The 144,179-nt window shown below is 33.5% G+C and overlaps 4 protein-coding genes, 2 long non-coding RNA genes and 1 pseudogene across 9 annotated transcripts; 3 read left to right on the top strand and 4 right to left on the bottom strand.

Moving 5' to 3' along the window:
• Window positions 1-18,296: 18,296 nt before the first annotated feature.
• On the bottom strand, window positions 18,297-23,318 carry LOC148575835 (putative disease resistance protein At5g66900). Its single transcript, XM_016329266.3, has 5 exons — window positions 22,340-23,318; window positions 20,723-21,126; window positions 20,152-20,513; window positions 19,579-19,850; window positions 18,297-19,467 (listed from the first exon to the last, which is right to left on the bottom strand). The coding sequence occupies exons 1-5, from the start codon at window positions 22,875-22,877 to the stop codon at window positions 18,644-18,646; spliced, it is 2,400 nt and encodes a 799-aa protein (XP_016184752.1). The 5' UTR covers window positions 22,878-23,318; the 3' UTR covers window positions 18,297-18,643.
• A 23,098-nt stretch (window positions 23,319-46,416) lies between these two features.
• LOC148575834 (uncharacterized) lies at window positions 46,417-49,751 on the top strand. Of its 2 annotated transcripts, none has more exons than XR_015902250.1 (3): window positions 46,417-46,793; window positions 47,209-47,323; window positions 49,477-49,751. It is a non-coding gene; the product is annotated as an uncharacterized LOC148575834 (long non-coding RNA). The 2 variants fall into 2 exon arrangements; XR_015902249.1 differs by lacking the exon at window positions 49,477-49,751 and adding an exon at window positions 47,432-47,526 and having other exon boundaries at window positions 46,440-46,793.
• A 2,613-nt stretch (window positions 49,752-52,364) lies between these two features.
• Window positions 52,365-65,753, bottom strand: LOC107626370 (putative disease resistance protein At5g66900). Its single transcript, XM_016329243.3, has 5 exons — window positions 64,974-65,753; window positions 58,313-58,731; window positions 56,989-57,350; window positions 54,517-54,791; window positions 52,365-53,452 (listed from the first exon to the last, which is right to left on the bottom strand). The coding sequence occupies exons 1-5, from the start codon at window positions 65,632-65,634 to the stop codon at window positions 52,626-52,628; spliced, it is 2,544 nt and encodes an 847-aa protein (XP_016184729.1). The 5' UTR covers window positions 65,635-65,753; the 3' UTR covers window positions 52,365-52,625.
• LOC107643855 (uncharacterized) lies at window positions 55,192-58,811 on the top strand. Of its 3 annotated transcripts, none has more exons than XR_015902251.1 (3): window positions 55,192-55,615; window positions 56,031-56,145; window positions 58,292-58,811. It is a non-coding gene; the product is annotated as an uncharacterized LOC107643855 (long non-coding RNA). The 3 variants fall into 3 exon arrangements; XR_002363391.2 differs by lacking the exon at window positions 58,292-58,811 and adding an exon at window positions 56,254-56,348 and having other exon boundaries at window positions 55,239-55,615; XR_015902252.1 differs by having other exon boundaries at window positions 55,476-55,615; window positions 58,517-58,646.
• Window positions 65,754-69,497: 3,744 nt separating the features above from the next.
• LOC107647271 (uncharacterized) lies at window positions 69,498-82,267 on the top strand (annotated as a pseudogene).
• Window positions 82,268-109,014: 26,747 nt separating this feature from the next.
• Window positions 109,015-114,488, bottom strand: LOC107626360 (putative disease resistance protein At5g66900). The gene is made up of 5 exons (XM_016329231.3): window positions 113,491-114,488; window positions 111,860-112,263; window positions 111,218-111,567; window positions 110,325-110,533; window positions 109,015-110,236 (listed from the first exon to the last, which is right to left on the bottom strand). The coding sequence occupies exons 1-5, from the start codon at window positions 114,155-114,157 to the stop codon at window positions 109,407-109,409; spliced, it is 2,460 nt and encodes an 819-aa protein (XP_016184717.1). The 5' UTR covers window positions 114,158-114,488; the 3' UTR covers window positions 109,015-109,406.
• Window positions 114,489-123,359: 8,871 nt separating this feature from the next.
• Window positions 123,360-123,897, bottom strand: LOC148575833 (uncharacterized). The gene is made up of 2 exons (XM_088501644.1): window positions 123,706-123,897; window positions 123,360-123,632 (listed from the first exon to the last, which is right to left on the bottom strand). The coding sequence occupies exons 1-2, from the start codon at window positions 123,895-123,897 to the stop codon at window positions 123,360-123,362; spliced, it is 465 nt and encodes a 154-aa protein (XP_088357770.1).
• Between the last annotated feature and the right edge of the window lie 20,282 nt (window positions 123,898-144,179).

Here is a 144,179-nt window from a genome sequence, read left to right as displayed (position 1 = left end):
AAAAAATTTTTTTTTTATGATTGAAGGACTATTTTCGTCTGTTTATGAATAGCTACAAAACAAAAAATCACCTTGCAACTTAATCATTCATGGAACATTGAAGTTCCAATAAAGTAAGTGGAACACTTGAAAATTTTCCAATCTTATAATAATATGATAAGAACTGATGAATAATTTTACCAACTGGTCTTTATGGCAAGGCTGCGAGAATTGGACTAATGATGAGCATATCGGTCGAAAAATTGTTAAATATATAATTAAGTTATTTAAAATATATCGTAATTTTTTTAAATGTCTAAATTGAATTATTCAATAATGATAAAATTCAAAATTATATTCTTACATAATAATTTATTTATATTTTATTATTAAAATTTCATTCTAATTCATCATATCAAATTAAACTATACATAAATGATAGCGTAAATGTTAAAACTACACTCAGTTATCATAAAGTTTATAACTTAAAAAAAAGATATCACTCGTCACAAACCATGAACATAGTTAAGTGACCAAAAATCATCATCATATATGAGTAATAACTTAAGGTCTAATTAAAACTACACTCAGTTATCATAAAGTTTATAACTTAAAAAAAGATATCACTCGTCGCAAACCATAAACATAGTTAAGTGACCAAAAATTGTCATCATATGTAAGTAATAACTTAAGGTCTAGGTCTTTAGAAGTATCAATAAAAAAAGTAGTATTTGCAACTCAATTATAATATAAGGTAGACTCACATCAACATTCATATCTCCTCTATCTAATAAAATAAAATAATATATCAAGAAAAAATAATAATAACATATATTTTTTATTGGATGAAACAAGTTCTATTATTTTACTTTATATAAAGGTACAACATTATCACCGTATACTAATGTATAACCTGATTCAAACATAAAACCTGGTGATTACTCTTCATTTTATAATTTTTTTGTTATTTCAAACTGATAAAATAATTCAGTGTAAGCAACCGACATGCCAAAAGTTTCTTTATTCCATCAACGGACATATGATTGTTGGATTAAGTCATCACAAAAGGAAAAAAAATAAAATGAAGATTACATTATAAAATGTTAAATTAATTATAAACCAATTTAAGTCAATAACTTAAATTCTAAGATTTGTTTTATTTAAACTTTGCTTTTTACTTTAAATCCACAAAATGCACAAGTTGATTGTTTTGTTAAAATAATCATATGACTGTTACGTTATATTTAGTAATTAATTAATTAACATAGGATAATTTAATATTTTATTTTGTTTTTTGTTTTTAAATCTTACAAATCAAATTGATTGGATTACATAAGCAATAAAAGAAAAATACACTAAAACATTATATTAAAACAACTTATATAATTGTAGACCAAATTAAATTAATAAAATCAATTTCCTTTGCATTAATAATTAGTATTAAATTTAAGAAAGAGACATTTAATGTGCACCAACCAATGTGAGAGAGAGAGTCATTTAATGCATACCAACCAATAAAAAAAAAGTATGTTTTGTTTCCTAAGAAAGGAGGTTAGACCATCTCCAGTAGGGAACTCATCCCAGTTCCTGTTTATGGCCCACCTGTCATAAAAAGTAACTCCACATCAGCTTTTGCGTTATAAACAATAAATAGGAACTCAAAGCATCTCTCTCTTCTCCATTAGGAGGAACTAACTTTAGTCCCTGTTGTGGTCCCACTTAATTAATTAATTAAAATACTTAAAATTAATATAATTAATTTTTTTAATAATATTATTTAAATTTATAAATTTAAAAATAATTCATTATTAAAAGATATTAATATTAAATAAATTCATATATAATAATAATACACAATATATAATTCGAGATTATACTAATTTATAGTTTTATGTTTACAACGGCTAATTTTAATAATATCATTAGCATTTTAAATTTTAAAAATAAAAATAATCAACTCAACTAAAAATTATTTTATAAGATATAAAAATTAAATTTATTTTTTAATGTAAGTAAATTTAATTAATTATAATTTAATATAATAATATAAATAATATTCAATATTAATTATAATATAAATAATTAATATAAATTATTAATTAAATAAAAACTTAATTATTTAATTTAATAAAAATATAATTATTTAATATAATTTTTATTATAATTATTACTAATTTAATTATTATTTAATTATTTAATTATTTCAGATTTTATATTATTATTTTTTTATAATAATTTGCCAAATGGCAAGTTATTATTGGTTAATTTGAGTCCCTGTTTAGAGGGACTTCCTTACTTTGATCCTTGTGCAGGAACTCACTCCTTTTTTCCTCCAATGGTTAGAGTTCCTATATGTTAGAAAAAAGTCAAAGAGGAACTCACCATTGGAGGTGCTCTTAGTAGTTCAAATTATCACTGTCAACCACCATTTTTGCCCAAAAAAAAATGCTAAACCCGCCTGATGTACCTGGTGTGTTGTAGCTACTATTTGGTATCCAGTTCAACAATGAAAAGGGAGGCTAAAGTACTCATCAATTATCATAGTAAGTATTTCACATAACAACAATCTCAGATTTTGGCTAAGTTTAATTGTAATTTGTAATGTGCTCTCCTCGTTGTTCTCTTAATCAGCGCTCATTTAAATAGCAATGTATCTATTGTGTGATAAGGTGAGTATTGGAGTGTTGAGTAAGTCCTTTGACGTTGAGGAATTTTCATTCTTTGAACATTGTTGTTGTAAGTGTAGCTGTAAGAACAACCTATCAGGTAAAATAAGTTTTGGAAATCATATGAATAAAAATGATCCAGAATATGTGAATCAAATAGTGAAGTAATGTATTCACCTTTATGCATTTGGTATGATTTTTTTCCCTCTTAGCCAAAGTAATGGATTCAGATAATATATCGAGAAAGGTGGAATCAAGCATATAAAAATATGTTAGACAATGAATTAGCTTATACTCTGAACGCTTAACATTTCGGATCATGTTTTGGCTTATTAAAGCAAATATATGTATTCATTCTGTTTAGGAATTTGGAATTTGTGTGGCATTACGGGTAAAAACTTCTGTGATTAAAGTTGATACGGTTCTGCTAGTGGGAGCTATTCTTCCAAAACTACTGGGCAAGTAAAGTTATTAAGCAGTTTCACCTTATGCAGTTGTACCAATATAATCATGTAATATCTCAAAACATAACTAATAACTGGATAAATGAATTTGCTATGTCAAAAATTCCAAAGGATCATTGTATGGCTTTTATGTGATACTTCTATATAATTTGTGTGAACCCTCTAGCTAAGATATTCGTTTATTAAACAACACTGCATAATCCCTATTGTTTCCTTGGGTGCAATGTTGGCTGCAACTTATCCTCTTTCATTTCTTCAACCATATGTATTGTCATGGTTAAATACTTTGATTTCAGCTGAGGACATGATGGATGCATATTTGTTAAAAAGGTTGTTCTAAATAGGGGTGGCAAGCGAGGAAACCCGCCCCGCCAAAAGCCCGCCCCGTCCCGTCTAATGAGACAGTCTTGAAATCTCACCCCGCCCTGCCTAACAATGGGTTGGCGGGCCAAGCCTACCAAATCTTCTTTTTTTATTTTTTTTACTATTAAGTATTAAATAATATAAATTAACAAAAAAAGTATTAAATAATATATATAATTTCACAACCATTTTAAAAATTTATAATTTCTAAAGACATAAAAATTATAATTTCTAAATTAACAAATATTAAAGTCTTTATAATTATAAATATGTAATAAATATATTCATAAACCAAGTTTTTTGAAACAAAATAATAAAACCAATATTGTCCAAAGTAAAATAAATATTGTCCAAAATATATAATTAAACATCTACAAGTTTAGAACATAATCAATCAAACGTAAAACATTATCCAAAACACTAAATTAGAACATTTTCAATAAAACCCTAAACTTGGTGGAAAAACCCGCCCGTCCCGCCAAAGCCCATGGTATAAGCGGTGCGGGTTAGGCGGGCTTTTGATGTGTAATGGTTTCAATTTTTCAGCTCGGTCTGTCTTTTTTGGCGGTTACGTGGGTCGGTCCGGCAAATTTAGGCCCGTTTGCCACCCCTAGTTCTAAATTAACCTCTGTAAATGCTTCTACTTATTCACCAAATTGCCTAATTTGTTAGGAGGGTTAGTTAAGTTAAGGTTCACCGCAAAGTAAAATGTATCTACTTTCTTTTATACCATATTTGGCTTGTAATGCTATGAATGGCTATGAGTTCTTTGTGGATGTACCTGATTTTGCTCCTATATGCAACTCGGATATATAGATCATAACCTTATTAGCCTGGAATAAGTTTGGTACATGTTGTATACAAAATAGGTGTATTTTATGGTTTAAGTAAATTATTATTGACTTGTCAATAAACTAATGTAATTGACTGTTGGATGAAACAATTGCAACTGGCAGGTACTATACCAACAAAACTTATCTTGCAACTCACAACAGCATTTCGAGAGCATGTGTTATTTAACAAGAAGAGACATTTTTTACAAAGATCATATACACAAAAGCAATGTCTCTATCTTAGCTATTGCCGGAGACCGTGGTATGATTTGTCCACCTGAAGTTGTGGAAGGTAAACACTATATTTATAAATGCCTATTTATTTTTCACTAGAGATTTAAAGTTGATACGATTCTGCTAGTGGGAGCTATTCTTCAAAAACTACTTGGTAAATAAAGCTATTAAACAGTTTCACCTTATGCAATTGTACCAATATAATAATCTAATATCTAAAACTGTCACTAATTACTAGATAAATGAAATTGCTATGTCAAAAATCTCAAATGAACATTAATTAACTTTTAGGTGTGACTTCTAGCAATTAGTTTAGTTAAATTAGTATCCTAAAGTGTATATTGTACAGAGAATTCTACGTAACCATGAGTTTAGTTAAATTAGTTGACCGGACTTGATCTTTTTTCATTTTATTAGATGTACTATGCATAATCTCATAAAGATCTTAAATAAAATTCATTAGTCACCATGAATATAGATAAGTGTATATACTATGCTAACGGTAATTTATTTCATTGCCACTCACATCTATTTTATATATTTTAAAGATTGATGCACAAATTTTTCGACAATTAAAGATTAACATCTCATCTATTACTATATTTTCATATAATATTTTCCTTCAATTTGTGAGTTTCTAGATTTTTAAAATTTTTTACATGTCTCTATTCATTCAAGGGTTTTTACTAACATTACCTTATAATTAATATTAATAATAAACTTGATCAATAACATCCATTAGAATTTTATTTTAATGAATGAATTTAATTTTGTTCATATATTAATTTATACGAAAAACTATCTTGTTATTTTTTTGTCATTAACTTTGTTTATTAAATAATTATTCCATTCTAAAATATTTTATGTTATAAATCAAATAACGTATATATTATATCTTTTTTTTAGATTATTTAATTTTAAAAATTAAATTATAAATTGTGAAGTCAATTGATATTTAATGCTACTAAAAAGAATTATTACAAAAAATATTTGAATTTATTTTAATTCTTTATAATTTTATTCTCTTTAGTTTATATAAATAATTGTAGAAATTAATTTGATGAAAATAATTATTTTTTGAATTAGAATTTATATGAATCAAACTTTATTTGAATGGAGTTATATTACTTTTATATTTATGTTTTTTTATTTAATTTATCAAAATCAAATAAAAAATATTCACTTTTCTATACCTAATCAAAAAATTATACTTAAGTAAATACTATAATTAATATATATATAATATATTGTCAGAATTAGTTTTCACTATACTATATTATATTATTATATTATACTGTAAAATTTACTATGATATAATTTTTTGTTTTAAGAATTATATAGATTATTTTAGAACTAATTATAGAACCAGAAACTTATTTATTGTCATTTTAGTTAAGTAAAAAATTAAGCACAAAAAAATTTATTGTATAAAATTTCATGCATTGCGCGGGTGTAAATTTAGTTTATATCAAGTTGCGGTTACTCCTTAATTGGAAGCAATGATTTAAAACGTCAAATTCTATTTTTGATTTCTAATTTAAATAGTAATACTAATAATTACTTCATTGACTTGATTACTTGTGGAACCCTATCAATGACTTGATAATTATTGATATGCTGTTTAACATTAATATTTGTTAATAACACATATTCTTCTTATATATAAATGTCCAATTGATAGCTACACCAAAGTCTACATGAAAATAGGTAGTCCCTTTAGTCAATAGGTATGAGGAAAAACTGTATTTGAGGAATTAAGAGATATGGCACCCTCCATATAGATTTTCTTTTCATTTCAACTACATTTGACAAACTCATTTGTGAGGCTCCTCTCATATGTATTGTTTTGGAACTACATTTGAATTCTTAATCCGAATTACCCTTTTAATTATTTATCAAAATGCCAAATTTTATTTTAGCTTTAATCTACTACTAAATCATAGTTTTCAGAATAAAAAATATACAAAAAATTTAATAAAATTCTCACTATCATAAGCATGTATATTTTTATATCATTCCGTTAGTGTACTAAAGCTCACTATTTTTTATATGCTTAGATGGTTGGTAGAACTTAATAGTGTCAATAGATTCCTTAATTTTAGAAAGAGTTTTTTTTATCAAATAAATCTTCCTAGAGGTGTATAAGTAGTTAATTTATATTAGATAATACATAAAACCTAAATCAACTACTTTTGCACTTCAAATCCCAGATGTTAACCATTTACCATACAAGTTAATGAATTTTTTAGACTACATCAACAGAAAATTGATATCCAACCTATTACATAACTTCATGATATCTAAAAACATAAAATTTTACATACCTAGAGAGACACTGTGTAACATAAATTTTGCCAAAAACAAATACAACACAAACAAAACATCATACAAATCGAAAGATAGGATTAAGAAAACATTGTGATATTAAACTAAACCATGTAGAGACCTAAGGCATGCAATGTGTAATGGGCCAAATTCTCTCTTCTTCCTTCCATGTACTTGAGTCTTGAGAGCAAACATCAGTATCTTGTGTATCATTTGAACAACCAGCACCATTCCTAGCCTCCATGACTAATAGGATATCCTTCCCAATAAATAGCATTGGCATGTAAGGAATACCAAAACTTGAAACTTTTACCATCTTCTCCCATTTTATTTTGCTATCCGAAACACCTTTCATTTGCCAAATCAGAATATGTCTTATGAATCCAGCATTGTAATATGAAACGTAACCAATCCCATCGTTGAAATGAGTCAATGAGTTGTAGTTGAATTTCACTTCTGCGAGTATCTTGGCCTCGTAAAACATTCTCTGACGAAGGCTAAATTTCATTATTGTTTGTGGCTGGAGGAAGTTAGGACTTCTCCACCCTATCCAGTACAAAATGTCGTCGTTCATAACATACTTGGGACCGATTTTGTTTACTTTTGTATCATATGTCCCTGCGTAAGTCCAATCTCTTTCGAAAGATATATAAAGAGACTAGGACAGAGTTTGTTGAGAATAATGCTTCTTGAAAATATGGAGAATCTGATACTCAAGCGTGTCCTCCATAAATCTAAAAGCATATATCGAAACAGCATATCCCAGGTGCTTGCTGGCTTCGTTTGTTGCATATCGCCTCTTACGGGCGAGAGGATTCTAGATGAGTAGCCTCGTATTCAAGCCACCCATTGAAATTCTCAAGCAAATGTTTCCATGATCGGAGCCGATGATTGCATAAAATCCATATTGGTCAATGTCTATGGGTACGCTGAATGGCACCTGACAGCCTGAATCAACAAAAACTCTAATGAACCAAATGGAGTTCTGATCATTGGGGAGTAACCAACCCCAATAATCACACTCCTATTTCGTTGTTTGTTGTGTTGATAATTTTCTTTCACAAAAAGTGGAGTACATAACCTGAAGTTCCAAACTTTGCTCAAACTCCTGCACCTTCCCGCAGTCCTCAAGTTTACCTTCACAAGAATTTTCCAAATGAGATCTTCACCAAGATAAGAAAAATGATTTCTCATGACTGGAATGTCACTCATTATGAAGATGCAGTTGCTGATTTTCTGGTTAATAGCCTTAAGTGAAATAGAAAACAGGCTTTATTTTGCACTTCTTTATTTATCTTTCATCCTGCTTATATATTAAATAAGATAAAAATGACTATTGGATAGATATCTATTTTGCATACTTATCTCAAGTATACATACAAATTGATGGCACCTATTCATATCACCACATTGGATTCAAATTAGATACAATTAAAAAGTTTAAGCCTCATAATTATATATAATATCTTGAAACCCCAGCTTATACTTTAACCCACTACTTTAATTTGATATATCTCAATAGAATACCTTCTGTATAATAATGTGTAGTAGTTACTACCCATGGAAATTACTTTTTAACCGTATGATCTATGTATATTATATACTATTTTTTCAACTTTCTAATACTTGTTCATTAAGTCTATTTTGGCTAATAGCCTTAAGAATCAATAGAGGCTTCATTTTGCACTTTTTTATTTATCTTTCAGCCTAGCTATATATTAAATATAAGGTATAATTGACTCCTATACAGGTGCCTATTTTTTTATACTTCTATCAACGTGAAAATACATACTGATACCACCTACTGAGAGCACCATCACATTGGATTCAAAGTGGATACATATAAAAGGTTTAATTCTCATAATCATATATATAATATGTTGAAACCACAGTCTATATTTTCACCCACTAATTTAATTTGATATATCTCAACAGAATACCTTTTGTGTAATAACTGATAGTCGTTACTATACCCAAAAAAAAAATAATTTTTTACCAGCCGATCTATGCATATTATATGCTATTTCTTCAGCTTTCTAATACTTCTCCTTTAAGTATATTCAGATTAATCTGTATACATATTTTGACAACTATCTTGCATAACCTATGATTTGAAGTGTTTGCACCAAAACATGTCTAATTACTGTCACAGGGGTATTTGATTTCTATTCAACTGATAATACTGCATAAAAGATCACTGTAAAACTGATAATTTAAGTCTTTATCTAGAGGTCCTTAGCCTAGGTAACACTAAATCACTGTACACCTATCAATGCTTGGTTGTTCAGATCACTAACTATTGACTTAGGAAATAACTACTCATTAAAAAGGACATGATCAAGCAAAGTCTACCTGATGTGACTTTATGTCATATGCACCTTATGCTATCATATGCACCTTATGCTATAATCAGCTGTGTTTGAACTTAACACTCAAAAGAATAACCCAAAATTATTTGCTTTAAATCCCCAATAGTTCTAGCATATGTCTAATTACTGTCCTTTTAGGTTATACACATCAGTGCAAGCACCTACTAATATATAGGTTGATTTTGCTAATATCTATAAAGATATTAGTATCTCCTTACTTACAAATTGTGATATAAAGAAAAAAAGGCACTGTTGATCCTGCATCGTACCCCTGCTCAATTGCTTTATCAGTAGATTTTTCTCATGCTGGTTGTATTGGAAGATCTTTTCATTCTTCAGTTATGGGATCCTGTTGTTGGTGATGAAATTTGGTGATCAATCTACTGATAAAGAAGTTCCCTCGAGAATAAAACATGAACCACTATAGAAATGGCTAATGAATCCATAAATAGAAAAGAGGCTTCGTTTTGCACTTCTTTATTTATCTTTCATCCTGCTTATATATTAAATAAGATAGAAATGACTCTTGGATATGTGTATATTTTATATACTTATCTCAAGTATAAATATAAATTGATGCCACCTACTCAGAGCACCACATTGAATTGAAATTGGATACAATTAAAAAATTTAACCCCCATATTTATCTATAATATCTTGAAAACATAGTCTATATGTTGACCCACTACTTTAATTTGATATGTCTCAATGAAAAATTTTCTGTATAATAATATATAGTAGTCACTACCTATGAAAAATACTTTTTCACTGTCCGATCTACGTATATTATATACTATTTCTTCAGCTTTCTGATACTTGTCCATTAAGTCTGTTATGGCTAATAGGCTTAAGTGAAATAGAATAGTGGCTTTATTTTGCACTTTCTTATTTACCAGTCAGCCTACTTACATATTAAATAAGGTATAATTGACTGTTGCACAAGTGTCTATTTTGTATACTTATTTCAAATATACATACAAATTGATGCAGTATTAGCCGAATAATTATTTGAATCACTCTCCTTTGAAAACTATTATTTTTGGTATTAGCCAAATAAAATTTTTATATAGCCACAAACTTCACCATACATAATAGATAATATATGGAATCCTTCTATGATGTCATTTTTTTATGATAGGTTAATTTTAAAATAGGCAAAAACAAAATATATTTTTTGATATGGCATTAGTTTTAGTTGGTAATCCTTTAAATAGTAACATATCTTGTCATAACTTAATATCTATATGATAAGCATGTTGTAAGAGTTGGAAAACCTTAAATTTTGTTGAGTAATGAATCAACTTGTCTGATATTATTTATCCTCTTGGTCACAACACATCTCTAGGAAACCTTATGAGATTCACAATTAACTAATTCATGGAATGTATCTAATGGACATGCCTTTAAAGGAGATCTGCAATTTATTTTTATGTCAATAGGTCAACATGTATCATACCTTTTTATTGTATACTAGCCACACGAATATCAACAAGGGCGGAGCTAGATAAAATATTAGAGGGGGCCAAAAATATTTATACAATAAAATGAGACAAAAATAAAATTTTAAAGAGGGCTAAATTAAAATTTACATGTAAAAAATATTAAAATTAGGGGGTCATTGCCCCCCTTTCCTACCACCTGGCTCTGCCCCTAAATATCAATAAATGATATTGACAACTAACCATTTAGTATAAATAAATTTTTGAATTTGTAATCAATTGAATTGGTGTTTATTGTTTTGTGCTATAAGTCAAAATAGACCGCATATATTGATTGTTGATTGTGAACAATATCTAGATCTCACATCAGTCCTTGTAAGTTATATACATTAGTGTAAGCACCTACTCTTGTATAGGTTGTTATTGTGTATTTTTTTTCTTAAGTTATAAATACCTCCTTGGTGACAACTGACAAATAATGTATCAATAAAAAATTGCAACCGTTGTCTATGCATGCCTGTTTCAGCTCTTCTCTCATAAGATTTCTACCATCCATGATTCTTAAAAAAATCTTTCAAATCCACAATTAAGAGATCCTATTATTGTTGATGTAAATTGGTAATCAATTATAGTAATACATGAGTTCCAATAAAATCAAGACTCATTATACTCTTCCTTGAATAACTATACCACCAAATAATAACACTCACTCTATTAGTTAAATCATTAAAAATATAAAATTTTAGTTTTGGATATTAGTCAACTAAACTTTACATATAGACAATATTTTTAACATTTTTAATATATAATTATGAATAGATTCTTTCTATGATGAGCCTCTTATTTGTGATTGGATAAGCTACTTTTTAACATATATAATCTATATTAAAGAATGGATTCCTCCTATGATGAGTCTCTTATTTGTGATTGGCTAAGCTACTTTTTAACATATATAATCTATATCAAAGAATAGATTTCTGCTATGATTATCCTCTTTTTTTTTTTAAGTAAAAGCTCAACACAATAAAGTGGAGTATATAAGAGTTAGGCAAACACCACAATCCTATTAAATAAATGATCACAACAAAACAGCAAAAGTCCCGAAGTCATCTTTGGTATAGCCATCAACAACAAAAGGGATCGACACCTGTCCACTCATTAATGCTAGTCATGGTCATGTTGATGATCTCTTCAACACCTTTGCTTTTATTCTTGAAAATCATCATGTTCCTTTCCAACCAAATGTTCCAAATAATCGCACAAAAGCTCTTTAGCCGCTGCTTTCGACCCTCCTTACTCCTCGGTTCCTCTGTCTAGCTTAGAAAATGCTCTTTTATCGAACCCGAATAAAACCATTGACGGCCAAACCTTGATATCCAAGCACTCCATACCTGCCAAACAAATGCACAGCCTAGAAACATGTGATGTACATATTCCAAATCGTTATTGCATAAAACACAAACAGTATCTTCTGGATTGACAATCCCAAACCAGCTTAGCCTCTCCTTTGTATTCACCATGCCTATCAAAACAAACCAAGCAAATAGCTGCACTTTTGGTGGAACCAAACCTTTCCAAATGGTCCTAGTGAAGCTATAGCTGGTTACCTCCTCTGAAAGCATTTTCTCCTGCAGCACCTGTACAAATGAGTTAGTTGAAAAAACACTTTGCCTATCGTATTTTCATACCACTCTATCCTCCCGGTTATTTACTAATTTCACAGGTCTCAAAGCCTCATGTAATTGACTCAGGAGTTCCAACTCCCATTGAAAAAGTTCACGCCTCCATTGGAAGTTCCAGATCCACTCTAACCCATCCCAAAACCCGCAGTCCCCAATAATAGATCCACATTGGTTTGATTATTTATTTTTCATATTCGCTTAACAGTTGTCATTTTATTAAATATATGATGTGTATTATATTTATATAATTTGTTCAGGTACTGCATCCACTACATTATACACCTAGATGCACGATATAGTTATTTAATTGCTCAGATAATTTCATAATGTTCTTGATACTCTATCATATTTATCAGGTTCATATATGACTTTTGGTTATTTGTGAATATCATTATTTGTTAAATACAAACCTTTAAATGTACAATGACAATAGATTTAAGAGGTGTGACTCCATGGTATTTTTATAAATATTAAGTTCAGTAGTTGTGCTTTATATATTATTATGATTATACAAAACTAAGATGGTGTCAAACATCAATCACTCTTCTTCTTTTAAAAAGTCCAATATTGGTGTGTGCTAAAGCATGTGGATAGCTTAGATGTCTAATATAAAGTACTTTCAACTTAATTTAGATTTCACTACCACCAGATAGAAGTAGGCTACTATTAAAAATTACTGCATTAATTCATCAATAAAATTTTTTCTATTAAACGTCTAATAGTTAGGTATATTCTGCCATCCTCTTAATATTAGCCCTTTAAATCCAGAACTAAATCATTCATCAAAGTAAAACAAACCAAACAACTACTCAAATCCAAAATATATAATCTTCAGTACGTTATCTTGTTATTTCTAGACATGATTCATAGTTCCTTTGATAAAAATAAAACAACTACCCAAATCCAAAACATATTAACACAATTGCATCAGGGTCAATTTTCAGTCTCACTAATTTGATTCTTCTACCTCTTTCCATTCTTTCGAGTGAACATGTTTGTTGAAAACTTTATTTCATCTTCATTATCAATGTTTATAAGCAGAGCTTGCTTTGTCCCGATAAAAGCTCTTTTTGCCGGGGTTTTGCACTTTAATCTTGTGACATTGTATTTCACATCATCCTGTTCATATAAATGAAAATTTTATTCAATTAAACAACGCAATCAGTCAACACAAATTTTTAATGATAGTTACTTAAGTCTAAACTCACCAAAGAAAGCATAGAATCAGTATCATTCTTGCGGTTGACCACAATTGCCGACATGTCGATTAAATCACTATACCCAGTCTCCTACAAAGAGGCATAAATCCTACTAAGAATTTATAGGCCACCCAATAACATAAATATTAAGTAGTTTCTTTGTACTAAATATAACCTAAAAACATACAGTTATAGTATTAGATGTGGCATTGTGCATTTCCTTGGAGTGATTCATCTCTACGATCTCCTCATCATCATAGATTTTCATGACCGTATGAACCTGGTCATATTGCTTGATGTTGGCAGCTTTGACATTAACCTTAAAAAGTAGCTTCCTATCCATCATGCCATCTAGGGTTTGGGGGTAACGTTCCGATTCATTAGCCTTAGCAGATCCCAGTTAAAACTCAATATCTTTTTTTATGTATATGGATAAACAATTGTCAAACTGAAAATTAAAACACAATGGACTTACTACTTCATCTTTGATCTGGTCAGCTTGCTTTCCACATAGTTGAACGATTTTTCTATCTCACATTAGCAAAGTTATACTTCCTGTTCTATCGTATGCCATTACCTCAACTTTATACCTGAAATACTTAGCAGGAATCAATACAATTTAAACAAACTTGCTCTGAAATATTTAGTATTTAAGAACACACCTAAGTGATGCACTTCCATGGGTGTGGCCACATTTACCGCACTCATATCTATTACCAATTGGGATTTCTACTTTCTTCGAATATATTTTACACGATTTATAAAATCAATCATCCTTGCCATAGTTAATTGAGACAATAGTACCAACAATCCATATAGGTCTTTCCTGATCATAGGAGTTGAGTTGATTTGAGTTATTGTTTATGAGATAATTGTACCAAAACATAAATATCTGATTCTGGTAATTGTTTAAATTATTTTTTCAATATAATATACTTGCCTGAGTTAACTCCAATGCTTCTTCTATTGTTTTGACCACCACATCACCCCTTTTTAAGCTCGTCGATATCAGAACTTAGAACATGTGAGAAAACTTGACTAATTCTAACCAAGCCAATGGTTTCTCAAGAAGCCGCCTGCACATTAGCATGATATTTAGGTTAGCCAGTGTTACCAAAATATTTTTTTAATTGTATAATCATACATGGTGAAAGTCACACCAACCTATTACGGAAGTCTTTATTATTTTTCAGGTCAGAATTAATAAATAGTCTTGATACATCAAAGTGACTCTACACTGATGTTTTCTTTAGAATAGATGTAAAAATATTGTGAGTCATATGTACTCAAAAGGTTCGAATCAGACCAAGTTAGGAACATGTAACTGCTCAAATTTCAAAACCTTACCGTTTCACCTTTTGGGTCTAAAAAACTGCGCAATTATTATCAGTGATTCAACCCTTTCTTCTTCGAGATGTAGGAGAATCTAGTCTACCATTTCTCCAAACAACACACACTCAATACTGTTGTTTCTGCAAAACACTTAGCAAGATCAGTTTGTATGGTAATGAGATAATAACTAAGCAAGACTGACATTTGATTACACATTTTTATGAACTTACTGAAGGTCTTCTATTAAAATAGTCAAACGCTTAGTCTCCTTTCCTTTGCTAGTTATCATTTCCATTGGATCTTCCTTTCCAATCACTTCACCTATAACATCTACACCACATCAAGAGATTAAAAGAAGTATAAGCGTCACACTAAACCCTTTTTTTGACTATTTTTTATTGAGAATTTTTCAGTCATTGAAGCCTAACCTATTAAGATGGAGTCGTCAAGCTTGTCAGTAGCCAGTAACTCCAAAATAGGCTGAAAACAAAATGCTTCAAGTGGATAGCTTGAATGAACTACCGGGACAACTCTGGTTCTATTTGAAAAGTTTATAATCCATCTATTAGTTGTTGTCTTGAATTTCTCCATTTTATCCACCACAATGAAGTTGCTCATGACGTACATGTTGAACTACACAATTTTTTCTCTCCAATTCTTGACTAGATGTTTGGGGATTGAAGTTTGGATCTTTCCACCCTAAATAGTGAGAAACATCATGGTTAGAAAGCTAAGTTTAAAATAGCCATAAACTAAATAAAAAAAATTAACTACAACAAACTTGCCTTAATATCTCGCAGAATCATCTCTATGCCATTGATCTCCTTTTTTTTTAAATTATTTGGGAGTTCCCATAAATAGATAGCATAAACCTTGAAGGTTCATCCAAGTTTCTTTGGATTAATATCTATTAACAGATCATAAACCTCAGACATCTTTATGCAGGTATGGAAAGCTAAATAATCAGTTGAGAGGACTCCACTAACTTTTGGAAGGTAACCTTCCTCCTCTCAACACTTTCTAGTGTATCAAAAAATGGTATGACATAGGTTTGGAGACCCTTATATAGAGAAGTTTGAAATTGAAATCTCAAGAGAGAATACTTTACCGCGCTACTTCATCATTATTTATTCACAAAATAGGTTGTAGTAATTTAGTGCCATGTGTCACTTGAAGAAATGTACCACTTGTCGAATGTATACTGCTACACGTGTCAAGCAACTAACCCACTACTCTTCTCCTATTCTATATTAATAGATATTAAACTTCAATGGCTTTGCTTTTCTATTTTAACCAAAGAATATTATCTAATACAAATTGTTGAGAAAAAGGAAAAACTTCATTGGGACGTTGCGCTGCATGTTTGGGACGCACCTCCTCAAGTTTTAGCATTTTCTCTTTCTAGTGATAGAGACAATGCATGGTTTTTAGTTAGTTTTCTTTGTTTCCTTCTCATGTAACCAAAAAAAAAAAATAGGGTTATACTATAGTATTGAAGAAGAAATTTTTCAGCAGGTGCTAAAAATAGGTGGCGCAGTAAAAGAGTTACGCGTGTGTAGGTTGCCTTGATAATAATTAATAGCCGACAACTCCTGCACGTGGCCAAAAAGTGATGGAGAAAAACTCTTAATTAGATGTTATTTAATTTCGTTAATGATGATGATTATGTTGTTGAAAGTCCAACAAATTTTGGTATAACAGTTTTTAGGGGTCTAACAAATATTGGATGTTGACACAAAAAAATGTATACCAAAATTTAAATTTTTCGCAGCTTCTTGTATCAGTCATTCATTTTAGATAGCCCCAAATTTTAGATAGCCCAAATTTTTAGTCATTTTTTTATTATTTTATAATATTTTTTTATTTATTTTTATATTTTTAAATTAAATATTAATTTTTAATTTTTTTTAACAAATTAGACATTTTTTTAAGTACAATAGGTCAATAGCAATCATCCTTATTTATTTAAAAAATAGAGAGTATAATACTCTTTTATTCTAGACAATAATAAGAGTATAATATTTAACCGTTTATTTTAAAAAGATATTTTATTTTTGAAAATTATCTTTAAAATTTGATTATATGTATTTATGTTGTTAGATCTTACCAGAAATATATATGTATTCATGTTGTTTGATCTGACCAGAAATATATTAAAAATTTAAATTTTATATACTTTTTAATAAATAAAAATTTAAGATTTTTACTATCATTCAATTAAATTTATCCATTTTTTTACATAATTATATATAATTGATTATAGTTGTAAATTTTTTTAATATTTACAAAACATAAAAATTAAATTTTTTCCTTGAACACTCTCAAAAAGTAATAAAATAATTTTTAATATTTTTAAAAAATAATTTTAAACATGTTTTTTTATACATATTTATTATTACTTGTAGAATAAAAAAAATATTAAATTTTACTATAATAATTTTTTGTAAGAATAAATTATTTGGATAAATTAAATTTTAAAATAACATATTTTCAAAGATAGTTTTCAAAAATAAATTAAATTTTTTTAAAACAAACGGTTGAATATTATACTCTTATTATTGTCTAGAACAAAAGAGTATTATTCTCTTTATTTTTGAAGTAAATAAAAGTGATTGCTATTGACCTATTGATTTATTGTACTTAAAAAAATTTATCTAATTTGTTAAAAAAAATAAAAATTAATATTTAAATTTTTTAAATTTGTTATAAAAAATAAGTCAAAAAAAATATTATAAAAGAATAAAAAAAGACTGAAAATGGGGATTATCTAAAATTTGGAAGCTATTTAAAATGACTAATACTAGAAGAAGCAACCAAAAATTTAAATTTTGTTATACATATTTTGTGTCAACATCCAATATTTGTTGGACTCTCAAAAACAGCTCAACAACATAATCAGTTAATCACCATCATTAACGACATTAAATGACATCAAATTAAGTGTTTTCCTCCATCACTCTGACCAAGCTGCAGGAGTTATCGACTATCATCAAGGCAACATACACATCGACTATCATCAAGGCAACATACACACGCGGAACTCTTTCACTGTGCCACCTATTTCAGCACCTGCTGAAAAATTCCTTGTTGAGCACCATAGTATTACCCAAAAATTATTGCCAAACATTGTTTACTAAACGTGTAATTATCGCCAATGTTTAAAAACAGAGTTTTGTATTGGTAAAAACAAAACAATTCAGTCGAAAAAAATCAGTGATTTTGTGAATCTTCCTTCTTGCGGACCTTGGATGAGTACGTTATTTATCCTGAATAGATTGTATGCAAATAAAGTGTTGCTTCTTGCAATGAACAATATTAAGTTACGAAGAAAGTTTATAATAACGATAGGAATAAAACAAAAGTTAAGGAGCGAATCAGAAGAAAATGCTTCAGAAGGACGAGAGAATAAAATACCGAGAGACTCAAATTTTATTTCATAGTAAACACTAGTACAATAAGTCCACCCACGAAATTACACACAGCACACACGAAAATACTACTATATAAGCATATACTACAAGAAACCATCATGTAAAATACTACTCAATTTATTTTATCTTAGATATGAGCTGGATCACTATTCTTCAAACTGTAAACACAATCACACATAAAATATGTGGATAAAGGGAGAATAATTATTCTCCATACTTTCAACATAATCAAGCACAAAATATTTGGATAAGGGGGAGATCATTTTTCTTCAAACTTTCAGCACAATCAAGAACAAAATGTCTCAGTAATATTTAAAGAAACACATGTTAGGAGCTAAGTGGGTGAAGCCAATTTAAGTTGACATCAACTTGAGGCACCTCTACCTTTAGATTCGGAATCATTGGCATGAAAGCTTCCCATGAAGCAGCAGTTTCTTCATCACATATGACTTTTAAATTCTCAAGATTGGCGACCGAAAACGGCAATTCGCAATTTGAACAACCTGTCATGTAAAGGTTTCTCAGACTACGCAGATTTCCAATGTCCTCTGGTAAATCTGGAAGGTTCATGCAGTTTGAGATGTCAAGAAGACGCAGAATCGACAGCCTTCCAATTGAATTCGGTAACCCTTGCAAATCAGTACAACAACTAAGCCTTAGAAGTTCCAGCTTTGATAACTTTCCAATGTCTTGGGGAAGTGCATTAAACTTGTGACAATTTGTAATACTGATATTCTTTAGTGGGGTAATATCACACAACTCATTAGGCAATTTAACCATATCTTTGCAGTAGTCAATGCTCAATTCGATTAGATTTGGAAATGCTTCCGATATTGGGATGTTGCCATTTTGGAAAACCTGAGTCATATTACACATGTAGAGGGATATTTTTCTTAGATTCTTCAATATGACAAGCGGAGGAGCAGAAATTCTCTCTAATCTGATTCTTCTCAGGTTTGATAAGGAACTGAGTTTCTCAAAATTGTTCAGTTCAGATGGATGGAAACCATAGTTTGTAACAATGATAACTTTTAGTTTGTTCATTTTTTCAATCGATTCTGGGAACGAGTACTGTTTTGTTCGGAGATCAACAATCAAAACCTCAGTTTCATCTGTCTTCACATTGGACAAGAGTGAAGGGTAAGCTTCATCTGCAAATGGAATTGAATCATGTCAGATGTGGAATACAGATGAAAACCAAATCACTACAATTCAAATTAATTAGCATTCTTGTGAGTTAAGTGTGTGTAAGCATAACTAACCAGTTGATATTGACAATGTGCGGACAGTGACTTGTACTGCCTTTTGTTTAACACACTGTCTCAGATAACTTGAAATGCGGGCCATCATCATGCCTTTCTGCTTCTTACCGAGCCACCGTTGGCTAGCATTTTCATTCACATCAATCATCAGTCTCTGTCTACGTTCAATTGGTTCTTGATTGCTTTGATAAATTGCAAGTTCTCTTACAAGATCATGTAGGACGAGGAAGTGGTTATTGTAATAGTAATTGTCTACACCACAAACACTTTTCCTGGCAAATGAGCAAAAGCATATTCTTTAGATACAAAAAATCCCTGACAAGATTAAAAACACTCATTCTATCAAATAGATTAATTATGTTTTCAACTCCTCTAATTGGATTAAATTAATAAAGATAAATGCAGAGTTACATAAAGGGAGAAGTTCAAATTTACTCCATGATAAATGGCCATTCCAAAATATAAGGAATCAAATGCTTCTCACATGTGCTACACAAACTACTAAATTTATTTGCTCCATAAAATCTAATTCATGTTATAAAATTAGGATCTAGGGAGATAAAAGATTTGTACCTTGCTACTAAGAGCTTAACCAAATTCATGGAGTCCAATATATTGATGATAGTCATTGCTTCTTGGCCATCATCGTCCAGTCCATACAATTCTTTCCATATATCAATGAGAGCAGTGACAGGGATTCTTTGATCTTCGGGGAATAACCCTAAGTCCATGAAACACTCCTTTATGAAGGGCTTATTCTGCAATACTTCTAAGATCTTTTGTAGACAGCTTACCAATTCAGCATTAGAATCAAGTATAGAATGACCTTGTGACAATTTCTCTACTATCTTGAGCCAAAACCCGTAAGGTTGACGACTGAGGGATCTAGCCATCACCATAATAGCAAGAGGTGAACCCTTGCAACCACTTACAACCTGCATTTCAATGCAAGTAAACATCCTCAAAATCCAATGGGGTATAACTTAGGCACCCAAGAAGCAAAAGATCTAGCTATTTTATTAGTTTCAGAGTTCCAAACATGGTTTCTTGTAACTTTTTAAGTTTTAGTTAGTTCAACATTAATTTGTTAGAAAAATAGGCTATGAGCACTCATTTCCCATTGTCAAAAAGTAAGAATAAGCACCTTTTGGACAATATCTTCATTTGGTATATCTGAGCAGCTTCTTTCCAATAAAGCATAGTGACGGAAAAGCGTCAATGCATCTTCTTGATTAAGTGGTTTTAGGATAAAGTGAGAGGCGAATCTAGGAAATGCAACCCTTGAAGTCACTAGAATCTTGTACTGTGACATTTGAATTTGAAATTTTTCAACAAGGGCTTCTGAGCCAGGCCAAACATCATCGAGGACCAACAACGTCGGTCTTGTCCCAATATGCCTCAATAAAACTACCATTTGGTTAACTGCATCATTGTCGTTTTTAAACTCAGGCACTTGATATCCACATTGTTCGAATAGTCTCTCTACAATGGTCTTCAACTTGGGATTTTTTGAGAAGGTGACAAACAATATATTTTCATTGAATTTATCTAAGGAAAGCCAAAGAGATCAGTGAGAAACGGACCACTTCATGTGTTGTATATTTCAGAATTTATATACAGAATTCACTTCAACAAGTGAAAATATCCAATAGAATAATTTAGATTAAAGACTTTTGACTGCATCTAAAGATAACAAAAGAAATTGCTTCCTTAATCTTAAAGCAGCAGTTGCAAAGAATAAGAAATCCCTATATAACAGTAATTATTCCTCTTGTCCATGTATTGACTTTTCAAATCATGAATATTGGAGGGGCATAAAAATATCAGCAAGCTGCTCTACACTTCAGGATTCAGGATTCAGGAATTGGAGGGACAGCAATTACTGACAAACTTCCACACAGACTTGAATACCATATGTTTGCAAATTCGCATTAAATTTTTCCACATCCCTCTCTGTTAGTTATGTTAAGTAACAATTTATGACAAACAAACTAGTGAATATATCAACCAGAGGGCTTGTGAAGATGTTATGAAAAATAGAATGAGCAATGAAACTATCATTGGTGATTTTCCAAGAAATAAAGACCAGTTAGTCAATTCATGAGTATCACATCATGATAGTTAGTATCTTATAATTCACAATTCAAATCTCACGATTCGGAACAATTTAACATTTAAACTATAAGTATCATGTAATGTATCTAAAATACATATGAATCTTATGATACAAGTACGTTTTGTTGCAATTTGTATCACTTACTCAACTTATATGCACCATATTTGATTATTTTATTGTTCAACTTCGTTGTTCTGAAATAAGAGTTTCATGACTACTTAATTACTTCACATGCACTCTGATGAAACTTCACAATTTATTAATGACTTATGGCTTTTGATGAGTTTTGCTTAAGTGCTCATTGTTTTTGTGCTGAAATATATAGTGTGTAGGTGTAATCCAACACTCTATTTTCTAAGAGTAATCTTCGGAAACTAATACTATAACAAGCTAATTTCAACTGATACTATAGCAGGTTGCCAAACGAGTCCAATATGAAGCCAATAAAGATAGATTTTGTTGATTTTGAATTTTAGAGGTTCTTTTTAATTGAGTTTCGAATATTTTTATTTTTAAAAAAAATTGTTACTTTTTATTATTATGTTAGTTATGGATACAATGTTTATTGTGCAATATTCGCTCCAAGATTTTCACTTTTCTAAATTTTGCATGCAAAAATAATTTCGTGCTAATTGTAACACTTACCTTTGACTTGTTCATCAAAACAGAGCATTGTAGCCAGAGTAGTCTTTCCAGAACCACCAAGTCCAGTCAATACAATTACCGAAACACCCTCCATGAGAACCTCCACCTTCAGCCTCCTCAAAGGCTCATCCAATCCAACAGTAAAACCCGGTTTCTCGGGAAAACCACAAGGACGACGCTTAATTGAACCGCCGCTAAGCCTCTTCTCGATCTTCTGTCTACTAAGAAGTTCAAGAACGTCCCTAACATTCGAAAGCATCTGCTTCGCATCACAATAACTGTTCCTCTCGCTCCGCACCGATCTTATCCTGTAGAAAGGGATATGAAAGAAGAAGCACTTACCAAACCAAAGGAAACAAGACGAGAAGCAATTGCAGCATGGCGATTCTGAATCTTGAGCTGCACCATTTTCATTGATCAGAGCTTTAATTTCATCTCTTGGTTGATCAAGGTCGTTGTTATATTGCTTGATTTCGTACACAAGAGACTTTGAACCCTTTAGGGTTGACTTTAGGATCCGCGCGGTGGTTCCTCCCATTTTTATTAGTAACGGAGCCCAGTGTTTTCCTTTTCTGGTTTTGATTTTTATTTTTTGGTGTACTTATTGGTAATAATCAAGAAATAAGGGGCGGGTTATGTGGGTAATTAGAAAAGATGAGGGTCTGCAATTGAAAGTTGAAACATTGGAAAGTAGAAGGAGGAAACTAGCGAAATATATAAAGTGCTACTGCTAGAACGTGTTCCCCGTTCCGAGTTGGCTTTTTTGCACTTTCTGCTTCAGTTCACTGCACCTTCACCTTCTTTTCTCAACTTCCGTTTAGAACGTTTTTTTTTTTTTTTCGTTCGATATATCCGTTTAGAAACGTAATAAATACAGTGAAAAACTCGCTACGCGTGAACGAAACTTAAAGACGATGATTTTAAACTGTGGGTCAATAGCAGTTGTTCTCTCTATTATTTTTCCCTGGGAAAATAATGTAATTTCATTGGATGTCTATAAAAAGAGTTATGATATGATACACTATAATATTTCGACTTTTTTAGATTTAAATTAAATAAATTTAATATTTACTGAAATATGTAATTTATAAAATATTTATTAATTTAAATACGTATACACATCTTGGGTACAGAAACACAAAAATCATAAAAAATATAATTTGGACAGCATTCAGATATTTGCATCTCTATCTATGTTTGTATAATTGTATATACATATTTAGGTGTCTCAATATTTGAGACACATGTACATATGTGAAAAAAAATTTTAATGTCTGATATCTGGGATACATGTATAACGATTTAATTATAAATTTATAATATTATAAATATGTTTATTTATATTAAATTAAATTAAGTTATTAATTTAAATTATAATTATCTAAATTTTAAATTAAATATTTGTAATTTAAAATTTTAAATAATTTGATTAAAATTGGATAAAATAAAAAAAAATAAACAAATACAACACTGCCCAAAAAGTTTTGCATATATCTTGTAGAATTTTAAAATTTTAAATTATTAATTTTTTAATTTAAAACTTTAAATCGTTAATTTTTTTCAAATTGAATATTTAATTAACTATACGAGTACGATAATACGGTACATAATATTATGGTTAAATCGTTATAATAATATATGTATTCCGAGTATACTTGTAATAAACTCATTCCATATAATATTTCCGACAAACACCAAAAAAATATAATATTTCAAATTATCGAAAAATATTTAATTTGGTCCTTAAATTTGTACGCGAATTTTAATTTAGTTCCTAAATTTTTAATTGCATCTATTTAGTTTTCAAATGTTGTGAATATGATTCATATTAGTTGTTGGGATAATTTTAAAATCATAAACTTTAACGGAACACTGATGTGGACAACTGAATACCACGTAGGACTCTATAAAATGACATCATTTTTATTTTGGCACTCAAATATCTCAAAAACAATATTACAAGTGGTGTTTATTGAAATTTTTTCTCCCAAAACAAGAGATCTAATGTCGTTTTTGGGCTATTTGAGCGGCAAAACCAAAACAGTGTCGTTTCACAAGTTCCAGTGTGGTATTTGGTTGTCTATATTAGTACTCCATTAACGTTTGTGCGTTAGAAATTATCCTAGGGACTAATGTGAGTCATATTTGCAAGGTTTGAAAACTAAATAGAGATAATTGAAACTTTATGGACTAAATTGAGATTCAGTTCTGCTACACGTCAAAGCCTTTTTGACAACATAGTCTAACCAAGTTAGCTCAAATCCAATAAAATCTATTGATACAATATGCACGTGAAATCATGCCATTCTTCCTCTTCGTGTTTCTTTTTCGTATTTTTTTGTACGTCTCCTTCTCCTTCTTCGGTGCTATTGTTGCTACATTTTGTTTTTGTATTTTCTTCTCTTTTTCTTTCTCATCTGATATTGCCTTCTTTGTTTGGATTTTTATTTTTTTTAGTTTTATTCCTCTTAAGAGTCTTAGGAGGGTAAAACAAAAAATTATAAAAAATTTAAAAATTAAAAAGAAGAAAAAGCCGTAAAAGATGTGAAAAAAGAAGAAGAAAAGTTTTGAATTATGCATAATTTATCAGAACAAAAACATCGAAATTGCTTAACAATAATATGTAAATTTATAAGTTTTGACACCAAATTTTTGCTTAAAAAATACAAAAATATCTTTTTTAATGCTACATTTTTTTCCTTCTTTGTATTCTTCTTTCTTTTTTCTTGTTTCTGTTACTCTTATTTCTTTTTTTAGGAGCATTGTTTCTTATATTAGACTTAAATGAATATGTATGTATTGTATTACAATCTTATTTAGTTGAATGAATGTAAGTTCCTCCTCTTCCTACTGATTTTGCAGCATTATTATGTATTTCTTCTCTTTCTTTATTTGATTTTTTTCTTGTTTTTATTCTTGTTAACAGAATAAAATAAAATAAAAATCATGAATAAGGTAAAATAAGAAGGAGAAGATGAACAAAAAAAGATGATGATGATAATGAAGAAGAAGGAGGATGAGTAGTTTTGAGTTATCATTAAGTAAATTGTGGTTGTTTTGAATTGAGTTTGTTTATGTGTCGTCGTTATTAAGTAATTTCGGTGAATTCTGGATTTAATTTCGATGCATTATGGATTTAAATAAGGTGCACTTTTAGTATTAACTTATTTTAAACTGAGTTTGTTTGTGTGTCACTATCATTAAAAAATTTTGGTGCATTCTGAATTTGAACTGTTATATATATAAGAAGATGATGACGATGATGACAATAACGATAACAATGATGATAATAATCATGATAGAAGAGAAGGAGGAGGAGGAAAAAGGAGGAGATCAGAGAAATTCAAATGAGAAAAGAAAGAGGAGAAAGAGGAGGAGGAGGAGGAGGAGGAAATAGAGGTTGTGATGTGGTGTGGTGACGGTGATGACAACGATAACGAAAAAGAAAGATGAGGAAAAAAAAGAAGAGAAGAAGAAGAAGTAGCAGCATCACTGAGAAGGAGGAGGAATGCAAAGGGGAAGGAGAAGGAACGCGAAGGAGAAGGAAAAAAAGCGCGTGATGTGAAAAACGGTTATAACAACTTGGTAGGGGTGAGTATGGGTCGGGTTGGTTCGGGTTTAGGGTGCAATTAGAACCGAACCAGTTGAATTGTAATTTGTTCTATTTGACTCGTATTTACCTTTTTTGTGTATGTACCCGAATCAAACCAAACCGATTAAGAATGAATTGGTTCGATTCGGGTAATTGGGTACCCGATGAAACAGAAATTTATAAAAATAAATAAAAAATGAAATTTTTATTATAAAAATTCTATAAGTATAATAAACATGTAAAATCAATAAAAATAATCAAAGTATATTAAACACCAAATATACCAAAATCTAAACACATTAAATACAGTAGGAGTAGCTGCACTTGGCAAAGAAGTGCTTCCAACAACAATATCACTTACAGAGTTAGTTTTTCCCATTTTTGAATCTACAAAACACATAACACAAGTGCAAAACCATCAATTACAAAACCATCACAAGAACCTATAACAGTAACAATTGAAAAAAAATTATCAACAAGAACTAATAATTTATAATTTCAACAAAAAATTAAATAGACCAAAAAAAATTGAAAAAAAAAATTATCACTTCAACAGATAACATAAACAAAAATTGAACAAATAATATAAACAAAGTAAAAAATTGAACAAACACATAACAGAAGTACAGAACCATCAATTACAGAACCATCACAAAAACGCATAACAGTAACAATTGAAAAAAATTATCAACAAGGACTAAGAATTTATAATTTCAACAAAAAATTAAACAGACAAAAAATTGAACAAAACAATTATCACTTAAACAGATAACATAAACAAAAATTGAATAGAAAATAAAACAATTAACATTTTAACAGATAACATAAACAAAACATTAGAGACTTACTTGACCGGAGAAGACGATGCTGGAGGAAGCTGGCTGCTGGAGAGGGAACCGCTGACAGAAGACGAAACTGGCTACTGGAGAGGATGACGCTGATGGAAGACGAAGCTGGCTACTGGAGAGGATGACTCTGACGGAAGACATTGACAGAGATGTCGACGGAGACGCCTATGATAGAGAGGAAGCTGGTTGCTGCGTCGCTGCTGCTACCAGAGAAGACGATGCTGACGGAGATGTCGACGGAGAAGACAATGTTGACGGTCCCGCGGACGATAATGCTGACGGTCCCGCGGAAGACTATGTTGACGGAGATGCGGACAGAGACGCCGATAACGGAGAGAAAGCTGGTTAATTACGTGAATAACAGTGAGGTGGTGAGATTTGAAGAAGCTCTGCTACGGTTTACTCCATGGGGTGAGGGCACCATTACTAGTAGTAAGGTAGTAGGGTGAGAAACTCAAAATCATTAAACGGTATATATATATATAATTTTTATTTTTATTTAATTAATATATAGTTAGGTCCGACGGATAATCGGGTATTCGTTATCCATGCTCATTTCTGCAACTTGGATTTAGTTAAATATTTTGCTTAGTTACAAAATTTTATTCATTGAGACTCGCATGCAAATTCAAAGATCAAATTGAGTATTAACTCCTCATTTAAAAAAAAAAATAAATTATAGACAATTTGTTATTTCTTTGTAACAAATATATAGATTTTGTTGAGTTATACGGTCGATCATATATTTATTAGTAAAATTTGAAAAAATTATATTGACGTCCATGGATATCGTCAAATTGTCCCTAAAATGTAAAAAAGAATAATAATAATAATGTTAGGTCATTAATGTTTTCGGTCACTAATTTTTTTAAATTATTTTATTTATTTTAAATTTTAAATTTTAAATTTTTTATTTTAAATATTAAATTATAAATTTAATTACTCAAGTTAGTTATTAACTAACTAAAATATTAGTTTCCTGTATTTATTTTTTAATTATTTTTTAGATAGTCCAATTGGAGACAAGAATTTTTTTCAAACGTGCTATAATGATCATAATAGAATAAACTATAATAAAATAATTACATGTATAAATAATTAACAAATAAAATTTTATAACAATTATTAATATATAAACAAACAAATTCAATATAAATATAAAATGTCAATAATATTACAAAAAATAGAATAATTATTTAAATTAGTCTTTAGTATTTATAAAATTGGACTCTTTGATATTGTGGTTATTCGCCATGTCTAAAAGGTTGTATTTGTTTTTGAAAATAGAACAATATAGGACATTGAGAACAAGACATAAAGGACAACGATAGAAAATTCAGTGTTATTGTATTCTATTTGATGATAAAATAGAATAAATTATGGAAATCTAATTTATTCTCATTTTTTTCGTTTAAAAAATTTAAGAAAAATATAATAATAAAAATATAATTATAAAAAATTAACAAGAATAATAAAAGAAAAAATAAAAAATAAATTATGTCTCTTGTTAGTATCTTTGTGTTCTTCCTGTTATGATGGACACAAAATATACTAATTCAGTGTCTCTGGATATAATGTCTCTCTGTCCATGTCTCATCTGTCAAACACGATTTGTGTTTCAGTGTCCTGTCTCTGTAAACAAACACAACCTAAAAGACATGAATACGATAATACACGTTCATCGTTTGTTTGTTGAGACATAATTTTTTTAAGACACAGCTATACACACAGTTATCCACAAAAAACATATATTTTGAATCTCTCGAAAATGTTGAGATACAAATTTTTAGTTTGAAACATAGATTGAATTAATAATTTTGAAAATTTTGAACAATTTTATCTTTTTTTTATCCTTTTTTTTTCTTTTCTGTTCTTCTTTCTTCTTTTATCCTTTATCTTTTTCGTCATATCACATATCTGATCTTCATCTTCTTCTTTTTCTTCGTGTCAATGTCTCCCTCGTCTCACCTCCAAATTTGTATCCGCCCTCCCGTCTTCTTCTTTTATGTGCTCCCACCATTATCAGGTTTTTTAGATCGCACCGCTTCCAAGATCTTCGTCTTCTCCAGCTATGGCAATAATGGATATGAATGATGGAAAAAAGCCACACAAAATGATAGCTTTAAATGATAATGGATGAAGCAAGGGCATTGTTCGAATATTAGTTTAAATATTTTTTTCAAAAATTTTAACTTCTTATTTAAGAAAAAACTCATGTTTGAAACAAAATCTGAGTTTGTTTTTTAAAGGGAAGCATAACTTGGGTATTTGGGTTGCAACACCACTTTTTCTTAAGAATTTGTATTTCATAATAATGGTAACACAAGGAAGTCTAATTGGACATCAGCACTCTTCTCTTCATCGCCTCTCTCTCACCTTCTTTTTTATTTTTTATTCTCTGTTTCAATTTTTTTAAAAAAATTATTAAATTGATTACGAATTAAAAATGTTGATGACAGTAATTTAGATTATAAAAAAATCAATGATGGTGGTGAAAAACAATGATGGTAGTAGTGGTAGTGATGTAGCAGGACAAAAATGATATTTGATTTAGATAAGTGTATTTTGTACATCATCATCAAACATAGTAAAAAAATAGTGTATCTTATGTCTATGTATCTCTATGTGTTTGTGTTTCTGTTTTTATATTTAAAAGATACTAACCAAATACTGTCCTTAGTCTCTAAGTTTTAAAATACACAAAATAATTCTTAACATTTAGGATTATGTTACGTATACACTAAAATCAGTCACCAACATCAGCCACCAGTATAAAATACATGCTAGAATACAAATATACGTTGAAAATAATTAAATTATACATGTATTTATACATAAATACATTAGTAACTGATTTTAGTGACTAATTTTGGTGTACGAATAAAATTTTTGCAATATTTACCTCTATTAGCCAATACAATCCCTTTCCAATTTGCGCCATTAGTCACTAACATTGAATGCTGATATGAAACATTAACTGACGTGACAGTTAACAGTCCACGTATTGAGCTAAACAATTTAGTCCCCATGCTTATTTACAAATTGATATCGTTTGAGGTAGTCCAAAACAGTGCGTTTGAGAGGCATGTTATGTAAAACTCTTCACGGCCCTCTATATCTCACAAAATGACCCCAAATTCACCCTATCTTCTTAATTTTACAAAAAAAAAAAAAAAAAAAAAAAAAACCCAACCTCCTTCCAACATATATAACTCCCACCTCACCCTCGTCACCAACAGTCATCCATTTAATAATTTCCATTAGCATCTCCATCACACTTTCGTCTATCGCCATCACGCTGTAACCCCCACCATTAGCACAATTCGCGCCCACAATATTTCACAGAGAGGGATTGTATTGAATGTGGATGAACCCAACCTTTAATTTTTGGAGAATAGAAAGCAAAAGCTAAAGTGGTGAAAACTAAATTCAACAACACAACACTTTGCAATTCGCGTAGTCATAAACAGAGGTGAACCAAAGAGAAAACATAGAAAGTGAAGCCACAAAATATATGAACCTAGACTTGTTAATACATATCACTTAACTCACAAAGTATTCATTTCATCAAAAGTGAGGCAAACCAAGAACAGTGAACTAGAGTGGGAGTTAGGAGTATATACCGGAACCGAAGGCATAGGGACAGCAAACCTGAGGCATAGAGGCGAGCAAATGATGTGGTACCAGCAAACCAAACCCACAATTACGACTAGAGACACCAAACCACAAGTGAGCAACGCTACGAACACGACAATAATGATGGAGACGTTGCCACTAATGATGGCACTACTAATGACAAGGCAGCAAGCAGCCTTGCTATGGGGATAGAGGTGTAGCAACACTTTGGGGAAGAGGGTGGTGCGTAGAATTTCATCGTTATTAATATCAAGGTTCTGAAAATTGGACCGGACCGGCCGGTTCGACCGGTTTAACCACGAACCGGCGACGCAAGCGGTCTGGTCCTCCTCTAGAAACCGCCTGGAAAAGAATCGCTGGAAAACCAGTGAACCGGCCGAAAACCGACCGGTTGGGCCAGACCGGTGACTGGCCGGTTCCTCTGACGCCGTTTTTTTAATTGTTTTTTAAAAAAATTAAAAAAAATGAAAACCTACCCTACCCGTTCGTGAAGCACCCCCACCTCCATTCATTCATCTCAGTCTCACAGTGAACCAACCCTAGCCCTCTGAAGTTCCTCTCCATCGTCGCCCAGTAGCCCTCCATCGTCGCCGTGGTCTCAGGTCGTCAGCGCCACCGCCGTCGCCTGGTCCTCAGCACCAGTAGCCCTCCATCGTCGCCTGGTTCCCAGCCCAGTAGCCCTCCATCGTCTTCATCTTCTCAACACCAGTAGCCCTCTCATCGTCTTCATCGTCGCCTGGTCCTCAACACCAGTAGCCCTCCATCGAACCCAGGTGAGTGACGCGTCGTCTTCATCTTCTCTGAACTTCCTATGCTCGTCTTCTTCATTCTTTGCCTCTTCGGTCTTCTTCGATCTTCAATTTCTATTTATTGTTTAGTATAAGAAAAAAACAATCTTAAAATTAAATTAATTCCTCAGTTGATACAGAAACATGAAGACGTTCTTAGTTTGCACTTTTTGTTCAATTTATTGCTGTTTTCAGGGATTTCAGGTTGAATTTCTGAGGTTGGTGGAAATGGAAGCTCTGACATTTTTGTCAAGCTGAATATGCAACCTTCTGCACCAAATTGTGGGAGACATCAATGGGCAAGTGGGGCTGCACCAAATTATGGCTTTCAGTTAAAGGGGCTATGCCATTGGATGAAGGGTTGGCAATTAGATTCAATACATCTAATGTGATCAAGTGGAAGGAAGCCAAATTGCAAAACAGAACTAGGGGTTGCAAAATACAAAAATAAATTGAAGGTAGCTAGTATACATTTAGTTTGATCAATGCTGATTTACTGATTTACTGATTACTGATTTACTGATTTGAGGTTAGTGGAAAGTTGAATCTGTGTTACTCTTTCAGGGATTTGAGGTTGAATTTGTGATTTGTGATTTTTTGGGTCTTTTGTAATGCTACTTATTTGAGTTTGGAATTTGTGATTACTGATTAGTGAAAACTTCAGAGTTATTGCTACTTAAAAACAATTGTTCTATTTATACACCCTTCCTCTATCAATAATTGACCACAAAATTATAAGGTTCTATTTCTATTGTTCTATTTCTGGATGGTTAATTGTGTTGTCTTGATTAGAATATGCACTACTAAACATTTCTTTTATATATACACTCTACTCTTACTCTGTTATTTCAATAAAAATTTCTGAATGTAGTATTCATAAATTGCTTCTGTATAATAGTCACTTTACATGCTGATTTACACCTTCGCTTCATGATGCAACTTCTTCACCTGCATCTTACTTCATTATGATATTAGAATTTCAGACCACTAATGTTCAACGATGTTATGTAGGAAAACACAACTTCGGACATTTCATTCAACATGTGAGTGATACAATTACTGTTTGCTAGACAACAGGAGCAATTAAAGTCTATGCAAAGAACTCTTGAAGACGAAGAGAATGGAGTCGTCAGTGGAGCCTCAGGCAGAGAAAAACAGCTTGCTAAGGAACATAGTAACAATGATGTTAAGACAGGAATGGCTACTACTGTGCAGAAGCATGATGACGGAGATCAAATTCAAGCTTTAAGCAATGAAGCAAGTGTCATTGAGAAACATGACCCTGATAAAAAATGTGAAGAACACCGAAATACGCAAGAGGTGGATCAAGTTCAAACTTCAGCCAATGAAGCAAGTGTCACTGAGAAGCATCCTTCTGATATTACAAGTGAAGAATGCCGAAATGCACATGAAACAGATCAAGTTCAAACTTCAACCAACGAAGATAGTGTCACTGAGAAGCATCACTCTGATATTAGAAGTGAAGAATCCCATAAGACACATGACTTTAGCTGCTGTTGTTAACTTGTTATGCACTTATACTGCTGTTTTGTTATGGAATTATGGCACTGAGTGTTTTGAATTTTGAATGTGATTTGTGATTTGTGATTATATTAGTGATTTTGTTATGCTGCTATTTTGAATTAATTTAGGGGTGATTAATTGTCATGCTATTGTTTTGAATTAATTTAGGAGTGATTAATGATTATTTCTAGTTGTATTGTTGCTGTTTGCACCATTGCTCTTTTCACTATTTAACTTTGTATTTTGATAAGATCATATGGATTTGGTTGGCATTTCATATAATGTTTTAAATTTGGAAGATATTTAAGATTTATATTAGACTATAATTATGTTTTATGATGTTTATATATAATTTATTTATTATTTTATTCTGAAACGATTTTTTCGGTTGAACCGATTAGACAAATAAACCAGTGAACCAGTAGCTAGAGCGGTTTGATGACCGGTCCGATTTTCCGAACCTTGATTAATATTGTGACTAAATTACTTGGAGATTTGGTGATTTTGTCCATGATTAATGAAGGATTAGTTGAGAAGAAAATTTGAAAATCAATCGCTAATGATACGAGGAATGTAGCGTTTAATATCATCTCATTAGTGACGGAACTTCAATAAAATTCTTTAATTTTTTTGTCACTAAAATTTTCACCTATTGGTGCGAGGATATAGTGAAGGAGAAAAAACTTTAATTTGTCCGTCACTAAAATTTGAAAAAATTTCTCACCCTAATTTTTCTGTTACTAATCTCATTATATCCATTTTTAATTATAGAAAAAAAAAATCGTCACAAAAATTAATCGGAAATGCAAAAGATTTTAGTAATGTTAGCTAAAAGACTTGAAAAAAAAAAATCTAAAACTTTTAAGTTAACAAAGAATCCATCTAAATTACTGTTTAGACTTAAGAATATTTGAAAAAAGAATATTTTAAAAAAAAATAGCGCTAACCACTGCCTCTATCTTGTAGTATTCTAAGTCTAGGGTTGAATTCAACAGACAGCTCATAAGGAGGAAAATAGCATGCACACAGAGTCTAGTCTTCTGCCAAGTTGGATTAGGTCTAAATGGCTTCTTTGAATTCCATAGCATGCATGGTTGTAGGTTCACTCACCCAGTGTCTTTTGAAGTTTATCAAAGATCAATGAAGGTTATTACGTCGTCAATGAACGCTATGATCTCCAATCGCAAGTCATCGGTATTGCCCATCTAATTTGTGGCCTAACTTTAAATGACACATTTGTTAATTATATTCAACCTATAACTTAAACAAATTTATTCATGGCCAAAAAGGAAATTATAACTAATTTATTTATTCATAAGTTTAAATAAGTCGTTCGCTTTACAACTCATATAAATAGCTTTATAAAAAATCTTTTTTTAAAGAAAAAAATTAAAGTAAAATTTCTTTAGTTTACATTTAAATGTAAAATTATCTTCTATAAAACAAACAAAATAAATATTTGAACATAGTAATATTAACATTTTTATTTTATTTTTAATACTTTTTTACTTATAGAAATCATAACTTCTCAAAAAGAATATCCTTTCCTATGTAATAATTTTACCAAAAACAAATTCTATACATATAAAAAAAATAAAATAATAACATCCAAACAAATTCTAATCTTTCCTTTTATGATTCTTTACGTGAAAAATAATTATAAATATATAAGTCTCGTTTTTTTCACCTGTCGTCGTGCACAAGAAAAAAATATTAAAAAATTATTAAAATTTATTATTTTTTAATTATTAACTCAATTTTTTTAATTTAATAATTTAACTATATATTTATTTTAATTTTTTTAAATATTAATAATTAATTAATTACTAAAAACAATAAATTTTAATAATTCTCAAATACTTTTCGAAAATATTACCCTGTTAATTAAGTTACCGCATTTAATAAGTTTCAAAGCTTTAAAAATTATATAAACCTTTATGGACAAAAGTAAAGGTTCCCTGCACTGTACTCGTTCTGGACAAACATAGTTGTTTTATTATATTGATTAAACGAGTGTATTATCTATTATGTTACTGGCACATAAAACCTAACGAATATATCATAAAAAAAATAATATATTAAAGATGGTAAATATCTAAAAAATGATCCCACAAAAAATATGTAATAAAGAGAGAAAGAAAAACTTAATAAATAAAAAAAAGTTTTACCATTACTTAAAAATATTACTGATGATTTAAAAATCAGAATACTTTTGCATATTGGCATTCTAACTTAATTTTAATAGAAAAAATTTAGGAAGTTAGTGTTTTTATTAAAATCTAATTAGTATTTAACTAAAAAAAATCAATAATTTTTTGTCATTAAATATAATATTATACTATTAAAAATATTAATAATAACTATTTAATAACTACAAATCACAAAATTTATTGACTTTCTAACATTCATCATTTTAATATAGCTAGCTAGATCTCTAAAACTCCTTAATTAGCTCGTAACTTCTGCAACAAGTTCGAACAGTAATAATGGTATCGAACCGCCACTAATTGTTCATTCAAATTTCAACAATTAACAATAATCTATGTCATCATTTAAATATATATTTTTTTAATTATATTATGTGTATATTAAAATCAGTTGTTAATATATATAAAATATATATTAAAATAAATTAAATTATATATATTTATATAAAAATATATTAATAATTAATTTTTATAATTATTTTAATATATAAATAATATTGTATTTAATTGACTTAATTATTGAAATGTTGTTGCAGATACACTGTATTTTCCATCTTATTTCTATCAAAAAGGTTTGTTTCCATTTTCTCATCATATTCAAATCTATAAAGTATATTCTATTATGAGTAACCTTACCCATTGTATTTAATAAGTCCCCCGAGTTGGTATTGCCGTCGTTACGTGTACGTAATTGCTAAGTATATATACATTTATCTTTTTACCTGGTAGTTATCTCCAAGGATAGCTTTACACACCAGAGCAGAAAGCTCAGGGGTATATGAGACTACTTATATATATCCGCTTGTAATTTTAATAAAAATATTACTATATAGTATATACAAACTCAAATAATTAAGAGAATAAATAAAAATTGAAAAAGATTTGGTGATTAACCATTTTTTAGTGCTCGTTTGAATTGTTTTTGTAAAATTTCATGATAAAAACTCAAAAAGTAAATATAATATTCAAATGTTATTATATTTGAATGTACAATAAAAAATATATATTTATTTATATACTAATAATACAATCTAAATCATCATAACAATAAAATCAATGTAATATCAAATTAAATAAATATAAAATTAATACACTATATACTTAATATTATATAATATTTTAAATATATTTTAATAGGTCTTTCTAAAAAAGAAATTACTTTTATTTCATTAAAAGAGAGTACATTTATATAACTATATAAAAATATGTATAAATACGTCCAAGAAATTTATATAACTTTTATATGATATGATTTAATAGTATTATTTGATCTTTTTTTACAAACCCATTGAGGAGGATAATAATGCTTTGTTGTTATTTGTATATATAAAAGTATTTGTATAAAAAAATTTTAATTATTTTTATTAAGAAAAACAAAAATTTTCATTTTATTTTAAGTGAATAATATGTTAATTTTTTTTAAAATAAATAATATTCAAAAAATGATTGGCTGATAAAAGAATATTTCTTGTATTTTCTATTTAAATTTATAATTACTTTTTCTAATAAAAGAAAATATTCTTAAAAAATTATGCTAAGTAATTTGTTCAAAACCCAATTCAGACTCCCTAGTTGTTAACATATACCTTTGTGAAGCAGGCCTATTAGCTTGTGTAATGTTGTTTATAAAATTATCATTAAAGTATTGACTAACCGACTTCGGCCTTTTCTTCCAGAGATTGTTAGTCATTTACAAGGAGGTTTTATTTCGAGTCGTGGTGCTCCTGGTAATAATTCTGAATTTCATGAAGCACACAAAATTCAAGAAATGTACTCTTGCTTTTAAAATTGATCTTGAAAAAGCTTATGATAGGGCGGATTGGAGGTTTTTGGAGAGTACTCTCATTGCTTTTGGTTTTCCTATCATCACTGTTAATTTAATTATAAATTGTGTCCGTGCATCATCTCTTTCTATTATGTGGAATGGAAAAAGATTGGATAGTTTTGCGCCTAGAATGGGGCTTAGACAGGGCGATCCAATGTCTCCTTACTTATTTGTACTTTGTATGGACAGACTTGTTTGCTATATATCTCATAAGGTGGTCGAGGGTGTGTGGAAACCAGTTTCTGTCACTAGGGGTGGCCCAAAATTTTTTCATTTGATGTTTGCAAATGATCTCTTACTCTTCTGTCACGCTACAAAGAGTCAGGTCCAAATGGTCATGCATTCTCTTAACATTTTTTGCAAGGCATCTGGCATGAAAGTGAATTTTGAAAAGTCTAAAGCTTTTTGTTCTAAAGATGTTACTGCTCGTAGAAGAGATATTTTTACTAGTGTTTCTTCAATACGTTTTGCTTTGGACTTAGGAAGATATCTTGGAGTTAACCTTAATCATTCCCGTACTAGTAGGGCTTCTTTTCATTCGGTGATTGAAAGGTGAGGGGAAGATTAGCTAATTGGAAAGGAAGGCTTCTAAATAAAGCAGGGAGACTTTGCCTGATCAATTCTGTTGCAGCATCCATTCCTGTCTATCATATGCATGTATCTTTTTTTTTTCAAATTAGGTTTGCGATAAATTGTCTTCTATAATGAGACAGTTCCTTTGGAAGGGTCAAGTTGATGGTAGAGGTCTTTCTCTTGTTAATTGGAGCACCGTGATCACTCCAAAGAAATTTGGTGGCCTAGGTGTTAGAGATCCTGCGTGTGTTAATATATCTTTACTTGGTAAATTGGTGTGGCAACTTTTTCATTGTCAGGACAAGCCTTGGGTTGCTCTATTGAGGGCGAAGTATCTGAGGAATGAGGGAGTTTTAGATGGCCCTGTCCCTTGCAATGCTTCTCATGTTTGGAAGAGTATCTCAAAGGCTTTTGGTGCTCTTAAGGATGCCTTCTCTTGGTGCGTTGGGTCACTTGATCAATCTTTTTGGTTTGATAATTGGAGTATTGAGGGCCCAATTGCTCAAGATGTTCCTTTTGTACATATATCTGACTCTGATTTAACTATTAGAGAAGTTTGGAAAGATGGTCAATGGAATCTCCATGATATTTTCTCTATCATTCTAGAAGATGTCAAACAGCATTTGAATGCTTATAATCCGGATTTGAATGCTGGAGAGAGTTCGGGTTGGTCGTGGGTGTGGCATCTTCTAGACTCTACTCAGCTAGGAGTGGGTACAGTTGGCTAGCCAAAAGAAAGTTTGACTGGAATGAGCATGATAATTGGTTGTGGGTATGGCGACTGCATTTTCTTGAAAAGTACAAGTTCTTGATTTGGCTCAGTCTTCATAATGCTATTCTTACGGTAGAGTTTCGTTTGAGTCGTGGTTTAGCTTTATCTAGCACCTGTCATCGGTGTCAGAATGGTTCTGAATCCATTCTTTATTGTCTTCGGGAGTGCCCTAGTGCCAAGGAGGTCTGGAACCTTTTAGGCCTGTATTCAGATAATTCGAATTTACATGATTGGCTCTACAGAGGTGCAAGGAGTGGAGATGTTTTTCTTTTCTTTTCGAGCATCTGGTGGATTTGGAGAAGCAGAAATAATGACTTATTTAATATAGATGATTCATGGAGTACTAGTAAAGTGGTGAGTTTGATTCGTAGTTCAGTAAGGGAGTTTCACACTATTTTTACTATGCATCAATCTCTGTCTCCTCCTTCACTTTGTTTGCATTGGGTTCCACCTCCAATTCATTCTGTTAAATTGAATTGTGATGCTAGTTGGTTTGCTCCTTTTGGTTATACTGGTTTTGGTTGTATCATTCGCAATCCTGATGGATGTTGGTTGAAAAGTTGCACTGGAAAAGTCAAAGTGTGCAATGTTCTTTTTGCTGAATTGTATGCAATTTGGAGAGGTTTACTTCTTGCTTGGGAGAGTGGATTTCATAAGGTTATTTGTGAAACAGACTGTTTAGAAGTTCTTTTCTTGGTAAACCAAAGAATGCTTGGTAAGGATATTTCGAAATGGGATTTGGCAAAGCATATATACAGGAGGTTATGAATTGAAATTGGAGAGTCTCTATTCTTTTAATTCAGAGGACTGCAAATAGTATTGCAGATTGTATGGCTAAAGCAGCTGCTTCTGTCGCGGACATTCTCTCGAATTGGAGCCAACCATGGAGTGAACTTCAACATCTAATAGATTTAGATATGATCCTAGCCAATTAATTTAGTTTTGTCTCTTTTTTTTCTTTTTTTTTTATTTAGTCACAAAAAAAAAATTAAGAGGAAAAAAACTGTTTGTTATTGTTAACACGTGTTGATTAACAATTAACAACAGATAAAAGGATTCTCTTTAGAGACCAATTAAAACTTTTCAACTTAGTAACAAAGCAGATATGAACGTAAAAATTAAACAAACCTACTTTCTACGAAACCTCTGTTAGAACGGTCATAATATTATTTTTTTATTTTAAATTAATAAAAAATTATATGAATAATTATATTTTAAAATAATATTATCTTATACCCTTTTTTTTACTTTTACTAAAAATCAAATTTTAAAATTTTTAGATATAAAATTTTAATATCATGTGTTGATATTATTTTTTTTAAAAATTTAATTAAACTGATGATAAGAAGAACTCTAACAAAAAATATAGTATAATGCGTCAATAAATTATATCTTAAATAATATAATCTTTCTATATACTCACCTAAAATTCGTTGGTTCGAGCCTCCACATTTAAAAAAAAAAAAAAAAGAACATAGCATAATGCTCAAGACGAGTGATTCCGTTAATAGTATAATATCGTAGTGGAATGTCCCAAGTCCATATTCGGTAGCTATGCACAATCGCATATAGCCATATATAGCAGCCACTGGTATTACTAGCCTCATAGTTTATTATTTAATTTACTTATTTAATAGTAAAATCTTGTATTTGTTTCTTTATAATATTATAATTTATAAGGATAAATTTAGAAAAAATGTTGGTTCCGAACATTAACGGCAACAAACGTTTGCATATTCTCTTTTCTACTATTTCTGTGTTTTTCAGAAGTATGTAGTAGCTCCTATCTGTTGTTTTTCAACAACTCAAAAGAAAATTACTTATTTTTTCCTTCTGTATTATCATTTAAAAAATTAATTTATGATCTTTAAATAATTAATAAGTTAAAATAATAAAATTTAATTTATAAAATAAAATGAGTTTTTGAAAAACCATAATTATAAGTCTTTTTAGTTCACTTCAAAAACCGTAATCATAGATATTTTTAGATTATTCTAAAAATTATGATCATAGATCTTTTTAGATCACATTTTTTTATAAAATCGTGATCATAAATTCTTTTTAGTTATTTTTAAAATTTACGATCATAAATTTTTAAGTCATTTTTTAAAACTGTGATTATAGACTTTTTTGGACCATTTTTTTTTAAATTGTAACCATACATACTTTATGATCATTTTATTTTAAAAAATCGTAATCATAATTTTTTTTTGTCTTGATAAAAAACTGTGATCATAAATTTTCTATAATCACAATTTTTTACTGTAATTAAAAAAAGGTAGCTATAAAACCAAAATATTACGGTAAAAAATCAGAGTAGTAAACTAAAAAGAAATTGGCATTTAAATTGCAAAGAACAAGCAAATAAATATCAAAATATATTCTAATTAACCAGATGTAGATTTGTCGATCGAGCCTTTTTAACTAAGCAATTACTAATCTAAACACACATAGATATAAAAATATTAATTATATATTAGAATTAATTATTACATATTTTTTATAAATATATGTATAATTTAATTTATTTTTAATATATATTTTATATTTTAGAAAGATTATCAGGTGTACCGGAAATATCGGTGTTCCAATTGTTTTAACCGTTGATATAAATTATAAAAAAAATATATAATATATATTAATTAAAATCAACGGATAAAACACAAGAACACCGGTGTTCTTCGGTACACCTGATAATTTTCCTATATTTTAATATATATTTAACTTTAATAACCGATTTTAATGTATATTTAGTATTGTTGACGTAGATAATACGACATCATAGTATTTTCGTGCGACCTACGTGTGATTTATGAGTGGACATGTATTAGTTGGTTCTTGATGAAATAATGAGAATAACTTTCGAAGAAAAATTATTGATTCTTCGATTCAAAGCTTGTTTGGTTTCTAGGGTTGTTACAACACCTCTTCCTCGCGTGAAACTACCGTTCATCACAAGATATCATCAATTAACAAGTACACATCCGATCACGAGATCTCTTCTAGGAAGGTTCACAGAATTAGCGTAATCTTTTTCCTTTTTCCTTTTACGAAATTTTTTTTTTGTAAAAACTCAAGTGCAATCGACTTGACATGAAGTTGATAGTTAAGAGCCGTTAGATGAAAGTTTAGTCAAATCAGTCGACTTCACATGAAGTTGATAATTGAGAGCCGTTAGATAAAAATTTAGTCAAAGCAGTCAAATCAGTCAAATCATCTAACGGCTCTCAATTATCAACTTCACGTAAAGTCGACTGCACCTGAGTTTCCACCAATTTTTTTATATATCGATAATGTTAGAAAATAAAAAAAATAAATTTATTTTATTTAATATTTATTTAATTAAATATTAAAAAAATAGATCAATAATTTAAAGATTAAAAATTAATTTAACACCATCAATGAAAATAAAATAAATATTTAAATTTTTAATAAAATGGTGGAAACTCATATGCAGTCGACTTCACGTGAAGTTGATAGTTGAGAGTCGTTAGATAAAAATTTAGTCAAATCAGTCAAATCATCTCACGACTCTCAACTATCAACTTCACATGAAATCGACTGTACCTGAGTTTTCACCTAATAAAATTAAAATATTATGCAAAAGATAAAAGTATTTCTAAACAAAAATCACCACTATAAAAAAAACTTAAAATAATACACTAAAACTGAGAAAAAAACAAAAAAGACATTTAAGCTCTTTAAATAGAAAAAATATAAAATTCTAAAAGACCGGAATTGAAAAGAAATACGATAAGAGGAATGCTAGGGGGCAACAACTTTTGTGATTTGTAGCCATCAAATAGTCATCAATGATGATTTTAATAGTGTGAGATTGGTGTGAAATTTCATCCAATAGCTCACTTTTCTTTACTGGTTACATGCTGGCCAGAATTTAATAAAGTTACTGGCCCCTAGATTTTTCCATTTGATAAATTAATTACTCAAAGTTTTTATACAAATTTAAGATGTATCTCTAATCTCAAAAATCATGTTCAAAATACACAAATATGCATACCTATATAAAACATAATCCAAAAAAAAGATTATTTAACATAGTTTATATAAAATATAATAAAAAAGAAATATTGTTTACCTTATTTTTTTTAGAGAATTCTTCATCTACAAGACAACTCAAACACCATGACAAACAAAAAATACCAAGAAAACAGGTGAATAATTCATTATTTTTATACACTTGATCACAATTCAAAATACAATAAATTTTTTATTTATTTAAAACAAACTCAAAATGAATTATTTGGCTTCTCAATTGGCTATGGCATTCAAAGAGATGAGAAGAGTTCGAAGGTCATCTCTCTAGATGACCATAACCAACTCAAAAGTCAATCAACTAATCACAATTAAAATTATTCTAGAAATTTTGTTGACATATAATATCACATAACAATTTTTACCTAATTTGTCTTTTCATAAAATTATAAAATAGAAAAAAAAACAAAAATAGAATAATATAAATGAAGAGTCATATCTAAGAGCATCGTCGCTGCTATTGCCACCACCAGTGAAGATCATAAGCAAATCATCATCCTTTACGCCTATGACATTTGTCAGAATTCCTAATCTCTTTCCTATTAAAAAGTAGTTGTTATTGTTAAATAGGAACACTTGTCTCTCATAAAGGTAAGTTTTAACTCCAAAATAAGCACAACAATAAAAAATTTAACCATAAAAACAATGTGCCAAGAAGAGTTAAAAACAACGCTCAAAAACTAAACTTATAAGATTCATCATCTCATTGCACACATAATCAACCAACAATACCATACCAAAAATCAATAACAGCAAACTCTCACAAAATTTTGTTTATCAAATAATAAAATAAAACTCTTAGGGAGACATAGAATTTTTAAATTAAAAATTTTCTCCCATCTAAGTATAATAAAATTTTGGAAAAAACAAAAAGCTAGAAAATAATGAAACTCACCTCAACCTCCAGCAATACCTTGACGTTTTTCACCTACCCATTAACATGCGAAAAAATAAAAAATTAACAATAATAACAAATGAAAAAATAAAAAAATAAGTGATATAAAAGGAGAAGATAAAAATGCAAAGATGAGATCTTTTACGGTTACTAGAAAGAAAGCACATTGAATTGATTTTTATAGAATTTTTTACTTTTTACCACATAAACTTTTTAAAATTAAATACATAAAAATGTATCATTTAAAAGTTAGAAAAACAAGAGTTAAGAGTTCTAGTGCGAAGCAAATAATGAAAAAAAAAAACAACACAATTATTTATTTCGTTAAATACCCAAAAAGAAATAGGGCATCAATAATTCAAATAGAAAGCTAATTTAGCATCATCAATGAAAATAAAATAAATAACAATATCATGCCAAAAATCAATAAAAACAAACTCTCACGAGATTTTATTTACCAAATAATAAAATAAAATTCTCAGAGAGACACAGAATTTTGATATTAAAAATTTGTTTCAACTTAAGCAGAAACAAATTTTGAAAAAAACAAAAAGTTGAAAAATAATGGAAGTCACCTCAATCTCTAGCGATGCCTTAAAGAAAATGCACAAATTCGCATTAAAATGTAGCATAAAGAATTGAAAGGAAAATGGACTATACATATGTATGACCTTTTTATGTTTTTCGTTGTTTTTTCCCCTTAAAACTGCTTCTATGCCACCTTTTTCCTCTTATTCTTATGCTTGTGAAACCAATAACATAGTCCTTTCACAACCAAGACAAGATCTTCACTTTCATTAGTATCATTACATACTTATAATCTAAATCACAATCACAAAAGTTGCAAATGTTTTGCAGCACAAACAAAAATTCTAGAAAACTAAAAAAAAAAAAAAAACTAAATAAAATGAGGAGTCACCTATTTTTTTGGCATAAGAAAGAAAAAATTAGGAAAGAAACATGAAGGATTTTAAGTACCTCATTCCTGTTTGAGTGCAGAAAACAAACTCTCTTACCTGCACTAATTCAAGAGAGGAATCCTAGGTCAAGAGAGTTACACATTCCAATGATACAATGTTTTGAATGAAAAACTAAATAAAGAAATATAGGACAATAATAACACATGAGACCTACTTCAGTAACTAAAAACTTCATAATATATTTAGCTGTTGGACTCACTTTTTTTTAGTAACAACATTCATCTTTACGAATTCTCCATCTTTGTTTAGCTTTCTATACTTTACTGGAAGTTGCTCATCTCCAATGTATCTAAATATAATACAAAAAATTAAAATCAGATACACAAACATAATTTTTTGCACGTTGCATCGATTGTGGGATTAAATCTCCTTTTATTATGTTAATGTTTAATCTTGATTTCAAATATAGGAAATCGAATGCCTAAGATCATTATGAAACTAACTTTTAAATCATGACCATTTTAAATTTTTTTTCAAGATTGCTTTTAAAGTTTGATGGAACAGAAAATATACCATAAGTAAATTGAACATCAAAAAAGGAGATCCCAACATCAGAAAACAAATGCTCATAATCCATGTATATATTCTTCTTTGTCTATAGTTTAAAATATGAAAAAAGTAAAAGTAATAATTTTTAGAATAATAGAGCATGGCTTTTTCAACAACCAAACAAATTTTTAGAATAATAGAGCATGGCTCTTGAAAAGAATTTTTAATTTGTATATATGATACTTCATATCAGATTTAAAGCATTATTTTAATTATTAATTATCGGGGTACATTATAGATGGACGAAAAAAATTATTAAAAGAAATTCTATCGCCGAAATTACCGTCAAAATATACCGACGACAACAACCCAGCTCATTTTTCAAAAAAAAATTAGAAAAATATTTTCGTCGGTTTTTACCGTCAGATTAATCTACTTATTTGCTGGTAAAGTGGCACGAAACCATATGCTTTAACGCCAATGTTATTGTCGAAAATTTTTTTACGGTAAGTTACAACAGATTTTATTTTCTTGATATCCATATTCCGCTGTTAAATCCGACACAAATTACCGTTGGATGCATAAATTTGACGGTAATTTATTACCGACGAGATTTATCCCATCGAATAAATTCTGACGCAAAATTCGACAATAAATCATGTACTATTTTATTTGTTTTTCTAATGATACTCAATATTTTTCTTGTAGCGATCTAAAAAAAAGTTGTCAGTTTAATTGATAATTTTGAGAATTCTTCATCTACTTGGCTTATACTATGAGTCCAAGAACTCATTAGTATTTCATTATAATTTGATTTAATAGTGATTTTTAGTCATGAGAAGATTTAAGGACGATGGAATATATTTTTAGGTTAGATTAGTGTAATCTGAATTTTACTTAAAAAAGTGATGATAATATCTAAAGTTTTTAGATTGATGGATATCCAATTTGAATAAAGACTTTGCCTAAAAAGACTTGCGAAAATTAAAAAAATTGCACAAGATACATTAAACTTTATACATACCTTAAAATTTCAAATCAATAATAATTATGATATTAAAGTACTTTGATTGTTATACTAATAATATTTGTGTGAATGCACGAAATAAACAACATAACTTTAAAGGATATTTTCATCTTTTTAAATTAAGAAAAAAGTTATATTTATTTATTTTTTAAATCAAAATCAAATTTTTAATACAACTAATCAAACTTAATATTTGAAGGGTGTTCAAATAATTTTAAACAAATCCTAGATTTAACTTTTTGAAATTAACTAAATGAGTATTTTACTCTTATTAAATCAAAGTCATATATACTTCTGCTTTCTAATACAATTAAACAACTTCAACTCATCAAAAAGTTATTTTAGTTAATCTTTTATGATGAATCCTTTTTATTTTGGTTTTTTAAATATCATTTTGAGGGTATTTTAGTGTCTTTAAATCAAATTCATATTCTAAATTTATAATATGATTAACAACCTAAATTTTAAAGAGGCCATTTAATCTTTTCAAACTAATTACAAAGGTATTTTATTTTAGTCTTTCTAAGATCAATTCAAGATTTTAATATAATTAAACGACCTTAACATGATACCATGGTTCTGAAAACCGGACCGGACCGGCCGGTTCAACCGGAAAAACCAGGAACCGGTCACCTAACCGGTCCGGGTAACACTAATAACCGCCTGGCAAAAAACCGGCCAAAAACCGGTCGAACCGGCGGTTAACCGGCGAACCGGAAGAACCGTCCGGTTTTTTTGCGGTTCAATGGTTTGCGAATTCATAAGCCAAACGACGTCGTTTTGGCATTTTTTTAAAAAAAAAAAAAAAGAAAAACGCTCGCGACTAACCCTAATCTGATACCCCCCCTTTCTTTCCCCTTTCTTCCCCAGTTCCCTTTCCCCACAGTGTCCATAGCCACCCACAGCCACAGCCTCTCACCCTCTTCAGCCTCTTCATCACCGTCTCACCCTCTTCAGCCACTCAGTTTCTCTCACCCTCTCACCCTCCGACAGGCCACAGCCACTCATCGCCGTCGCACCTCTCTTCCATCGCCGTCGCAGAGCTCCGGTCCTCCATCGTAGTCCCCCAGCTCGCCACCTCCACCGTCGCACCTCTCCTCCATCGCCGTCGCCCAGCTTCCCACCTCCACCGTCGTCGCCCAGCTCTCCACCTCCACTGTCGTCGCCGAGCTCTCCTCCATCACCGTCGCCCAGCTCCCCACCTCCACCGTCATCGCCCAACTCTCCACCTCGCCCAGCTCGCCGGTAATACTCTTCCTTCCACCTCCGTTCATGGTTCTGTTCTTGTTCCTGTTCTTCTCTATCACAGAAAACATGTTGCTCTCTGTTCATGTTCGTTGGTGTATTCTGTTTATTCATGGTATTTGGTTGATCATGTTCTGATTCTGATTCTGATTCTGTTCATGTTCCTGTGAATTCTGTTTACTCTGTTCATGTTTTGATTCTGTTCATGGTTTATTTCTGTATGCACAAAGTGGTGTACTCTGTTTATTCATGGTATTTGGTTGATCACCACCTTGGTGATTTGCTTATGTAGTAGGTGCTAGCCTGCTAGGTGGGTTTGAAAGAGTTTGTACTTGAAATTAGATCAGTGGTTTGGTTAATAGTGGAGGACATGGTCCTGGAATTAGAACTTACACTAATGCTGATTTCTTTCAAGGGCTTGATGAATCACAAGAAAGCCAGGAAATAAGAGACTCAGAAGCCATACTGCAGATGTTGAGGAAAACTATTTAGTTACCTCAGAGTGCTGAATTGCATTGGCACTAAAACAGGTACGAATGTCTAACTTTCTAATTGTAAAGAGTAAAACTTATCTCAGCTAATGCACATGCACCTGGTGCTTTGTTAACCATTACTGTCTAAATATTAATCAATGGCAGAAGGGAGCTTTATCAAACATAAATTGTGTCATAATTGTGCTTATAACTCAAATAAATCTACGTACGGTAATAAATCTACACTCGCCGATGATTCATAATCCAAGTACTCTAGATTGGTAAGCCTAATCATATCCTTATGTTATTTGATCCTGTTAATGTATTAAGAGGTTAATCATATTGTCTCATCAGGTGGTTTTCCTTGTCTTTGATCCTGTTAATGATAATTATGATTTTTGATGAGTTGCACCTTTGATTAGTTGAAAATTTGCTAGTAATTGTATCTTTTGAATGTAGAACACTATGGGTTTGTCATTATGTACGTTTTATTTTTTGTTTAGTTATAAACTTTGATGTTTGAAGTTGTTTGTGAACCTCTAATCTTAAGTAATGGATAATTTATTATGTAAAATATTAAATTTTATTAAGTTATAAATTATTGAATTTTATTAAGTTTAATAATTTTATTTAATATTTAATTAAACCGGTTGAACCCCGGTTCAACCTCGGTCGAACCAGTGAACCATTGAACCAGTGACCTCACCGGTTTATTGACCGGTCCGGTTCTCGCAACCTTGCATGATACAATCAAACGATCTTAATTAATCTTATTAATTAGGATCTTTTAGTCTTTTTAAAATAGATCCTAACAAGATATTTTAGTTTTATTTTTTAAATTAACAAAATAAAAGAAAATTTTAGTATTTTAATATTAAATTCAAATGTTTGGTTTCTGATATAATCAAATAATCTTTATTAATAATCTTATAAGAGTATTTTAATCTTTTTTCAAATTAATCATAAAAAAATATTTTAGTCTTTATTTTAAAAATTAACCATAGAAGTACTTTAGTCTTTTAAAATTAATTATAAAAGGATATTTTGATCCCTTAAAATGAACTCTGATATTCTGTGGGTATAGTGCATAGTTCATATGAAAAGTGCAATAATCACAGTTCTTGTTTTTTTTTTTAAATCAAAATCATTAACAGTTTAACTAAGACCTACTGTGGAAGTTAATAAAATAATTAATAACTACATTTACACCGAAGCAATGTGCAGAGAAACTAAGATTATAAATTTTGTGTTTTTAGTTTTTTAGATAATTAAAATAATAAATACATTTTTATTTTATAATTAATTATAAGATAATTTATATAACTCTTAAAATAAAGAATTATATCGTAATAAATTCTATGTTAATATAATAAAAACTGATTTAGCAATCTATATTTTATATATATATATTGAAGTATTTGCTTTAGTAAATATTTAAATTTGTAAATTGTATTTTTCTTTTTTGCACAGTCACATAAAAACAAAATTCGTCATATGTAATTTTTTTTTTTTGCACAGTCATATAATAACAAAGTTCGTTATATGTAATTTATTTAGCTATTTTTTTAGTATTATGGCATTAGATTATTTTATACAAATAGTATTAAACAAACTTATAAAGTAAATATAAATATTGGTCTATTTGCTAAATGATGCTCTATATTGTAATTTTGATCTTGTACTAAAGTTAAAAATGGTTGAAGAATTTTTTGACAATTTGTGGAAGAGATTATGAGATAGATAAAATATATAATACTGTAATAATAATAAGAGTATTGTTGATTATATATTTAAGTAGACGTTAATAATATGCAATTTGAATATTTATAACTGAAAATTATTATTATATTATTTATAATTTTAATATAGATATTAATTGTATTTAACCGTTATTTTATAATTAAAATACTTAATGATTCATAGTAAATTCAATTAATTAAGAGTATTGATTAATGAAATATTTTTTTGAATAAAAGAAGAATTTATAATGTCACATATTTATAGAATAATGAAAAGAAAAATTTTTTAGTGATTACCACCTATTCAAAATAGCTGATAAAAAGTAACTATATAATATATAAGCTTATAAAATAATTTAGTTTTAATTTTTATATAATAAAAATAGATAAATATATATGAATCTATAATTACTAACTGGAAATGGTGATTTGAAATAAGAATGGAATGCTTATAAGTTATCACATATGCAGACTACAAAGATGAAGTGAGGCATCATTGGCAGGCCGCCACCAACCATTTTACGAGCAAGTGCAACTACTTGTGCTCTTCTTGATCCAATTGTCAAATTATCTCGAAGACCCATGCTAGAATTATAATGTGCAGCAGTAGAGAAATTAAAGTTAAGTAAAATAAAATAAGGATTTTGCATATTCTTTAAAGAATTATTTTATAACCAGTCATATATAAATGTATGTACAGGCTGTACAGCAGTTTGTCCAGAGAGTTGGCATTTTATTTTGGTGAACCATACTTTTAAAATGCACTTACAGCTGCAGCTATAATTATTTTATCAAAGTAACTGAAGAAATTTGCAAATATAACTCAGATATATTGATATAGAAAACGAAAATTAGAAAATAAATTAACCAAAGCCAAGATTAAAGCAAAGCAAGGGGAGATGAGAAGAAAAGAATGGCAGCGAAGTGGTGGATCAGGACTTGCAGTGCAGAGAAGAAGTGGTCGCGTTGTGGTGTGATGGAAGCATCATGGTGCTGGTGCTACGGTGATGGGCAGAATGAGAAGAAGAGTTTGGTGGCGCAGTTGAGAATAGGGGACGGCGGCACAATAGCAAAGAGTAGAAGCCCGTGCAGATAGCAAAAAGAGTTTTTGACGTTTTTAAATAATTTAAAAGAAGAGACCAAGATTCGAACTTCCGGATCTAAAACTCTAATACCATATTTTAAAACCACTCATCCCAAAAGCATAATTTGACAGGATGATGTAACACTAATAACCATATCTCTAATACTTTCTAAACTTTCATTGTGCACATTGTATGCTTAGGTCATTGGTTCCCTATAGATATTTGTGTTGATAACAAAATTTAAGAATATTTTAATTGGCTATAACAAAATTTAGGTGTATTTTTGGTATTTATTCAAATATTAGTTATAAAAATATTTTAATCTTTTAATGTAAAATTAAAATTCCTATTTTTTAAGCCGATCAAATAATTTTTATTAATTATATAAGTATTTTAATATTTTTAAATTTAACATTGAAAAGTTAATTTAATTTTTATTTTTTTAAAAATACATTACAAAGATATTTTAAAATTCTTAAAAATAAATAGTTAAATACTAAAAGAACATTTAACCCCTTACAATGAATTGTGTCGATATTTTAATTTTAAAATTCAATTCAAATTTTAATTCTTAAAACAATTAAACAATATTTAACTAAAAAAATGTAGTGTAGTTTTTCTAAAACCGAATCTTAAAAGGTTATTTTTTCAAAACATTAAAAAATTATTTTAGTCTTTTTGCAAATACTATTCAAAAAGATATTTTCAGTTTTTCATAGTTAATTAAATTGACTTTCATATAGAAGAATATATAAATGTTAGAATTTAAAATATTTATTTGATTATTTACTGTGATATAATATTAAATTGACATATTTTTATCTTTAAATAGTGTCAACTAAAATGAGCTTTTCTCTATATTATTATTATTATTATTTTATCAAAGATAAGAGACTCGAACTCGCAACTTTTTAATTGAGAATGGGAAGACTATGAGTATGTTTGGGAAGCTTTAAAAGTAACTTTTTTTAGTTTTTGAGTTTTGACTTATGAAAAGTAGTAGTATTAATGTCTGGTGCAATTTTCAAAACCAAATTGCAGCTTTCTAAGAAGCTATTTAGGAGCTTACAGATAAGTTAGAAAAATGATTCCTCTCATAATACTACTATTTTTTATCACATTTTTATAAAATAAACACTTTTAAAACTAAAAACCCAAACACAAAATAACTTATTTATAAGTTACTTTTAATATAGTCATTTATTACTTAAGTTATTTTTTCAAAAGTAACTTAATTAAGTTGTTTTCCAAACTGAATCTATGTCATTTGAGGTATAACTCATTGATTATTATTATTATTATTATTATTATTATTATTATTATTATTATTATTATTATTATTATTATTATTATTATTATTATTATTATCATCATATATATACAAAAAAATATTAAAAAATTATCAAAATTTATTATTTTTAATTATTACTTTTAATTATTAATTTAATTTTTTTAGTCTAATAATTTAATAATATATTTTAGTCTATATTTTTAAATATTAACGATTAATTAATAGTTAAAAATAATAAATTATGATCTTATATTATTAGAGATGGCAAAACTTTCTAAAAAGTGAGAATCCCACAAATGAAGACCCCAAGACAAAATTTTTTTTTTATAAAAATAGGGATAGTTTCCCGAAACAGGTACAAAAATTCTTGTCCCGTTAATCTCTAAATTATTAAATTTATTTAATTATTTTAATAATTTATTTTTAATATAAATTTTTTCGTCATTTTACATAATAATATATATATATATATATATATATATATTAAAAATGTCTTTTTTTTTATTTTTCATAACACTAATAGTGTGTTATCCTAAATTTTTTATTTTTATTTTTTGTAATTATGGTGTGTGATTTTATATTTTAAATTTATAATCTTTGATAATATTTTATTTATATGTTGTAATAATATTTTATAATTTTTAAATTTTTTATTTAAAATTTTTATATAAATTATTAATATAAAGAGATGAGAAATGGTTCAGCAGAAAATTCCTATGAAAAATGGAGATAGGAGGCAATCAGGGTGAGAACAGAGAGTATGGGAGCAAAAACGGGAAGCAAGAAGGCATCTTCCGCCTCGCCCTGCCCGTTGCCATCCCTATACACATCATTCCTCATGTATATGATGGCCCTCTATCATTGATAAAGGACTTTATTTATTTATTTCCGCCTTTGCCAAGGCTTACTTAAATTATCAAATATCGTATTTACCCGCCGTAGTCTTCATTATCCCTTCCGAACAATTTAAAATCTGCACCTTATTAAAACCATCAACCATATAAAAGCCAGGTTATAATAATCCAGAGAGCAAGGCCGTACCAAATTCAAAGGGTTTCGATCTATATATAACCTCCCATTCCTTGCTGTATAGGAATGAAGATTCTATAGTAGTGCCTATTACAATACAGTAAGTTCTTGAACTTTCAACAACCTTCTCTCATTTTTCATAACTGGAAGAACTTCGCCACCATTATTAATGCTGGCAAAGCTTTCTCTTATTCCGAGTTTCAACGAAACATACATTAGCAATAGCTAACTGTGTGAAGCCAATTTAAGTTAACATCAACTTGAGGCACCTCTATCCTTAGATTAGGAATCAATGTTATGAAAGCTTCCCATAAAGTAGCTGTTTCTTCGTCACATGTCACCTTCAAATTCTCAAGATTCGAGACTAAAGACGGCAACTCGCAGTTCGCGCAACTCGTCATGTACAGCTTCCTTAGACCAGACAGATTACTAATTTCTTCAGGTAAATTTGGAAGGCTTATGCAGTTGGATATGTCCAGAAGTCGCAGATTCGAAAGCATTCCAATGGATTCTGGTAATCCTTGCAAATCAGTGCAAGAATTGAGCCTCAAGATTTCCAAATTCTTCAGATTTCCAATTTCTTTCGGCAATGAACAGAGCTTGTGGCAATTAGTGACACAGAGCTTCTTCAGCGACGGAATTTCGCAGATTCCATTAGGCAAGCCAACCATATCTTTGCTGTAATCAATGTTCAACTCTACTAGATTTGGACATGCTTCTGAAAATTTGAAGTTACCAAATTCGAAAGCATGACTTGTATGACACATGTAGAGGGATAGTTTCCTTAGACTCTTTAACTGGCCAAAGGAAGGAACAGAAATTCTCTCTAGTCTTATTCTTTTCAGGCTTGGTAAGGAATCAAGTAGCTTGAAATTGTTGAGCTCAGAAGGATAGAAGCCATAATTTGTTACTATGAGAACTTTCAGTTTACTCATTTTCTCCATGAACATTGGAAAAGAGAAGAACTTAGCTCGAAGATGGAAAATCAGAACTTCAACGTCAGCCGTTTGCATATTGGACCAATAAGAAGGCCAAGTTTCATCTGAAAATGCAACCCATGATTTGTGAATTAAGTGTTTTTAAATATTCAAAAAATTCTTACTTTATAGACACATCCAAAAGATTTAGATTTTAACAAAATAAACTCTAAAAAATATTAACAACAAAATGATTCTTACAAGATATATTTTATTAGACAAAATGACCAAACATTGTAGTCAACAATTAATTTACTCAGTGAACCATCAATTATTTATCCAGAAGTATATTAGTAATTTTATAAATAATTGACACTTAACTGATCAAATTAACTATTTACCAAATATTTAGATTATTTTGTGGAATAAAATATATCTTTTAAGGATTATTTTATCGTTACTATTTTTTGGAGTTTATTTTATCAAAATCTAAATATTTTAGGTAAAAAAATGACTATTTAATATATATATATATATATATATATATATATATATATATATATATATATATATATATATATATATATATATATATATATATACTCTTCATTGCACAACACATACTAAGATGATGAGTATTAATATGAACATATTATGAGAAATTATAAAAAACTAATTTTTAATTAATTTATATTAACTAATTTTAGTATTTAGATTTATGATTTAAAATTTAGAGTTAAATATATATTATGTAAGGTCTAGAATGTAAGATAAATAAAATAATTAATATTGGTAGAAAAAAATTAATTACCTAACATTATTCATATATAAAATTAAAAAATCATGAGATAAAAGTAATTGAATTTGAAAACAAACTTAACTTGGTGAATCATAATTGGTTAAAATATCATATATAGACATTTAAAATATTATTTTTAGGAAAGTATTATAATACTTATATAACTATAAGGTTGTGATATTTTTAATAAAATAAAAAAGAATAAAAACAAATCTCACACCACTAATTATATATTCATGCTTTTTTTTTTTTATCAAAGATAGGAGACTCAAACCCGCAACCTTTTAATTGAGTATGGCTGTATGGGGAGAGACTATGCCATTTGAAATATAACTCATTGGCATATATTCATGCTTCTTAGTTTTGAAAGAAAGGTGTAGAATAACTAACCAATTGTTATTGACAAAGTGCGTGCATGGATTTGTTGCGGCATCTGTTTATTAATACACCATCTCAAACATTTTGAAAAGATTTCAGCAATGATGCCTCGCTGCTTCTCCCCAAGCCCAAATTCGCCATTCTGTTCGTTCATGCCAATGCTCATTCTGTGTCTATGTTCTGTTGCTTCTTGATTGTCCTCATAAATTGCAAGTTCTCTTAGAAGATCATGCACCACGATGAAGTGGTTGTTGTAGTAATAGTTTTCAACGTCGCAAGCATTTTTCCTGGTTGAGAAATGAACAGAAACAAATATTTTAGAGACACAAAATCCTTTATATGATTCAAACGTATACTATTGTTAACAAGCAATGCTAAAGAATATCGTGATAGCTAAATTTTAAATACTAAATTATAAATTGACATATTAGTTATTGTCATGGTTCTGAAAACCGGACCGGACCGGCCGGTTCAACCGGAAAAACCAGGAACCGGTCACCTAACCGGTCCGGGTAACACTAATAACCGCCTGGCAAAAAACCGGCCAAAAACCGGTCGAACCGGCGGTTAACCGGCGAACCGGAAGAACCGTCCGGTTTTTTTGCGGTTCAATGGTTTGCGAATTCATAAGCCAAACGACGTCGTTTTGGCATTTTTTTAAAAAAAAAAAAAAAGAAAAACGCTCGCGACTAACCCTAATCTGATACCCCCCCTTTCTTTCCCCTTTCTTCCCCAGTTCCCTTTCCCCACAGTGTCCATAGCCACCCACAGCCACAGCCTCTCACCCTCTTCAGCCTCTTCATCACCGTCTCACCCTCTTCAGCCACTCAGTTTCTCTCACCCTCTCACCCTCCGACAGGCCACAGCCACTCATCGCCGTCGCACCTCTCTTCCATCGCCGTCGCAGAGCTCCGGTCCTCCATCGTAGTCCCCCAGCTCGCCACCTCCACCGTCGCACCTCTCCTCCATCGCCGTCGCCCAGCTTCCCACCTCCACCGTCGTCGCCCAGCTCTCCACCTCCACTGTCGTCGCCGAGCTCTCCTCCATCACCGTCGCCCAGCTCCCCACCTCCACCGTCATCGCCCAACTCTCCACCTCGCCCAGCTCGCCGGTAATACTCTTCCTTCCACCTCCGTTCATGGTTCTGTTCTTGTTCCTGTTCTTCTCTATCACAGAAAACATGTTGCTCTCTGTTCATGTTCGTTGGTGTATTCTGTTTATTCATGGTATTTGGTTGATCATGTTCTGATTCTGATTCTGATTCTGTTCATGTTCCTGTGAATTCTGTTTACTCTGTTCATGTTTTGATTCTGTTCATGGTTTATTTCTGTATGCACAAAGTGGTGTACTCTGTTTATTCATGGTATTTGGTTGATCACCACCTTGGTGATTTGCTTATGTAGTAGGTGCTAGCCTGCTAGGTGGGTTTGAAAGAGTTTGTACTTGAAATTAGATCAGTGGTTTGGTTAATAGTGGAGGACATGGTCCTGGAATTAGAACTTACACTAATGCTGATTTCTTTCAAGGGCTTGATGAATCACAAGAAAGCCAGGAAATAAGAGACTCAGAAGCCATACTGCAGATGTTGAGGAAAACTATTTAGTTACCTCAGAGTGCTGAATTGCATTGGCACTAAAACAGGTACGAATGTCTAACTTTCTAATTGTAAAGAGTAAAACTTATCTCAGCTAATGCACATGCACCTGGTGCTTTGTTAACCATTACTGTCTAAATATTAATCAATGGCAGAAGGGAGCTTTATCAAACATAAATTGTGTCATAATTGTGCTTATAACTCAAATAAATCTACGTACGGTAATAAATCTACACTCGCCGATGATTCATAATCCAAGTACTCTAGATTGGTAAGCCTAATCATATCCTTATGTTATTTGATCCTGTTAATGTATTAAGAGGTTAATCATATTGTCTCATCAGGTGGTTTTCCTTGTCTTTGATCCTGTTAATGATAATTATGATTTTTGATGAGTTGCACCTTTGATTAGTTGAAAATTTGCTAGTAATTGTATCTTTTGAATGTAGAACACTATGGGTTTGTCATTATGTACGTTTTATTTTTTGTTTAGTTATAAACTTTGATGTTTGAAGTTGTTTGTGAACCTCTAATCTTAAGTAATGGATAATTTATTATGTAAAATATTAAATTTTATTAAGTTATAAATTATTGAATTTTATTAAGTTTAATAATTTTATTTAATATTTAATTAAACCGGTTGAACCCCGGTTCAACCTCGGTCGAACCAGTGAACCATTGAACCAGTGACCTCACCGGTTTATTGACCGGTCCGGTTCTCGCAACCTTGGTTATTGTCTTACATGTATGTATTTTGTTAAAAAAATAACTAAATTATATGTCATTTGTTTATTTTTTTTCTCTAATATAAAATTCCCACTCTGGAGCAATCACCCTATTCACCGTGCCATAAAATTTATATAAACTGGATTGAAGAATTTAATTTGTACCTTGAAACTAAGACATTAGCCAAATTCATAGAGTTTAATGTGTTGATAATAGTCATTGCCTCTATGCCATCATCATCCATTCCATACAACTCAGTCCATATATCCAAGAGAACAGTAACAGGGATTCTTTGATCTTCGGGAAATAGCCCTAGGTCCATGAAGCACTCCTTTATGATAGGCTTATCCTCTAAAATTTCCAAAATATTTTCGAGGCATTTTAGTAATTCCTCACTCGAATCAAATATAAAACGACCCTGTGACAATTTCTCTACCATCTTGAGCCAAAATTCATAAGGTTGAGTTCTTATTGATCTACCAATCACAGTAATCGCAAGAGGTGAACCCTTGCAACCTCTTACAACCTGCATTTTCAGTGCAAGAAAATTTAATTAGTAACTAACAAGACATGAATCAAGCACCTTAAGAAGCAAGTAATCTGCCAATCACCATGGTCTTTTTTAGAAAGCTCAAAATTAACAACTCACATTTAAGCCTCTATTACTATCAACTATGGTAGGTATAAATTAAAATTATTTAGCCACCAGAATAGAATATATATTAGAATACAAAATACACATTAAAAATAAATTTAACTACTATATATATTTATACACAAATATATAGTGACTGATTTTAGTAGTTAATTTTAATATATGAATAGTATTTTTTATTATCATTAATTAATTACTAATTACTATAAATTACTATTAATAAAAATGATTTAATAAATAAATATTTTATTTGGTATCCAACTTTTATTCATAAAACACCTTAACCATTACTCAATATATCTAAACACATATTATATCAAAATATATTAGATTTGAATGCACTATAACCTTAAAAGTTTAATTTTGATGCACTATAAGTGTAAAACGTTTAATACAGTTATTCAATCATATCGATTTTTTATGACTACTCACACGGTTAATGAAAAATGTAGTTATTTTTGCTGAGATAATGTTAAAATTGTTTTATAATAACATTGCATCAAAATTAAATTTTAATCTTAAAGTCACAAAAATATTAAAACAGAAAGAGTACTGTTTATTAGTAAATGTAATTATAGGGAAAAATGGGAAAGGAATGCTAATAATAAAAGGGTGTTAGCTAACTTTATTCGAGAAGCAATTACTTGTTCGTTGGTCCTACCATCTTTTGTTTTAGTGTACGTATTTGTACACAAGAATGTATTCTGATGTATATATTCAAAACTCTTCATATCTGAATATAATTTTATTTTTTCATAGAGTGAGTTGTCAATGTATTACAGCACCTAAATAAGATAAATGTTAAACTGTAGGGAGAAAGTAAGAATACTCACCTTTTGGAGAATATCTTCATCATTTTGGAAAATTGAGTAGTAGTTATCTTCCAATTGGGCAAAGTGACTGAAAAGTGTTAATGCATCTTCATGATTGAGTGGTTCTAAGACGATACATGGGGTGCCAAATCTAGGATATGCAACCCTTGAAGTAACCAGAATCTTGTAATCTGATGATGTTTGTATTTTGAATTTCTCAACAAGGGATTCTGAACCAGGCCAAACATCATCAAGGACCAACAACATTGGACTACTTTTTCCAATATGCCTCAGCAAAACTCCCATTCGGTTAATTGCATCTTCTTCGCTTTGAAACTCTGGCACTCGATATCCACAGTGTTCAAAGAGTCTCTCTACAATTATCTTTATCTTGAATGTTTTCGAGCATGTGATGAATAAGATATTTTCCTTGAATTTACCTAAGGAAACGAAAGAGATCTGTTTAAGAATCTTGTATATATCATCATTTCAAATTAAAATGCATATATAGCTTCATTTTTATTTAGGTGTGTAGCTAAAATTAAAGTATTGTATAATTAAATATAATATTGTATATTTAGTAATATATATAATTATAATTAGTATCTTTTAATTAAAAAATATTAATAAGTATTTGTTATATAAAAAAGTTATCTTAATTTTTATAATTATGATTAGTAGTTTTTTTAATTAAAAAATGTCAATAAATGCTTATTATATAAAAAGTTATCTTAATTCTTATAAATTTTTTTATTTTAGATTTAATAAAATACAAAAATTATCTATTTTTTAATTAGTTTATTTTATTGAGTATTATTGTAACATAAAGTTATATTTTTATGCTTCATATTATAAAAAAATGACATAAAATAACAAAAATAAATTATTCTAATAATTTTATTATATGAATTTAAAATATATTAGTAAATAAAATATATAAAATATAATCGTTTTAATGAATTTATTTAATATGCCATAATTTTATTATTTTGAGAAAAATAAATAAATTTTAAAAAAATTCATTTCATGTAAGTACTATAATATATAAAGATTTTTTTTAACACCTAATTAGATGTTGATGTTATTATAATATTAAAATATTTTTATATGATAAAAGGTGTAAAAATTAAGAAAAAAAAATTAAAAAGAGAAAAAAAGCAGTTTAAATATTTAAAATTTTGAAAATGTATTTTATTGAAAAGTGATTGAGAATAATATTTTTATTAATTTAAGGATTGTTACTAATTTTTTAGTTTAATAGTTTAATTATTTATATAAAACAATTACTCATTTTATTTTTTAAATAGAAAATAAAATTATATAATAACTTTATACGCTTAAAATTATTAATTTTTGTTCAGAAAAATTAGGGAGAAGAGCGAAACCTATGCTTGTCCTCCCTTAGATCCGTCCCATGTGTGCGAAATATGATTTTTTTTTTTTTTTTTTGTTACCAACTCTAATCAAAACTTCTACTAAAAGCATTAAACATAGCTAGGGAATAGTATTTTTAGAATATGATAATATCACTTTTAATTTTTATAATATCATTCTTTTATAATTTTTTTTGTGTTATATAAAATAAAAAAAGAGTTAAATACGATTTTGGTCCTTAACGTAGAGACTGAAAATTTATTTCATCTCCACATTTTTTTCGCTATAAAATAATTCCGAAGGTTTAGGTTAATTTTAAAATCGTCATTTTTCCCATATTTTTTATTTTATTACCAAATTATCCCTAAAAATAAAATAATAATAATAAAAAAAGAAAACGGAAAAATGGGGAGGGAAGGTCGCGCTTTGGAGGAGGGGGTGTTGTTTCCAGGGAAGATGGGGAAGGGGGAAGGGAAGGGAAGGTGGAGAATCTCCACGCTGCCGCCGCTCCTTGCCACCATTACTGCTTCTTCGCCGCTGCTCCTTTCTTCCATTGCACACACTCACACTAACGACAAGAGAGGAGAGAGCAGAGGGAGAGAGAAAGAGAAGAGAGGAACGGAACGGAACGCCACTGCAACCCGCCACCACCGCATTGCCGTTCTCGTCGCAATTCGCGGCGTTGCCACCACTGCCGCAATCCTTTCCACGCGATCCGCCACCATCACCGCAGCTCTCCTCCCCTCGCGATTCGCAGTTCACCGCCTCAGCCTGTCCTCCTTTCTGGTTGGTTTTGCTTCTGCCTGCTTCTATTTTTGCTTCTGCTTCTAGTTCTACTTTTGTTGTTGCTCTGATTCCATTATCCATTGTTATTGTTATTGTTGTTCTTTTGGTTGTTGTTGTTTGATTGTTGCTATTCTGCTTCTGCTTTCTACTTCTGCCTGTTTCTGTTTTTGCGTTTGCTTGTGCCTCTCCGCTTCTATTTCTGGTTTCTTTTGGAAAAGAAGAGGGGAGGGGTATTTTCGTCTAAAGGACAATTTTAAAATTAAGTTAAACCTTCGAGATCATTTTGTAGCGAAAAAAAGATCGAAAACAAAATAAATTTTCGACCTCTATGTTAGAGACCAAAATCGTACTTAACCCTTAAAAAAAAGAGTGATATTATTAAAATAAGAATAATATTATCATCTTTCTATCGGTATTGTAAAGCAAAAATATATACCTATATCACACTTTATTACTATGACCCTCTTTTTCTTTTTTATTTTTTTAAATTTAAGTTTAATTATTCTGCTGGTCTTTATAATTTTATTAAATTTTTAATCAAGTCTCTATACTTTTTTTTTTCAATTGGATTCCTATAGCATATTAAATTTTATAATTAAGTCCGATCCTTATCGTAACAAAAATGTTAGAGTTAATGAAATATTACGTTAAACAAAACGAATATACCACACATAAAACAAGAAAACCTCAAAGACAATATTTCCTATTTCCTAAATTACCAAAAAACTCTCGACATTCTCTCACACTAATAGAGAGAGGATGAGAAGAAGATAAATAAGAGAGGAAAAAGAAGGAGTAAAAAAAAAAGGTGGCGCCAATGGTGCCATGGTGGGAAGAAGTAAGAAGAGAGAAAGAGAATGCCACTGTCACAATCACCAGATGTCCTCTATCACCGCCACTACCACGCAAAGAGAGAAAGAGGGAGATTCAGAACGATAGAAGAAAGAGAAAGACAAAATAAGAGAGGGATTACTAAGGAAAGATCACGTTGTGAGAGAAAAAGAGAAGGGTGGATGCCACAAAATAGGGAAGTGGTGGAGGATGACGCCACTACTGCCACATCATCCCTTCCCATCTGTTGTCGCTGCTCGTGCTCACGGTCTCAAGTTCGATTTCAGATTTGACCTCCATATTACTTTGTTTTGCTTACTTCTGCTTCTGTTTTTGCTTCATCCTTCTTTTACTTCTATTTTTAAATTAGTTTTATTTACATTCACTAATTATGCTAAAAAAATTTTAGTGTTAAAAAAATTATGATTATAAATTTTGATTATGTGTTTTACTTATTATTAATTAATTATGTTATAACAAAAATTCTGTTTCTGATCATATTAAAAATTAATTATGACAAAATATTTGCTTTTAGATTTGTGTTAATAGAGAAAGTGAGGGTAAGGAAAGTGAACCTTACCTATAGAAAAAAGAGTATCATAACTTCTTTACTTTCTTATAGGTAAAAAATATGAGTAAATCAGTAAATTTATATTTCATAAATATTTTTTAACGTTTAATGTTAATAAGAACTTAATTACAAGATTTAATATGTTATAGAAATTTAATTAAAAAAAATCTAATTAAAAATTTGATAAAATTATAAAGATCGATGAAATAAATTAAATCTTAAATTTAATATGTCAATTATTTCATATTAGTCAATTCATTAAAATTAAACCAATATAATCCAAAGTTCAATAAGTGTTTACAAAAGTATATTTATAACGTTGTCAAAAAACCCCTCAAAATTCACAACAATATACAGGAGAGACTTATTAAGCCCAGGTCCCAGAGGATATATATTCCAATCTTTTGCTATTTTTTTAATACTTTATAACTATATTTTCTATTTTTCTATAAAAAATAACACAGAAAAAAGTATAGTTTATTTTATGAATAGATTACACTTTTTAAATATAATTTTAAAAAATATTGTTAAATAGGTGATTTTTTTATAGTAAATGAGGTCAAATATCACTTTAAAAAAGTACTTTAATTTAACATATCATATAACTTAATATAAAAAAATTTATAATATAAATTAGCACAAAGCATTATTTTTGCCTCAAATGTTTTGGAGTAAGTCTTAATATTATTCTATTTTTAATTTTTTTTAATTTGTGTCCCAAATAAAAGCAACTCATCAATCTTATCTCCCAGTTAACTTTATCAAAAACTATTAACATAAATGATGACATATAATCACTTTAACTAAAATAATTCAATAATACTACACTTAATCATATTAATTAAAATAATTCAATAATTAAAATAACTTCATCAATTAATTACTTTTCAACTATGCTACACTTAATCACTTTAATTTAAATCCTTCAATAATATTAATTTCTTGTGTATTTATTAATTTAAATACTTTTATTTGAATAATTTAATATTTTTGATAAATAAAATTATCTGGATTAGTTATTAAATTCTTGAATTTTTAGCTATTTATATATTCGAAATTATCTGGATAGATAATATTATATATTCTTAAATAAATAAAAATATATAATTAATATTGATATTTATGCAATATACACAATAAAATTAATTGACTATATGAAAAATAAAAAAATCTTTACTTTTTATTTTTATATAAACTTTGTATTTATAATATCTCTAACAAATGTCTTTATTAATATACTTATTATTAACAACACCCTTAATATTTTTTTAGACAGATAGTTTAAAATTTAAAATAAATTACATGAAATACTAACTTGAGGTTACAGTCAGCAAAATTTATTATTTTTGTTCAACAGTTAGTCAATAATATTTAAAAATATGAGCTAAAAATTGGTTAATAACTAAAATTACTGATAAAAAATAATAAATTCTATTGGTATTTAAATTTTTTAACTAATATAAAAAATATTAAAAAATTAATAAAATTTATTATTTTTAGATTACAGTAATTTTGATTATTAATTTAATTTTTTTAATTTAATAATTCAATAATATACTATACTAGTAGCCTCAAGAGTGGAAATTGATAACACGTTGGGGAGGAGAGAAGCACGTTTGAGCTTCTTGAAAGCTTCACTTTTATGTTTGGCCATTTTTATTTTCCTGAACGCAGAATTGATTCTGCTTCTGAACGCACGTTTACGAGAAGCTAAAATTTGTAGCTTCTGCGTTTCACGTTCATGGTTGCTTATTGTCTTTGGAAAATTAGGTGAAAATTTTATTTCTTTTTTACCAATCCTACCCTTCATTTTCTTCTATAAAAAGGATACCACTAACTATTACCTTCACAATAATTCTTTATAGTTTTTCCTACTTCTTCATAGTTCTTAGTTACAATTTTTTTTTCATTAAAATAGTTCAAATTTATTTTAATCACTAGCAAATTAAATATTTTAATTTTTTTATTATTTTTAATACTCATTTTCATATTTAAATTTTTATGTTTTTATTGTATTTTTTACTTATATTTTTTTATTTATATGATAAATATTTTTATATTATTTGTGTAGTGTTCTGATTTCTCATGTTATGTTTTTATAAAAAAATTTTATTATTTACTATACTATTTTTTATAGATATATTTTTTATTAAATCTTTTTTTAATTTTTGTTTGACTTTGTTCATATAATTATTTATTTATTTTATTATATTTCTTTTATTCATATGACAAATGTTGTTGACCTTTTTTTAAAGATATTTTTATTATTTTTTTCATATGAATTCTTTTTTTTCTATCATTTCCTGCATTATATTTATGTTGTGTATGAAATTTTTTTATTTTTTATTTGATTTTATTCATACGAATTTTATTTACTTTTTATTGTATTTTTTTGTTGATATGATATATGTTGTTGATTTTATGGAATTTTTATTATTTCTTATCTGTATGATTTTTTTCTATTTTTTGATGTACTCTATTTTTGTTTTGTATTAATTTTTTTATTTTTTATTATGACTTTATAAAATTTGTAATTATAATTATTATATACTACGTTTATTATTAAAATTTTGTATAATATAAATTATCTATGATCATATAAAAAGGACAAAATAAATAAAAAATTAATTATAAGTAACAATAAAGCCATAAATAATGAAAATTTATAGTCCAAAATAATACTAAATTAAAGAGTACTAATAGTACTAGAAAAATTATAAAATATTTTCTTTTTGTTTGATATTATAAAATTTATAGTACTCTCTTTATTTTTTTTATTGTATTTATTTTATTTATATAATAAATATTTTTTATATTATTTTTGTTAGTATTCTGATTTTGCATACATATAAAAAAATTATTTAAATTGATGTCTCTTTTAGTAATTTTTTATCTAAAAGTGATTTTGAGTAGTATAATTCAAACAATATTTGTTTTACTATAATCAATTTTGATATAAAGATTGCCAAACATAAATCACCCAAACTTACTTTTCCTCAAAATCAATTTTACAAAATCAATTTTATATAAACTCCCGTTTGCAAACTGCAATCCAAACGCAATCTATATCATCAATCAATTCATGATACTAGCTATTAGCAAGGAGGAATAATGGCATACCTTTGACTTGTTGATCCCAACAGAGCGAGGTAGCCAAAGTGGTCTTCCCAGAACCAGCCAAGCCGGTCAAAACAATGACAGACACGCCATCCCTCTCCCTCATAACCTCCGCCTTCAATTTCCTCATTGACTCCTCCAATCCCACCGTGAACCCTCGCTTCTCTGGAACACCAAATACCCCCCTCCTTTCCGAAACACAGCCACATTTAAGCACTTCAATAATCTCTCTCAACTTCTCAAGCGTCTCATTCAAATCCTCCCTCAAAGCTTCATCAAAGTAATCACAATCATAATCATCATCATCATCATTGTTATTATTATTATTATTATTATTATTCTTTATATGCCGAACGAGCCAGGAGAAGCAATTTTCCCACAAGCGCGACCAAGAAGAGCAATTGCAATTGCATAGGCTTACACCGTCATCATCATTTTCTGTTATAAGAGCCGTGATTTGCTCTCTTTGTCGATCAAGGTGTTCGTCGTCGTAATTGTATTGCTTGATCTCGTTGAACAGAGGAGTCAACTCTGTGAGGATTACCGACCTTAGAACTCCTCTGTTCCGATTGCTCTTTCTTGCCGTTTGAAGCATTTCAAGGATGCTCTCCGATGCCTGTTGAAGTAGCGATGCAAGAACGGCAATTTGCGTTGTGTGCGCCATTATTAACGGCGATCAAGTTCAAAGTGATCAGAAAAAAAGGGTGAAGGAACTAACACAAGCTATAGGAATGCGTTAATAGAAGGAGAATTGGCAGATTGGAACTTGAATCAGGGTAATCAATATAAAAGGTTAAGCTAATCGCCTGCGGTTTAATTAATTCGAAGTTTCCTCTGACCTTTCGAGTCCCTTACGACTTTCTTTCCTCTCCGCGGTTTATAGAATGAATGTGAAAAGTACCGTTAGTAAAAAGGATCAGGGATGGCACGATAATGATTTAACAAATTAACAATGCAAATAATAACTTAATTATAAGATAAGAACTTAATTATTTATTGAATTTGTAATTTATATTATATGTATATTATTTTTATAATTTTTTATTATCAATATATAAAATGATACATGATTTAAATTAAGAAAAAAACAAAAAACTCACCAATGATTTTTTTTTTTAAATCTCACAATGATTTTTTATTTCAATTTTGTAAAAAATAAAAATCTCATCTAACTATTTTTTTATAATTTAAAAAAAAAGAAAAATAAAAATCTCATTTCAACAATTTCTAATTTTATAATTAGCCCCCATATTCTGGTAAAATTTCAAAAAATTTAATATTTTTATATTTTACAAAAAAAATCTCTCATATATAAAAAAATTTGTCACATAAAAAATTTCGAATTAAAAAATTTAATTAATTATCAATTGAAAGTATTGATTATCAATTTTTTACTATATTTATTGTCATGTTTTTGTATCGTAATGAAATTAAGGATTTGGAAACTTTTATACTTTAATAACTTAATTAGAAATTTCTAACTATAAAAATGTAATAAAAAATTTAACACACAGAATCATTGATCTATAAGGAAAATTGAAAAAGCCAGTCTAACTTTGTATTTCCCTTTGTCCTAGTATTAGTTTTGCAGGTAATATATGTAATAAAAGATTTCATTACTCTTAATGTTCTTATGTTCTTACCAATTTTAATTAAGTTTTTATATTTTTTTAATTGAATTCTTATATTATTTTTAATTTTATAATTAATTTTTTTAGTTTAAAAAATATTAGAACTAACTGATTCTTTTCATAAATTAAAGATATTTAAAATTAAAATCTTAATTAGATCTTTGACTGCATATATTTTTAAAAAAAATTGTTAATTTAAACATTTTTTATATAAGAATAACTTAATTATAAAACTAAAAATAGTGTAAAAAACCTAACTAAAAAAATATAAAGACCTAATTAAAAATTTAGTAAAATTTTAGAGACCAACAAAAAAATTAAACCATAATAAAATGACTTTTATAGTTTTCACACACCCACCGTCCACGTCCTTCTTTTATTATTGTAGCAGGTATCCACTAAAATTAATTATCAAAATCAGTTAATATATAAAATATATTAAAATATAAATAAAATATTATTTATATATATTAAAATTAATTAATGTATATTTATGTATAAATATATATTGTTTAACTCATTTTCAATGCATATTTTATATTTTAATATATATTTTATATCAGAAATTGATTTTGATGTATATCAAATATAATTAAAATATATAAAAAATATATTAAAAATAAGTTAATCTACGTATTCATAATACATATTAACTAATTTTAATAATTAATTCTAGTATACACTGAATATTTTTGTTTACCTTTACTATTTTGTTATGTTGCTCCCATTCCCGCAATATTATTCTACTTTAAAAGTAAATATCATTGTTTTCTGCAATACTTTCTAACTCAATAGACTTTAAAGATAAATACTAATATTTTTTTATGACATTTTTAAATTTAATAAGTCAAAGATTAATTCCTTGCGGATTGAAGTTTTATTTAATAATTTATTATTAATTAATAAATTGTACAAAATTTGAATTCTTAATATTTATTTAAGTGGACGAATAAAATTATTACTCAACCAATCCAAATTTATTAGGACAAATACTAATTATTTTTAATATTTTAATATTAAAAATAGTTAAAATTTATTTTTAATTATAATTTTATAAAATATTTATTAATTGTTATGTATATTTTATTTAATTATCTTTAATAAAAATTTTTTATATATTTTAATATATTATCCCGTACAAAATACAAAAATATACATTAATTCATATATAACTACATAGAAACTAATTTTAATAACTAATTCTAATATAAAGCAGACATTTTTGTTTACCCTTTACTATTTCCTTGTGTTGCTCCCGTTCCCAGCAACTTTGAATTACACCTGCATATCATAGTCATATTTTCCAGATCCAATTTTTGTAATTAAATATAGAAATATAGATTATTAGATTCATTTAATTAAAAAAGTTATAACTTCAGCTAGTCATTTTTTAGCCGGCAGTTCTGATTTAGTTTTCTCTTACCTCTTTTTTTCTGAGTTTTCATTGTGAGTGGGTGGCTAATAAGAAGTGATATTTATTTTCCATAATTTACATATAAATAACTCATGAAGATAAACATGTCAACATACAAATGCAAATTAGATCCAACCTGAACCAATAACAAACCATTTTATCCATCTAACCGTGTGCTGTAAATAAATAAACAAATCTGGTGACCTCAGAAGCTACTTCAGAAACATCAACACAACTACTTTAAATGGTGATTTCAGACACTACGTAGAAACTTCAATGATCTCAGAAGTTACCTCAACAACGAACTTCATAAATCATAAGTAACAATAATATTTATATTATGTCTTGGGTTTGCCTTTATTTTCCCTCAGGTTTTTACTATTCTTGAAATAAGTTCATTTGCTATTTCCCCACCCAGGTTTGTCTTCATTCCTTCACAAGAAATTAAAATTTACTCAAGATTCGTTCTAGGAATCATTGCAGCCTATAACATTCATGAACAAAAGAGTAAAATCCAACAGGCGGCAACAATTTACATACAAATTAAACAAAATCATGACGTATAACAAATTTCTTTTAGGACAATGCAGTATTATAATAATCTCATAATGATATATTTTAAAAATTTAATTTTGAATATACTTTAATTACATAATATTATATTAATAAAAATATTTATCTTTTATATTAACTATCTGACTGATTATCCAAAAAATTAAATGTAATTACATGATATATAAAATATTTTATTATATTATCAGTTAAATAAAATTAAATTTTTATTTGAATTAAGTGCCGGATCCGATGGGTTTGGTCGCCCCTTGTTAGAACAGAATTATGTAACCTTTGAGCTAGACAAATGGCTATTGCTTTCGAGCAATTGCAAGTGAAAATGTATATCTATTATTGGACTGAAAAGCTAAGACCTTCAGGCAGTGGCGGAGCTTCACTCAGACAAGGGAATTTTTTATAAAAAAAATAGTAGACTAGTAGTACTTCATTAAAAATAAAAAATAATTCAATTGGTTTAAATTCTTAACTATAACTTGAATAAGTATAACTTGAAGTATCCAAGTTCAATATCCATCTCATACATTTATTGTATAATAATTTTTAGTGAGTGGGCCTTTGTTAACTTCACAACACATCAAAATTAAAAGATAAAATCAAATCAAACACGCTACTGCCTTTGCTTTGCTTCTCTATTCAACAAGCAACACTCCCTTTACTTTTGAATTCAAATATAAAAAATTAGATATTTTTTATTTATTTAATTTAATATTATTTTATATTTTACTATTTATTTAATTTAATTTTTTATATGATAAAAATATTATAATATTTAATAAGTATTGATATTATTGTATTTTAATAAATTCATAAAAAAAATTTAATAAATATTATAAATTTTAATATTTATCCTTCTAACTTTTTTTTATATATTTTACAGAATATATATTCAAATTTTTATACAAAATAATGATGAAAAATTAAAGAATTGATGCATTTTTTAAGAGGAAGGCTAATATTCAAGAAGGAAAATATATAACTTCTACAATATCAACACATGTAGATAGTTCTTCTACTATAATGAATCACGAAGAAAGTGAGATACAACCTTCAAAAGTTCAAAGAGTTGCATCTGATGAGTTTGACCTTAATTCTTTGGAACGAGACCCTGGAAAACGGTTTCTAATTTGGCAATATCACCCAAACCAGAGAGATGAGGTTAGACGAGCTTATCGGGGTCCATATCAAAAGCATCTTGACAATTATCCTCTATCTGGTACGAAGCATCCAAGACGATTTCAATATGCTTGGTTTGGTATTTTTCCTTCATGGTTAGAGTATTCACCTTCTGAAGATGCTGCATATTGTTTATTTTGTTATTTGGTTAGCAAAAAACCCAGTGGACGTAATGGGTCAGATATTTTATTAGTAAAGGGTTTAGAAATTGGAAAAAAGTTAACGATGGAAAGAATTGTGCTTTTCTTAAACATATTGGAGATCCTTTCTCACCACACAATAATGCAGTTGGAGCATGTCTAGATTTATTGAATCAGGCAAGTCACATCTAAAATGTAATTGAGGATCATACTTATGAGAAAATTCAAAAGAATCGATTGCGTCTAAAATTCTCCATTGATGCAACTCGTTGGCTTACATTTCAAGCTTGTGCTTTCAGAGGCCTTGATGAGACTCCAGAATAAAAAAATCGAGGTAATTTTCTTGAAATGATAAAACTCATAGCATCTTACAATAATGAAGTTGCAAGAACTGTGTTAGAAAATGCTCCATATAATGCTAAATATACTTCACATCAAATTCAAAAAGAAATCTTGCATATACTCTCAAACAAGGTGAGAAAGCATATTTGTGAAGAAATTGGAGATTCCAAGTTTTGCATTGTAGTAGATGAAGCTCGTGATGAATCCAAAAGAGAACAAATGGCACTTGTTTTGAGATTTGTTGATATACATGGTTTTATTCAAGAGCGTTTTCTTGAACTTGTACATGTCAAAGATACTACATCATTAACTCTAAAACAAGAATTGTGCGGCATTCTTTCTCGACATGGTCTTGATGTCTCTAATATTCGTGGTCAAGGATATGATGGTGCCAGCAACATGAGAGGAGAATGGAATGGGTTACAAGCACTATTCTTAAAAGATTGTCCTTATGCTTACTATATCCACTGTTTTGCTCACCGATTACAACTTGCATTAGTTGCTGCATCAATAGAAGTTATTCCTGTGCATCAATTTTTTTCAAAATTGACTTTCATCGTCAACATCATTTGTTCTTCTAGTAAGCGACATGATGAGTTACATGCTGTCAAGACAGATGAAATTGTCCATTTATTAGAGATTGATGAACTTGAAACTGGTAAAGGGGCAAATCAAATTGGTACTTTGAAACGAGCAGGTGATACTCGATGGAGTTCTCATTTCTCTTCTGTTTGCAGTTTGATAAATATGTATGGTGCAACGTTGACTGTTTTACAAAAGATTATTGTTGATGGATCAACTTATTCTCAGCGTGGTGATGCAGATAGTGCTTACAATACCCTGACCTCATTTGAGTTTGTATTGATCTTGCATTTGATGAAAGATATGATGGGTGTTCATACCCTGGGTCGAGCTGTCCGACCCGGGATGTTTAGCGACATGGCGACCGACCTCTTCAGGTCCGACTACCCGATCTCTTCTTAAAGAGATCGGCTAAATCAACAGGAAAGCCCAGTAAAGGGCCCAAATAGAGGAACACGACCCAAATCCAAAGGCAATCCAAGCCTACAGAGATAAAGGCGGTTCCCTTGAAGATAAGCTGACTTCACCCAAAATAAGATAAGATAAGATAAGATAACTAACTTATCTTATCAGAAAGGTCAGCCCATACTACTATAAATACACTGGAGTACCCAGGTATAACTCATACTCTGATTCTACATAACACCTATTTAATACCCATGCTAACTTAAGCATCAGAGTCTCTTGCAGGTACCCCCCACCCTTCGGTGACAGAGGATCAGCAGCACGTTCAAGTCCAAACAAGTTGGACATACCAGCTTCGGTTACCATTCACCAGCCGGACACATCAATTCCGACCAGCACAGAAGATCTCATCCGAGATCGACCTACAGTTTCAGGTAACCCATCGGAACATTGGCGCCGTTGCCGGAGAACCTGGAAGTCATTCCATCACCATGGCGGACAACCATGACAACGACCACGACTCAGATCTAGAAAATAGAACACCACACAAAAATGCGGACACCCCACCAAAAGACACTCCGGAATCCAATGGAGACAAAAATTCAGCTAAACCGGGAGCAATAGAAGCCCTTCAAGATCGCTTGAAACAACTTGAAGAAGAAACCCAACGACAACGAGAAATCGGAAAAGATCTACAAAAAGAAGTACAGTGACGTTGAGAATTGGAAGACAAGTTACAGCAATTAGAAGCCGATCTCAAATTAAAAGCCCCTCGGGTCACTCCTGAGGAAAGCTCATGCAAAGAACAGGATCCGTTCACCAGGGAAATTATGAAAAGCGAAATTCCAAAAGACTTCAAACTCCCGGATATGATTTTGTACGACGGCACCACCGATCCCAACCATCATCTCAGCAATTTCAGAAGCAGAATGTACCTTACCGATGCCTCAGATGCCGTTCGCTGCAAAGCCTTTCCGACAACCCTCACAAAGACGGCGATCAGATGGTTCGACAGCTTACCTCCCAAGTCCATCTCAAACTTTGACGACCTAGCCGGAAAGTTCCTTGCCAGATTCTCCATCCAGAAAGATAAAGTTAAACACGCCCCCAGTCTACTAGGGATCAAGCAAGGAGATCGGGAGAGCCTCCGCAACTACATGGAAAGATTCAACAAAACATGCATGGACATACAAAGCTTACCCACAGAGGCCGCCATCATGGGACTTATCAACGGCCTACGAGAGGGACCTTTCAGCCAGTCTATATTAAAAAAGTATCCGACCTCCTTAGACGAAGTGCAGGAACGGGCAGAAAAATACATCAACCTGGAAGAAAACGCTCGGTTAGGAGAAACCTCAAAATCGGGGCCTCCTACCGTGACAGAGACAAGGAATCTAAAAGAAAAGAAGATCGACAAGGGGAGAAAATTAAAAAATACCATAATTATACTCTCCTCAGAGCATCCCTAGTCGAAATATACAAAGAGGTCTACCATACAGAAAAAATTTCCCCAGCACGGCCCCTCAAAGGAAAAAGGGGAGGAGGAAATCGGAAGGAATATTGTGAATATCATCGGGTCAGAGGACACGCCACCAACGAATGCTTCGACTTAAAAAATATCATAGAAAAATTAGTGAGGGAAGGAAAATTAGATCGATTCCTGGCCACCTGAGATGATGATCAAAGAAAAAGACGAAGGGATGAAGATACCGAACGAACAGAACGATCACCTCGGACACCAGAAAGACATGTCCACATGATACATGGCGGATTTGCAGCAGGAGGGATCTCCAAATCTTCCCGCAAAAGGTATCTCAAAGAAGTATATCATGTCGAGGGAGAGGAAGAAGCACTCAACATCCCAGCGATAACATTCACTAAGGAGGACGCGTCTGGCATCATCACAGGACATGACGACCCCATGGTCATCACCATCATATTGGCAAACGCCAACCTACACCGCACCTTAGTAGACCAAGGAAGTTCTGCCGACATCTTATTCAAGACAGCCTTTGATAAACTCGGCTTAGAAGAAAAAGAACTTAAGGCATATCCAAACAATCTGTTCGGGCTAGGAGATACCCCAGTTCGACCACTAGGATATATATCACTACATACAACCTTCGAAAAAGGAGACCAATCCAGGACCCTCAAAATAGACTACATTGTAGTCGATGTAAGTTCAGCTTACAATGCTCTCATAGGTCGGACAACACTCAACCAACTCGGCGCAATAGTCTCGACCCCACACCTATGTATGAAGTTCCCAACTCCAAAAGGGATAGCCACGATAAAGGCCGACCAAAAGATGGCACGTCGCTGTTATAACGAAAGCCTAAACCTTAGAGGCAAAGGAGAAGAGTTCCACGCAATCGAGTTGGGCGGAGTCCAACGACGAGAAGATCTTCGCCCCCAACCAGAGGGCGAGATAGAAAAAATTCAGGATCTCGACCGGTACAGCAGAGACGAAGAAAGCTTGGGCCAAAGCGATCCCAGGCTGTGGAAGAGCAAGTACAGGCACTGCTGGAAGCCAGATTTATAAGAGAAGTTAAATACCCGCTATGGCTAGCCAACGTCGTCTTGGTGAAAAAATCGAATGGGAAGTGGCGAATGTGCACCGATTACACCGATCTCAACAAAGCTTGTCCAAAAGATCCATACCCACTCCCAAGTATCGACGCCCTGGTAGATGCTTCCTCTGGATATAAATATCTCTCGTTTATGGATGCATATTCAGGATACAACCAAATTCCTATGTATCCACCAGATCAAGAAAGGACCTCGTTTTTAACACCAAAGGCGAACTACTGTTACATCGTGATGCCCTTCGGTCTCAAGAACGCAGGAGCTACTTATCAAAGACTAATGAATAAAGTTTTTTTGAATCACATCGGAAAGATCATGGAGGTTTATGTGGACGACATGCTAATAAAAACACAAAGCGAAGAGACACTACTGTCCGACCTGGCCCAAGTATTCGACACCATAAGGAAGCATGACATGCGACTTAATCCCGCGAAATGCACCTTTGCAGTAGAAGCAGGCAAATTCTTAGGCTTCATGCTCACTCAAAGAGGAATTGAAGCAAATCCAGACAAATGTCAGGCCATACTCAACATGAAGAGCCCAACCTATGTTAAAGAAGTACAGCAACTCAATGGGAGACTGGCCGCCCTATCCCAATTCTTAGCAGGAGCCGCGATAAGATCTCTTCCCTTCTATGATACTTTAAGAAAGGGAAAACAATTCGAATGGACAATAGAGTGCGAGCAAGCCTTCCAAGACCTCAAGAAGTTCTTAGGACAGCCACATATCCTATCCTGATCGCGAGTTGGAGAACCACTCATATTATACCTCGCAGTGGGAAGCAAGGCAATAGCATCAGCACTAGTCAGAGAAGACGAAAATGGACAACAACCTATCTACTTCATTAGCAAGGCACTACAGGGATCCGAGCTGAACTACCAGAAAATAGAAAAATTCGCCTATACTCTTATCCTAACATCTCGACGACTCCGCCCGTACTTTCAGGCTCACACCATCAAGGTTCGAACTAACCAACCCATAAAAGGAATATTGCAGAAAACAGATCTAGCAGGCAGAATCCTACAATGGGCAGTCGAGTTGTCAGAGTTTGATCTTCAATATGAAGCTCGGACGGCAATCAAATCACAATATCTGGCCGACTTTATCGCAGAATTCACAGATGCCCTAGAAACCCCCACAGAATGGAACCTTTACGTGGATGGTTCTTCAAATAAGACTAGAAGCGGCGCAGGCGTAATAATAGAAAGCAACCAAGGAACCCAAATTGAGCTCTCCCTCAAGTTCGGGTTCCCGGCCTCAAACAACCAAGCGGAATATGAAGCATTATTAGCTGGCTTGAAGCTGGCTAAAGAGGTCGGAGCTCAAAAACTCAACATTTACAGCGACTCACAAGTGGTTACATCACAAATAACAGGGAGTTACCAAGCCAAAGATCCCACCATGAAAAAGTATATGGATAAAACCAAGGAACATCTCGGACAAATCGGGGAGTATAAGATCTACCACATACCCCCCGAACAAAATGCCCGAGCTGATGTACTCTCAAAACTAGCCAGCACCAAACCAGGGGATAACAACAGAAGCCTCATCCAGGAAATGTTGCAGAACCCGTCAATCTCGGAAGAGGAAAAAGTCTTGACTATAATAAGTAAGGACCAAGGATGGATGACCCCTATAACCAACTACCTCAAAACAGGAACGCTCCCATAGAAGAAAAGGAGGCAAAAAGGTTAAAAAGGGAGTCACAGTACTACACTATCATAAACAACATCCTGTACAAAAGAGGAATCTCAACACCTTTACTAAAATGCGTGCCAACCTCCAACACAAGAGAAGTACTAGAAGAAATACACGGTGGTATCTGTGGCAATCATCTCGGAGCACGAGCTCTCGCAAAAAAAGTGCTCCGGGCGGGATTTTATTGGCCAACTCTACAGAAAGAAGCCACAGAATTTGTAAAGACATGCCCACCGTGTCAAAAGCATGCCAACTTTCACATCGCCCCGCTAGAAGAGCTCATCAGCGTGACCTCGCCTTGGCCATTTGCAAAATGGGGACTCGATCTTCTCGGCCCCTTCCCACAGGGATCAGGACAAGTTAAATTCCTCATAGTAGGGGTAGATTACTTTACAAAGTGGATCGAGGCAGAGCCCCTGGCCAATGCCACCGCTCAAAGAAGCCGGAAATTCTTATATAGAAACATTGTCACGAGGTTCAGGGTTCCATATTCGATAACCACAGACAATGGCACTCAATTCACAGATGCAGGCTTCAGAAAACTAGTAGCCGACTTGAATATAAAGCACCAGTACACCTCCGTTGAACATCCACAAGCCAACGGACAGGCCGAAGCTGCTAACAAAGTCATACTGGCCAGATTAAAACGGAGATTACAAGACGCAAAGGGAGCCTGGGCAGAAGAGCTTCCACAGGTCCTATGGGCATATCGAACAACGCCACATTCCACCACGAAGGAATCCCTCTTCCGATTAGCATACGGAATAGAGGCAATAATTCCAGTAGAAATCGAGGAAGGGTCACCCAGAGTAGTTCACTACAATGAGGGAGCAAACTCCCAACTTCAGAGAGAAGAGCTCAACTTGTTACCCGAACTCCAGGAAAGAGCTCGGATCAGGGAAGAAGCTCTAAAGCGCCGAATGGCTTCCAGATATAATCAAAAGGTAGTGCCGAGAAGTTTTGCAGAGAATGATCTCATTCTAATCCGAAACGATATCGGAACAACTCGACCAGGAGAAGGAAAGCTGGCAGCAAACTGGAAAGGACCCTACCGAGTTGTCGAAGTACTTGGAAAGGGCTTTTACAGACTGTCTGAACTCGATGGACGAGAGCTTCCCAGGTCGTGGCACGCTTGCAACCTAAGAAGGTACTACAGTTAAGAAGAGATAAAAGATCTCATCATTGGATGCACTCTTTTTCCTGAAAAGGTTTTTTAATGAGGCACCAAGTTGAGACTCAGACAATCCCATATGTATCTATTTGCACTTTTCCTTTAAATAAAATATATTTTAGATATTCTACAAAGATTTCAAGACACATTAATCTGAAGCATTCATCGTCCGATTATAAAGCAACAGATCGGCAGAAAGTGAAAAAGAATTTCACTGCACGATCACGATAAAGACAACCGTCCGATAAAGGTGAAAACGCGATTCACCTAAAGGACGATCTAGAGATGACAACCACTTTCTACAAATCAGCAAAGATAAACACAGAATAATGTAAGAAGTTATCGAAAGTGATCTAAAAAAGAACCTGACGAGGTCTTACGGATCGCTAAAATAATAACTTAAAGACTGGTCGAACATTAAGAAGTCGAACCAAGTCAAACCAAGTTATAAGTAAACCCTGGAAAGAGGTCTGGCCAACCCTATTAAAGAGGATTACTTTAACTTAGAAGGGCCCGACATAACAAAGTCAGCCCAAAATGAAAAGTTATTAAAGTAGTCCCTGAAAGAGATCTAACAAAGATCCAAGAAAGAGGACTACAAAAAAATAACTTAAGGGAGACCGACACAACCAAGTCGGACTCCTACTACCAAAAAGTTATCAAAGTAGTCCCTGAAAGAGATCTGACAAAGATCCAAGAAAGAGGACTACAAAAAATAACTTAAGGGAGACCGACATAACCAAGTCGGACTCCTACTACTAAAAAGTTATCAAAGTAATCCCTGAAAGAGACCTGACAAAGGTCCAAAAAAGAGGATTACAAAAATGACTTAAAAAGAGATCGACCTGACGAAGTCAATCTCCTACAAACAAGTTATAAAAGTAATCTCTGAAAGAGAGGATTACAATAATAACTTAGAAAGGGACCAACGCAAAGGAACCGGCCACAAATACGAAAAATCGAGAAACAAGTTGGACCCCACAAATCGTAACCTCAAAGGATTCAAGCTACAAACAATAAAGTAATCCAAGGAGGTCGAGCAGCAAGATTTCGAACATCAATAGAAAAACAAAAAAGATGTCAAGTCAAACAACTACTTCTACTCTATAAAGTTATAAGGCCTGGAAGGCCACCAAAACCTACCACAAAGAAATAACAAGTTACCTTTTGTTTTTCAAAATAAAAAGTTGCTAGACAAGCAACTAGGAAGCGTCAGCAAATAAATAAAAAAGTTCTAAAAGAGCCCACAAGTCGAGCCAACTACACAAATTTTCAAGAAGAGATCAGCAAGCATTAGGAGCCTTCTTGGCAGCATCAAGACAAGGAGAAGGAGGGCGAGTCTGGATCAGCACAGCATCCACAGTTCCATCCTCCCGATTCAGGATCTGGAAATCCGAGTCGGGCACAGCAGGAGGAACTGAAGAGGTCGGCATTTTGGTAGAAGAAACAGAGGGAGAAACAACATCATCATCATCACCCTCATCATCAGGGACAATCTTGCCATCCCTGACTATATTATCCAGGCTAAAAAGGGTGAGATCGGCCTCGGGAGCAATGACCCGAACTTGCTCCTTCAAGTTCTCGTAAGCAGCAGTCACGCTGCCAACGAGATGACCTTGAAGCTCAGAATAATCTTCCCGGGCATGGTCGAGCTCCTCCCTCAGGCGTAGCACCTCTCGATAAGAGGTAACGTAACTATCCTTGTGCATCAAGACTGCGTCCTCAGCCAACCTCAACGAAGCTGCCAATGACTGAGAACTCGCCTCCTCATTCTTCAAGTCCTTCTCCAGCTTGGCCACCTTCGTCTCAAGCTCCTCCTTTAACTCCTTCATCCGATCAAACTCTTGTTTTGCCTCCTCCATAAACGCTTTAGTGGCGTGGAGAGGGAGATTCTGAGCAGTACGATATATGGCAGCCGACATATACGCCATCTTCACATGATTTCGGGCCATGAATTCCAAGTGATGAAGGATGGACACATCGTCCATGGAGAGAGCGCCGTAGGGACCGATTTGTTGATCCACGAATTCAATAGCATTAAAATCAGGAGCATCAAGGTCAAAGGGCTCAGCAGTATTTTGTTTTTTATTGGGAAGAGCAACAGAAGGAGCAGCAGAGGCGACGTGAGGATCTACCAAACGAACTCGGGGTGTAGGGATCACTTTCTTCACCCCGGTGGAACTCTGCACTGATGGCTTCTCGCGCGCCTGGGCGGATCCCTCCCCAGCTGCCCTGGCAGCAACATTTCTGGCAGCAGTCGCCCTCTGTGCCCTCTTAAAAGCTTTTATAGCTTCGTTATTCCTCATTGCCTCTGCAAGCAAAACAAAAAATTCAGCTACAAGTCGGATAAGTCGGAAAAGACAGCTATAAGCAAAATAAACAAGATAATAAAAGAAACACAAGATACCCAGTTCAGTCTGAAGAAGAGAAGGATTGGTTAGAAATTTCTTTGTGTCAAGATGGGGAGGTTGACCCCAGCGTTCTTCCAAGATAGTCACAAAGGCTCGCTCAGCCTCATCCAACATTTCCCACGAATACCGGGAGACCCTCACGTCTTTTTGCCATTCCAAGGGAATAGCAGGTTCGTCATTCTCATCCAGAAAAAAGGGCCGAGCTCCTTCAACAGCTCGGACCTTGAAAAAGTAGTTTTGAAAATCACGGAACGACTCGTCAAACATGGAAAAAACCTTCTTTCCTTGGGTAGAATGAAAGGAGACCCAAGCCGACTTCTTTTTTACCACACCGGGCTTAGTCAAGACAAACAGATAGAAAAAGAGAGATTGGGAAGCAGGAATACCAAAACCATCGCACAGCAATTGGAAAAATTTAATAAAACCCCAGGAATTGGGGTGAAGTTGAGACGGGGCAACATTACAAGACCATAACAGATCGGCTTCAAATCTGGTAAAAGGAAGGGTGATACCCAGCTGACCAAAGAAAAAATCATAAGCATAAAAGAAAGGGCGACCATCAACAACCCGAGTTGAAAAGCAGACTCTCTCGTCAGAAGAGGGAGGACAAGTTCATAGTTCTTCTCATCTCCAGAATTATTACAGACACTATGAAACTGGCTAAGCTGAGCACAAAAATCAGAATCAACCAACGAGACACACATGAGAACCATGGAGTCCACCCAGTCGGCCATACCCGCGGGAACCTGGGAAGGCATCTCTACAACGTTATTTCGGGAAGACATGAGGTCAACTAAATCCTACAAAAGAAAAGAAGAGTGGATTACTAACAAAACATCTCGGATGAGGGGCAAAACAACTCGACAGACAAACAAACAGGAAAGGAAAACCCCAAGACTCAAACCAAAGTCCTGGGGCATCCTTTGGAGGCAATAACAAAGCACCGTTTCAGGAAAAAACTACCGCTTACATTCCAGCATCTCTCAAACAAGAATAGAAGACCTTAAATAGCGAGCATTTTCATAGGAGAAAGACAAAACGCAAAAAGCACAGAAAGTCATCAAAACCACTATCTTCCTACAGTCTATCAGTAAAGAACAAGCATGCATCCCCAAACATCGAAGCACGACAAGTAGAAAGCGTCAAAGATACTTTCTTTTTTAGGATCAAACAAAATTATCACTCAAAGCTTCGAAACCAAAAGCACTAACAACAGGCAGAAGCCCTAAAAACAGCAAGCAACAGGAAAAGCGAAAAATCATGTAAAGAGGCAAAGAAACTACAGAACACACCACGATCAGGCATAAGCAAAGACAGAAAGATCCAAACTTTCTCAAAATAAATGGCGTAAAGGAAGGAAGGAAGAAGAACCAAACCTGGAAAATGGGAGAAAAGCTGTCCTAGAAAGCAGAAAAACGGAAGGCGAAATCCAGAATCACCCCTCTTCCACGAAAACAGCAACAAAGCAAGCGTCGTAGGAAGGAGCTATGGACTCAAAGCCAAAAACAGAAAGCGAGAGAGTAAAGGGAGAAGTTACGAAGAAAGAGTGAAGAAGAGAAACCGTTTCCTGAGTGTAAAGTTCAAAAACAAAGAAGTTAAGGGAAACGGGGCAATTAATGCCAAATTAATTGGGGCATTAAACCCTCGCACGTTCCCCATAACAAGGCGCTAATAAAAAAGCGCGCGTTTTTAGAGGAAAAACGTTCTACATTCAAAAAGCTCTACAAAGAAAGGAATCGACAAAAGTGCTCGAGTTCGGCTTCGCTATAAAAAGTTCGAAGTCAAAAAACTCGACCTCAAAGCAGAAGACCGAGCTCAAGCAGGGGCACTGTTCATACCCTGGGTCAAGCTGTCCGACCCGGGATGTTTAGCGACATGGCGACCGACCTCTTCAGGTCCGACTACCCGATCTCTTCTTAAAGAGATCGGCTAAATCAACAGGAAAGTCCAGTAAAGGGCCCAAATAGAGGAACACGACCCAAATCCAAAGGCAATCCAAGCCTACAGAGATAAAGGCGATTCCCTTGAAGATAAGCTGACTTCACCCAAAATAAGATAAGATAAGATAAGATAACTAACTTATCTTATCAGAAAGGTCAGCCCATACTACTATAAATACACTGGAGCACCCAGGTATAACTCATACTCTGATTCTACATAACACTTGTTTAATACCCATGCTAACTTAAGCATCGGAGTCTCTTGCAGGTACCCCCCACCCTTCAGTGACAGAGGATCAGCAGCACGTTCAAGTCCAAACAAGTCGGACATACCAGCTCTGGTTACCATTCACCAGCCGGACACATCGATTCCGACCAGTACAGAAGATCTCATCCGAGATCGACCTACAGTTTCAGGTAACCCATCGGAACAATGGGAATAACTGATATTCTTTGTCAAGCTTTACAAAAGCAGTCTCAAGACATAGTTAATGCTGTGCAACTAGTTCATTCTACAAAAACACTTATCCAAAGCATGAGAGATGACAGATGGGAGGAATTATTAAAAAATGTGAAATCATTTTGTGAGCAACATGATATTCTAATTCCTGATTTAACTGCTTCTTATGTTGCAAGGCACGGACGCTCGCGTCACCAAAAAGATCATATTACAGTTGAGCATTATTTTAGAGTGGAGATATTTTTAGTCACAATTGATAAGCAATTACAAGAGTTAAATAGCAGATTTAATGATCAAGCAATGGATCTACTAAGTCTGAGCTCTACTCTCATGCCTAAGGATGCTTACAAAAATTTTGACATTGCTAAGATTTCTACTCTTGTTGATAGCTACTATCTCGAAGACTTTACTGAACAAGAGAAGATTAATTTGCCTTTTCAGCTTCAGCATTTTATTCTTGATGTTCGTCAGCATCCAGAAATGAAGAATTTATCAACTATTCATGAACTGTGTAGATGTTTAGCAGAAACAAAAAAGTCAAAAGTGTATTACTTGATTGATAGATTGATTCGCCTGATATTAACTCTTCTAGTTTCTACAACTACTACAGAGCGATCATTTTCAGCAATGAAAATAATAAAGATAAGGTTAAGAAACAAGATGGAGGACGACTTTCTTGCAGATAGTTTGGTTATTTACATTGAGAAAGAAATTGCTGAAAAGTTTAGTTCTGACTCAATTATTAAAGATTTTAAGTCATTAAAAACTTGAAGAGTACCATTATAAACTATTTTATATTTTTTATCTGTAGAATTATTTATTTATTATCTTATTAGTAACAAACTTAAAAAATAATTATATTTATAAATTTTATTTTAATATAAATATTATTATTAAATTTTTATGTTAAATTTTCGGTCCCCAAAATTTTGGTTCAAGCTCTGTCACTGCCTTGAGAGAATGTTCATATAAAATTATAAGGTGAGAGACGTGTTTTTTGTTTTCCATAGCGAAATGTTGTCATGACTTTGTGAAATATTTACTCTTTAGAATTTAGTATTTAAAATATAATTTAGATAAATGTTCGTCTATTGCCATATTGAACGTAACGGATATTATTGACACACACCTTATACATAAAAGTGCTAAAGTGGTCGTTGCTTTCCGTTGAAAGTGCACAACGCTACTTAATAAACGCCTTCTGGTTTGGATGAACTTAATTAATTTTTTTTTCTTTGTTTTTCTTTTTTCTTTTAATTTTTAAAAATAAAAAACAATACAAAAACTCAAGTGAGATGTTGTTGACTGAGGAATATTTTAGCGTGAAAGGATATCACAGTAAAATGATAATGAGTTTAGATGTACCAGTGTACAAAAGTTTATTAAGATTTTATTAGAATATTTAGGTGGTATATTTTTTTTTTTTTGTAAAAATGTAATAAGTGTTATTTTAAGTGTATATATATCATGCACATATAACAGAATAAGGTGAGACTTTCACTACTATATTCTAAGCTTTGCCTATTCATATGTAACTAGCTTTACTCACCACTGTATTCTGCTGAAGAACAAAATTTCTTCAATGTAAACGATTTAGCTATTAAATTTTAGATTCAGATGATGTGATTAATTATTGAGTAAAGTATCGTTTTTGTCCCTCAATGTTTGGGGTAAATCCTATTTGTGTCCCTAACGTTTAAATCGTCCTATTTGTATCCTTAACGTTTATAAAAGTGATTCAATGTTATCCTACTATCAATTATACTAACAAATCAGATTATATTTTTCAATTATTCTCACTTGGATGTATTCATTCTCAATTAGGTCTCACTTGAATGTGTTCGATTTTAATATTATACCTACTATTTGTGTTTAGATTCAATTATGTCCCTAGAAAAGTGAATTATGTAAATGTTGTAGGAATTAGTTTTAACATTTGATGAGCTATTTTTTGGAGTAGATCATCGATTCTATCTCAGACATTTGTATTCTAACTTCAAGAAGAGATTTTTAAAACTCAAACTAAAGCGCTCATGATGTGTAATTGATGGCAGGATAACATTGAATCACTTTTACAAACGTTAGGAATACAAATAGGACGATTTAAACGTTAGGGACACAAATAGGATTTACCCCAAACGTTGGGGACAAAAACGATACTTTACTCTTAATTATTTAGCGCTAAGGGAATCGGAAATTTTTTTTTTAAACAAAGAGCTCAACACAGTAGAGTGAAGCAAACAGAAAAAGATATCCAAAACAAACAAGTAACACCTAGCAAGTAACATAAATAAAGAAACTCCTCATGTCCTCTCCGGCACAGTCATTAACAACATGAAGAGAGTTCACTCCTCCACTCGTCACAGTTAACCATGGATATATTGGTGATATCCTCAACATCTCTGCTCTTATTCTAAAAAATTCTCCTGTTTCTTTCCAACCAAATGTTCCAAATGATCGCACAAAAGTTCCTTAACCGCTTCTTCCGGTCTTCCTTCCTGCGAGGCTCTTCTGTCCAACCTAGAAAATGGTCCTTCATAAGTCCCGGAAGAGACCCTGGACGGCCAAACACAGATATGCAAACACTCCACACCTGTCAAGCAAAATCACAGCTAAGAAACAAGTGGTGGACCTGCTCAACATCCTTGTTACATAGAACACAGCTCGTATAATCCTGATTGAGTATCCCAAGTCGACTTAGCCTCTTCTTGGTATTCACCCTGCCTGTCAAGACAAACCAAGTGAACAGCTCCACTCTTGGCGGAACAACACCTTTCCAAATGGTCCTCGTGAAGCTGTAACTGGTTATATCCTCTAAAAGTACTCCTTCTTGGATCACCTGCACAAATGAGTTAGTCGAAAAAATCCCCAATCTATCATACTTCCACACCACTCTATCCTCCCTATTAGGTGCTAGCCTCACAGGTCTCAAAGCCTCATGTAACTGACTAACAGATCCAACTCCCATTGAAACAACTCTCGCTTCCATATAGGAAGTTTCAAACCCATTCTAGGCCATCCCAAAACCCACAATCCCCAATAACCGAACCACACTGGCTTGAAACAAAGAAGAGCCTGGGGAACTGGTCTTTCAGAGAACCATACTGTAGCCAGACATCCTCCCAAAACCTGGTCCGACGACCATCACCAACCTCCATGGACAAACCTGTAATCATCTTATCTCTTATATTTTGCTCCTTTATCTGTAGCTGGCATATATCCTTCCAAGGTCCTCCTTTAGTAGGTAACACTTGAGTGGACAGTAATTCATTCGGCTTTAGATTATTACAAGAACAGACCACCTTCTTCCACAGTGGGCACTCCTCCTTCGTGAAACGCCACCACCATTTAAACAAGAGGGTGGTGTTCCGAACCATAGTATCTCCAACTCCCAACCCACCTAGCTTCTTTGGGGCCTGCACCATATCCCATCTTACCAGAGCCATTCCATTCCTCCCATCCTCCTTACTCCATAGGAATCTTCTCTGTAAGGAAATCAACTTCTCAGCAACAGCCTTTGGCATCTTATACAAGCTCAAGTAATATACCGGCAGACTATTTAAGATTGATTTGATAAGCACCAACTTTCCAACTTTGTTCAGTACCTTAGCTTTCCAAAGACTTAGTTTCTCCTCCACCTTGTCAATTATAGGCTTCCAAGTCTTTACCAGCCTTGGGTTCGCTCCTAAGGGAACCCCAAGGTACCTAACTGGGAGAGTATCTAACTTACAACCCCACAAGCTACACATACGTTGAACCCAGTGCTCTCCACAATTGATTGGAATCAGACTAGACTTATCAAAATTGATACTGAGCCCGGACATCAACTCAAACTACCGCAACAGCCGCTTGTAGTTCTTCATAGTCTCATCTTCTGGCGGGCAAAATAGGATAGTGTCATCAGCAAACTGTAGATGTGAAAGCTCCACCTTATCACTACCAACTACCAAGGGAGAGATACGCCTGTTTCTGACTGCCTCCCCCACCATTCTATGTAGAACATCCACAACCAGTACAAATAAGAAAGGAGAGAGGGGGTCGCCTTGTCTCAAACCCCTTTCCATTTTGAAAGGTTTAGTCGGCGAGCCATTTATCAAGACCGACATAGAGGCTGTGGTCACACACTCCCTAACCCATGTCCTCCACCTACAACCAAACCCCATCTTCTCCAACACAATATCGACAAAGCTCCACTTGACTCAGTCGTAAGCTTTTTGGAAATCTAGCTTAATTATGGCCGCCTCCTTCTTCCTCCTTTTAAGCCAGTGGACCATTTCGCAGGCTATCAGAGCCCCATCATGAATTTTTCTGCCCTTTACAAAAGCACTCTGAGTCTTCCCTACTAGCCTTGGCATTACCAACCTCATCCTCCTGACCAACACCTTCGAGATAACCTTGTACACACACCCAATCATACTAATTGGTCTCAGGTCTTTAATCTCCTTCGCACCAACAAACTTAGGTGCCAACGCCACCCAAGTTATATTTGAGTTCGCTGGTAATCTTGATGTTTGAAGAACCCCCATTACAGCTGTCGTGAACTCCGACTCAATCTCAGCCCAACATCTCTTTATGAAATTCATGTTGTATCCATCAGAACTCGGCGCCTTAGATGACTCACAGTCCCGTACTGCCTCTCTGATCTCCTCGATTGAAGGTAGTGTCTCAAAGGCAACAGAGTCTACCTCTTCTATCCTCTCCACCAGATCATCTCTAAACCCCAACACAGGAGAATCTTCCTGATGATACAGTTCTTTGTAAAACTCTCTGATAGCTATTTTTATTCTAGCTTGGTTCCTTACCAGTCTGCCATTAACGACCAGAGAATCATCCCTGTTATTTCTTCTTCTCGCCGATGCTATAATGTGAAAATACATTGTGTTCTTGTCCATATCCTTCGCATGCCGAGACCGAGACATCTGCTTCCAGTGAATTTCCTTCCTAACACACCACTTCTCATAGCATGTAACTAACGCCCTTCTCCTGGCCTCTATAGTTCCATCATACACTCCATTACCTACCAGCTCACACACCTTCTTGATTTCTTCCTCCAACTTCAGAATTCTGTTATCCATCTCCCCAAAATTGACCTTATGCCATCTTTCCAAAGGAGCTGTCAATGCCCTCAATTTATCTGTGAACTGCATCTCCCCTAAACCTCTCCATTCCTCCCTAACCATTCTAAGAAAACCTGTGTGTGTAAACCAGGAATCAAGACTACGGAAAGGTTTAGGACCACGACTCATCATTTTCTCCCCCACTATGATAGGGCAGTGATCTGACAAACCCCTTGGGCCACCCCTTAACCGAGTCTCAGGGAACACTTCTAGCCAATCCACAGTAACCATAGCTCTATTAATCCGACTGCACGACCGGCCACGAAACCAAGTATACTTACTATCCGTGAGCGACAAATCCACTAGGTGCATATCCTGAATCCAAAGCTTGAATTCTTCCGTAGCCCGAGATAGACTAGTTGCATCTTTTCGTTCCTCCACATTCACAACTTCATTAAAATCTCCTATAAAATAGGACGGAACCTGACATAATCCAGTTATGTAGCTCAACTCCTCCCACACATGACTCTTCTCCTCTCTACTATGTGCACCATAGACCAAGAAAAACGCATAGTGAACACTATTCTTTAACAAGACTCCTTCAACACACAACCACCTATCCCCCTTGTAGCAGTTTTTCCTATCAAAAAATATTTTATCCCAAATCAACAAAAGACTCCCAAATGCACCATTGGAACCTACAAACTCCCACCCCCGCTCCGTCATTCCCCAAATCCGTGTTACATCAAATCTCGTCACTACCCTTCTTTTCGTCTCAATCAAACCTAGCTACCATGCTCAAGTTATGTTTATTCTTCAAGTCCTTTACCATCCTCATCTTCCCATCACCCCGTAACCCCCTAACATTCCAAGAACTGAAATTTATTTAGAACCATTATAACACACCTGGCTTTTATTTTTGGGTCTGTACCGTCTCATCTTCTCCCGCTGCTTTGCCAACTTCTTCTTCTGTGCAATTTTCTCATTCTGCGCCTGAAGAATGGTCATGATATCGTCCTCCTCGTTATACAACACTGTCCCTGATTCCATCGCCAGTGCTAACGTCAGTTTGTTCTCCAGTATTTGTTCCTCGACGCCCTGAGTGTGACCTTCCCCTTCCGCCTTCTCGGATCCCTCCTGCCCAGACCCAGCGTGTTCAATATCTTCCTCAGCAAACCCATAAGCCATACTACCTCTACACTGTTCCTGAATGATCGCTTGGCCCGGTTCCACTTGATCGTGAGTCACGCCTTGCTCCCTACACCGTACAGCGTCCACAGCTTTCCGAGCCACACCTTCAACCGTGTGCAAGTCATCCTCCCTCCTGGGGCCACCCGCATCCGCCTTTGTTTCCTCCACTCTCTGTTTCTCTGCACCACTCCCGTCCTCATCTCCTTCCCGATCTGGCAGGAGCGGAGTGCCACCAACAGATCCAACCCCGCCATTAGCAGCAGCGTCAGCGACTAGATCTGGTCTGCGACAATCATCAACTCGGCGAACCAGGCAGCTCCCCAGCGAACCTGACCGCTCGAAAGGATAAACATATTTTTCTTTAGCTCTTTTGCGTAGAAGGTGCTTGCCTCCAATAATCACAATAAATCAATTAAATATTAATAGTATTGTGTAAAAAATATGACATTTTGCTATGAAGTTTAGCCCGAAGTAATGTACGGTAATTTTGTAAAAAATATGATAATCACAATTAGAAATTTTATCCCAAAATAATATATGGTAATTTTATTTCACCGTATTGTTTAGTTTGACAGATCAAGAATTAATTTGTCATGAATCTTAACTCCTTTTAAAGGTATATTATTGGCTAATGAGTTATTGCATACATAAGGCGAAATTTAAACTCCCAATATTTACTCAAACAAATGGGTGAGCTGCATATTCGACCAACCCAAATTAATTAGTTAGGTAATTTTATTGTATAAATGCGTTTGTTTATAGATACATAATACTAAAATAAAAATACAAAAACATAAAATTATGGTTAGCAAATAAGAATATAAAGATTGTGTTATAATATATTGAAATCATGTATTTTATGTTCTTCTTCACATGAAGGACGCAGTGACATTAGTGATTAGTATAACTTATTTTTTTATTTTTCTTTTTATTAGTTCTATCAATTTTTTTTTAAATTGTGTTTGAAAGAAAATAAAATAAATTAGATTTGTATAATTTATTCTTTCTTATATTTTTATTATTAAATAAAATACAAAACATTAACTATAACTTTATTGTTTGTATCTTATTTTTAGTACTTTATCTTATTTTATTCTTAAAATTAAATACACCCTAATAGATGTATAGGGTTCATGGCTGCCCTTCTTCCTTTTTCTTTCCTTCTTCAAGAGGTAGATTTTGTTAGAAAACTAACTTTTTATTAGATTTTCTTTTCTGAAAAAAAGTTAGAAACATTCTTAATACTGCTAAATAAAAGAATCAAAATGTCATTATATCTTAAAGAGTATCATTATTAATTCGTTAACGACTATATGTTATGTAACTGAGAGAATATCTTTCTTGAAAAAATGATTTATATATTGAAACTGCAAAAATACCCAACTTTTTAGTCATCTATACCGCAAAAATGATTTATATATCTTAACTCATTTAAATGATTTTGCGTTGTTGAAGTTGTCTCCAATCCAATGCAAGTTTGTTATGTCCTTGATAACTAGTTTGCACCCGCTCCGTTAAGTTTGAAATGGGACCTTGCCTTGTCAAATGTACTTGTAATTTTCATTCAAATAATTAAATGATGAATAGCCGTAAATTCAGACAATTTCTCAATGGTGGTTTATTAATTTATAATAGTAATATGAATTGGACCGAGTTTTTACAAGAATTTTATATGACATTGTTGCAGGTTTATTCATGCCATTAATAAAAAAAATAAGCCAAATAAAATATGACTTAAATTTAGATTAAATTCTTATAGTGGTCTTGAGATTGACATTATATATTAAAATTATTTTTGAAATTTTAATTACATTAATTATGTTTTTAAAATTAAAAAAAATACTATTTTAATTTTTAATTTATTTTCTGTTAACAGACATAATTTAATGATATCACTACCAAAAAGAAGGGGTTTAGCCACGGAAAAATCCGTGGTTAAACTCCAAAAAAACTGTGGCAATTATGCTTTTGCAACAAATGAACATCCGTGGTTAGAGAGGGCGACGCGTTTTTAGTTAGCCACGCTTTTTACTCCAATAGCCACGGTTTTAACACCCGTGGAGACATTTTGTTAGCCACAACTTTAGCACGTTTAGACACACTCTTTTCCGTGGCAAAATAAAATATTTACCTGTGACAAAATTGATCAGGCCGGGCTTTTTTGCCATACTTTTTTCCGTGGCTAACGATAGAAGTTAAATTAAAAAAAAATCATAATAAAAATGCTCTTTAATATAAAATTACATCATATAATATTAAAAAAATTAATCACATTCCTATACGTATTATCCATAGTATAAAAATATAAAATTAACAAATACTTAGTATTGAAAAGCAAATATCCTAGATTAATGGATTTAATGTTAAAAAAATATTCAAATCAAACTATTACAAAATAAATATCAAACTTTGCTAAAATGATACAAATCTTGAAAGTATCAAAATAATGAATTTATCAAGCTCTCCATTTCTTGTTACACAGACAATCCGCATGCAAAAATATTTCCAGGTAAATAGTAAAAAATACACATAACTTCGGCCACTAAATTATACACCACTGAATTATACACCCTGTCGATACTCTTGCTTTGTGTACTCCAATAAAATCTGTTAATCAAATTAGAGATCAAGAATTAAGCTAAAAAATTAATAGGTCATGATTTGACTCCTTCGAAGATGATAAAAAATTAAGGTACAATACTTACTTTTCGGATGTAATTTGCAGCTGCTTTGCGGCCTTCAATTGTCAGTTGCATAACATCTTTCAAAATGTCAATTGGTGATTTAGAATCTATCTACAACCAGTAACAAAAGAAAGAATGCATGTTGGAATAAAAAAAAAAAAAAAAGTCTAAAATTAACTTTCATTGTTGACTAAAAGAAATATAAAAAACAAAATGATGTCATGAAAATCTTCTTCGCGATTCGGGTTTACAGATAGAATTCTGATTCCACCGATTTTGCTTGCTTCTTCGGCGACTCAAACTGACGGTACTCGAACTGCAAATCATGGTCCCTGCTCTTTCACAGAACGTCCGGTGTGATCGTACCTAGAATCTAAACAGTAGGGGTGGCAAGCGGGGAAGCCCGCCCCGCCCCGCCAAAAGCCCACCATTTGGCGGGCTGGCCCGCCCCGCCCCGCTTAGTGAGACGGTCCCAGAATCCTAGCCCGCCCCGCCTAACGGCGGGCTGACGGGCCGGCGGGCTAAGCCCGCCAAATATCCTCTTTTTTTTTTTTTACTTTTAACTATTAAATAATATATATAAAGATATAAAAAAATCTCTTTTGTTTTTTACTTTTAACTATTATAATTTCTAAAAGTATAAACAAATTATAATTTTTGTATTCACAAACATTAAAGTCTTTGTAATTATAAATATTATTTCCAAAGCAAAATAAACATAATCTAAAACATAATTAACAATATTGTCTCTAAAACAAAACAAACATAATCTAAAACACCCAATTTTCATCTTCATTCTCTTGTAAGTTGGGTTGGGGAAGTTGGATTTTGGTAAAAAAATTATAAAAATACCCCTTGCTAAAAAAATACTAAGCCCGGCGGGGAAGCCCGCCCCGCCCCGCCAAAACCAGCGGTTTAAGCGGTGCGGGTTAAGCGGGCTTTTGCTATTTGGCGGTCCCAATTTTTCAGCCCGGCCCGCCTTTTTTAGCGGGTTACGCGGGCCGGCCCGGCGGATTTAGGCCCGTTTGCCACCCCTACTAAACAGGAACGTCTTGAGTGAATTGCTCTGAAGGTTAGCTGAATTTGATCTGAGTGTAGGAGTTAAGAAATTACGATAGGGAGAAACGGAAGAAAATGTTATTAACGAAAGGGTTGGCTGCATGATCAATTGCAGGAGCTAACAAATAGGGATTTTGAAATAGTGGAAGGAAGTTATTGTTAAAACTGGGTGAGTGGGCTACTTAATAAAAGTTGCGCTTAACATTGCCGCTCAAAATTTCATTCATCTTATTATAGATGTTAATTTGAATTTTGTTTAGTGAACTAACTATAACTTTTTAATTTAGAGTAAAATTTAATTTTAATAAAAAAATATCAAATTGTAAAATTTACAACTTTAAATTATATTAAAAAATTTCACATATTAATTAGAATTTAAAATTTTTACTCGTTGAATTTAAAAAAAAATGGCATCAGTAAAAATTAAAATAAATAAACTTAAAACTTAAGAATTTGATACCTTTAAATTGAAGAAAAAAATTTTTTTGTACATAATTAAAAAATGAACTCCTATAAAAATAATTTTAATTTATTTTTTAAATTAAATTAATAAAATATAAGTATAAAACTAATATTCTGAATTTTAAAAGTTAAAATTCTGTTTATTAATGTTGCCATAAATTAAGAGTGAGTAATTAAATAATGAATAATTAAATTAGTTATTATTTCAATAAAATTATAGTTAGTATCTTTTACTTTCTAAAATTAGTTAAAACTATTTTATCAAAGATAAATATGTACTCTTTTTATAAGTACTCTTTTTTATAATTTTAACATTTATTTTCAATTGAATCATTTTATTCTATCACCAAAGTCTCTAAATAATGCATACAGTAAATTGGACACTGAAACTGCATTTGACCAAAAAGAACACGCACAAAAAATGTAACAACTAAAATATAAATATTGAAATTGTATGTATATAATTTAGTTTTTTTGGTTACATTACAATCTGATTTAGTAACAAGTAATGAATAATACAATATACGTTAAAAAACTACAGTTAAATCAAAAAGAAAAAATTAATCAAATCAGCGCATAGTTAATACTAAGTAAAAAAATACATGATTCAGAGATATGGCCAAATTCAAGGATCATACGAAGTGAGAAAATTACACATCATCAACAAAATCTAAAATCAAACCATTAGCATACTTTATTAATTTTTCATGGCAGCACTCAAAAGGAGGGAGAAGAATTCAACAATTGAAGAATTGGAAAAGCCTGCACATGATAAATCGAATTTACCTTTAAGTTACGGTTTAAATTTTGAAAAAGTAAAAACTACATAAAAATATTTTGAGAGGGATGGAGGACAAAACCAATATTAAACGCGGAATTTAAAAGTGAAAATCGTTCGATTTTGCCACGGTAATCATTGAGTCTGTGGTCATTGAGAGAACTCATCTCAAGTTAGCCACGAACAAACAAAATCGTTGAAAAATTTCACAAAATTTGGCCACGGAAATACAAGACGTTGCAAGTGATTACCACGATCATATAAATTTGCCACTCTTTTTAGTTCGTGGGTATCTTCCCGTTGGTAATGTCCGTATTTCTGGTAGTGTATATAGACTTTTTAGTGATACATGTCATCTTATAATTTGGCCACGTATAATGATATGATAATGTGTCAATTAGTAACATATAACATACTGATGTTCATGGTTATACTATGTACTAATTTTTTTTGGTGACTTGTATAATTTTTGGTGACTATATGTACTAATTTTTTTGTATTATATACCAAAAATTTTGTATTGTATATTAAAATTTTTATAATTAATATTTTTACTGAATATATATAAAAAAAAATCGAGACGATAAAAAAAGGAAGAGACGAAATTAAAGAAAAAAATGACGGCATAATAGTAGCGATAACAATATTTTAAAAAAAATTGTAAAAGATGACTAAAAAGAAGACAAAGAAAAAGAAAGAGAAACCATGCAACGTGTTCGTACATAATGATTTAGTTTTCAATTTCGCTACATTATCAAGAATCATATTCTTGCCATTTTTGCTAACTTTTATTTATAATTGTATTTAATAGAAGTGTTTTTGTGAATGTGTTTAATAAAAATATTTTTTTATAGTTGTGTTTAATAAAAGTGTCTTTATAGATATATTTTGCTGGATATGTCTCTTTATTTTATTTTATTATTTATTTATTTATTTTTATTAAAAATAGGAGACTCGAATCCACAACCTCTTTATATATGTGTTTAAACGGAAATGTTTGGTAACCAAAGAAAATCAGCAAAAAACAGCTATAACTTTCCTTATTTAGCATTTATTAATTGTTGCTATAATTAATGAATGCTAAATAAAGCAAGTTCTGTTTGTTTTTTTTTGTCTTCTTAGTATTGTCCGTGTTTAAAATATAATAATTAATTATTATTGACAATAAGTTGGCAAATAATATGTTGATATCCTATACTTTTCTTTTAGTTTTAAAAACATTCTAAAAAATATTAGGAATTATTAAAATTTATTATTTTTAATTATTAATTTAATTTTTAATTTAATAATTTAATAATATATTTTATTTTATACTTTTTAATTAATTAATAATTAAAAATAATAATTTTAATAATTTTTTAATATGTTTTAGAAAGGCCAATCACGAAGTGGTCAGCTTGTAATCTTTGGAAAGGGCATAAATATATGATGACGTGTTTGAGAGTCTCATCGATCATCTGAAAAATTGTCATTCAGAATTCAGCAGAATAATATCTTCTTTTGCTGTCGTGACTTTTACTTAAATAAACAAATATATAGCTGCTTTTGATTGAACCCAACGGTCGCAAATCCCGAAGAAACTCTTTATTAGATTTGTTCCTACTGTTTTTTTCTTTCTTTATTAAATCTTATAATTGATAGAAAAAAATTATTGACGTTTTTTTTTGTGACTTAAAAGAAAAAAAAAAAACAAAAACTAAGAAAGAAAAAAAAACAAGAAACTGCTTAAGAAAGGCAGTCCCGCTGAATACTACTCTCAAACTTCTTCCAAGGCAATGGAAGTTCCACTTGGGGAGAAATAGTCCTCATTGCAGTCTTTGCCATGATGTCTGTTACTGTATTTGCATCTCTCAAGATCAACCGAAGATCAGCACGCCATTTCCAAGACATGATATCTCGGATTTTTAATACCAAAGGATCAGTAAACCCAGAGCAATCTTGTAAATTATTGACAATAGTAAAAGCCTCCACACAGTCTGTCTCACATATAATGTCTCTTTGTCCCGAGTCCCATGCTAAAAGAAAACCTCTCCAAATAGCAAACAACTCTCCTTGCAAAATGTTACGACTCTCAATTGTTCCCAGACAGCCTCGTTGCCACCTTCCCTTCCAATCTCTGCTAACACAAGCAAAACCAACTCGAGCACCACTGCCAGGATAGCTAGCATCACAATTAATCTTAAAGGTACCCAATGAGGGGGGAATCCAAGAGCCACTAATGGTTGAGGGGATAGATAGTCGTTGCAACTCAAACATATTTCGGAGCTCCTTTTCTAAGGACAAAACCATACCAATCACCTTGTCTGTGGTCCAATGCTCGTGAGGATGAAAGATCTCGTTGTTTCTCGAACACCAAATCCACCAGAGACCAGAAAAGAATCTAAAGGGGCGCTGTTTGCTATTATGTAAGAACCAACTCATCAAATCCACTGGTTGATCGGAGATCCCTAAAGCTTGCCAAACAAGTTGGGCTTTTGGACAATTCCGAATACAATGTAAAACCGACTCCTGACTTGAGAAACATCGTGGACAGCTATCCGTGTGCGAAATGCCCCTTCTAAAACGAAATGCAGCAGTAGGAAGAGCCTCCCGAAGACATAGCCAGGCCAAAAATTTGTGCTTTTTCGAAACATGTTGACGCCAAAGCCAAAGCCAATTACCCCTATCCTCCCAACTAAACATCTTCTTACTGAGCCATAAATAACCACTATGAGCATCTGGGTTGTAAGAATTAATGTTGCTCTGCAGAGACTGATTCAGAGGAGAATAGATATTCTCAAGGTTCCACTGTCCAGATGACCAAAGGTCCAAGATCCTGAGATCCGAATCAGAAATGTGAACATAATCCATCCCCTGACACAGTCGCCCCTCTCTTCTCCATTTAGAAAACCAAAAGTTCTGTTCCAAATCCCCAATGCACCAACTAAAACCTTCCTTTAGGATATCCCAAGCTCGACATATACTCTTCCAAACATAAGATCCACTTCCTCGAGACCGACTAAAACAATCATCCTTAGAAGAATGGTATTTCTCCGTCAACAGTTGAACCCATAGCTTGTTGGGATGGTGAAAAAGTTGCCAAACTAGTTTTCCAAGAAGAGCAATATTGGCACAAAAGGGATCTCTAATTCCCAGACCTCCAAACTTCTTAGGAGTGACCAACACTTTCCAGTTAACTAGATTCAGGCCTCTACCATCAGCTTGACCCTTCCATAGAAAGTTTCGCATCATGGATTCTATCTTATTAGTTACCCCTTTAGGGAAGAGAGATACTTGCATGCGATAAGTAGGAATCGCAGTCACTACCGAGTTGAGCAAACAGAGTCTGCCTGCCTTATTAAGCAATCTTCCTTTCCAGCTGGCTAGCCTTCCCCGAATCTTGTCCAAAACATCGTTGAAAGTTGCGCGTGTCACCCGAGAGTGATTAAGGTTCACCCCTAAATACTTGCCCAAGTTCTGAACGAATCTGATGGAGGAGACTCCAGTGAAAATCTCTTTTCTTGTCGCTGAAACATTCTTGGAGCATAGCGCTTTAGATTTTTCCACATTAACCTTCATCCCAGAGGCTCTGCAGAAATTTTCCAAAGTTACCATTACAGTTTGAACTTGCTGTTTTTCAGCTTTACAAAAAAGAAGCAAATCATCGGCAAACATCAAATGAGAAATTCTTGGACCCCCTCTAGAAACCGCAACTGGCTTCCACACGCCCTTATCAACTTGCTGATTAATAGAACAGGACAATCTCTCCATACACAACACAAACAGATACGGTGATATAGGATCTCCTTGCCTAAGACCCCTGCTCGGAGTAAAGCTATTTAATCTATCCCCATTCCAGAGGATAGACAGTGAGGAAGCAGTGACACAACGCATAATCAGATTGACTGTCGGAGGAGGAAAGCCAAAACTCACCAGGGTTTGTTTCAGAAATCCCCAATCCACTCTATCGTACACTTTCTCCAAATCAATCTTAAAGGCCAGGGTGCCTTTCTTTGACTTTGTCTTCTTCATGAAATGGAGAACCTCTTGTGCTACAATGATGTTGTCAGGGGTTCCTCTCCCCGGGATAAACCCTCCTTGAAGGGGCCCAATAATCTCTTTGAGATGGGGACGAAGTCTATTGACCAGGACCTTCGTTATAACTTTGTAAACCACATTACAGAGACTAATTGGTCGGAAATCCTTCATGGAAACCGGGTTTTCTACCTTCGGAATAAGAACCACAAGAGTTTCCATCATCCTTGGATCCATATCCAAACCAGAGAACGCATGACGAACCATAGTCCAAACATCAAAACCAACAATCTTCCAGTATTCTTTAAAGAAGAAAGCCTGAAACCCATCAGGGCCCGGCGCCTTAAAAGAATGCATACTGAAAACAGCCGACTTAACTTCTTCCAGAGTAACTGGCGTTGTGAGGCTACAACAGGCTTCATCATTCAGGGAAGGCAGTGGCACATCACCAAGACAACCTAAGTCTACATCCTCCGACTGGCAGAATAGGCGTTTATAGAAGGATTCAACTTCCCTTCTAAGGACATCCGGGTCCGTTTCCCACACCCCATCTTGAAGAAAGAGACCATGAATCTTATTATGCTTTCTCCGCACAAGAGTCTGGACATGAAAGAACTTGGTATTTCTATCCCCAAATTTTACCCACTGCTCTCTGGATTTTTGAAACCATAGAAGTTCCTCCTGCATAAGCGTGTTATTAAATTCCTCAATCAGCTGTTTTTCTTTTTGCCGCATAGACAAATCTTCCATTACTTCAAGTCGCTTCTGAAGGAAATTAATCTGTCTCTCCAATTTGCATTTCCTAACAAAAATATTACCGAACACTTTAGAATTAAACTCCAAAGAGTTCTTCTGCACTTCTGAAAGCTTGCCGTGCATCTCTCTGTAGCCAGCCTGCCATGACTGGTACACAATATTTCTGTACCCCGGATGAGTTGCCCAAGCTGCAATAAACCGAAAAGGTCTATTCTTTTTCGGTTGGGGACGACCTGTACAGCGTACTAGGATAGGACAATGATCAGATTGAAGCCTATTTAAAATTTCTGCGTAAGTCTCTGGAAATAGAGATAGCCAGCCACTATTGATACAAACTCGGTTAAGTTTTTTCGCCTCCTCAACACCATTTTTAACCCTTCTGTACCAAGAAAATTATCTTCCAATAGTCTTCAAGTCAAACAGATTACTATCCCCTAGAGAGGCAGCAAGCCGATCTGCATGATGACTCGAGAAGAGGCAACCCTTAGATTCATGAGAGAATAGTACTTCATTAAAATCACCAAGAACAATCCATGGCCCGCAGAAAGACGAAGACTGAGTAACAAGATAATCCCATAGCAAAACTCTGGTATTAAATTGAGGACTACCATAGATACCACTGCACCTCCAAATCACATTATTTACCTGAACCTCAACTGTAACACACTGATCGAAAGCATCAACCCATTTGCAGTGAACACCCTGTATTGCAGAAAGGAACCAAATACCCCCTTGTGTCCTGACGCCTCCATTATACCAATAGGGTGATAACCAAGTCTTTCCCAGAACATTTTCAAGTGTTGAAAAGGACAGTGAGTTTCAACCACAATAAAAATTACAGGTTTAAATTTCCTAACCAGCTCTTTACAATTCACCCGGGCTAACTTATTAGAAGCACCCCTAATATTCCAAGCTATTATATTTAAACTATCCATAATATAAAATATGAAAATATAAAACAAGGAAATCAAAGTGCTTCACCAACCTCAAACCGAGGCTTGCCCAGCGGAAGTGACTCCCGTGACCTTCAGGTTTGCCGGATCTCCCTGGAATATCTCCTTAATCCCACCTACCGACGCAGTAATAGCCGGCAATGCGCCTTCCTTCTCCAATGGAACCGCCACGGTAACACCCTCCTTCACGGTTGCAGGAAGACATGACGATGCTTCCACTACCGTGCCTCCATTCTTCTCAACTGGCGAGCTCTGTAGGGACCCCGGCCTTGGTCGTTTCCGGAGAGAGGACCCGCAAGGCACTGGGGTGTGTCGGGTTGAGGAGATCGACGTCTCACCAACACGGGAAGCGCTGTGTCCGACCTTGACTCGTGACCCGACCCTAGCACGATAGGAGCTTGATCCATTCGTGTGAGAGAAGTGAATGGTGGGCCTGATTACTCTACCCGAATCGATTCTGGATTGAATGCCTCTTTGGACCTTGTTAGATTGCTTCTGACCCAGCTTGGTTTTACCTTTCCTCACAACTTGCTCCCAGCCTGGTTCATCATGCATGCAAGCCTCCTCAACATTATTTCCTTCCAAATTATTAGCCTCCAAATCTTCTTGCAAATTCGATGCAGGATTCTCGCCAGTAACGCCACCTACCACATTAGGTTCTACTTCATTTGAATTGTGAATTTTGGTCTCAGGATGTGGCACTGCCTTTGTACCGTCACGTGGTTTGGTGGCATCGGAATCAACACTCTTTCCTTCCCTAGAGTCTCTACCCAAGCACTGTGCCATATCGTGACCATAACGTGCACAAGAGTTACAAATTAAATTTAAACTTTCATACTCCACTACATGAGTTACGCCTTCCACAATGATATGCTTGATCACTGGCAGTCCTAAATTTATTTGAACACATACTCGGGCATATCGTCCTCTCTCAGCCAATTTAGTGGCTAAGTCCACTTTGATGGGAACTCCTATTGCAGAAGCAATACGCATCATGGCCTGTTCCTGATAGCACCAGATTGGGAGCCCCGAAATCCGAACCCATACAAGCGTAGACCCGAAGGATTGCTCACATGGCCGAAAATCTATATCCCACGGTTTTACAGCAACATAGTGCCCCTCAATCAACCACGGACCACCAAGCATGACCTTCTCACGATCTTCACATGCATCGAATTTTACCATGAAGTACCCAAACCCCACATCAAGCAGATCAAAGCCACCTTTGATGCGCCAAACCATCCGAAACTTGTGTGAAAGAGCTGTGTAACTATAATTTTTATCAAGAACCTTAATCACTAAAGCTTCTCGATAAGGCTCTGCCAAACAAAACTTGGCTTCTTCAGTGAAGTTTACACATGGAGGTTGGGAATCGCCCTGCTTGCCCACCACCGTGGCTATACTATCCCCAGATAGAGATCCTGCAAGTGCAAACGCCTTCGATTTCTCTGGACCAATGACTTTATCTCTAAAGGAGATATTTGTAGGATTTGAAAAACCCCCTCGTGAAAAGCCCTCCTTGACACCGGATGCACCCCCACCCACACTCTCCCCCTTATCTCTTCCGACGGCATGGCCGCCATGCTCACTGTGTTTCGCCCTCAAACACTCGTTCCCGCTCTCTCCTTCTCTCATTCTCTCTGAGTACGGAGTACGTACTCTTTCTCTGCTAGTATTGACGTTTAAAAATAGTAAATCAAACCAAAGCCTCAAACCCGAAACGCTAGGAGAATATTAATTATTATAAACGACTTTATAGAATGTTTAGTCGGGATTTTTTTAATAAATAATTTAAATATTTTATTTACAGATATAAATAATTTATAGTATATTTATTAATTTTTATTTTTTTTATTTATCTCTTTTATAGTACAACACAATTTTATTTAGTTTTATCTCATTTACAAATAAGATATATAAATTTTAAAAAAATTATACATATCTTATTTATAATGTAAAGACATATGTATATTTTTTAAATATAAAAATATAATTTTTACAAATAATAAAAAAATATATTAATAATTTAATTTAGATCAATTAAAAAAATAAAAATCGATATATTTCATTATTATTTAGATTAATTTTTTAGTTAAATTATATTTTATCTATATTTTAAATTTTAAATTAATAACTTTTTTATATTTATTTATACTGAATTTTTTAAAATAGATAATTTTAAATATCAGTGGAATTAGACAGATAATTTAGCTTAATAGACATATAAGATTAGTTAAAAATTTAGATTAACACTAAACTAATTTAAATTTAAACTTTACACTGTTAAGTGTTAACACTATTAACAAAATTTTTTAAATGGATCAAGTAAATTAAAGTAATAATATTCCCAACTCCCAACAACCTTGAAATTTTAGTTGGATCCAATTCATCACTTTGGTTGTCACGAGCCACGTTTAGGTGTGACTCAAATAATAAAAAGCAATTATTTTGGGATTTCTCGAAAATTGTTAAAGTGTTAAATAATATAAAAAATTAATAAAACCTAAAAATATTAATTTAAATCTTGTATTATATAATCTTTTCTGAAACTCAATAAAAGTAACCATAACAAGTAGGAAAACTCTTATTAATTAAATAAGGGTTTTTAGTAATAATTTAATAATTAATTAATGATTTCAGATTTCTTAAGTAATATATAAGACAAATAATGTGAATTTATGAGAGTAACCTAGCATACATATACTAATAAAATATTATTTTTAATTAATATTTGGTCTAAAAATATTTTCATATTAATTTTTTAATTTAAATTTTAAATTTTAAACTCTGATAATATAAAAATAAAAAAGATTTTTCATATACTAAATACTCTTGATATTCATATAAAAATATAGTTACTATTAATTAATTATATATTTCAATTATTTTTAATTAATAAAACAAAAAATCATATTTAATTGTTAAGAAAATACTAATATCAAAAGTATTTATTATAAAAAAATAAATATAATTTTGATACACTATCAGTGTAAAATAGTTTTACACGTCATCTAATTATACTATACGATGCTATACAAGAAAAAATAACTATTTTTTATATTAACTGTGTGAGTGATCATTAAAAAGAACAAATATAATTATATAACTGTATAAAATATTTTACATTATCAGTACATTAAAATTAAATTAAAAAATAATATATACATAATAAAATTATATAAAAATTAAATATTAATCTAAAATATTAACTAATATTAATAAAAAATATTGATGTATAGCATTTCCAGTAAAAAAATTCAACATGATGACCGATGAGTGGGAACATTTACCAGTGCGATGTATTTTTGTAGGAAAATGCTAAGCCTTCAATCTGTCATGCTAATGACGAGGAAGTTGATTTCCAATTATTTGAAAAGTATCAGCAATTTTATTAAATTAACCAATAAAAAAGTGAGTAATTTTATATTATTAGATAAAATTTTACACTATTAAAAATATCATTAATAATTATTTGATGCTTACAAATTACAAAAATTACTAGCTTCCTAACATTTTTCTTTGCAAATTTTACCTTTTTAAAATAGTCAAAATAAACTAAATTTATCGAATCAGTTTATTTAACTATTTAAAGGATAGATTTTATATCAAAAATTAAGTTCATTTAAATTTCGAATGAAATAGGTTAAATTCGATTAACTCAAAAAAATGATAAGTTAAATGAATTAGCCAGCAAATTAAATGGGTTGTCCATTTAAATTTTTTATATTAAAAAAATATTTTTAGTCAATATTTTTTTTATTCGATCTCTTAACTAAAAAAAAATTATTTATTTAATAATTTTTAGTTTAAAGTGATATTTTTTGTCAAAATATTTTTTTAAAAAATAAATATGTAAACGGTCAGCTGTTTGACTCATTGGATTTTTTTTTTTTTGGTGACTTTGACTCATTGGATTGGTCATAAATAATCCGAACTGAAAAATTTTGGCTTTGTGAATAGAGCGAATTTAGACAGGCTGGAGTGCTGGACTGACTTTATTTGACAGCCCTAACATTTTCATAACAATCAATAATGTCTCGTAACAACTAATTTGAATCGATTGGGTGGTTATTATTAGTTCACTCATTTATTATTTAAGTAATTAAGTATTAAAAAATTCAAACACTATTTTACATATGCAATAACCTATTAATTCAAGATAAATTAGTGATTGATTTATCGGACTAAAAGATATTATGAGATAAAAAAATAGCTTTGAACAATTAGCCTTAACCTTGTATCCTTTCCTTCATTTATTTTTGAAAATTATTTGTATTTAAATTGAAGAACGAAGAATTTGTACGTGTAATTGCAAAGAGTGAAAGCGTAAAATAATAATTATATTAGGTATATATTAAAATTAGTCATTAAAATTATTTTTAGTATAAAATATATATTAAAATATAAAATATATATTTTAACTTAAATAACATATATATATTTATATTTATATTTATATTTATATATAAATATATAATTATTAATTTTGGTAGTTAATTTTAGTGTATAAATAGCATTTTTGATAAAATAAATCCTTCTAAATGAATTTATTTTAATTAGCCTTTTTTTAATTAATAACCTATATATCTTCTGTAAAATTTAATTAGATGGAGTTTATGGTGTTTATAACTACTATGGTTATAGTGGTTATATAATTTTAGTAACACTTAAAAATTATTAATAAAATTAAAATTACATTTTTCTACATTTTAGTAACATTAACTACAAAAAAATTGTTATTTTACCATATTTTTAAAACGTGCCAAGAAAAAAAGTGTGGTCATAGATAATCACCACACTTTTTGAGCTGTCTCATCAGTGCTTTTCAAAATGTCACCTATTTGACTGTAGCCAGTTCTCTACGGATACATTTTTTATGATCAATTGCAAAGCTATTCTCTTTTGGTCACATTTTTTTTTCCCCCAAAATAAGTGGCCATTTACCTAATCTTTATGCGTAAAATTTGAAGAAATTCGTTCTTTTATGCGGGGAAATTAAGAAACAATTTACAAGGACAAGAAGACAACGATAACTAATAATTATTTGACGTTGTCGTGAAGATTGCATGAATTTGAAGTTTCATTTGGAGCGAAGACTTGACGAAGTATTCAACGTTTATATAAAAAAAAACAAAATGAAATAAAACGTATCATAGAAAAAGACCAAATGAAGCATCAACAACATTCCGATATCTAACTTGTAATCCAAGGTAACGCAGGACGACCCAGTCATCCTTTAATCGTGGAGTTTAATTTGTCCAGAAAACAGAATCAAGCATACAATATTTATACATGATGGTGTATATAAAGATGGTTATGAATTTATGTATTTCATACATGATAAAACTAACAAGGCCATTTATACATTATTTATATAATAATAAAATATATATTAAAATATAAAATAATATATATAATAAGTATATACAACATATAAAAACTAATTTAATAGCTATTTTTTTTTTTGCATACAGTTTTTTAAAATCTTAATATATATGTCATATGATGTAGTTTTGTAGGGGATTGTTTGGTCCATGCATGGATATTCCTGGAATTTATTTTCTGGAAAAGTTATTATTCCTAAACATAATATATGATAAGGGTGTTTAAGATTCATCCTAGCTTTAAATTCGGTCGAGATTCAAAGCATATTTTGATCCGATATTATTTTTGGATCAAGTTAGGGGTGAGCACAGGTAGAGGGTACCTAATTACCTGTCCGAACCTGAACCGAACCAAATCAATGACATTTGTTAGTAATTGGTTCGGGTATCGGTTCTGGGGATGCGGAACCTGAACCAACCCGTGAACCCGATCATATATTAATTAAATAAAATATATATATATATATATATATATATATATATATATATATATATATATATATAGTTTTTAGTGGCTTTTAGTGAGATTATTCACTATTAATATGTTTGGATTTTAATGAGTTTAGTTTTTAATGTATTTGGTGTTTAACATGTTTAGATTATTTATATTGATGTTACATGTTTATTGTACTTGTTGAATTTTTAAGATAAAATTTGATTTTTTTTATAAATTTCAAAGTCATCGGGTACCCAATTATCCGAACCGAACCAATCCGTTCTTAATCGGTTTGGTTTGGTTCGGATACATACACAAAAAAAATACAAATCCGAACCAAACCAAACCAAACTAATTACATTTTGTTCGGTTCGGTTCTAATTTCACCTTGAATCGAAACTAAACCGACCCGTGCTCACCCCTAAATCAAGTCGTATCATGTTTTGGGTGGTCCGTCTTGGTCCGATTGAAGTCATATTTTATATTAAAATTAATAATAAAATATTATATTTTTATTTTAAATTAATATTTTTATATTATATATTGCTTTTTACTTTAAAGTAATTTATTTTGATATAATTATTATATAATATATATTAAATCAATCATTAAAAGTAAAATTTTATTAATTTATTATATAAAATTTACATAATTGTATACAATAATTATGTATTGAGTCGACCCAACTTAATCCATCTTATTTTGGGTCAAGTTAGGATTAGGTTTGAGTCTTTAAAATAGACCCATTGAAATATTCTAATCAAATTTAAATTTAATTAAATTTGACTGACTCAATTCATATACACCCTTAATATATGACCGTATAATTCATAGCTAAATTGAAATGACAAAAATATTTATAAATATGCTTATTTGTGAATATCGTACAAAATTTAAAAAACCCTTAATAAATTAATCTAAAACTTAATAATTTAAACACCAATTAACAATTTGAACTAAAATAGCAATCAAATAAATAAAAAATTACCATTTTCCTTGAAAAATAACACCCTCGCGTCAACGGGAAAAAAATTGTAATTAATTAAAGTGTTTGCTCCTTACATAAGAAATTTTATACATACCTGTCCCAGGAACACATTTTTAAGAAGAGAGTGACCTGTGAAAAACTTAATCCACATTAGGTGTTATTTTTTAATTTTGTTTTAAAATATGGTGTTTGTTATACATAAGAAATTTCATACGCAGTGGTACGTACGATGAACACATTCCTTAACAAGAGAGTGATATGTAAAAGACTTAATCCACATTAGGTGTTGTTTTTCATTTTTATTTTCGGTTCCGCTACGTTACCAACAGTATATCTGCCAACTTCTGCTAACTCTTATTTATAATTGTGTTTCATGGAAGTGTGTTTGTAGATGTGTCTAATAAAAATGTCTTTTTTATAGCTGTGTTTAATAGAAGTATTTTTATAGATATATTTTTTGGATGTGTCTCTTTATATATGAATTTAAAATATATTAATTATTAAACACATCTACGAACACACTTCTATGAAACACAATTATAAATAAGAGTTGGCAGAAGTTGGCAGATAATATGTTAGTACCCTATACTTTTCCTTTTATTTTATATATGGTGTTAAGTTGGGAAACTTTAATAATAAGAGCATTTTGGCTATAAAAAAAAAAGCATTTTAGTTTTTTCAAAATTCCTGATTCTCCTAACGTATTGTTATTTAATCTTGTCTAACCAAAACCAATATGGGCAAGAGAAATTCGTATATCGGAAACCAAAACTTTTAACATTTTATTTATAATAATTAGATGTATGCTATTATGTGTATGATTATGGTGATTATGGTAGTTATTCAACTTTAATAGTAGTTAAAAAGTATTACTAAAATTAAAACATAAAAAATGTTTTTTTAGTATTTACAATATATACTTTTTAAGTATGGTTAAAATCGTTTAGTCACCGTAGTCATCATAATTATAGATACCATAGTTCATTCTTATAATTGTTTATTAGTTTCTATTAACCCTAGATTTTCAAGTAAAACAAAATAATATTTAATTTTAATTTGTTGTCATTGTAAAATAATTTTGTATATACATCTAATTACATAATATTACGTCATAAAAAATAACTATTATCTTTTACACATTAACTATGTAAAAAGTTTAGACTTTTTAAAAAAGAGGAAAAAGAAAGGAGAAGGAGAACGACGTACTTGAAAAAATGAAGGAGGAGGACGATGTACTGGTGGTGACAGCAGCTTCGACGCGGCATTGCGGTGATGGCAACCACTCCACGAGCAACGGAGTGGCAGAATAACGAAGATTAGAGCACACTAGTGGATGTCGGCACAATGTGGCTTGCTAGGGTGGTTAGGACGTTGAAATGGTGGCGGAGTTCTCTACGACAGTTGGAAGGGAGGGGTTTGGGGCTTTAGGATTACTTTTAGTAGTGAGGGAGAGGAGACGACGAATTTAATTTAAATAAGTTTATTATTGTCGGATTTATCTGATGATAACGTTGAATGTTTAAAATGAAACATCACGTTTTGAAATTTGGGTTTCTCTCAAATCAATTAGATGAAAAATTCGATATTAATAATATTGTTGATCGAAAAAATATTTTCGATGAAAGTAAGTTGATTCGGGATAAGTCAGAGACAATTTCTCGAAAAGATGTACGCGTAAGCGTGGGGTTGAAAGTGATTGACGCGGATTGGATTTCGATCGTCTTATTAATTGGGTAGGCCTAATCTAATAAGATATTCGAAATGAACAATTGAGTAAGACATTCGATAGGTGAGTCGAATAGTTATGGTAGTGAAACAGTTATAAGCTTCTATCACATGAGGAAATAATGGGAAACGTCTATAATCAAGTGACAGGAACAATTATCAAGAGGAATTGCATTCAAAGTTGTAATCTTGTGTAATTAATTGTAATTAATCGTCAGTTATGTGAGATAGATTATAAATACTAGGAAGCGTTAGGGAATAAGGGTTGGAACTTTTACTCAGAAAAACACTCAAGCACAGTAGCACACTTACATCCCACTGAATTCCTGACTCTGCAATCGAGTAACTTTTCTGTAGGGCTCCTTCCATCTTTTCATTCTTTCAATTTACTTTTCTGTAAATTTATCATTTCAAGTAAATTTACTTTCCAAGTATTCTTTATTTTCATTGTTCAATTTATCCTTCTGCATTTTAATTTCTCATGTTAAAGTCCTTTGATCCAATCAAAGGCATTTTATTGCTTTCTTTTTAATTTCAACGCGAAGTATTTTCATTCGTAATTTATTTCCCTTTTGAAAATTTTATCTTTTTTCTATTTCTTCTTCAATTTACAAAGTTTAATTTATTTTTATTCCCAAAACTTATCTAATGAAAGACACTTTGATGCACTTTTAAAAAAATTAGTACCTGTAAAGAAGAGTAGGTTTCGCTCCCAAACCATTAGAATCGAACCACCATCGATTTGCTAAAAATTGACAAAACAAATATTTAGCACAAACTTATTTAATTACACACTATAAGTCTTCATCGAAAGTAGGGTTAGAGTTACCTACATGACTGTAATGTTTGGTGAAAAACCAAAAATCACTGTTTGCGTTGCCTTTGCCAATGCTAAATCTGGTAAAAAAAATTTCTCTGAATTTTTAGACAATAGATTTCTCTATTAAAAAATTCGTTAAATAGTAACAAAAATTAGTATTGTGAATATTTTTTTTGTAATTTGTGCCTGTTTTAAACCCTATAAAAATTCTTTCTAACAATAGGACCAACTACCATCACTATTACTATCAATTTCTTCATCATCATTGTTATAACAAAAGGATCATTTGTTATTATTTAACATATTTTTTAACAAGATGCTGGTATTCTCCCAAAATAATGTTGTTAAAGGTCGAAATGTCTCATTTTTTTGAATAGAGATCGCATTGTCATTCGAAAAAATGAACATGAACCGAATTGAATGTTCCCTCTTAATTTTAACTTATTGCTTATATTCTTAAAAAAATAAGATGACTGTATATACATCAAAATATAAAATAACTAACGTTGTTATATTTATTTATATATAACTCACAAAAATTACTTAGGAAATAAAATTTGACAGCATCACAAGTTCTAGTTTCTTTTGTTTATTAGATTTCATTATACAGTACATAAAGTAAAACTTCATATTCGTAGTTAGTAATAATCACCAATATTCTTGAGAGAGAACATGTTGAGTTGCACACATTATACATGTTTTCTTTCTTGACAACCGCATGCGGGAAGACGCGCCTATTGTCTCTACGGCATTGCCATTAATGATGTTCAAATGTACAATACTTTGCATCCTACCTTTCACACAACCTTAATAAAAAAGGAAGAAGAAGAAAAGGAAACACCAAAAATGTAATCGCGTTATACAAAGAGTGTCCTTGGTAGTTAGATTAAGCTTTAGTCCGATCCTATCGCAATGTGTTTTTTTATTAGTATGTAGGAGTGTTCCTGAAACTCGAGCTCAAACAATATATTTGTACATCAAGAAAGCGTGAAGTGTGTGATAAAAATGACTGAGAACTAATCTCACAAGTCACACACGTAAACAAATATTCTCTTAATAAACAGAGTAGAGTGCATAAACATGAATTTTTGGTAAAAAACAATGACAAAACTAAGAAAAGTGACTGTTTTGACACTCCAAAGATTTTGAATTTAACGAAACAACTTATGAATTAAAGAAACAAATTTATGACTTCTAAAATATAAAATAAATTAAAAAAATACACCAACTCTTAATTCTTTGTTGTTGCCATAAATATGGCTGCCAACATGGCAAGAAATACAAATACATAATTTTCTTAATTTCTGTTTAAACTTATAATACAAAAATCAATTACTCCAAAATATGAGTGCAAATAAACCAGATCATCAACTTGTCCAGATTTTGAAGGGGACAACTTCACTTCACCCTCTCTCTCTATTTCCTCTTTCTCAACCCAAAAAACATTACAATAAAAAAAGGCTTCTCATTATGTTCCCTATTTATTTTCTTGCCAAACCCAATTGTTGTGTTACATTTCTATAACTTAAAGGTTTATGCCTAATCTTGGTAGAATTATGTGCAGCATCCACAATGTTATTATTACATCGCAAATAACATAACTCTAATGGTGTAGCCAATGCAAGTTGATGTCAGCTTGGACCACTACTATGTTAAGACCATTAAGGGTGGTTTTCAAGTCTTCCCATAATTCCTTGGTCTCTTCATCACATATCACATCCCTTAAGTTACCAAGGTCCATTATTGAGGATGGCAACTCACTTAAATTGGAGCAACCTCTCACATTAAGCTTTCGCAAACTGCATAACTCGCCCACTTTCTCTGGCAAATTACTAATGCTTATGCATTCAGAGATGTCGAGAAGTTTCAAGTTACGAAGCCTGGTGATTGATTCTGGCAACTCTGCTAAACTAACACATGAACTAACCCTTAATGATTCCAAATTTACCAAGTTTTTTATTCCTTCAGGAAGTTGAGAAAGCTTATGACACTTTGTTATGCTTAGCTTCTTTAAGGAGACAATATTGGAGATCCCATTAGGCAGTGCCACCATATTGCAGTAATCAATGTTTATCTCTAATAAACTTGGCAGCATTTCTGAAACTTCTGTAGTGCAATTTTCAAATGCTTCATTCACATTGCACATGAAAAGTGATATCTTCTGCAGATTCTTCAATTGAATTCCAGCCTTGCCAAGGAAAGGAACCGAAACCTTCTCGAATCTGATTCTTTTAAGCTCGGATAGATAACCAAGAAGTTGGGAATTATTTAATTCCATTTGAAAGAAATCATAATTTGATACTATCAAAACCTTTAATTTTCTCATTTTCTTCATGAACATTGGTAAGGTGAACTTTGCAGCTCGAATATTCAACACTAAAGCCTCAACTTCAGATGGCTCCAAGTTGCACCATTCTGTTGCGAATGCTTCGTCTGCAAAAGAGGTTAAACTCAAAATCAGTAATCAATAACACAATAATTTTGCGAATTGTTTGTGCATCAAGAAGAAAGAAGCACAAACCGGTTGATATGGATAGTACACGAGCTTTAATGTGATACTCTTTCTCTGTAGTCCACCATTTTGGAAGGTCATTCCCACTAATGTCGAGAATCAGTTTATTCCTCTCTGCCTCTGGTTTTTGGCTAGTTTGAAGGATTGCAAGCTCACGAAGAAGATCATGCTGCATGACATAGTGGTAGCTATAGTCTACTGTCTCACTCTCAACGTTCCTGATCACATGCATGAACAAATCATTGTTACTATATATTATTTTAAACATATCCATTGATGATTCATTTCTTAATTTATAAATACACTTAAACGAAATTCTAGATGAATAAACAAGCTGGACAACACATACAAGGAAAGGCATCAATTGTATAAGTTTTACTTTTGAATGTTGAATTTCACATTTTACACATGAAGTTTTTGAAATCTCTTAAGTTCAAACTTAAGTTGATTGACAAATTTGGTTTTAACTGTTAAGGGCTAACTCCTAATTCTGTTTCCTAAGCTGTAGATTGGTATTCTTCATGGTTGACGAACTCATGAACGAGGAGAATTGTCAAAGACTAGGGTGCGTGCTTTGTTAATCTTGACAAAATAATGATATATTTATTTTCTTTGGAATTTATGATTAGTAAAACAAAAATATTATGTGCACGCTAAAAATCAACTACCAAATCAGCCAATATGTATTTATGTACAAATACATGTACTGTTTAACTCAATTTCAATATGTATTTTGTATTTCAACATGTATTCTATACAAGTGGCTTATTTTTGGTGTAAACTTAGTATAGTTATTGTTAAAATTGAATGAAATTGCAAGTTGAGTAAGACATTTGTCTTTTTTTTCTTGTAATGCAGAAAATTCAACTGTTCTGTTTCCAGTATATGAGTATCCATCATACCTTGTGACAACAATATCAGCCAAATTCCAGTTGACTAGTTTATAAATATTCGCTAATGCACTTGTGTCATCGTCGCCATAGAGCTCAGTCCACATATCAACAAGTGCAGCAGCAGGGATCCGCTGGTCTTCGGGGAATAATCCTAGGTCCTGGAAACACTCAATGCCCATAGGATCCAAGAGATCAAAGCATTTTTGGAGACTGTCAAGCACGTCGCTGCTAGAATGAAGAACCGAACCACCTCTCGATAATTCTTTGGCCCTTTCTTGCCAAACCACCCGCTGCTGCTGACTGAGTGATCTGCCATTCACTCTAAGTGCCATAGGAGAACCGCTGCAGCCTCTCACTATCTGCAAGTTAGTCCATTTAAATGAAATAAGAAATTTCAACCAAGTGTTTTATAGATCAAGAAGAAATAAGAAATGAAAAAGTGGTGTATGTACAAGAAAATGATGTATCATGTATCATGTATCAAAAAGCATTTGATTAGCAATTATTTTTCCTCTAATTCTCAATATAACAATGTAAGAAATTTAAAATAGGTTCAAGAAAGCATTGAACAGAACCCTTAACAACATCATCAGGAACATAGAAGCTATAGAAAGTTTGTATTCTAAATTATACTGGAGCAACAGAAATTACCTCTTTCACGACATCATCAGGAACATCGGAGCTGCTATGATTTAGAGATGCCGAGTGCTGAAATAGCTTTATGGCATCTGCATCTCCAAGGGGTTTCAAGACAATTGGATTTCCGAATCTTCCAATTACGACTCTTGATGTCACTAGAATCTTGTAATCTTTTATATGGAACTCAAACTTATCAACCAGAGATTCTGATCCCGGCCAAACATCATCCAGTACTAACAATATTGGATTCTTTCTAACCAGCTGATTCAGAAGATTTTCTATTTGGTTAAGCATTTCTTCATCGCTTTGAAACTCGAGTGTCTCATAACCAGTGTGCTGAAATAGTTTCTGCACAATGGTACTCAACTTGGGCTTTTTTCCAAATGTTACAAAGAAGATGTTGTCGTTGAATTTATCTAGACAAATGTTACGGTTTAGTAATTTGAAAACTCAACATCTTATAATGGATATTTTTATATAGAAAACCTATTTCAGACTTTCACAAAAGGGGAGCAAACATTGATAGCTCAAATGTCACAAAAATGTATGCTCCAGCATGGCAGTGAAATGAAGTAGCAAAGGTTCAAAATAGTAACATTTTTAGCATTAAGTGTTTTTGGTTATTTCCATATAAGCTCTGGATTTCTTCTAACATAACGGACTTTTTTCGTCTCAAATAGGATTTTCGGTTTTTAAGACAGACATGTGATTTCAACTAAACATATAACTATAAGTCTACAACGATGCATTTGCCTTTGATGAGTAAAATATTTTGCTGTTTCCCTTCTTCATCTACCACATAATATCTACAAGAAGAAAGTGAGGGAACTGAAAGAAGAATTTAGATCTTCTAAATTTTAAATTTTTACTTGAGAGGGTAAAGTGTGATCGATGATCTTTAAATAGTTTTTCTCTCATATTTTCTTTTAGTCTACCTATGAAATGAATGGTGAAAGATCATACTTTACCTTCTAAAGTGAAATTTAAAATTTAAAAGATCCAAACCCGCAAAAGAGTGGAAGAATAGTCCAACCTTAGACAAAAAGTAAGTCCCACCCTATAATGTGTGTTGATATATTAAAAATCGCTTTATCATAATTTAGATAAGTTAGCTTGTTTTAGCTTAAGATATTTTTTTTTACTGTATAATTTATTTTTTATACTACTAATACAATAATTTTCTTTAAAGCAAATAATAAAAGACAAAAAAAGAAGAGCTTTTTCATTGAAAGTATAAATTTATAAGTTTTTTTTATATATTAAACTTACTAAAAACTAAAAAGTCTTTCTGTTTCCTTAATAGTAGCAATTAGGCTTTTATTTGCTAAACTAAAATAAAGTTTTTCTACTTATATATAGGTATTTTTTACTTTTTAATTAATGAATTTCATTGTCCCTATTAAATCTAAAGCATCTTAATTTCATTGACAAAGGCACAAAGCGACATAATTGAAATCTCAAATACTGTTTGTTAAATTAAATGTTACCTTAAACTCCTTTTGTGACTCTTATTTTTTTTCATAAAATTTCTAACTTCTATATATAGTAGTGCACATGATATTCAATACTTGTATTACTATCTATGCAACTTAGAATATCAGCAATATAGAGAGTGTAGGATAGTAATCAATAATCATTCATACCCTTAACTTCATCATCCCAGCAAAGCATTTTCGCCAATGTACTCTTCCCGGAACCGCCTGCTCCGGTCACCGTGAGCACCACCGGATGATCACCAATCCGGTCATCCATCAACTTGAGCTTCAGCTGCTTCAACGGAACATCAAACCCAACAATAAACGCAGGGGGTTTAGGAGGTGAACACACACCTCTCAATTCAACTCTCTCATTTCTTGGAACCATTTTACTCAATTTCCCAATCTCAACCTGAATTTCCCTAACCCCACCCTGAATATCTCTAACTCCAACCAGCGCCTCCTTCACATCCCTCGTATTAATTGCTTGCAGCTCCAATTTAAAGAACTCGCAAATCGAATCGTAGAGCTCTTCAAGTTCCTCTTGGCGATTCGCTTTACCACAGCAATCCCACCATTGGAGTTTAGAGCACTTGAGAACGAGGTTCTTGCCACTCTCCATCTTCTTGATCAACCTCTCTGTTTCCGATTTCGGCCGATCCAGTTTCGCGTCGATGCCTTCTATCTGTTTGATAAAAGGTTTGAGTGATTTCAATGTTGTCTCCAATTTTTCTAACGAGGGTTTAAACTTATCATTTTTCTCCTTGATTTCTATGACAGTATCTAACAGTGCCTCGATTGCGCCTCCAACAAGAGCGTCTATAACCACAGACATATCCAAAACTCTAAATTCAAACTGAATTCATGGGGAAGATTAAGAAATAGGAAGTTGAACTAAAGAGTTTTTATATATATAATTTTTGGAAAGCAAGAAGAGGCACACCACACAGTGCAAGTTGCGTTATAAAATTAACAAGTAAGCTTTAATGAAAGGATGCTTTCTTGAGACGCGGTTAATTTAGAAAGAATCAAATTCTGCCTTCGAATATAGTTCTCACTCGTTTTCGCCAGAATTTTTAATGTGAATGCTATATGTACGTCTACCAACTTTCGAATAACAAGCTCAAAGTGGTCCTCAGCAAAATCATCATTCAAATTCTAATTGCACAAAAAAGTTATAGGATTGGCCGACATGAGTCAGTTCTTAACTTATTTTTCGTTAATGATTTGCTCACCTGACTTGATGACATGGATTATTAATAACATATGTAATATTATAATTTGGTCACGGGTAATGATGGAATAATAAATTCATAAATGACATGTAGTATGATAATATAGATAAGAGGTCTACTACACATACAAGTTTTTTTGACTTACAAGTTTTACAAGTTGTTACACATACGGGTCTTTTAATGCGTTATTCAGTTTCCAAAGCGCTACACTCACCGTGTATTATGAACGACTCCTCTTCCTCTTCCTCTTCCTCTTCCTCTTCTTCTTCCTCTTCCTCCATGTATTTCTTCGTTATTCTCTTTGCCTTTTTATTAGTTGTTTTACTTGCGTTTATTACTAGTATTCTTGCTTCGTTTTTTTTCGATTTTCATGGTTTCTGAAATCAAGCTTTGAAATCGTTTTGAAGATAATGGAACTTCAGAAATACACCCAAACGATTATAGAAATACACCCAAAGGATTACAGAAATACACCCAAAGGATTACAAAAACTACACCAAAAAGATTTAAGAAATACACCCAAAATTCGTTGAAGTACACCTTATGCATAATTCAGAACTCTTTCTCTTTCTCCTCCTCATCTTCTGCTTCTTCTTCTTCAAAAACGATTTCAGAGCTTGATATCAAAAAATAATGGAAATCGAGAATAACAAAGAAAGAAAACAGAGAGAAAAGCACATAAATGAAGAAGGAGAAGAAGAGGAAGAGGAAGAGGAAGAAGAATGTGCAGCAAGAAGAAGAAGAAGGTGCAGTGAAATTGTGCAGTAACGGTTGAAGAAGGAGAAAGAGAAAGCAAGAAACGAAAGAAAAGAAGAAGAAGAGGAAGAGGAAGAAGAACGTGCAGTAACAGTTCAAGCGCGTTAATATAATGACTTGTAAAGACTTGTATAAAAAAATGCTTGTATGTGGAGAATTTCTCTATAGATAATAGTACCAATATTATTTGCTCAATGTTAATTTGGTATCAGGTGCGGTGTAGAGAACAAAAATGTAGCAGTGGTAACTTAGGCTAAAAATATAATGTATTTGGCATCGGTTACGGGAGTCAAAATTAATTCAATTCTAATTTCACATTCTCTCAAGTACTCTTTTTTTCTCTGTCTTTTGAAATTCTAGAAATTCGTTTCTACAGATTTTTTTTTCTATAGAATTGATTTGTTGTGTTTATCATGCGGAATTTTTTAAAATCATAATTCGGTACTGAATTGTATCAAGTAATATTACAGTGAGTAAGTTATTATTTTTACGAAGATTAAAATACTAAGCAACAATGATTAATTGATTATTTTAGTTAGACAATTTAAAAAATAGAGAAATAAGAAAAATAAATGTAAACAGAAGCAAAACAATAAATAACAAACAGTAAATATGAAGACAATAATAGTAAGAATGATAAGATTTTAGAGATATTCACTCTTTAGAAAAATAATTTTTTTGTTAATTTATTTGAGACATGCAGAAATCAATCACAACATGTGTTTATAGGTGTGTAATTTTCTCTCTTGATGACAAAAGGAGGAGAAATTGGTATAGAAATACTTAGTTATTTTGTAATTTTATTTTGGAAGTATTGAAACTATTTTGGATTATTTGATTTTATTGTCATGATTATTGTCTGACTACATCTATTCATTATTGATCAAATTGCAATGTAGTTGTTACTGAGATAAGCCTCAATGTAGTCCCTGAAGTTGCACTCGAGCCTCAAAGTAGTCCCTGAACTTAAAAGTTCCTCAGAGTCATCCCCGAACTTGTACTCCGGGACTCAAAGTGGTCCTTCCGGCAATTTCAGCACACGTAGCGCAACCGGAAAGCTTAGCTGGCAGCGTTGGTGACACGTGGGACTCACAAAAACGATGTCGTTTTGGTTGTGTGCCAAAATGACATGAAACGACGTCGTTTCACGCTCACTACGTCCCTCCCTCAACGTTTCAATAACGTATTGTCTCCCTCCTCTCTAAACACGAAACAAACACAACACAGAGTGAGGTTTCTTCTTCTCCCTCCCTCAATCTCCAATGGCGCATGTGCGACTGCATTAACTGCACCGATTTCAGTGGAAGACTTTGGCTCTGGAGCATCGCTGTTTTCCTCGCCTTCATACACATAGTTGGGAAGCCCTGGTTTCTCTGAAAGAGGTAAGCCAAAAATGAAAAAAAATGTGGTTCCTCTATTTTTTGATGTTGTTGTTAATCTAATATTCACAAAAGTTCAGGCCCTTTTTTTCGATTGTAATTGGTGGGTATGAACGCCTCTGTTCTGTTCTTTGTGCTAGGGTTTGATCACTACTAGCTTTCGTAGTGGTTTGGCCAAGAAAATTGTAGAGTAGGAGTGTTTCTTGTGTTTTGATGATATGAAAACGTGTTCTCTATGTGTTAGGGTTTACTGCTGTTAGTGGAGGAGTTTCCAAAATGTTAATGTATTTCAGGAGAATGACTCTGATCAATGAATTTGTTAAACAGAGTTTGCATGATCACAGTAGAAGTAAAGATCTTTTGGGAGTTGAAATTTTTTGTAACTCTGATAATGGATTCTGAACTTGACTGATTAGTGAGAGTGATGATGAAAATTGTAGAAGAGAAAATTCATGAATTGTTTTAAATGATGATAAGCCATTATCTGAAGTTTAGCTGAAATGTGTTTCTGTGCTTTATGTGCTTCATTTAACTATTTTTCTCTTGGAATACACAATTATGATACTGGTTAGCTTTACATAGAAGACTTTTGGGAACTTTTTTTTTTTTGCCAAAAAGTTTCCAATGACTACACTTTTTCGAATAGAAAAAAAGGTCCTAATGTATATTATTACTATTCTTGAATGTCTTGAAGCCGTGATGAAGCATTGCCTATATTCAAGAGGAGACTCTTAGGTGCCTTGCTGGAGTTTTCTGCTCAAGAATTGCAGGTTCAGGTACATTGGTTTTTGTCAATGATCTTCTTTTCAAACATTTTATTTATGGCATGTAGGCACAATTGTATCCTTTTGTCTTCTGATTCTATTTTCGTCATCAATCATTTTGGTTCTGAATGTCCATGCTTATCCAAAAATAAATAGCTTCACTCATAGTTAAGCACACCTAGTTAGTGTTTGAAAATGGTTTCTAGGATACAAATATAGAGATAATGAGACAATAGTGATGGATACAAAGAGAAATGTATTTGTTAATAATTTTAACATTCGAGGATAAAACAGAAAAAACAAAATGTAAAAAAATTTTCATTTCAGTGTCCTGCCTTCACTATCTCCACTTGTTGGGAGAACGGAAAGATTTTATTGTTTTTAAATTTGTGTCCCAGAGACAGATTCTAAACACTACCTTAGAAATAAAATCTGTACATACAAGAATAATTCCTAAACTGCTCTTAGTGAAAGTGATGATGAAATTGGTAGAAGAAGATTAGGACTGAATCAATGCTATGATATGAAGAAGATAACAGATGCCATTTAATGAGCTTTCATTAACTACTATTTACCATTACTATTTCTAGATGGTTTTTCTTGTTTCATCTCCACCTTCAGTGTTGTATATTATTTTATTATTTTTTAAACTCTCTAGTTAGTGATTACTTTAGCTCCAAATTTGGCAGATTTTCTTTATTTCTGTGTGCCTTTTTTTGTTGGTAGTTTGATTTATGGCACATATTTCTTTCATGTGGGGTGGAGGGTTTGACACCATAAAGTTATGATCTTGCTTTCATTATTTTACTTGATTTGTGTGATCTACATTCTGGTGGATTCCAATGGGTTTTTCCAGTTAGAATTTATTTATGATTATATTCTTGCAAGTAGGAGTAGCTGATAATGTTTGATTGTTACATTGATTAACACCATATTCTGTGATCTAGTTCATTTATTCTATACCTTCATATTTCCAATCTATTACTAGCAGTGATGTCTAATTTCAAATAATGGGTGTGATCAATTAATTTTTTTTTTTGTAAATATTGGCATATGGGTGATCCGTTAATTACCATTATATTTCACCATGGAGGGTCGTTTATCACAGTGGCCGATGGGAGTATGTCTTACAACGGTGGAGAGACTTGTGAGTTGCCGGATATTGATACAGACACGCTGGATGTATTCTTCGTCCGAGACTATCACAAGAAAATTGGGTATGACAAGGTTAGCCAAACTTGGTGGCTGGTGCCTAATCGGCCTATGCAAAGTGGTTTAAGAGCAATAGCAAATGATAATGAGCTGATGGAGATGTGTTACCTGGCTCAGCAGAACAAGGGGGTTATTCATGTGTACTACAAACATGGAGTATCTGAGCCTGTGTATATTGAGGAAGTAGAACCAGTGGTTTCTGGCAAGGAGCTGATGCTGATACCAACCATTATTCCCACCCCAAAACCCACCACCAATGCCACAGCTGAACCAATTCCCAGCACAACACCATGCAATCCAACTTCTGAACCAAAGAATACTACTGAATCCACAAAACCAAAGGAGCCACCTACCTCATTGGCTGTTGGTAACCAAAACAAAGCAGAAAAAATTTTCCCCCAACCCACTGCAAGTCTTGGACCTAAGCCCAATCCACCACCAAAAATAATAGCCCAACCCAGTAAAAGCAAGCCCAAAATCCCACCAAAAAAAATGCCCCAACCCACAGCAATTCCGAAACCTTGGTCCAAAGAAAAAGAAACCAAGAAGGCTAAAACAAAGAGAGGCTGTAAGAATGTAAAAATAGCAGCAGCAGCATGTGGAAGGAGGCCACTGACAAGAGCTGCTGCTACTGGAAATATTGCAAAAACAACTGGTAAAGGAAAACAGCCCAAGACAACCTTTGTTGCTTTGTCTAGTTCAGAGGGATCCTCAGATAGCCATGACAGTGACGATAGTGTAGAGGATGAAGCATATAGGCCTGGTGGTGATGAAGTGTCCAGTGAAGAAGACTTGCCTCCGGATAGGTCAGCAGGAAAGAGTAATGTGAAATTGAGAAGTAGGCCAGGGAAGAAACTTACAAAAGGAAAGAAGTCTGTTATGGTTGAAGAAGATGGTCCTGTTTGTGCAGACTCAGATTCTGAGGATGATGAAATCATTTTTGGACCGATTCCTAAGTTTGGATCATCAGTTGCTCCTTATCATGATGTGCAGGATGATCCTTATAATGATTCTGATGGTGGAGACTCATGGCACTCGGAAGAAATGAAGACTCCTCCAAACTCTGAGGATGAGTTGGAGGAAGTTGATTCAGATGACGTATTCCCTGCATTTAGAGAAGGAGGGAGGTTTGGAGAGCTTAGGCTAGAGGTTGGAATGACTTTCACTACAAAAATAGAGTTCAAAGAGGCTGTGCATGAATATTGCATACAAGAGGGTAGAAGGATTTGGTTTAAGAAGAACGATAACGTGAGGATGAGAGCTGTGTGTAAGAATGCGAGCTGTGGCTGGCTTGTGTATGCCTCTAACAATACTGAGAACAACTGCTAGCAGATCAAGACATTCATGGATGACCACACCTGTGCAAGAGAGACCAAAAACAGACTAGCTAATAGGAAGTGGCTAGCCTGCAAATTGGTGAAGAAATTAAGAAAATATCCGAATCTGAGACACTCCGAGGCTGCACAATATTTTAAGACTAAATGTGATCTGGAACTAAACAAGTCTTCACTGACCAGGGCCTTAGGAGATGCTAGATCTGTTGTGTACGGTGATGCAGCTGCCCAATATGGCATGGTGAGAGATTATAGACTGACACTGCTGAAGAGCAATCCATGATCCACTGTCACAGTTGGGGTTATACCTCAGCCCAACCCTGATTATGATCCAATTTTCGAGAAGATGTATATCTGTTTGGAGGGATGTAAAAAAGGATTTCTGGCTGGTTGCAGACCCCTCATAGGCTTGGATGGGGCTTTTCTAAAGACTCGGCATGGTGGTCAGATATTGTCTGCAATTGGCCAAGACGCAAACAATCATATAAATGTTATTGCCTATGCAATTGTCCCTGTTGAGAACACTGAAAACTGGAGATGGTTCTTGGAATTACTTCATCAAGACTTGGGGGATTACAAGAAGAACAAGCTCTGTTTTATCTCAGATATGCAGAAGGTATGCAATATTTATAGGTTGTCACTTAAAATGATGTTTATACACTGGGCTGCTGATTATATATGCTGAATTAATCTATTGTGACTTAAAATGATGTTTATACACTGGTTGTGACTTAATAGTTCTTAGTTATAACAAGTCACTTGTTGTTACTTATTAGTTACCTATTGGGTGTGTTTCAACATGATGATTATACACATGGTTGCTGTCTATAGTTGCTAAATTAATCTATTGTGACTTAAAATGATGTTTATACACTGGTTGTGACTTAATAGTTCTTAGTTATAACAAGTCACTTGTTGTTACTTATTAGTTACCTATTAGGTGTGTTTCAACATGATGATTATACACATGGCTGCTAGGGACTAGTTGCTGAATTAATCTATTGCGACTCATTTATACAGTGGTTGTGACTTAAGAATTCTAAGTTATTTAGTGTCAACCTATCTATTGTAGTTATCTATATGATGTTAATACACTGGGCTGCTGTCTATATATGCAGAATTAATCCTGGACTGATTATATGCTGCATAATGTTCTGTCAATCTGTTGTTACTCATTTATCCTGTTCTGCATAATGTTCTGTAATAGTGCTGTGTAGGGACTAGTTTGATGTCACTTACATAAGTGTAGGGACTAGTTTGATGTCACTTGAACAAGTCTAGGGACTATTTTGATGTCACTTATATAACTGTAGGGACAGATTTGCTGCCTGATAACAACTATATGACCCCTTCTTTGGTATCTGAAATAGGGCCTTATAAATGCAGTTAAGGAGGTTTTTCCAGATGTCCATCACAGATTCTGTGTTTGGCATCTGTGGAAGAACTTCAACAAGTAATGGAAGGATCTCCAGCTTAGAGGGTTTCTCTGGGATTGTGCAAGGTGTACTAGCCAAGATGGCTTCCTTGATATCATCAAAAAGATTGAAAGGGTTAATAAGGAAGCCTGGGAGTATTTGAACAAGTGACCTAGAGACTCTTGGAGCCGGGCATTCTTCAGTAATGCACCTAAAATAGATAACATCTGCAACAATACCTGTGAAGTCTTCAACTCCAGGATCAAAGATGCTAGAGCTAAGCCTATTATCACACTCTTGGAAGAAGTCAGAATGTATGCAATGAGGTCGATAGCTAGGAACAAGGTGAAGCTGAATTCGAACACTGGAGTTCTACCTCCTATACAGCGCATCAGGTTAGAAAAGATACGGAAGGAATAAAAAAATTGGGTCCCGATGTGGTCTGGTGACGCAGATTATGAGAAGTTCGAAGTACATGGCTGGCCGACCAACATGGTTGTGGACTTGGGAAAGAGGCTCTGCACATGTGGTTTCTGGCAATTGAGTGGTAATATTTTTTAAATTCATTGTTTTAGTCTTATTATCATTATCAGCCTTTGTTGTAGGCTTACTGTTGTTGTCTTCGTTGTTGTGTGAATGCTGTTTAGGGATGCCATGTGTGCATGCGTGTGCTGCACTGGCAAGGGCTGGTAAGAGACCGGAGGACTACTGTCATCAGTGGTTGACCATGGAAGCATATAATAACACATATGCCTTCCATATCAATCCAATTCCAGGTCAAGCACTATGGGAAAAGTCACCATATAACAGATCACAAGCACCAAAATTTAGAAACAAGCCCGGACCACTTAAGAAAAAAAGAAGAAAAGATGCAGATGATGAGCCAAGTGGGAGTAAGAAGTTGAAGACGAAGATGAAAAGAATATATAAAAAAGGTCTATGTCGTTGTTGTGGCGAAGCAGCACACACCAGAAGGAATTGTCCAAAGAGGGCTGCTGCCGAAGAGGCTGCTGCAGCTGCAGAAGCTGCTGCTGCAGAGGCTGCCGCTGCACAACCTACTGCTGCTAATGGTGGTGAAGGTCAGGCCAACTCTGCTGCCCCTGTCCCAGAAGCCCCAACCGAAATCAATCTTGACCAAAGTCAACCACCCTTGGAAGCAACTGATGACTCTCAACAGGTTCACGAGCTTATATGATTTTAAATTTATCATACTCACATCCTTACCTAGTTTACTAACTATGTTACATTTTTTTTAGCTGATAGGTTCTACCCTCACCTGTTAGGCCACCAAAGCGCCCTCTAAAAAGAAAGTTAGCCAAGGGTTGTGAAAAACCAGCTTCAGGAAGTAGCAATCCACCAATAACCACCCCACCTGCTGCTACCCCACCAAGAAGTAGTCATATATCAAGGAATCCCCCACCTAACCCTATGCAAGGGGCAACACAGGGAACTGCTACAAGGCTTGCAAATTTCATGAAGTTTGTGCCGAATCCTGGATTCAAGGCACCCAGACACAAAAAATGAAGATTAGGATGATTATGTGTAGGGAAAGCAGGCTGTCTTTTTGTATATATTTTGCTGATGTTGTTTACAATGCCTAAAACATTGTCCCAGTGTTGGAGATTTTAGGGAAAGCAGGCTGTTTTTTTGTATCTATTTTGCTGGTGTTTTGGCTCTATAATGTCTTTTTTGAATCAAACATTACCAATATGAATATGAATTATGAATTATGATTTTATTCAATTGAGTTTTCTCAGCCTTTTGTTTATATATTATCCTCTATTACAAACTTAAGACTAGTTCAAGTGCTGTCCATTTCTATTTCATTGAAAAGAAGTCCAGGAACAGAAGTATGCATATAATCAAACACCTTAATTTCTATTTCTTTCAAACAAAAGGATAGGAACAACTACATGAACAAGGAATGCATATAACATGCATCTCATTTGTTTTTTGCTAGATATAGTTGACCCTGCTGTCTATCCAGCTTTAATACAAGAACACCAATTACAATCAGCAGCATGAACACAAACATCAAAATTCCCCCCATTTTTAGAACCCTAATTTTAGCTTCTAATTTACCAAATTTCCAAGCCATCTTCATCTTCCATTCCTCTTCATCAACTGAATGTCTTGTTCTATCATCACATGGCATGGCATCTTCCAAAACTTTATCAACCCATAAAAACAATCCACACCATTTCTTACCCACTGTCTACACATCAAAGAAAATTCAATCAGTAAAATTTATATCCATAAATACAGCAATCAACAACAACAATACTTACATTGTAGTTTGGGCAACCCAGGAATGGTCTCCCTGGATTAGAATTCGTCCCTGACCACCGCAGCACTGGTCTCGACCCGCAGGCACACCATTCTGGCAAACGAGCTTCTCTGTTTCTGTTCATTCTCCTCATGATGTTTCTAAATGATCGTGGGTTGTTCGAGCTCCCGGCTGCTTTGCTCGTGCTAGCCATAACCGACGGGTTTCAGAGAGGGAGAAGAGAAGAACACAGCACCGACGAGAAGAGAGCAGAGTGAACAATGTGGCCTTCAAATTTGGGGATTAGGGTTTTAACTTCACCTGAGGGACCAAATTGAGTCGGAAGAGTTTACTCTGCCATATCAGCTAGCCGTTGTGAGTCCCACGTGTCACCAACGCTGCCAGCTAAGCTTTCCGGTTGCGCCACGTGTGCTGAAATTGCCGGAAGGACCACTTTGAGTCCCGGAGTGCAAGTTCAGGGATGACTCTTAGGAACTTTTAAGTTCAGGGACTACTTTGAGGCTCGAGTGCAACTTCAGGGACTACATTGAGGCTTATCTCAGTTGTTACTACTTGCTTTTTGTTTTGTTTTAGCTGCACTTTAATTTTCAGACAAGAGACATCATAGCACATATTCAACGGAGTTTTAATTTCTGGATTTAGGGAGAGATTTTTTTGCAAATAAAAAAAAGTTACCCTACTCTTATTTTCTTAAATGCTCTTTATTTTAAATATTGTCATCAAAGGAGATATTGTTGAGTTTAGAAAAAGATTTCATTATTATTTGGTTGATTGCTTAAGAATTGATTCCAATTTATGGTATGATTATTTGTGTTATGAAGTTTTAGGATTAGCAATTAATGAAGAACTGATTTAATTATATTTGGAAAGAATCAACCATCAAGAGTAAAAGGATTGCTGGTGCCAAATTGAAAAGGAAACAATCATGACAATTATGAGAGACATGGACAGCAATAGCTAGTATATATAATAAAGTGCTGATTTGATTATGTTTGCAACGGATAGTTGTATAACACCCTATTACCCTAAGCCTTACCTTATGCCGAAAAGCGAAGGATAATAAAGTACCACGACAGTTCTAAAGCTCTTATTATAAAATATATTTTCATGAATGTATATAACTAGAAGCCCGATGAAGGAAATAAGCTCAAAGTCGCATAAAGCGGAATCACAAAATGCGAAGCATTCACACATGATAACTAAGGCACCAAGGTAAGATATACAAGATAACAAGGTATATATAGATATACGTATATATGTATACAATAACCAAAAGAATACTAGTCGCAATCCGCAGAGTTTAGGCCGACTAGTCATAAACAGATACATTAGAGTTTTGAAGTAAAAATAGGCTGACATCCTATCTCTCAATATTAAGCCTCTAAGGCACAAAGTACAATACAAAAGTGAGAGTATAATCTATATCAAAATAAACAGAAAGCCAAAAGCAAGCCATCCTCCACTCTGTCACCATCTGCAAACTCATCAAGGTGGGTTACGACCTGCATCTGAAAAATAACAACAATATATGGTATGAGAACCAGAGATTTTTAGTATGGTAACAGTGCCCAATATGAAAGATACAAGATTTTCGGACGCCAAAGAAAATCCTAGAACTTCACATCAATACAGATATTCAAGCTTAACGAAATATAAACTATAATTAGGGTATTCTAACTTAGAGGATTTCTAACTAAACTAGTCACCGCTGTCCTACAGATATGGTGGTGGCAACAAATGAGGCTGAAGCTGAAGGTGAGAAAGACAATGATGAGGTAGTGGATAAAGATTGTGGAACTAATGTCAATGATGGAGCTACTGTCAGTGAGGTAGAAGGACAAGCTAATGCGGCAGATAATGAAAACATTGCAAATCATGGTGAGAAAAATGGTGAAACGGAAAAGCATGATTGTCCCTGGCTTATATACTGTGCAAAAAACACACGGTTAGGTGGGTATCAAATAAAGACTTACAACCCTACTCACACCTATGAAAGAGAGTTTGGCAGCAACATGGTATATTAAAATTGGGTAGTAGAGAAGCTAGAAAAGAGACAGTTGAGTTAGCCACGTTTGACACATGCAGAGGCATGGGATCACATGAAGGTTGATTACAATGTCATACTCAATGAGAAAATGTTGTAAAGAGGACTCTGGATGACTAGGAAGAAGTATGTTAGTAACGAGAAGGCGCAATATGGCAAGCTGTGAGACTACCTAAATGAGATACACATATATTCTTTATTATGTTATTTCAAAAAGTAACATTTCCTGAGGTTATGCCTAACGCGCATCATAGAATCTGCGTTAGGCACATTTGGAAGAATTTTATAAATAAATACAAGGACACACAGCTCAAGAACGTGGTCTGGGCTTGTGCCGAAAGTTCAACATGCAGAGTTTAATGAGAACATGCAAAGGCTGAAGAGGATGAACGAGGACGCATGGGCTTACCTTTAAAAATTGGATCCAGGATGTTGGGCTAAGTCAAAATTCAGCCACTGGCGTAAGCTGGACAACATTACTAATAAGATGACAGAGGTGTGAAATGTCAAAACAGTGCACTATATAGAAAAACCTATCCTAATAATGTTAGAGGAACTCAGATGTTACATTATGCGGAGGATGGCACAACACAAAAAGACCCTAAGCACGTACACTGGTGTAATTGCTCCTGTATAACAAAAAAGGATGGAAGCCATTATGAAAGACATGAAGAACTGGACTGCTCAATGGGCTGGCGATGATGCTAGACATGTATTTGAGGTGCAAATGCACATGAAGAAGCTGGGAGTGCACTTGGGTAATAGCACATGTAAATGTAACATGTGGCAACTTACATGTATAACAATTAAATTTATACATTTTAGTTGTTATTGTAATAAATTGTATATCTAATTGTAGTTAATAATCACTTATAGTTATTTCATGTGTGCATGCCATGGCTGCTATTGCTAAAAAAGGAGACAGAGCAGACACATATGCACACAAGTGGCTGAAGATGGATGCTTTTAGAGTAACATATGGTCATTCCATTAGCCAATTCAATAGTGAAGAATATTGGGAGAAGTATGGAGAAATAAGCTCAATCCCTCCCAAGATTAAGAGGACAATAGGGAGTCCAGTAAAAAGAAGGAAACCAGATCCGGTGGAAGATGGACCAAAGGATACTAAGGCAAAAAAGACCTTCAGAGTCACATGTAAAAAATGTGGAGAGCCTGGTCACAATTAGGGGTGGCAACACTACTCGAACTCGCGGTACCCACCCCGCCCCTACCCGTTCGGGGCGGGTAATCCGCCCCCGCACCGGGGCAGATTTTAACGGGCGGGTTCTTGGTCAGGGCAGGATGGGGTCGGGTATATATATACAAAATAATTAGTAAAACGATTAATAATATTATATCATATTTAAATTTTTACTTTAATTTATGTTATGTATGTAAATGGTGGTTATATAATTTTTAAAATTAAATTTCATTTGTTGGATTTAATAATTATAGAAGCGGGTACCCGTAGAGGTGGGTTAGGGTTTAACATTTTACTACCCGCGGGTAGGGGCGGGGCGGGTTTGATGCGGGTTTTTGTAGGGCGGACGGGGTCGGGTAGAGCAAAAATCCACCCTTACCCGCCCCGTTGCCACCCCTAGTCACAATGCTAAGACCTGCAAGCGAGCTTCTAAGGATGGGACTAATTCTAAAGGAAAAGTCAAGGAAAAATCCAAGGAAAAATCATTTACAACACAAGAAGAGATTCAGGTTTCTCAATCGACACTTATAACTCAGATATTCATGATTAACACTTACCTTCTTATACTAAATGTGATATATTGTGCAGCTTGAAATCTGTAATAACATGTTTAAGACTCAAGTTTTTTACAGTAATTAGTTGCTTTGTTATAGGGACCACCTTAACATATAATATAATTGATCAGGGACCTGTTTGACTTATAGTATAAATTTTAAAGGACCTATTTGTCTTATAACATGCATCATAAAAGATTTAATTGTCCTAATAAATTTGCTCATGTATAAGGTTATTCAGCCTGAGACACCAATAAATGCTATTGTACTACATGTTGGAATGAATGTAAATGCTGCAACTGTAAGTATGCTTGATAATGTGTTTCACTATTTATTCCTAAACACTATATACTAATATCTTTCTGTCTTGAACTCTTAGTCTTGGTAAGATAGTCTAATTGACAATGAGTTCATATATATCTTATGTTAGAATACTCATAATTGTTTACAATTCTATCAGGAAAGACAACCTCAACCTCAGCCTTAGCAACCTTTTAAACGTCCAAAATAGACAATAATTAGGCCCAAGAGTCAGGAGAGTGTGAATGCTGAGACAATGGCAGCTGTAAGTAGTGGCACAACTTCTAAAATGTTCAAATTTATTCCAACTCCCAAATTGAACCTCTCTAAGAAGAAATGATGCTTTTTTGAAATTTACTGTGAAAGGGACAAGACATTGTTTGTTATTTTGAAGAAAATATACCTCCACTTTTAATACTTTTCATGTTACCACTTTACATCAATGTGTGTAGAAGAAAATAGACCTTTAGTTTGTTAACATTTTGATACTACTTATGTGCATATTCTATGTTGATGCTACTTTATGTTAACATTTTGATACATGATATTTGCATATTCTGGTTTGGATTATATACTATATTTTGTAATATCTACTTGGCCAAATTACTTACATGCATATTCTGATTTTGGATATAGACTACTTTCTGTTCAGCATCATTGTCAACCTCTAAGGTCCATTTAACTAAAATGAGCAATTCCAATACAATATTTTTCTCAACAAACATACAATGCTAATTGCTTAAATAACCACCACATAGATACAAAATAAAATCACAACTACGAGTGCACTTATTATTACACTACTAAACAACCTAAAGCACTATTGTTACGATGGGTAACCAGAGATTATTGGGTTAGATTAGTTTGGCTGGCCCAATCATTGGAATGAGGAAGTATCCAAGCGGATTGATGATCCAAGGCCCCCGTCCGACTTCGGTATGAGAGAATGGGGGGTGGTACCTGCAAAGACACTCCGATGCCAAAGTCAGCAAAGGGAGCAAGACATGTCTAGAGAGTATTGGGCTTCTGAGATACCTGAGAAGTGTCAGTGTATTTATAGTGGTGAACCATAACCACCGTTTGTGTAGTTCCATTATTTATGGGGAGTAACCGTCCCTTTATCTTAGGGAGGTTGAGATATGGCTCCAGGAAGTGGGTAGAGAAATTTTAGGGGCAGTTACTCATTTGAATGGGTGTTTATCTGTCAGCTAATCTTCGTCCCGACTTCTTTAGAGCAAGTCATGGTAGGGACCGACTTCCTGGGGCGAAGGTCGGTGTATGGCGAGGCTCAATCCTTTGGATTGGACCTTTCGTTTGGACCTGGGCCTTATCATTGGGCCAGGGTATGAACAGTGCCCCTACTCGAGCCCAATTTCTTTTAGGACTTGGGTTCGAGTATTCTACTCGGGGTCGTAACCGACTTGTTGGAGGACCGACGTGATGGTTTGGAACCGACGTGACTTTTCGTGACTTTTGATTTTCACAGTTACGTCTAATCAAACATCGCGTCCGTTAGAGGTTTGCGTAGGGGTTGTCTTGGTAACGGTGCACCCATTAATGACTGCGTCCGTTTTTACCATTATGCCCCTAACGTGTTTATAAATACTTTCCTTCTCTTTCGTTGCTTCGTTTCTGCGATTTTTTAAATTTTTCTTCTCATCCGTTCGTGGAGCATTCCTCGTTTGAAGGCTTTCATTTTCCTCTACCCTATTTCCAGGCAAAGGTTAGTCTTTTTCTCCTTGTCTCTTTTATGAAATGCTTCTATTTGCATGCCTTTACTTTAGAGAGAGGAGTTGACTTCGTAGGCTTTTTGTTTGATTCCGTATCCCCTTAGAGACCCTGTTCGTGATCTTTTTCCTTTTTTCTTTGTAGGTTTCGCTAATCCTTTTTTAGGAAAAGAAAAATGACTTCCATAGAAACTCTTGCTCAGTGGGTCGATGTCACGATCTTAGGAGAGGAACCTCTGGTTGATACTGATTTTATCACTGACCTTCGCACTCGTCACCGGCTCTACACCTCTGATGAAGATGAGCCAAAGTATGAACTGCTTGCCTCGGGTCCGGAAGACCGGGTTTGCTTTGGGAGGGCTTCAGAGGTAGCCCCTCATTTCTTTTATATGTACGAGAGCATGATCACCCGCCTGTGCATTTTTCTCCCTTTCTCTGATTTTGAGATTGCTGTTTTACGTCACTACCGTGTTGCACCTACCCAGCTTCACCCCAATTCATGGGGTTTTCTGAAAATTTATCAGTTTATCAGCCATGCCTTGGAATTTTCGACTTCTTTGAGGATTTTTTTTCTTTCTTTTCCACATGACCAAGCCCTTCAGTGGGCAGAATAATAAGCAACAATGGGTATCCTTCCGAGCTATACAAGGTCGGAGGGTCTTTACCCTTTTTGATGAATCTTTCCATGACTTCAAAAATTATTTTTTCAAAGTTCAAGCCGTAGAGGGTCACCACCCCTTTTTCTTGGATGAGAATTCTTCTCCTCGCTTTTTCTTGTACTGGTTAGAGGCTTCCCCTTGTGAGAAATATGGTTTAGAGGATCTGGATGAGGTGGAGGCAGCCATTGTAGGGTTCCTCCGAGAAGTATGGGGGAGGGCCCCATATCTGGATACCAAAAAATTTCTCCAGGGGTCGTCGTCTTTTGTCCAGACATAACTAGGTAGCTTTTATATACTTTGTTTCTGACTTGTTTCTACCGACTTGAAGTCTACCGACTTGTTTTACTAATTGTTTTTTTTTTACAGAGATGGCGAGGAAGAATTCCAATGAGTCTTACCAGAGAGTCCAGGAGGCCAAGGCGAGGTCTTGCGCCAGAACCGGTGGTGCCAGGGTAACTAGCTCTCCTCTTCCTCTTCCTCCCCCTTATTCCCGAAATTTGGGGACTCCTTCTCAACCCATTGTTATCTCCTCTTCGGCTTCTTCTCAGCCGTTCCCTCCTCCCCGACCTTCCCCTGAGCCAGAGAAGAAGAAGCGCAAGGCTTTAGAGTCTGGCTCTTCTTTTGAAGGTGAAGCTAAGGTGGATGCTCCTGCATTTATCCGAAAATTTATCTACCCCCATACTCGTATAGGTATGGATGATGTTTCTATTCGGAACCACCTCACTATTCTGGCTGAGGAGAGCATCAGGGCGGTGGGGATTTGTGCCAAGTTCCTCGATATTTTTGAGAAGACTCCTCTTAACTCTCTGGGTTCAACCTCTAGGGTTGAAGAGTTGGAGGGAAGGCTTCTCATATATCAGGAACATGAGAAGGAGTTGAAGAAGGAGGTCGCCAAATTGAAGGAGGAGAGGGATGGCCTCCGAGAGAAGGAGAGCAAGTTACAAGCCCTATGTAACATGGAGGAGGGCTTGAGAAAGAAGGCGCAGGAGAGTTATCAGAGTTAATTTGAGGACCTTGTGGCTGTAAGGAGGGATTTGTTGAACTCTCGGACTGCCTACGCCGAGTTGGAGGACTCTATTGCTGAGGGGCCGAGGAGGCCTGGAGGATTTTTAAGGAGCAGGTCGGAGTCCTTGCTCCCGACCTGGATCTCTCTCCTTTGGATCCTGACAAGGTCGTTATTGATGGTGCCATAGTTTATCCCCCAGCTCCCGAGGTCGTCATCGAGTCAGATTTGAAGACTCGGGGGCAGAGAATCATTGAGTCCCCTCCTCGTCCAAAGGATGTTCCGAGTTCCTCAAGACCTCACGGCACCTCTTCTCCGACTCCTATGGACACTTCTCTCCCTGGTCCTGATGGCGCTCCGACTTCTCTTCCCGACTCTGGTGGTGATCTGACTACTCCCTTTGGTCCTGGTGGTGATGCTCTTTAAAAATTTGTTATTTGTTGGCTATATGGGGCCCGGCCTGTGGGTCCCCTCTTTTTAAACTCTTTATATTTGTGATGGTGGTATGTTGACATTGGCCTTTTGTGGCCGTAAACAAAAATATTTATAATTGCCCTTTTTTTGGATAAGGGTTTTATTTAACAAAAATACCCGTTTTGGTATAAGGGTTTCAGCTACCTTTATGTGTGCATGCTTTTCTGATTTTGATTTTTCGAAGTCCCCTTGATCTTTTCTGAAAACCTTTTCTTTGGCTTGTCTGTCTTTCTGAGCCTTTTTGTTTTAAGGACTTTTAGGACAGCTTTTAAGCTTTTTCTAGGCTTTTTCGATCCCTTTTTTGTTATTCCTTATACTCAACTTTGTTTTATTGAGCTTTTATGACTTAGGTTATTTTTGCGATGCATTTTCTTTTCTACTCGGTTTTTCATTTCGACTTATGAGTCGGAATGTTTCCGAGTTTCTCACGATCAACTTTTATAACCTCTTTACACCGACTTGTACCTCGTCGTTTTATCCTGACGACCATCTAGGTCGGTTCATGGGATTTTCACGTTTTGTCGAGCTTAAGTCGGCGCGTTTCGTAGAAAAGTAAACGAGAGGGAATTTATAAGAGATATTGTAAAAAAGATCTTTATTTATTTGGGAAGGTACTTTACGGCTACTAAGGGTTTAATGATCTATTCCCCCCTTAGCCTCTACTATGATGCCTCGTTAAAAACCCTTCTTCAGAAAAAACCCTTTAATTTTTGGGAAAAAATCGTGAAGTTGGGAAAAGAGTACATCAGGGAGTAGAGTTCGCTTTTAGCTATAGTACCTTTTCATGTTGCAAGCATGCCACGACCTTGGTAGCTCGGTGCCGTTTAAGTCGGTCACCTTATAATAACCTTTTCCTAAGACCTCGCTAACTTGGTAGGGTCCTTTCCAATTGGCAGCGAGTTTTCCTTCCCCCGATTTGTTGACTCCTATATCGTTTCTGATCAAGACCATATCGTTTAGGGTGAAACTTCTTCGAATGACTTTTTTGTTGTACCTGGTAGTCATCCTTTACTTCAGCGCTGCTTCTCTTATCTGGGCTTGTTCTCGGACTTCGAGGAGCAATTCAAACTCCTCTTTGTGCCCCTGTATGTTCCCGATTTCATCATGGAGAATCACTCTTGGGCTTTGCTCACTGATTTCTACTGGTATCATAGCTTCTACACGATAGACAAGTCGGAAGGGTGTTTCTCCAGCGGCAGATTGGGGTGTCGTCCGATAAGCCCACAACACTTGGGGGAGCTCCTCTGTCCAGGCTCCTTTTACATCTTGTAGTTTTTTCTTTAGCCCCGCCAGTATGATTTTGTTAGCTGCCTCCTCTTGTCCATTTACTTGTGGATGCTCCACCGAGGTGAACTGGTGTTTTATTTTCATACTGGCTACTGGGCTTCTGAAGGTGGAGTCGGTGAACTGTGTTCCATTATCTGTGGTAATGGAGTGAGGTATCCCATACCTTGTGATGATATTTTTGTAGAGGAACCTCCGACTTCTCTGGGCGGTGATGGTGGCCAATGGTTCTACTTCTATCCACTTTGTGAAGTAATCTATTCCCACAATCAAGTATTTGACTTGTCCTGGCGCCTGGGGAAAAGGATCTAACAAATCCATTCCCCATTTTGCGAAGGGCCATGGAGAAGTTATACTAATGAGCTCCTCTGGGGGAGCCACGTGGAAATTTGCATGCATTTGGCAAGGATGGTATTTTTTCACAAATTCTGTGGCATCTTTCTGCAAGGTCGGCCAATAAAATCCAGCTCGGATTACTTTTCTAGCTAGCGACCTGGCTCCGAGATGGTTTTCGCAGATCCCATTGTGGACCTCCTCTAGTACTTCAGTGGTCCTTGAGGTCGGTACGCACTTCAACAATGGCGTTGATATTCCTCTTTTATAAAGGATATTTTTCACCAGAGTGTAATATTGTGCTTCCCTCCGGATTTTCTTGGCCTCTTTTTCCTCTTTGGGAAGGATGTCGAATTTTAGGTATTCGACCAGAGGATTCATCCATCCGAGATTTAGCCCGGATACCTCAAGGACATCTTGTTTGCCCTCTGCTTTTACTACAGAGGGCTCTTGAAGAGTTTCCTGGATCAGGCTTCTATTATTCCCTCCTGGCTTAGTACTTGCTAACTTGGAGAGGGCATCTGCTCTGCTATTGAGATTCTGAGTTATATGCTTAACCTCGGTTTCAGCAAAGTGCCCGAGGTATTCTAGAGTTTTTCCAGGTATCTCTTCATGTTTGGGTCTTTGGCCTGATACTCTCCATTTATCTGGGAGGTCACCACCTGAGAGTCACTGTATATCATCACTTTTGTTGCACCAACTTCTTCGGCCAACTTCAGTCCTGCAATCAGGGTTTCATATTCTGCCTAATTATTTGAAGCTGGGAATTCAAATTTGAGGGATACCTCTATTTAAGTTCCCCTTTCGTCGGCCAGTATTATGCTTGCACCGCTTCCTGTCTTGTTTGAGGATCCATCTACATAAAGTTTCCATGTAGTTGGCTTTTCCTCTTGATTTCCCGTGTATTCTGCTATGAAGTCGGTGAGGCATTGGGCTTTGATTACTGTCCGAGTTTCATACTTCAAGTCGAACTCGGAGAGCTCTATTGCCCATTGAACCATTCTCCCTGCAACATCTGTCTTTTGGAGGATTTGCTTCATGGGTTGGTTCGTCCGGACTTTTATTGTATGTGCTTGAAAGTAAGGCCGTAGCCTTCGTGAGGCTATTACTAAGGAGTAGGCAAACTTTTCTAGTTTGTGGTACCTTAGCTCGGGGCCCTGTAGAACTTTGCTGATGAAGTAAACTGGATGCTGTCCGACCTCGTCCTCCCTTATCAGGGCTGATGCGACAACTTTGTCTGCTACGGACAAATAAAGGACGAGGTCCTCCCCGACTAGAGGTCGGGTTAGTATTGGTGGTTGGCTCAAGAATCTTTTGAACTCCTAGAACGCTTCTTCGCATTCTGGAGTCCATTCGAACTGGCATCCCTTTCTTAATAAAGAAAACAGTGGAAGGGATTTTAGTTCCGATCCTGCCAAGAATCTGGAGAGGGCTGCAAGTTGGCCATTCAGTTGCTGAACCTCTCTTAAGCGAGTCGGGCTCTTCATTTCCAGGATAGCTTTACACTTATCGGGATTTGCTTCAATCCCTCTCTGTGTTAGCATAAATCCTAGGAATTTTCCGGCCTCCACTGTGAAGGTACACTTTGCGGGATTTAGCCTCATCCCGTGTAACCTTATGGTGTCGAATACTTGCGAGAGGTCTGCTAAGAAGTCGGCTTCTTCCTTGGTTTTTACTAGCATGTCGTCTACGTAGACTTCCATTAAGCTCCCAAGGTGGGAAGCAAACACCTTGTTCATCAGTCTTTGGTATGTGGCCCCTGTATTTTTTAATCCAAATGGCATGACCACGTAGCAAAAATTTGCTCTGGGCGTGATGAATGATGTTTTCTCCTGGTCTGGCTCATACATTGGGATTTGGTTATATCCCGAGTAGGCATCCATGAACGACAAGTATTGATATCCCGAGCTAGAATCTACTAGGGTATCAATACTCGGGAGTGGATAAGGGTCTTTGGGACATGCCTTATTTAAGTCGGTGTAGTCAACACACATCCTCTATTTGCCGTTTTGTTTCTTGACTAGCACTACATTTGCTAGCCATGTTGGATATTTAACTTCTCTAATGAAGCCGGCTTCTAGGAGTGCCTGTATTTGCTCTTCCACCACTAGGGCTCGCTCCGGGCCGAGCTTGCGCCTTCTCTGTTGTACAGGTCGGGATCCCGGATGTACTGAGAGCTTGTGGGACATGAGCTCGGAGTCTATCCCAGGCATGTCGGAAGCTTTCCAGGCGAAGAGGTCAGAATTGTCTCTTAGGAGCTTAGTCAACCCTTGCTTCAGGGTTTCCCCTAGGTTGGCTCCTATGTTGGTATTCTTCCCTTCCTCTTCGCCGGCCTGTATTTCTTCAGTTTTTCCTCCTGGCTGTGGTCGTAGCTCTTCTTTGGCCCTTGCACCACCGAGCTCTATGGTGTGAACCTCTTTGTTTTTTCCCCTCAGGTTCAGGCTTTCATTGTAGCACTTTCTTGCCAACTTCTGGTCTCCCCGCACTGTTGCTATTCCCGCAGGTGTCGGAAACTTCATGCAAAGATGGGGGGTAGACACCACCGCTCCGAGTCGATTCAGGGTAGTTCTGCCGATTAGGGCATTGTATGCTGACCCTACGTCGATGACTATAAAGTCTATGCTCAGAGTTTGGATTTTTCCCCCTTTCCGAAGGTAGTGTGGAGGGGTAAAAATCCTAGTGGTTTTATTGGTGTATCGCCTAGCCCGTACAAGGTGTCGGGGTAGGCTCTTAACTCCTTTTCATCCAGCCCCAGTTTGTCAAACACAGGCTTGAAAAGGATATCCGCCGAGCTTCCTTGATCTACTAGGGTTCTGTGGAGATGGGCATTAGCTAGGATCATAGTTATTACCACTGGATCGTCGTGTCCAGGGATTACTCCTTGCCCATCTTCCTTTGTAAATGAGATGGTGGGGAGGTCGGATGATTCATTTCTGACCTGGTAGACTCGCTTGAGGTGTCTTTTGCGAGCGGACTTGGTGAGTCCCCCTCCCGCGAATCCGCCTGAGATCATATGTATATGTCTCTCCGGAGTCTGCGGTGGTGGGTCTCTTCTATTCGCATCGTCTCGCTTTCTCTTCCCATGATTGTTCGACCTTTCTATGAGATATCTGTCAAGTCGGCCTTCTCTGGCCAGCTTTTCTATCACATTTTTAAGGTCGTAACAGTCATTTGTTCAGTGACAATATATTTTATGGTACTCACAGTAGTCGCTGCGACTCCCCCCTTTTTTATTTTTAATGGGCCTGAGAGGTGGCAGCCTTTCAGTATTGCAAATTTCTCTGTATACGTCCACTATAGAAACCTTTAGAGGAGTATAAGAGTTATATTTCCTGGGTCTATCGAGACCGAGGTCTTCTTTCTTCTTGGGCTCCCTCTCCCTCTCTTTTATCGAGGGAAGGTGCTCAGGTCGCCAACTCGACTCTCTCAGTCTGGCATTTTCCTCCATGTTGATGTACTTTTCGGATCTTTCTTGTACATCACTCAGGGAGGTGGGGTGCCTTTCTGATATGGACTGTGAGAAGGAACCTTCTCTAAGTCCATTTACCAGCCCCATAATGACTGCCTCAGTGGGCAGGTCTTGAATCTCTAAGCATGCTTTGTTGAACCTTTCCATATAATCTCGTAGAGGTTCTCCGACCTCCTGCTTTATTCCCAGGAGGCTCGGTGCATGCTTTACTTTATCTTTCTGAATGGAGAACCTCATTAGAAACTTCCTCGAGAGGTCCTCGAAGCTGGTGACCGACCTTGGAGGGAGACTATCGAACCACTTCATCGCTGCTTTCGATAAGGTGGTCGAGAAAGCTTTGCAGCGCGTTGCATCAGAAGCATCAGCCAGATACATCCAACTTTTAAAGTTGCTTAGATGATGCTTCGGATCAGTGGTTCCGTCATAGAGGTCCATATCGGGGCTTTTGAAGTTTTTTGGAACTTTTGCCCTCATTATGTCCTCACTAAAAGGGTCCTCCCCTCCTGGGGGCGACTCTTCTCGCTCGTCACGGGAGTTCCGACCTCTGAGGGAGGATTCTAATTTTAAGAGTTTTTTCTCTAACTCTTTTCATCGATCCATCTCCTCTCTTAGGTGCTTTTCTATCTCCTTTTGTCGCTCCCGTTCCTGTTCCAGCTGTTCCAAGCGACTCTGGTGAACATGGACTAGCCCCATTAGTTTAGTCGCGTGGGGTGGTCCGTCCTTTTCTGATTCACGCCCCTCTGAGAAATTTGTCTTCGGATTTTTAAATCTGGAGGTCCCTTCCCTGTGTTGGTCGTTGGTTCCCTGGTGGAGGGTCAGGTCTGCGTCGTTGTTTCTAGTATCCAGATTTTCTTGTTCGGAATCCGACGCCACATGACCATCTTCAGGGGATACATCCGCCATTACTGGCTGATCTCTCGGGTCCCCGGCAACGGCGCCAATGTTACGATGGGTAACCGGAGATTATTGGGTTAGATTAGTTTGGCTGGCCCAATCGTTGGATTGAGGAAGTATTCAAGCGGATTGATGATCCAAGGCCCCCGTCCGACTTTGGTATGAGAGAATGGGGGGTGGTACCTGCAAAGACACTCTGATGCCAAAGTCAGCAAAGGGAGCAAGATAGGTCTAGAGAGTATTGGGCTTCTGAGATACCTAAGAAGTGTCAGTGTATTTATAGTGGTGAACCCATAACCACCGTTGGTGTAGTTCCGTTATTTATGGGGAGTAACCGTCCCTTTATCTTAGGGAGGTTGAGATATGGCTCTAGGAAGTGGGTAGAGAGATTTTAGGAGCAGTTACTCATTTGAATGGGTGTTTATCTGCCAGCTAATCTTCGTCCCGACTTCTTTAGAGCAAGTCGTGGTAGGGACCGACTTCGTGGGGCGAAGGTCGGTGTATGGCGAGGCTCAATCCTTTAGATTGGACCTTTCGTTTGGACCTGAACCTTATCATGGGGCCAGGGTATGAACAACTATCTTTCTTGAGTTTTGAACTATCTTCATTCCTATTTATTAACATCTCCTCCAATTGTTTCACTCTCTCCTCCAATCTATAATTCAAATTTGCACTAAATTCTTCACCCACGCATGTCTCCAGAAAGGCCAATCTACTGCTTTTAACTACATCATCTACCAGATACCCAAAAATTTCATCAAACCATACAAAAAATCACAATAACCTTGCTTTTCCTACAATCAGAATAACAAAACAAAAATCTTAACATTAGTCTTAGTCCCCAATAATCAAAACTATAGCACCACAAAAATTCACCACTCTAAAGTACCTTGAAGTGAGGACAGGAAAAGAATAACCTATTCAGGTTTTCTGCTGTGCGAAACCTGGATATTACGGCATATGTTCTGCACTTGCACTTAGGATGTTCTTCTCTTCTAAGTCGCCCTCTTGGGAAGCCAGTTGAACCGCTGTCAACACTAAAGACATCATCGATAGTTCTCCAACCACGTCTCCAACTTGCGACTGACGTGCTGCCTCCATTCGCCATCGCCTTCTTCAAAGCCAAAAACTCTCTCTCATACATGGATTGGAGACAAAGAAATAAGGGTTAAAGACGAAGACCTAATTTTATGTTGATACTCTTTTGAAACGGCGACGTATTGCGCATCTCACAACGCTGCCATTTTATAACACTTCCATGAGAAAGTTTGGAGACTAATCTGTCCCACTCAAAACGACGTCGTTTGAAGAAGCACTTAAACGACGTCATTTTGGCCACGTGCGCAGAAACCAACGTGTCTTGAAAGTGACGCATAGCCTTTGACCTGACACGTCACACTGATCACCTCCACGTAGGAGAGAGTGTTCGGTTAACCGGCTAAACCTGGACTAGGGATATATATGGCATATATCTAACTATTTTGGAGACAAAGGAGTTAGTTAATTTTTCTAGAGGACAAATTTATCGGACGGACAAATTCTTAAAGACCTATTTGGAGTATTACTCATAATTATGATAATAGTAAACTTTCACTACTTTAGATTTTTAAAATGAAGTTGCTAAGTGGGATAAGTGATCGAGTACAAAAGTAAAAAGAAAAAAAATCTAAATCATATAACTTTATTTTAATTTTAATCTTATAATCAAACTCATTTCAAATTATATTATAAAATTTAGTTATAATCAAATGTACTTAAAGTAATAATCAAAATTCAAGAATCCAATCAAAGTTTAAACACGTGCTATAATAAGATTATAATCAAACACTTTTTAAACTATATTACGACTTTCAGTATCATCAAACGTACTTAAAATAATAATCAAACTCAAGAATCTAAATTAAAATTCAGACTCATGCTATAATTAGATTATAATCAAATACATTTTAAATTATCTTGTAAAATTTGATCATAATAAAACACACTAAAATTAATAATGAAATTCAAAATTCCAAATCATATTACAAAATTTGGATATAAACAAATGCGCTCAAGATAATAATCAAACTAAAGAATTTATATCAAAATTTAAACTCATGCTATAATTAAATTATAGTCAAACACATTCTAAATCATATGATAAAAAAAATCCGATTATAATCAAAGAAGTTTTCTACACATGATTAAGATTGGTGAACTGTATTTATCTTTTAAAGTTGGTTTATAAAATCAAATTATGAATAATTGAATTGACCCTATATAATAAGGAGAGGTGCCAAAGGACCTTGACTAAAGAAAACAAAAACCATTGAGCTTCCTCCAAAAGAAAGAAAAAAAAAAAAACAATAACAAGTAAATTACATATTTGGTCAAACATTGGCCAAATGGATTTCATCCATGCTCCTCATGAGTGCAAGAGTAGTTGAACAACCTCAAGAACTTTGAAGCAACTTACTCATCTGAGTGGGTTGCCAAAGGCTTTGTCCTTGATAGAAGATGTATACTTCTCCTTCGACAATCTTCTCAATGTTGAAGGCCATTTCTTATAATCAAAGTGAGAAATGCTTCCAAGTGATCTTGGATAGCTCAATCAAAGTCTTGGATGTGTGTAACATCACAAGAGACACTGTCTCATGCCGATGAAGAAAAATATAACATTTTTTCATTTATCTAATTATATATTAATATTTCAAAATCAAGAATATATAGAACAAGAAAGAAGGGGTGCAATGATGCCTAATTAAAAAAGAACAACCTTATTATTTTATTACCAATTATGCTTCGGATCTAATCAAATCACCTAATTTAGGAAGACATTGGGTGAAAGAGTCAGTTTTATATATCTCAATTTCTCAATCACACGAGTTAATTGCAGTGTCAATGTATCTTTGATTCTTTATTAAGAGCCATAAGAGTTTAATTTTAATTTTAATAATACCAACCATCAACGTATTATCATCACATTTCAAAAAATACAAAATGATTCGCGTAACAATAAATCTTTTAAAATTATGCAACTAATTAAAGTGTAAACCACTTACAAAAAGTAACCCACCGCCAAACTGATAAACCAAATAGATATATAATAGTGGGTGTTTATGGGCCGGGTCGGACTGGGTTTAAATAGACTCCGATTCGACCCTAAAAGAATAACGAATTTATTTTGATCCAATTCGAAGTGATCTGACAAAAATCGGAGTTAAATTGGATTAACCCGATAAAATATTAGTAGGCTCATTTTTTTGGATATGAGAAATATGTATGTGTTGTGCATTATTGTGGAAAATATGAATGGTAGATATGAATGTAAAAATAACTTTTTTTAATATAGATAAAGAAATTGGATCATTTGATTTTTTTTGTAAAAAAAATTAAGGTTACTAATGTATGTATTGTGCATTATTGGATCAAACATTGGATCAATCAATCTCATACACATATACTCTTTTTTGATTGATTACAGTTGAGACAAAGCACAAAAAAGATGGTAACGAGTGTGACTGAATCGTCATTGAGAGAGTGGAGGGGTTTGGCACGTGGGACTAAGCATATGGGAGGAAAAGAGTATATGTGTATGAGATTGATTTTTGAATTTTTATATTTTTATATTTATATATATAAAAATATAATAATTAATTTTAGTGTATATTTAACATAATTGGATTAGCATATGATCCGTTAGGTTAGAACCGAGTCATAACGGGAATTTCGGAACTAGGATCAACTCACAACTCCTCCGCAGATCTCTCTCCAGAGCTACCTAAGTTCCGAAATATCAGAACACAACCAAATCAATAACAAACAATGCGGATAACGGTTTCCAATTACTCCATTATATACGAGTGATTTACTCAGTCACAGGTATGCAATTCATTCTGGTTTTCTACTCTGAACTCTCTCACGCTCGTACTTACTTGAGCGTTGGAGTCCCTTTGCAGGTACCCAATGCCGCCTTCTCAGGAGAAGACGACGTTCCACGCCCTCTACTCCAAGGAAGGCCGGTTCCAGCATCAGCAGAACAAGCTATACCTCGGAGTTCACTTTCATACAGGAACATTTAGCGCCCACCGTGGGGCCGAAATCTCTCTAACCCCACTTTTCTTTATTTTGCATATCTCTTTATTTCCTTTTGCAGGACACGAGAGATGGCGGACGAGCACAGTCACGCTCCCTCCGACATCAATCAGGCGGAAATCTTGGCAATCAATGAGGCCCTCAGGGCCGAGAATCAAAGAATGGCCGAACTCCTACGACAGATGGAGCACGATCGCAGCAAAGGAGAGCACAAAAATGCTGAAAACAAGGACGACAATGACGAACACACCTCGGAAACTAAACACACCATCCCAAAGACCACAAAAACAACCACCAAAAGAACCAACCCCTTCACAAAAGAAGTTATGAACTTTGAAATGCCCAAAAACTTCACCTTACCTTCAACCCTCAAACCCTACCAAGGAATAGGAGACCCGAATGTCCACGTCACCAAGTTCCACGCCATGATGTTCATGAATAAGGAGTCCGACCCGATCTTATGCCGAACCTTGCAACCTTCCTGGACGAAGCCGCCTTAATCTAGTTCTCCAACCTACCCGAAGGCTCCATCTCAAGCTTCGATGAGCTGGCCGACCAGTTCGTCAATCATTTTGCCGCATCCAAAATATATGTCCACAATTCCGATTACCTGAGTGGTGCGCGGAAATCGTGACGGTTCATTTCCTTGGTAACGGTGCTAAAAACTCAATACGCATGTTCATAATCTTAGTTCTTTGTCACAACTTTGCACAACTAACCAGCAAGTGCACTGGGTCGTCCAAGTAATAATCCTTACGTGAGTAAGGGTTGATCCCACGGAGATTGTCGGCTTGAAGCAAGGTATGGTCACCTTGTAAATCTCAGTCAGGCGGATTCAATTGATTATAGAGACTTAATAATTAAAAGATAAATAAAATGTAAAATAAAGATAGTGATACTTATGTAATTCATTGGTGAGAATTTCAGATAAGCGTATAGAGATGCGTTCGTTCCTCCTGACCCTCTGCTTTCCTATTGTCTTCATCCAATCATTCATACTCATTTCTATGGCAAGCTGTATGTTAGGCATCACCGTTGTCAATGGCTACATCCTGTCCTCTCAGTGAAAATGGTCCAATGCGCTGTCACTGCATGGCTAATCATCTGTCGGTTCTCGATCATACTGGAATAGGATCCATTAATCCTTTTGCGTCTGTCACTACGCCCAGCACTCGCGAGTTTGAAGCTCGTCGCAGCCATCCCTTCCCAGATCCTACTCGGAATACCACAGACAAGGTTTATACTTTCCGGATCTCAAGAATGGCCATCCATGGATTCTAACTTATACCACGAAGATTCTGATTAAGGAATCCCAGAGATACTCATTCAATCTAAGGTAGAACGGAAGTGGTTGTCAGGCACGCGTTCATAGGTTGGGAATGATGATAACTGTCACGATCATCACATTCATATTGAGGTGCGAATGAATATCTTAGAATCAAAATAAGCTTGAATTGAATAGAAAAATGATAGTACTTTGTATTAATTCATGAGGAACAGCAGAGCTCCACACCTTAATCTATGGTGTGTAGAAACTCTACCGTTGAAAATACATAAGTGATGAAGGTTCAGGCGTGGCCGAATGGCCAGCCCCCAAACGTGATCAAAGGATCAAAAGACCATCCAAAGATGTAAATACAATAGTAAAAAGTCCTATTTATGCTAAACTAGTTACTAGGGTTTACAAAAATGAGTAAATGATGCAGAAATCTACTTCTGGGGCCCACTTGGTATGTGCTTGGGCTGAGCATTGAGCTTTACACGTGTAAAGGCTTTTCTTGGAGTTGAACGCCAGTTTGTAACCTGTTTCTGGCATTTAACTCCACTTTGAAACCTGTTTCTGGCGTTTAACTCCAGAATGCAGCATAGAATTGGCGTTGAACGCCAGTTTACGTCATCTAAACTCAGGTAAAGTATGGACTATTATATATTTCTGGAAAGCCCTGGATGTCTACTTTCCAACGCAATTAAGAGCGCGCCATTTGGAGTTCTGTAGCTCCATAAAATCCACTTTGAGTGCAGGGAGGTCAGAATCCAACAGCATCTGCAGTCCTTCTTCAACCTCTGAATCTGATTTTTGCTCAAGTCCATCAATTTCAGCCAGAAATTATCTGAAATCACAGAAAAATACACAAACTCATAGTAAAGTCCAGAAATGTGATTTTTATTTAAAAACTAATAAAAATATACTAAAAACTAACTAAATTATACTGAAAACTATGTAAAAACAATGCCAAAAAGAGTATAAATTATCCGCTCATCACAACACCAAACTTAAATTGTTACTTGTCCCCAAGCAACCAAAAATCAAATAGGATAAAAAGAAGAGAATATACTATAAATTCCAAAATATCAATGAAACTTAGCTCCAATCAGATGAGCGGGACTTGTAGCTTTTTGCCTCTTGAATAGTTTTGGCATCTCACTTTATCCATTGAAGTTCAGAATGATTGGCATCT

This window comes from Arachis ipaensis, chromosome B1 (genome assembly GCF_059453495.1).
Source record: "Arachis ipaensis isolate K30076 ecotype BB chromosome B1, ASM5945349v1, whole genome shotgun sequence".
In the NCBI taxonomy this organism is placed as follows: domain Eukaryota; kingdom Viridiplantae; phylum Streptophyta; class Magnoliopsida; order Fabales; family Fabaceae; genus Arachis; species Arachis ipaensis.
Note: the sequence above shows the minus strand (reverse complement) of the source record. Positions and strands in the feature narration are given on the sequence as shown.

What these genes read in the sequence shown, in the direction of transcription:
- LOC148575835 (XM_016329266.3), bottom strand. Translation starts at nt 22,877, where the DNA reads ATGGGAGGAACCACCGCGCGGATCCTAAAGTCAACCCTAAAGGGTTCA. An exon ending in TTTTGATGAACAAGTCAAAG is followed by an intron (nt 21,127 to 22,339) that starts GTAAGTGTTACA and finishes GGCTTTCCTTAG; the next exon opens with ATAAATTCAATGAAAATATA. An exon ending in GTTAAGCTCTTAGTAGCAAG is followed by an intron (nt 19,851 to 20,151) that starts GTACAAATCTTT and finishes CTCATTTGCCAG; the next exon opens with GAAAAGTGTTTGTGGTGTAG.
- LOC107626370 (XM_016329243.3), bottom strand. Translation starts at nt 65,634, where the DNA reads ATGGCGCACACAACGCAAATTGCCGTTCTTGCATCGCTACTTCAACAG. An exon ending in TTGGGATCAACAAGTCAAAG is followed by an intron (nt 58,732 to 64,973) that starts GTATGCCATTAT and finishes TCGTTTCCTTAG; the next exon opens with GTAAATTCAAGGAAAATATC. An exon ending in GCTAATGTCTTAGTTTCAAG is followed by an intron (nt 54,792 to 56,988) that starts GTACAAATTAAA and finishes TTTCTCAACCAG; the next exon opens with GAAAAATGCTTGCGACGTTG.
- LOC107626360 (XM_016329231.3), bottom strand. Translation starts at nt 114,157, where the DNA reads ATGTCTGTGGTTATAGACGCTCTTGTTGGAGGCGCAATCGAGGCACTG. An exon ending in CTGATGATGTCGTGAAAGAG is followed by an intron (nt 111,568 to 111,859) that starts GTAATTTCTGTT and finishes ACTAACTTGCAG; the next exon opens with ATAGTGAGAGGCTGCAGCGG. An exon ending in GCTGATATTGTTGTCACAAG is followed by an intron (nt 110,534 to 111,217) that starts GTATGATGGATA and finishes GCATGTGATCAG; the next exon opens with GAACGTTGAGAGTGAGACAG.
- LOC148575833 (XM_088501644.1), bottom strand. Translation starts at nt 123,897, where the DNA reads ATGGCTAGCACGAGCAAAGCAGCCGGGAGCTCGAACAACCCACGATCA. An exon ending in TGGGTTGCCCAAACTACAAT is followed by an intron (nt 123,633 to 123,705) that starts GTAAGTATTGTT and finishes TTTGATGTGTAG; the next exon opens with ACAGTGGGTAAGAAATGGTG.